General features: G+C 42.8%; 4 protein-coding genes across 8 annotated transcripts; 1 reads left to right on the top strand and 3 right to left on the bottom strand.

The window, feature by feature from the left end:
* Positions 1–29,504: 29,504 nt before the first annotated feature.
* Positions 29,505–90,630, bottom strand: LOC132868603 (large ribosomal subunit protein uL3-like). Of its 4 annotated transcripts, none has more exons than XM_060901611.1 (10): positions 90,226–90,630; positions 49,827–50,019; positions 49,445–49,613; positions 47,250–47,385; positions 44,950–45,136; positions 33,924–34,084; positions 33,696–33,797; positions 33,441–33,536; positions 31,541–31,660; positions 29,505–29,705 (listed from the first exon to the last, which is right to left on the bottom strand). In XM_060901611.1, the coding sequence occupies exons 1-10, from the start codon at positions 90,274–90,276 to the stop codon at positions 29,646–29,648; spliced, it is 1,275 nt and encodes a 424-aa protein (XP_060757594.1). In that variant the 5' UTR covers positions 90,277–90,630; the 3' UTR covers positions 29,505–29,645. The 4 variants fall into 4 exon arrangements, with proteins under 4 accessions (XP_060757594.1, XP_060757596.1, XP_060757595.1 ...); XM_060901613.1 differs by lacking the exon at positions 90,226–90,630 and adding an exon at positions 86,013–86,903; XM_060901612.1 differs by lacking the exon at positions 90,226–90,630 and adding an exon at positions 51,147–51,908.
* Positions 90,631–92,884: 2,254 nt separating this feature from the next.
* ndufb10 (NADH:ubiquinone oxidoreductase subunit B10) lies at positions 92,885–96,311 on the top strand. Its single transcript, XM_060902595.1, has 4 exons — positions 92,885–93,124; positions 93,916–94,054; positions 95,794–95,933; positions 96,168–96,311. The coding sequence occupies exons 1-4, from the start codon at positions 92,977–92,979 to the stop codon at positions 96,251–96,253; spliced, it is 513 nt and encodes a 170-aa protein (XP_060758578.1). The 5' UTR covers positions 92,885–92,976; the 3' UTR covers positions 96,254–96,311.
* Positions 96,312–97,307: 996 nt separating this feature from the next.
* rps2 (ribosomal protein S2) lies at positions 97,308–112,953 on the bottom strand. 2 transcript variants are annotated; one of them, XM_060901609.1, is made up of 8 exons: positions 112,949–112,953; positions 99,776–99,913; positions 99,582–99,671; positions 98,709–98,816; positions 98,062–98,235; positions 97,801–97,960; positions 97,502–97,593; positions 97,308–97,425 (listed from the first exon to the last, which is right to left on the bottom strand). In XM_060901609.1, exons 2-8 carry the CDS (start codon positions 99,908–99,910, stop codon positions 97,348–97,350), a joined length of 837 nt encoding a protein of 278 aa, XP_060757592.1. In that variant the 5' UTR covers positions 99,911–99,913; positions 112,949–112,953; the 3' UTR covers positions 97,308–97,347. The 2 variants fall into 2 exon arrangements, with proteins under 2 accessions (XP_060757592.1, XP_060757591.1); XM_060901608.1 differs by lacking the exon at positions 112,949–112,953 and adding an exon at positions 100,355–100,425.
* si:ch211-139g16.8 (uncharacterized) lies at positions 109,464–116,356 on the bottom strand. Its single transcript, XM_060901610.1, has 6 exons — positions 116,240–116,356; positions 112,839–113,171; positions 112,651–112,754; positions 112,482–112,532; positions 110,819–110,932; positions 109,464–110,399 (listed from the first exon to the last, which is right to left on the bottom strand). Exons 1-6 carry the CDS (start codon positions 116,280–116,282, stop codon positions 110,334–110,336), a joined length of 711 nt encoding a protein of 236 aa, XP_060757593.1. The 5' UTR covers positions 116,283–116,356; the 3' UTR covers positions 109,464–110,333.
* Positions 116,357–117,978: the final 1,622 nt, after the last annotated feature.

Raw genomic sequence — 117,978 nt, 5'->3', positions numbered from 1 at the left:
CCTAGGCAACCACCTTGGTTTGCCTAATGGTAAGTCTGCCCCTGCCGGCTGGTGCTAAGGTAATAGTACAAAACACACAGAGAGCGGGACCTTTTGATGAACTGTTTTACACCCTTGTTGCTATGAATAACACATTTCAGGTGCAAGGGATGCTTGATTCAGGTTCCATGGCCTGTATGCTCAGTGAACAAGCAGAGCAGAAAATGTTGAGTGAAAATGCACTCTTCAAACCCATCCCCTTGACTCAGGAGATTGTGTTGGTAGGCTGTGGAGGGACATTAAGTAAACCCAAGTGCATGTATGAAGTGGAAATGAAACTGTATGGGGTGAGTTGTATAGTGCCTGTTCTTGTGGTCCCTGGACAACGTGATGATCTGATAGTAGGCACGAATGTGATCAGATTCCTCATGAATCAGATGAAAATAACCAGTGACTATTGGCGTCTTGTCTCCAGTGGCAATCTCCTTCCAGAATGTGAGCAGTTCCTTGATCTCATGACAAACTCATCCCGTTGGAGGGGAGAGGAGCTCCTGGGGAAGATCGGGACGGTGAAGCTCCAGCAGTCAATCACCCTAATGGCGAGACACGAACATTTAGTTTAGGGTAAACTGCCAAAAACTGCTCCCATGTCACTGGGCAGCACAGTGATTGTTGAGCCCACCGCATCCAAGTCTATGCCTCGAAACATCCTAGTCGGACGTATCATCACACCCTTGTGGGGAGATGGATGGGTCCCCATGAAAGTTACCAATCTCTTGGACAAACCCATCACCCTCAAAAGAAACAGCAAACTGGCTGATGTGTCTCCTTGTTTAGCTGTGGAGGATTTTGAGATTTTCCAGGGCACCAGCCAACTCGGAAACGACAAACAGGAGAAGAAGCATGATAATGCCGAGCCTGCAGATCTCAAACAGTGATTACAGTGGGCTGGACTTGCTGACATTGGCATCCAACAGTGTCATGCTCATCAAGTAGGGAAAGAGAAGTTAGTGGAGCTGCTTGAACAGTACAATGACATCTTCTCCAAACATGCACTGGACTGCGGTGAGGCAAAAGGTTTCATGCATCGCATTAGTCAAGTCAAGTTTATTTGTATAGTGCTTTTAACAATAAAAATTGTCGCAAAGCAGCTTTACAGAATTTGAATGACTTGAAATATGAGCTAATTTTGTCCCTAATCTATCCCCAATGAGCAAGCCTGTGGCGACGGTGGCAAGGAAAAACTCCCTCAGACGACATGAGGAAGAAACCTTGAGAGGAACCAGACTCAAAAGGGAACCCATCCTCATTTGGGCAACAATAGACAGCATGACTATAACATTAACAGTTTTAACATGAAGACAGTTTCGGTGATGTTGTAACTCTTCATTGCTGGAAACTTGAGTGCAAAACTGTTCATGACAACTGCAGTCCTAAAGTTAGCAAGTCAACTGTAGTCCTCAGCCATAAAAGCATTACTGTAAGAATCCAGAGCATCCTCCAAGTGTAACCCTCAACTGTCCTCATGGGGCCGTCCTCCACAGGAGCGATGTGATAAAACTCCGACCAGACACAGGGCACCAGGATGGATCAAGCAGGTCCGAGGGGCAGAAGAGGCCAGCATCTCAATCCCAGGACCAACATGCAACTCAGAGGGACAGATTGGGGGGGAAGAAAACACAGGTTGTTAGGTATGCCCTAAAAATGGCACAAGTATTAAATCTGCGTGATAGGCTCGCAGAGACGAGAGTCTTGACATCAGGCATAATACACAACAATGGCATGTTAATATGGTTAAAAATATCATGACCTGCTCTGGCTGGATGCTTGACTGGGTGATGGGAGCACACTCCTCAGCAATGATGGGATGCAGATGGGACCCTTAGGGCTGGCCAAGACAATTCAGTTACATTTCACCGGGTCTGGGACATGTGACAGAATGTCTGACGGCCGATTCCCTGCAGGCTATGATAGCCAGTCGAGGTCTCCACCCTCTCCACCAAAAGATTTCCTGTTGACTCCATGTAACTCGGAGGGACAGATTTTTTTTTTGGGGGGGAGGGAAAGAAAAGATGGATTGTTAGGTATGCCCAATGTCACCTGAATAAGTAGGAACAGTATACATATTGCACTGAGTACAAGCAGGGACTCCGGCAACTAACTATGACAGCATAACTAAAAGGGGAGAGCCAGAAGGTAACACAGGCATGAGGGAGCCCCAGGACATAAAGCAGCCAGCCACTACACCGTCAACAAACTCAAGTGAGCAAGCGAGTGGGGACTGACAGCATCCATACATTCCAGTTTACCAAAACACACTGTGTCTGAGGACCCTCTAGATCTACACCTTTACCTCATAAACACCATTAACAAAAGGCTTGACTAAACAGATATGTTTTCAGCCTAGACTTAAATGCTGAGACTGTGTCTGATTCCCGAACATTACTTGGAAGGCTGTTCCATAACTGTGGAGCTTTGTAAGAAAAGGCTCTGCCCCCTGATGTAGCCTTCACTATACGAGGTACCAGCAGATAGCCTGCACCTTTTGATCTAAGTAGGCGTGGTGGGTCATAGAGGAGCAGAAGTTCACTCAGGTACTGTGGTGCGAGACCATTTAGTGCTTTAAAGGTCAATAGTTGTATTTTATAATCAATATAAAATTTGATTGGGAGTCAATGCAATGTGGATAAGACAGGCGTGATGTGGTCATATTTTCTAGTTCTAGTAAGGACTCTTGCTGCTGTATTTTGAATGAACTGGAGCTCGTTTATGCACTTATTGGAACATCCAGACAGTAAGGCATTACAATAATCCAACCTGGAGGTAACGAAAGCATGAACTAGTTTTTCCGCGTCATGTAATGACATTTAAATTTCTTATCTTAGCAATATTTCTGAGATGAAAGAAAGCTATCCGGGTGATGTTATCAATATGAGTTTCAAATGAAAGACTGGGGTCAATAATCACTCCGAGGTCTTTTACTGCTGCACGTGAAGAAACAGAAAGGCCATCCAGAGTCATTGTGTAATCAGAAAACTTACTTCTAGCTGTATGTGGTCCTAGTACAAGTACTTCAGTCTTGTCAGAGTTAAGCAGAAGGAAATTAAAAAGCATCCAGTGTCTAATGTCCTTAGCACATTCCTCAATTCTATTAAGCTGGTGTCTCTCATCAGGTTTTGCAGAAACATACAACTGTGTGTCATCAGCATAACAGTGGAAACTAATACAATGTTTATGAATAATATCACCCAGAGGTAACATATATAGAGAAAAAAGCAGTGGATCCAAGACAGAACCTTGTGGAATACCAAACTTTACCTCAGTACGTCTAGAAATATCACCATTTATATCAAGATACTGATAATGATCAGTTAAATAAGACCTGAGCCAGGAGAGAGCCATTCCCTTAACTCCCACAACATTTTCTAGTCTATCCAGAAGAATGGAATGATCAATGGTATCAAATGCTGCACTAAGGTCAAGCAACACAAGTAGCGAGACACAGCCCTGATCAGACGCCAACAGTAGGTCGTTTACTACTTTAACCAGTGCTGTCTCTGTGCTATGATGAGGTCTAAATCCTGACTGATACATTTCATGGATGTTATTCTTATGTAAATATGTGCATAACTGCTGTGCCACAGCTTTTTCAAGGATCTTGGAGATAAAGGGGAGGTTTGATATTGGCCGATAATTGGACAGCTGACAGGGATCAAGGTCAGGTTTTTTAATCAGGGGTTTGATAACTGCTAGTTTAAAGGATTTGGGTACATAGCCAATCGTAAGAGAAGAATTTATTATTTTTAGAAGCGGTTCAATTACTTCAGGTATTATCTGTTTGAATAGACATGTAGGTAAGGGATCTAGTACACAAGTTGAGGCTTTTGATGCCAAGATTAATGAAAGTAATTCAGTTTCTTTAAGGGGAGTAAAACATTCTAACTGATGATCTGATACAGTTATATAGTTAACTACAAGGTCACTTTCATTGTCTGACCTTAAATTAGTAGTTTGAATTTTTTGTCGGATATTCTCAATTTTGTCATTAAAAAAATTCATGAAGTTGTTGCTACTACATACTGCAGGTGTGCATGTGTCTATAGTGGACTTATTCCTGGTTAATTTTGGTACAGTATTAAATAGGAATCTAGGATTATTTTTGTTATCTTCTATTAGGGAGGAGAGATATGTTGATCTCGCAGCACTAAGAGCTTTTCTATACTTCAGGAAGCTCTCCTTCCACGCTAATTTGAACACAACCAATTTTGTTTGACGCCATTTACGTTCCAATTTTCGAGTGGTCTGTTTTAATGTGCGAGTGTCATCATTATACCAGGGTGCTAATTTTTTGTCTCTGACCATTTTCCTTTTTAGAGGAGCTATATTATCTAAGGTATGGCGGAATGTTGACTCTAAGCATTCAGTTGCCTGATCAAGTTCTGCAGGGGCTGACAGTGACCCAATCAAAGTTGATAACTCAATGGAATTAACTGGGTAGACTTATTTTTCGAGGCTACATACATTATATGAGTATGAAGAACTTCAAATGTATTAAATTTATAACCAGGTTTTTGTGTTACACCTAGATAATCATTATAAATAACCGCAATGCCTCCTCCTCTGCCAGTTTGACGAGGCTGGTGTATATAACTGTATCCAGGAGGACTCGCTTCACTTAATGTTATATTTTCATTTGGCTTAATCCATGTTTCAGTTAAACAAAGTACATTAAACTCCTGATCAGTAATGAGTTCATTAACCATTAGCGCTTTAGATGTAAGAGATCTAATATTTAATAGCCCCACCTTTAGATCAAAGGTGCTAGCAGCAGCTGTACAGTCAGTATGAGCTAATTTTATATTGATTAGGTTACTGAAGCAAACTCTGAAAATTTCTACTTTTTTGTTGAGCTCGGGGAACAGACACAGTCTCGATGTAGTGGACCCTGAGTGATGACTCTGTGCAGCTAGCAGACAGTCAGTTTAGCCTGTTCGTCTGCTCCCTGGCCTTGGCTCTGGATTGTCAGGAATTAACTAGGCCTGTTCTGAGACTATGATCTATGCTGCAGGAAATGAGAGCAGCACCTTCCCGAGTGGGATGGATACCGTCCTGCCCTAACAGGCCAGCAGTGCCCTCAAAATTAGCCCAATTATCTATAAAGCCCACAATGTTTTCAGAGCACCACCTGGACAGCCAGCAGTTCAGCGACCATAACCTGCTGTAAGCTACATCGCCACGCCACATTGGGATGGGGCCAGAGCATACTACAGCATCGGACATTGCCTTCACTAATTTAAACATCTCTACAAAGTTACTCTTAGTAACCTCAGACTGACGAAGGCGTATATCATTAGCTCCTGCATGGATAACTATCTTTGAGAACCTATGCTTGCCTAGGACCCTAAGATTACCTGCTATGTCCGGCACCCTGGCTCCCGGTATACACCTGACTAAAGCTGCTGGTGCCCCTAAAGGCTGAGCTAATTTCATGTGCCGTATGATAGAGTCCCCTATAACCAGAGCTCTTTCAGGTTTCTCAGCAGGTGCATCACTAAGGAGAGCAAACCTGACTCACAGATGAGAAACTGTTTCGCCTCCCTTACTGGCGGGTGCCGCCAGCTCATTACCAGAAACTGCGACAGGTTCTGTCTGAGATGGAAGAACAGGAAATAGTAAGGAAGTCAGTGAGTGAGTACGCATCCCCCCCTTGTGCTGGTGTGGAAAAAAGATGGCAGTTTGAAGCTCTGCACTGACTTCAGATGGCTAAATGCGAGAACACTCAAAGATGCACACCCATTACCCAAACAGTCAGACTGTTTGGCTGCCTTGGGTGGGAACACCTACTTCAGCACAATGGACCTCACTTCTGGCTTCTATAACATTCCAATGGCAGAGGAGGACAAGAAATACATGGCATTCACGACCCCGATGGGACTGTATGAGTACAACAGGATGCCCCAAGGTCTGTGCAACAGCCCTGCCTCATTTATGCGAATGATGCTCAGCATATTTGGAGATTTGAACTTCAGTCACCTGTTGTGCTATCTGGATGATCTACTTGTGTTTGCACCAACTCAAGAGAAGGCTTTGAAGAGGCTAGAGGTTGTTTTCCAACGGCTCAGACTCCATAACCTCAAACTGAGTCCCAAGAAATGCCACCTGATGAGATCCTCCATCAGATTTTTGGGACATGTTATCAATGGTAATGGAGTGGCAGTGGCCCCAGCAAAAGTTGAGGTTATAACAAGGATGTCAAAGACTGACCTCATGGAGGAAGATGGCTGCATGCCATCTGTGAAGAGGATAAAATCTTTCCTTGGAATGGTGTTTTACTATCAACACTTCATCGCTAACTGCTCCTCCATAGCGAAACCGCTGTTTGCTCTCACTGCTTGCCAAAAGAAGCGTGGTAAAGTCAAGATAGACTCTAATGCTAGCTGTTACAGGAAACTCAGGCCTTCTAACTGGACAGATGAATATGATCAGGCTCTGTGTAAACTGAAAGGGAGTCTTCTGAACTGTGTTGTTCTCTCACACCCCGATTTCTCTCTGCCTTTGGTCCTATCGATTGATGCGTCACTAGACAGGCTTGGAGCCGTACTGTCACAGATACCACTTGGTGAAGAAAAAGCATGCCCTATTGCCTTTGCTAGTAAGACCCTGAGCAGTTCTCAGAAGAAATATCCAGTACACAGGCTTGAATTTCTAGCCCTGAAATGGAGTGTGTGTGAGAAATTCAGTCATTGGTTAAGAGGCCATTCTTTCACGGTATGGACTGATAACAACCCTCTTGCCTATATTATGACAAAACCCAAGCTAGACGCATGTGAGCAATATTGGGTGTCTAAGCTTGCCCCTTACACGTTTGACTTGAAGCACATACCTGGCACCAAGAACATTGTGGCTGATGCCCTCAGCAGAGACCCCTTTGCAAAAACAGTCAGCCACAGGGTCATCACAGAGCAGTACAGCCATCTCCTTCCTGAAGCTGAGGGTGTTAGTCATGATGGTATCCAAGACACCTTCCAACTTAAAGTCCAGTGCCACCGGGTGAAAAAGTCAACTTGTGATGTGAAGCTCTCGCTGGTCCCTTCAAAATGTCACTTTGATTCCATCTCTGTTAAGGCTCTTCTGGATGCTCATGACCAGTGGGAGGCTGCTGTTGAGACAAGGGCTGTGGAACTGATCTAGTCTGTCCAAGATCTGCTGTAACAAGGGCAAGATTTGCTTCCCATGTTCAAACTAGAGGAGCTTCAGCATAGTCAGGAACTTGATCCCACCATTTCAGTCATCATGCCTTTTGTCATTCAAGGGTGGCGTCCTTCCCAGCGTGAGAGGGCAAGATTTGATGCTAAGGCTATGGTGCTGTTCAGGCAGTGGGGGAGACTCAAAGTTCAAAATGGCATTCTCTATCATGTCATCAAGGATAACATCAGTAAACAGAAGAGGCATCAGTTCGTCCTGCCTGATAGCCTCAAAGACAAAGCACTACATGGCATACATGATGTTGCTGGACATCAAGGGCAGGAGAGGACCCTGAATCTAGCAAGACAGCGTTTCTTCTGGCCTAAGATGGAATCTGATGTGAAGGAGTATGTAAGGTGCTGTCAAAGGTGCATTCTGGCCAAAACACCAGATCCCTCTGCTAGGGCCCCTCTTGAGAGCATTAGAACTACAGCTCCTATGGAACTAGTGTGTTTGGGTTTCTGGAGTGCGAAAGACAGCAAGCAACACTCTGTGGATGTTCTCGTAGTGACAGACCATTTCACTAAGTTAGCCCACGCTTTCCCATGCACAAATCAGACTGCAAAACAGGTGGCTAAGAAGTTGTGGGATCACGTCTTCTGTGTGTATGGATTCCCTGAACATGTGCATACTGACCAGGGAGCCAATTTTGAGAGCAAGCTCATAGCAGAACTGCTGAGGCTTTCTGGAGTGTTCAAGTCACACACTACAGTGTATCACCCCATGGGAAATGGAGGAACTGAAAGATTCAATCAAACTCTTGGGAGTATGCTGCGGTCCCTCCCTCTCAAAGAAAAGCACAAGTGGCCTCAACAAATACGGACTCTGACATTTGCGCATAATGCAACAGCACATAAGACCACCGGATATGCACCGTTCCAGCTTATGTTTGGCCGTATCCCAAGACTTCCTGTGGATGTGATGTTCAGACAGGTGTTGCATGATCCAGTCATTGTGGACTATAAAACCTATGCAAAGACGCTCATGTCACATCTCAATGAAGCAGCCAGAATCGCACAACAACACGCGATCAAAGAACAGGACAAACAAGCTAAAGGCTATAACAGAAGAGTGAAGGGCACTTACTTGAACATCGGGGACCGAGTGCTCATTGTAAACAAAGGTGAGAGAGGAAAGAAAAAGCTTGCTGACAGATGGAACGCGACAGTGTACACAGTCAAAGACAGAAACCTGCAGACTCACACGTACAAGTTGGAGGATAGTGAAGGTCGTGCAAAGATAGTGCACCGCAACCTTGTCCTGGACATCAGCTTTCTGCCTGCAGTGAGTACCGAAGAGGAAGTGAGTGTGTCTGAATCAGAGGATGGTCAGAGTCAAGAGATCACAAGTGAAGCACTGTCTGAGTTGGAGCAATCGAGTCAGGATGTTCCAAAGTTGGAGGAGCAAACCCAGAGTTCTCCAAGCAATCAGAGCTATCTGAACAGAGACAATGACCTGGGTAGTTTAGTTACAGAATGTGATTCAGCCCCATCACCTTTGTCAGATAAACATTTGGACCAGTCGAACACCCAGCTGACCCCAGCAGATACAGATGGTGGCACACAGACACGGTTACAGGTGCATCCAAGGGATACAGGTTATGACACAAGTTTACAAGCACATTGGCAGACACAGAGCAAGTGGTTAGGACATGGGGTGGCAGACTCAGTAAAAGAGTCAATCATCTCATTGAGTCCATGTTTCAAAAACCTTTTGGTTTCAGGGCAGGTTCACTTAGCAGAAAATCTCAGTCATTTGTCACACCGTTTTGAAGATGATGGACATATGTTTGGTTTCCTTTGTGGTTTTGTACCTGTGATTTTTGAAGTGATCAATGTAACACTTTCTAAGTGAATAGTACTCAGTTTTTTGGAGGTGACAGAGGGTGTGCATGGTGTAAAAGGCAGCATGTTGATCTAAGAGTAACCAAGGCCTGATCACCCTTGTGCTTATTCTGAACCTATGGAGTAGGTAGCTTATACAGCTGATGGTAAAACTCAGTTTTCAGTGAACCCTGGTCAGGTATTTGCAATTTGAGTCCATTGTACAAGTGTTCTAATTGGTTTAAGGGTATAGACATCTTGCAGTCACGTGACCAGAAAGTACACAACCGCCATCGTGTCGGTCAAAAACACCGCTGAATACTGCTGCACTCGTGTACAGAATGGATCAATTTCAACCGATGGACTACACGGCTCATTTTTCTAATGAACAGATAACTAGATATATGTCTAAAATAAACGATCTACAGATTTGTGACCCTTATGGCTTACCGGATTTTGAACTGCCAGCGGAATACCCGGACGTGTATGATTACCTCATCAACTTTCCCTCGCTGTTCAGTGGTGAAGCACTGCGTGCCTATAAATCTCTGGACAGTTTTCTTTACAGAAATTCAGGATTTGTCAGCGACTCAGATGTGGCATCTTGTAAACAAGAAAATGATCCTCATTGGATGGGTAAATCACTTAAGTATTGAGTATAGCACTGACCAGCCGATTATAGAATAAGGTAATTCCAAATCGTCCGTGTTGTTTACATGGATCTGGCGTTGGAGAGGTAGAGGCTTGGCAGTGGAGATTTGAGTAGCTGTTTTCTGAGCTTAGTCAACAGGCCGGCTCTGCCTGTAGCCTCGCTTTTGCTTTGGCTCCTGGCGCCGCCTCCTTCACTTTGCTTCCAATAACAATCCACGGAGACCCCGCTGGTCTCGCAATCTGGTCTCGTCCGGAATGTTTTTTTTTTTTTCTCGTCCGGAATGTTGTGCATGCGATGGAAATCGCTACAAACCGTCATTTTCTGCTGGAAACCAATGTCCAGTAAGTCCATACGGTTGTAGTGGATATTGAAGTCCGGTACAGACGAACAACACGCAAAAATACACAAAAAACATAAAAACCGTGCACAGGTAGGGAGAGCTTGTAGCCGCAGCCGTTGTAGTAGAATTGTATATAGTAGGGTTTTCCAGAAGAAAAGGTAGAAGTAAAAGCAGAAGTGGAAGTAGAAGGTGGAATATGGCGTTTGAGCTACAAGATGGCGTCTGTCACAATCTGGATCGGCTGTGACGTCACATGCAAGATCTCTATAGTAAGGATTTTGGTGAAATCTAGGAGGGGTGGATGTAGCCCATGTGAGCATGTGAGATTTATATTCCACCAAAATCCCTTTGTTTTATTGTATTTTCATTGTATATTCAGTTTTGAATGAGTTCTTTTTAGGGAGCTTTTATTTTGGTAGTTGTCTTTTATTTTGACACTGTGTGTGACGCTGTGTTACTGTTATTCACGCCTCTTTCCTCAGTCGGCTGAAGGCGCTGCTGAGGAGAGGTAAGACTTGGTCGTCACGCCGGTCATTGTTGTGTGAAACACGGTAAAACGCTAGACAGAGACTTGTATGTTACTTTGTGTGTGCATGTTAAACCAGAGCGAAGTTGCTGTACTTATATTAATATGTTTCACACAGAATAAATTCCCCCCCCTGGTTGGCAAGGCAGCAGTTGTCTTCATCTCATTCTTTGTTCACACACAACCAAGACACAATGCAGAGATCAACAGCCGGATGGTGGGTCATATTAGGCTGGCTACACAAACTCCACACAGAAAGGCCCTCGCCGGCCGCTGGGCTCATACCCAGGGCCTTCTTGCTGTGAGGCAACAGTGCTTACCACTATACCACCCACGCGTCAACATCCATCCATCCATTATCTGTAGCTGCTTATCCTGTTCTACAGGGTCACAGGCAAGCTGGAGCCTATCCCAGCTGACTATGGGTGAGAGGCGGGGTACACCCTGGACAAGTCGCCAGGTTATCGCAGGGCTGACACACAGAGACAAACAACCATTCACATTCACACCTACGGTCAATTTAGAGCCTCCAATTAACCTAACTTGCATGTCTTTGGACTGTGGGGAAAACCAGAGCACCCGGAGGAAACCTACGCAGACACGGGGAGAACATGCAAACTCCACACAGAAAGGCCCTCGTTGGCTGCTGGGCTCAAACCCAGGACCTTCTTGCTGTGAGGCAAAAGTGCTAACCACTACACCACTGTGCTGCCCACACGTCAACATATTTCTCAGTAAATATATTTCTCATGGGGCTATTGACATGAAATTTTCACCAGATGTCGGTAACAACCCAAGTAATTCACACATACAAATCAAAACATATCTGTCCATAAATTAAGTGTAATAAAGTGGAATGACACAAGGAATAAGTATTGAACACATGAAGAAAAGGAGGTGCAGAAAGGCATAGAAAGCCAAGGAACCAGCTGAAATCTATCAGTATTTAGTAAGCAATCCTATCCCCTATCAGTGCAAATTAATATCAGCTGGTTCAGTCCTAATTGATGGGCTATAAAAAGGTTTCTCATTACCAAGGTGTCACACAAGAAGCATCTCATGTTGGGTAAGAGCAAAGCACTCTCTTGAGACCTTCACAACCTTATTGTTGCATAAAATACTGATGGTATTGGTTACAGATGCATTTCTAAACTTCTGAATGTTCCAGTGAGCACCATTGGGGCTATTATCCAGAAGTAGAAAGAACATCATTTCACCATAAACCGGCCATGACCAGGTGCTCCTCACAAAATTTCTGACAGAGGAGTCAAAAGAATACTCAGAAAAGTTGTCCAAGTGCCAAGGACCACTCGTGGAGAGCTTCAGAAAGACCTGGTATTAGCAGGTACAGTTGTTTCAAAGAACACAATAAGTAATGCACTCAACCGCCATGGCCTCTATGGACTCTCACCATGCAAGACTCCATTGCTGAAGAAAAAGCATGTTGAAGTTCATTTAAAGTTTGCTGCACAACATTTGGACAAGCCTGTGAAATGCTGGGAGAATATAGTCTGGTCAGATGAGACCAAAATTGAACTCTTTGGATGTCATAGCACACACCATGTTTGGAGGAGAAATGGCACTGTACATCACCCCAAAAACACCATACCAACAGTGAAGTTTGGAGGTGAGAACATCATAGTGTGGGGCTGTTTTTCAGCATATGGTACTGGCAGACTTCATATAATTGAAGGAAGGATGACTTGAGAAATGTACCGAGACATTCTTGATAAGAATCTGCTGCCATCTACTAGGATGCTGAAGATGAAACAAGGGTGGACATTTCAGTAAGACAATGATCCCAAACAAGGAAACTCTCAGTTGGTGTCAGAAAAAGAAAATAAAGCTGCTAGAATGGCCCAGTCAATCACCCAACTTGAATCCAATTGAAAATCTATGGAAAGAACTGAAGATCAGAGTTCATAGAAGAGGCCCCCAGAACCTTCAAGATTTGAAGACAGTTTGTGTGGAAGAATGGGCCAAAATCGCACCTGAGCAATGCATGTGACTAGTTTCTCCATATAGGAGGCATCTTGAAGCTGTCATTATACCAACAAAGGCTTTTCTACTAAGTATTAAATAAATTTCAGTAAGCGTGTTCAATACTTATTCCCTGTGTCATTTCACTTTATTACACTTAATTTATGGACATATATGTTTTGATTTCTTTGTATGTGTGAATTACTTGGGTTGTTACCAACATCTGGTGAAAATTTCATGCCAATAGCCCCATCAGAAATATATTTACTGAGAAAAATGTTGACGCATTCAACACTTAATTTCCTTGCTGTATTTATATGCAGGTTATATAGTAACAGTATTTTGGTGAGGGGGAGAAAAACCCTAAGATCTTGAGGGGAAAAAAATAGTGAATGGGGTTAATAAGGTTCATAAAAGCTGCTATGAATGCTAATGATACATAAACAGCCGTAGGCCCACTATCAGTAAACTCGTTTTTTCAGTGGACAGTAGGCGGAGCTTAAACTTTCCTGCAGTGAAATAAACAAAATGGGAAAAAATGAACTTTTATTTGAAACAAATTTATTCAGAGAAAAACAAATTCCTCATCAAGAAAAAAATATTTTCAATAAAAACACATGTACCACTATTATTGGCACCCCTGCATTTAATACTTTGTACAACCTCCCTTTGCCAGTGAAATAACACTGAGTCTTCTATATTTCATAAGATTGGAGATACAGAGCAAGGCATCTGAGACCATTCCTCTTTACACAAGCTCTCCACATCATCCAGGGTCCTCGACCCTCTCTTGTGCTCTCTCCTCTTCAGCTCACACCACAGGTTTTCAATGGGGTTCAGGTTCAGGGGACTGAGATGACCATGGCATAAGCTTGATTCTGTGCTCAGCTAACCATTTTTGTGTTGATTTGGACATGTGCTTCAGATCATTGTTCTTCTGGAAGATCCAATGACGACCCAGTTTTAATTTCCTGGCAGAGGCAGCCAGATTTTGATTTAAAATGTCCTGGTATTTCATGGAGTCCATGATGTCATGTACCCCAAAAAGGTTTCCAAGGCCTTTGGAGGAAAAACAGTCCCAAAACATCACAGAACTTCCACCATATTTTACAGTTGGGATTGGGTTCTTTTCATTATAGCCAAAAACCACCTTGAGTGTTTATTGCCAAAAAGCTCAATTTTTGTTACATCAGACCAGAGAACATGGTTCCAGTCAAAGTTGTCATAATGTTTCACAAACTTCAGGTGCTTATTTTTGTGGTTAACTGACAGAAAAGCCTTTTTTTCTGGCTGGCAGACCTTCTGAATAACCTGTTGGCATGGAGATGGTATCTGATGGTGGTTTTGGAGACTTGGAAATGCAATTAATGTAATCAATGTTTTAAAATCTCATCTCCATCTCATTATCTCTAGCCGCTTTATCCTTCTACAGGGTCACAGGCAAGCTGGAGCCTATCCCAGCCGACCACGGGCGAAAGGCGGGGTACACCCTGGACAAGTCGCCAGGTCATCACAGGGGTATGTTTTAAAATAAGTTCTCATATTCATGTTAAGGACTATAGTGGGGAAGCCATGGGGAAAGCCATGGCCTAATGTTGAGAGAAGCAGTTTTGGGACCAAAAGGTCACCAGTTTGATTTCCTGGACCAGCAGGAATGCCCTTGGGCAAGGCACCTGACCCCAAATGCTCCTGAGGCTGCTCTGGGTATGCTGTACACTCTGGATAAGAGTGTCTGCTAAATGCCTGCAATATAATTTGACATTAGTAGAATAAATTTTGATCCTATTGTAGCCGTAACTAAATGCAAAGACAATAGTTATGCATACTATTAATTAACTTAATGTGAAGATAAGTAACAGATAATCAACAAAGTTTAATGTTTTTTAAAAGATTGTGCATATTTTTAGTCTTTTGTATTTGTAATTATTTGTATCTGTACATGCATGACCCCACCAGCTCTGCTGATCAACTTATTGTGTTTAAATAAAGTTATTCATTCATTATGACTTGGAAAATTATCCATCTGTTGAGTTCCCCAACATCTCAAACTACCTGGTGCTGCAGACATCATTCTACACAGACAAACAGATGAAAACCTGGAAGAGCATGGAGGAGTACAACTTTCTATGTACGGCTGGGTTAAAGATCTAGGGATCAGGACACTACAAGATAAATCCTGTATCGTTTTTGCCCAGGGTAAGTAGAAGTTTCTGAGCTTTTTGTCCACGTCTTTGCGATGGTTGGTAGGAGGCTACAAGTTTTAGTATCGGGTGTAAACAAACAACAGCCACTCGATTCTCAATCCTCCATGCTCTTCTCTTCCAGCAGGTATCACAGATCCACAGAATTTACCCACAAATGTATTTATTTATAGCTCTCTCTCTCTCTCTCTCTCTCTCTCTCTGTCTGTCTGTCTGTCTGTCTGTCTACGGGAGAGCAAGTGTGCTCTCTGTGTGTGCACGCACACGCACACACAGGTTAAATGTAGAGGAGGAATGTGACAAAATAAAGGCTTGTTTGTTTTAATTTACCCACAAATGTATTTATTCCACTTGAAAGGTATACGGCAAACCAGCTACCGGATTTGGGGCACTACGACATTCTGAACTATTTAGTATTTGACTTCAAACTTGAAAAAAAAATTCACGGCCCACTAGATAGTGCTTCATGGCCCATGAATGGGCCGCGGCCCAGTGGTTGAAAAACACTGCCTTAGATCAATGGTTCTCAACCTTTTCTGCTTTGAGGCCCACCTATTCATATTGTAAAGAGTCGGAGCCCATTAAAAAAGATCCCAATTATTTTGGCTCATCTACTGTATTCTATTAGAATCTAATAATCTACTCTATAGTGTATTAACGGAATGCAACATCATTCCCTGTTACAGATGGGAGCCCAGGAATTAAATAAATGCAATAAAAACAAACTGTTTTTAATTGTACATAGGTATTGTATTTAAAACTGTACGGATGTGCCAGAAGCCAACATAAAGCCATGCATGCAGGGCATTCTCAGTCAAAAGGGATTAATGATCCGAAAGTGGAGTCTGGTCAATTTACACAAGAACTTATTGCCATGTTTGTGTTCAGCAAACAAGCAAGTTATTAAAATCAAGAAGTATACTCAAAAGAAGTGGATACAGAAACCACTCAATAGGATTATATCCTTACACGCTAACAAAGGAGGATTTTTCCGATGAAAGAAAAATTTACTTGTTAAATTTGACATTAGTAGAATAAATTTTGATCCTATTGTAGCCAGAACTAAATACAAAGACAATAGTTATGCATACTATTAAATAACTTAATGTGAAGATAATTAACAGATAGATTTTAAGGGTTTTTTTTAAGATTGTGTATATTTTTAGTCTTTTGTATTTGTAATTATTTGTATCTGTACATGCATGACCCCACTAGCTCTGCTGATCAACTTATCATGTTTAAATAAAGTTATTCATTCATTCATTATGAGTTGGAAAATTATCCATCCGTTGAGTTCTCTGACATCTCAAACTACCTGGTGCTGCAGACATCATTGCACATGGACAAACAGATGAAAACCTAGAGGAGCATGGAGGAGTACAACTTTCTAAATGTGGCTGGGTTAAAGATCAGGACACTACAAGAAAAATCCTGTATCACTTTTGCCGGGGGAAGGAGGAGTTTCTGGGCTTTTTGTCCAAGTCTTTTAGAGGTTTGCTAGGATGCTACAAGTTTTAGTATTGGGTATAAACAAACCACAGCCACTTGATTCTCAATCCTCCCTGCTCTTCTCTTCCAGCAGGCATCATGCAGGCATCACATATCCATATAATTTATCCACAAACATATTTATCTTTGCTGGTCGACCACTCCTGGGGAGGGTAACAATGGTCTTGAATTTCCTCCATTTGTACACAATCTGTTTGACTGTGGATTGGTGGAGTCCAAACTCTTTAGAGATGGTTTTGTAACCTTTTCCAGCCTGATGAGCATCAACAACGCTTTTTGTGAGGTCCTCAGAAATCTCCTTTGTTTGTGCCATGATACACTTCCACAAACGTGTTGCAAAGATCAGACTTTGATAGATCCCTGTTCTTTAAATAAAACAGGGTGCCCACTCACACCTGATTGTCATCCCATTGATTGAAAACACCTGACTCTAATTTCACCTTCAAATTAACTGCTAATCCTAGAGATTCACATACTTTTGCCACTCACAGATACAGTTAGGTCCATATATATTTGGACACTGACACTTTTTTTTTTTTTTACCTTTTTACTGAAACATATTCAAGTTATAGTTATATAATGGACATGGACATAAAGTCCAGACTTTCAGCTTTCATTTGAGGGTATCCACATTAAAATTGGATGAAGGGTTTAGGAGTTTCAGCTCCTTAACATGTGCCACCCTGTTTTTAAAGGGACCAAAAGTAATTGGACAATTGACTCAAAGGCTATTTCATGGGCAGGTGTGGACAATTCCTTTGTTATATCATTCTCAATTAAGCAGATAAAAGGCCTGGAGTTGATTTGAGGTGTGGTGCTTGCATTTGGAAGATTTTGCTGTGAAGAAAGCATGCGGTCAAAGGAGCTCTCCATGCAGGTGAAACAAGCCATCCTTAAGCTGCGAAAACAGAACCCATCCGAGAAATTGCTACAATATTAGGAGTGGCAAAATCTACAGTTTGGTACATCCTGAGAAAGAAAGAAAACACTGGTGAACTCATCAATGCAAAAAGACCTGGACGCCCACAGAAGACAACAGTGGTGGATGATCGCAGAATAATTTCCATGGTGAAGAGAAACCCCTTCACAACAGCCAACCAAGTGAACAACACTCTCCAGGAGGTAAGCATATCAATATCCAAATCTACCATAAAGAGAAGACTGCATGAAAGTAAATACAGAGGGTTCACTGCATGGTGCAAGACACTCATAAGCCTCAAGAATAAAAAGGCTAGATTGGGCTTTGCTAAAAAACATCTAAAAAAGCCAGCACAGTTCTGGAAGAACATTCTTTGGACAGATGAAACCAAGATCAACCTCTACCAGAATGATGGAAAGAAAAAAGTATGGTGAAGGTGTGGTACAGCTCATGATCCAAAGCATACCACATCATCTGTAAAACACAGCGGAGGCAGTGTGATGGCTTGGGCATGCATGGCTGCCAGTGGCACTGGATCACTAGTGTTTATTGATGATGTGACACAGGACAGAAGCAGCCAAATGAATTCTGAGGTATTCAGAGACATACTGTGTGCTCAAATCCAGCCAAACGCAGCCAAACTGATTGGTCGGCATTTCATAATACAGATGGACAATGACCCAAAACATAAAGCCAAAGCAACCCAGGAGTTCATTAAAGCAAAGAAGTGGAATATTCTTGAATGGCCAAGTCAGTCACCTGATCTCAACCCAATTGAGCATGCATTTCACTTGTTAAAGACTAAACTTCAGACAAAAAAGCCCACAAGCAAACAGCAACTGAAAACTGCTGCAGTAAAGGCCTGGCAGAGCATTAAAAAGGAGGAAACACAGCGTCTGGTGATGTCCATGAGTTCAAGACTTCAGGCAGTCATTGCCAACAAAGGGTTTTCAACCAAGTATTAGAAATTAACATTTTATTTACAATTATTTAATTTGTCCAATTACTTTTGAGCCCCTGAAATGAAGGGATTGTGTTTAAAAAATGCCTTAGTTCCACATTTATTTGCAATCATTTTGTTCAACCCACTGAATTAAAGCTGAAAGTCTGAACTTCAACTGCATCTGAATTGTTTTGTTCAAAATTCATTGTGGTAATGTACAGAACCAAAATTAGAAAAATGTTGTCTCTGTCCAAATATTTATGGACCTAAATGTATGTAATATTGGATCATTTCTCTCAATAAATAAATGACCAAGTATAATATTTTTGTCTCATTTGTTTAACTGGGTTCTCTTTATCTACTTTTAGGACTTGTGTGAAAATCTGATGATGTTTTAGGTCATATTTATACAGAAATATAGAAAATTCTAAAGGGCACACAAACTTTCAAGCACCATTGTATATCATCAAAAAAAAGTGTCCTGTATGCATAATAATTAACAGTTATTTCATGAAATCGAGTCGTACATGAGCTGATAGCCGAAAAGGCATATAGCACCGAGTTGGCTATAAGCCATGTACAACGAGACTGAGTGGAAAAACTGTTTTATCATCTCTACATTCACTTGATTTTGAGAAACAGAGTATTTTTATTTTTATTTTTTTTTACAAATTTGATAAATAAAAACTTTATACAAAACATCCAACAAAATAATTTCTGCTTAGAATGTAAACAAACCAGCGAAATGACAGTAGGAATTTGTGAAAAATGTGATAATAATCCTTGAAAAATAAAAAAATATAAATTTTTAACATCAAATACGGAATAAAAGTATTTTGTTGCTTTTTTATTTTTGGGGGGGGTTTCGAGCAGAGTTTTTATTTCATCCTCAGTTGATTTAGCAACATGATCCGTCATTTTGTTTTTTTCTACTCACGGTATATGAACTGAAAGTCTAGTAGTAGAGTAGCCAATCAGAGCATGCAATTGCTCATATCCAGTGAATGTGGAGAGAATAATTCCCAATACATCACTCCGATGACATCACCCCTAATGTTTTCTCGCTGACTAGACATGCGTTATCAAAATGGTCAACCAGTTCAAAATTAAAATTCTTTAACTTATATATAATTATCTCTAGCCGCTTTATCCTGTTTTATATATATATATATATATATTTTTTTTTTTTTGTAGTTGTGTCCATATAATATAAAGAACATTATACAGTGGCATGAAGATCTGAAGTTTATCTTACAGTGTTGAAAATACATCACAAGTGAGGTCTTGATATATACATTCACCACTTGAAGATAATCTTTGGCAACTGTTTAATATCCTCTCTCTCTCGCTCTCTCTCTCTCTCTCTCTCTCTCTCTCTCTCTCTATATATATATATATATATATATATATATATATATATATATATATATATATATATATATATATATATATAATATATAAAAGCAGGAGGTATACTAATTCAGAATGAGAATGGACCCAGAGGATGGCAAAAACAGAATGGAAGTCCAGTTGGAGTGTGTGAAACCCCACTACAGAAGCCCAGGAGAGAGCTGACACCAAGCTTTACTCCTGAGAGTTGCTGCAGGCTGGGCAGCGAGAGCAGTTGCTATGAGATCTGCACTTATGGTGATGTCATACAAGTGCTGGAAATTCAGGAGCATTCTGTTAGAAGTTAAACAGCCTGAGCAGAAGGGTGTCAAAGCACCACCTGCAATGTATATCACCTCCTCAGACCCAGGCAGATGGCAGATATATGTGGGTTTGCTGGGTTATAGCTTCTTTGTGTTACCACTGTCTTCCTATATGACAGGACTGTCTCTCGGACTGGCGTGTAGATTCATGCTGGACTTGACAGTGGTAATGATGTAAGCACCACAGCGACCTGCTGCTACTGAGATGCCAATATCCTCCCCCACTGACAGCCTGCTGACGGAGTCCATAGGCAAAGCACTGAAAGAGACAGTAAAGGGAGAGCTTCAGGTCAGATCTACAGCTCAATCCAAGATTAGTCAGAGTGACTGGAAGGCCCGACTCAGTATCTAATTTAAGCTATTCAGTTGCTCACATACTGCCATTTTCATCTCAGTAATGCTTACACTTGCAATAACCAGATCTTTTTCACTCATTCAACCACACACACACACACACACACACACACACACACACACACACACACACACACACACACACACCACTGAGGCAGATGTTAGCAATTAAGCTGGATTAATTCACCAATCCTCAAGGGATTCCATGAATGAGAAACCTTCAGGACACATCTGCTTAGTATCAGATCCCCTCAGCATATTCTTAATTTAATTATACTTTATTTAGCCATGTGTGAGAGTTGCTGTGCTAGTAAAGTAGCAAAAGGTTGAAGCAGTATCTCAGAATAGATACACTGTGCACAGAGAAGCACTGAAAAGGTATCAGTTCTTACTTTGTTTGCTTTTGTTTTAAGCATGGTTTCTTTGAGAAAATAAAATCGTAAACTTGTACAACACTGATTAAATGAGGCAGAGAGATGAATTTCCAGGAATTAATTAGATCAGCTTGCTGCACAAGAGTAATTTTACAAAATGAAGATTTAGCAAAAGACAGATCCTCATCTCATTATCTCTAGCCGCTTTATCCTTCTACAGGGTCACAGGCAACCTGGAGCCTATCCCAGCTGATGACGGGCAAAAGGCGGGGTACACCCTGGACAAGTCGCCGGGTCATCACAGGGCTGACACATAGACACAGACAACCATTCACACTCACACCTACGGTCAATTTAGAGTCACCAGTTAACCTAACCTGCATGTCTTTGGACTGTGGGGGAAACTGGAGCACCCGGAGGAAACCTGCACAGACACAGGGAGAACATGCAAACTCCACACAGACAGGCCCTCGTCGGCCACGGGGCTCGAACCCGGACCTTCTTGCTGTGAGGCAACAGTGCTAACCACTACACAAAACAAAGTGTGGTGAAGCAGCTTTTAACAAAGTGTGGTGAAGCAGCTTTTAGCTACTATGCAGTACAGCTATGGAACCAACTGCCAGAGGACATCAAAAATGCTCCTGCTGTTGGGAGCTTCAAATCTAGGTTAAAGACCAAGCTGTTTTCAGATGCTTTTTGCTAAATTATTAATATTGTCATCTCTACATGTTTTAAACTCTTTACTTTTACAGTCTCTGCATGTTTTAAATTTTACTTAACTTTTATTCTATTTTATTCTGCTGTTTTTTTAATTGAACTTTTATTTCATTTTATTATTTTATTTCTACTATTGTTTAATTCTTATTATTTTTCTTCCCCATTTATTTTATGTAATTTTATTTTCTATTGCTTACTGTTTTGCTTTTACTTCTGTAAAGCACATTGAACTGCCACTGTGCATGAAATGTGCTATATAAATAAACTTGCCTTGCCTTGCCTTACACCACCGTGCCGCCAAGACAGATCCTATGAGACTGTTTTTTTTTTATCCTGGAAATAACATAATAGGCTTTGTATTGACAAAGCACTGTTTAATAAGAACTCACACAATTCAGTACAGACATATTAATTATGATCCAAGAGCGGAAGAGATAATAAATCCATGTTCTCTGGGATACACTACAAGGCTAGATGAATGAGATGTCCAGCTATGACCCAGAGACATATTACCCCTCGCTGTTCAGCTCTATGTCACTTTGAATGGATGTAATCTACACCTGGCATACCCGCGTGTCAACATCCCACGGCAAGCCACCTTCAATGAGCCCCCCCATGGCACTACATTTGTGCACTCATAATGTTTCCAGCTGTCCAATTGCAAGGTCAGGTGAAGTCCAACCATGTGTCTTTTTGTCCTGTGGAATAACTTTTGGGGTGGGAGAGAATATGACAGCCTCCATGTGGCCTCCCCTGCGAGTAGTGAGAAATGGTGCAAGACCAACTCATGAAACTAATGTCACCGAAGAATCATCGAGCTGGCAGACCAAGGTACAAGCCAAGGTCAAGACCAAGGCAGAGAACGTCCTCCTTAGGACAGGCGGCTACCCCCACTGTCAAAAACCAAGGCCTGTCAGTGCTCCAACTCAACGTCGAGGCCCTTGCCATCGCTAAACTCAAAGTCATCAGACATCTCTCCGATTCCAATAAGGTGGCAGTTGTTCTCCTGCAAGAGACACGCTGGGTTTCTGACGACGCTGGGTCTGCTGCGCCAACACCAGCAGGTGAGCTCCAGGGAAGAAATGGATGCAACAGCAACAACCTTACTGCAGAAGCTGGACGACACCTGAAGGACTAGGTGGACTGAAGTAGTGGAATCTATCAACTTCACCCACTCTAGCCGGAAGGTGTGGCAGACCATCAACCTACTTTCAGGGAGAAAAACAACACCCCACAGGTGTCAAGTGACAGTAGATGCCATTGCTTCCCAGCTCCTGAAAAATGGCCGCTTCCCAGATGCAGACAAAAACTTCACATGACTGATCTCGTGTGAGGTATTGTCTCTCTCCAGGGCAGCCAGCATCGATGCCAACCTCTCAGGAGACTTCATAGCAGCTGAACTAAGTACAGCAATTAACAAACTGAAGCTGGGCAAGTAACCAGGTCGAGACAATATCCACCCAGAGTTTGTCATACACCAAAGTGAAAGAACATCTTGCTGGCTATGCTCGTTCTTCTCAGCATGCTTCCAGAGGTCCAAGCTTCCAAAGACCTGGTGCCGTGCTTCCATCATAGCCTTGCCAAAGCCGAACAAACCCACTGAAGATCCGAAGTCCTACAGGCCCATCTCTCTGCTCTGTGTCCCATATAAGATCCTGGAGAGACTGATTCACAGCTGCATTGAGCCAGTGGTGGACCCACAACTCCCACCGGAACAAGCCGGCTTCCGCTGAGGCAGGTCAACAGTGGATCAGGTAACCCTACTCACTCAGGACATCAAAGACAGCTTTCAGGATAATGAGAAAGCTGGAGTAGTATTCCTGGACCTGACAGCCGCCTATGACACCTTGTGGCACTGTGGATTACATCTGAAACTGTTGAGGACAATCCTGGACCGGCACATGGTGAGGTTCATCATGGAGATGCTATCGAACCATAGCTTTATCCTACAGACCAGCGATGGCCAGACCAGCAGGCTCCAAAGGCTGAAGAGCGGTGTCCCATTAGACTCCGTCCTCTCACCAATGTTGTTCAACATCTACATTCATGACCTGCCGGATATAATATCCACCAAGTACTGCTATGCGGATGATTTGGCCATCATGCTTCGATGCCCAACATGGAAGATGATGGAAGATTGTCTCAACCAAGACATGGGCATCCTGGCAGACTACCTCCAGAAGTGGCACCTTCAGCTCAGCGTGGGCAAGACAATGTCTGCAGCATATCACCTCAACAATCGGGAAGCAAGAAGGGAACTGGACGTGTATGTTGGCAACAACCGCCTGGAGTTCCAGCAAGCCCCCAAGTACCTCAGTGTACGCTTGGATCAGACACTGTTCTACATATAAGCAACACCTGGATGAAGTGAAGGCTAAGGTAACAGCAAGGGTCTTGCTCATCCGCAGTCTGGCGGATTTGACTTGGGGAGCTTCCCCCAGACTCTTTGCATATCCATGCAAGCCCTTGTCCTACCCATAGCTGAATACTGTGCCCCTGCCTGGAGCAGAAGTCCACACATGAACAAGGTAGATACTGCCATCAACAGCGCCCTCCGGATAGTAACGGGTTGTCTGAAACCCACCCCTGTGTCCCACCTGCCAGTCCTTGCTGGAATCGCCTTGGCCAGTCTCTGACGGGATGCAGCTACCCTCACCCTGGCAAGAAAAGCCCAGAAGTACGACTGGCACATCCTGCACAAAACCACAATAACACCGGCTCCACCAGGCAGGCTCAAGTCTCGCCATCCCTACAACAAGGCAGCACAAGAGATGCTACAGTCTATCCCTGAGGACTTGTCCAGAGATGCCTGGCTGACAGCATCCTGGAAACAGATGTGGGAGATGGGTGGGTGGGCCCTCCCGCATCCAACGATACATCAGGGACCCAGGAGGTGGTGTAAAAGGAGAAGACCTGCCATGCCACCTGTGGACCTCACTGAACTGTCTACGCACTGGAGTCGGCTGCTTCAAGTCATCTCTGAAGAAGTGGGGCCTATCGGACAGTGCGGCATATGAGTGTGGCAACCCTGAACAGACTGCAGAGCACATAATCACTGGCTGCCCCTATACAGCCCACCCTCAGAAGCTGGCCTCTTCAACTTAGGACCAAAGACGAGGGCATGGCTGCACAACACTGAGTTGGCCATCTGATGATATACAAAAGAAGAAGAAGCTTTTGGGGTATTTTGGTACCTTTTTATTGTGCACAGATATGTGATATATTCTACATTGTTCCTGTGTTCATTATTCATGCTAATACAGTGCTGTGAAAAAGTATTTGCCCCTTCCTGATTTGTTCTATTTTTTTATATTTGTCAGACAAATGTTTCACGTCATCAAACTAATTTTAATATTAGACAAAGATAGCCCAAGTAAACACAAAATGCAGTTTTCAAATGATTTCATTTATTAATGGAAAAAGTTACCCAACCCTACCTGGCCATATGTGAAAAATTAATTTATAATGACTTTATGGAACAGACTGGAGACAGAAACAAAACAAAGTGCAAATATAAATCTGTTTAAAAAAAGGTACAAAAAATATTTTTAAACAAGTATATTACAGAGGAAGTATGTTAATGGAGGATGATGAGGGATAAATAGAATAGGGTTGATTGTTATATTAGAACTAGCTTAGTATATGGTATATAATTATTTATGGGGATAGATATCTTCATATTTACTGGGATAAGTATGTAGTAGATATTTTTTTTGTAATTATATATTTATATAGATATTTAAAGTGTATGTGTTTGTATGTATATGTGTGTGTATATATATATATATATGGGGCGGCACGGTGGTGTAGTGGTTAGCGCTGTCGCCTCACAGCAAGAAGGTCCTGGGTTCGAGCCCCGGGGCCGGCGAGGGCCTTTCTGTGCGGAGTTTGCATGTTCTCCCCGTGTCCGCGTGGGTTTCCTCCGGGTGCTCCGGTTTCCCCCACAGTCCAAAGACATGCAGGTTAGGTTAACTGGTGACTCTAAATTGACCGTAGGTGTGAATGTGAGTGTGAATGGTTGTCTGTGTCTATGTGTCAGCCCTGTGATGACCTGGCGACTTGTCCAGGGTGTACCCCGCCTTTCGCCCGTAGTCAGCTGGGATAGGCTCCAGCTTGCCTGCGACCCTGTAGAAGGATAAAGCGGCTAGAGATAATGAGATGAGATGAGATATATATATATATATATGTGTATATATATATATATGTATGTATGTGTGTGTGTATATATATATATATATATATATATATGTGTATGTATATGTGTATATATGGATATGGATATGGTATGTAGTATATATTTATTTTTGTAATTATAAATTTATATGGATAATCATGAAGTGTATATATGGTATATATTTTTATAGGTGTATTAATGTAGTTTGGATTTCGGGGTAGTTAAAAAGGGGTGGGAAATTAAAAAAAAGTATTGTACTTCTTCCCACTCCTTTTTCGAACAATGTGCGGTGTATTGTAATGTATTAGCTCTTTATGTTATTTTATTTATTCTTTTTTTTGTCACTTTTTTCATTTTCTTTCTTTTGTATGTACAAATAGTTACATAGATTTTTATACATGTTCGAAATAAATAAATTCATTCATTCAATTACCCCCTCAAGCCATCAACCTATTAACCTCAACCAATCAAACAATTAATCAAATTTAATTGATAATTGGGTCCAATTTCATTATCCACACCCAGGCATGATCACTGCCAAACCTGTTCAATCTAAATGTCACATAAATAGAACCAGACTGGCAATGTGAAGTAGGCTAATAGAGCTTAAAAAGATGCCACAAAGTAAAGAGTTACAAGAATAGATGTGCAACAAAATAATTGAAATCTATCAGTCTGGAAAGGGTTACTAAGCTATTGCCAAGGCTCTGTGACTCCAGCGAACCACAGTGAGAGCCATTATCTACAAATGGAAAAAAAAACTTGGAACAGTGGCAGACCTTCCCAGGAGTGGCCAGCCTTCCAAAATTCAACCAAGAGCACTTCAACGACTAATCCAGGAGGTCACAAAAGAACCCCGACAAACATCTAAAGAATTTCAGGCCTCACTTGCCTCAGTTAAGGTCAGTATTCATGATTCTACAATAAGGAAGGCACTGGGCAAAAATGGCATCCATGGGAGAGTTGCAAGCTGCAAACCACTGCTGACCAAAAAGAACACAAAGGCTCATCTCACATTTGCCAAAAAGCATCTTGATGACCCCGAAGACTTTTGGGATAATATTCTGTGGATTGATGAGTCAAAAATAGAACTTTTTGGAGGACATGGATCCCAGTACATCTGGCATAAGGCTAACACAGCATTCCAAAATAAGAACATCATACCAACAGTCAAACATGGTGGTGGTAGTGTGATGGTCTGGGGCTGCTTTTCTGCTCTGTAGCCCAGCCCCACAGCCATACACTCTCCGGCTGTCCAAAATATTGGAGGTGCTGAAGTGGAGTTGTCCTTTCAGCACCAGGAGAGCCAGAGCACGAGGAGCGATCTTCTTTTTGTGCAGGGGCTCACAGAGCCCTCCACCACAATTGACTGATGCCAAAAGATGACTATTTCTTGATGCTATTTTTTCTTAAATTTCAGTGTGGTTTTACTTGAAATATATTGTCCTATTTTATGTTATACAGTTAGTGGAAACTCTCCTGACAGTAATATGTGTGTGTGTGTGTGTGTGTGTGTGTGTGTGTGTGTGTGTCTTTTAGCACAAGGCCCAGAGTGTGTATCATTGCAGACAGTGATGAAGAGTCATCCAGCGCAGGCTCATCTGATGAAGAGGAGCTGATGCCCTCCGAGCTCCCAGGAGATCCTTTGGCAGATAAGAGTCTACACTCTGGGACTGAGGGGTAACAATCCTCTCACTGCCTTAGAATTACATATTACTCTTTGTTATCAGAACCATTCTAACTAGAGAGGTCAGTTACATTTTGATCTCTGCCTTTCTAGGCATGGTGGAAGCAGCACAAGGAGGAAAATTCTGTGTTTTGTGTACAAGATTGCCAAATCAAAATATTTCTGGAAAGCCGCAGAAAATGAGTACATCAAAAAGAAAATCACAGAAGTCTCCAACACACCCCTGTTGCTTAGTGTTGAAGTGCTGGAACTCTCAGGAACACTAGCTGTCAACATCCCACCCCCCCCCACCCCCCCCCTACTGATTGGATATGGCACTGAGATTCCTATACTTAAAATGATTCACTTAATAAATGAAAACTTTTGACCTGTTGTTAATTATATGTGTGCATGTGTGCATATATGTATGTGTAGGTACAGTTTCCGTGTACCACCAAGGCTAGGATCTGCGAGTAAAGCCCATGCTGGGTGAGAGAGAGGTCACATTCACTCATGTCACTGAATGGACAGAAAGGAAACTGCAGTGTGAATTTCAGGTCAGTTCACAAAAGCATGTATAAACACAGTGACAATATGTCTATCCTTCACCATCCCATACATCATATACTCCAAAGTTGAAAACAATACTCCGGAATGTCATATATGCAATGTTACTAGTTGAATACACTTTTAAATATATTGAATTAAATGTAGGGCAGCACGGTGGTGTAGTGGTTAGCACTGTCGCCTCACAGCAAGAAGGTTCTGGGTTTTAGCCCAGCGGCCGACAGGGGCCTTTCTGTGTGGAGTTTGCATGTTCTCCCCATGTCTGTGTGGGTTTCCTCCAGGTGCTCTGGTTTCCTGTGTTATCCTAAGCGTGATGCAACATGAGGGCCTGTTGCGAGCTTAGTCTGGCCAGGCAAGCTATCTACAGCTCTTCCAAGCTCCCGAAAAATCGGGAGCCAATCAACTTTGAGCATCTCCAACGGCCCTGGGTAGAGGCGTGTTCAAGGCAGTGATGTAGTAGAACTGCGACCGGAAGCCATAGATTGTTTACAGAATCTATGCCGGAAGCACTTCATTCACTAGAAACATTACGAACATGGAGCAAGTTCTCATTGAAAACGGAGCAAAGAGCAGCCCTGGAGGTATTTATTGAAAGGAAGGATGTTTTCGCCTTGCTCCCGACCGGCTTCGGTAAGAGTTTAATCTACCAGTTAGCCCCATCACGTCACATACGTCAGAGGAAAGAGTGATGTGATTGGTTTAAGCTTCGTCACAGCCTTTTCTGGCTTTGACCAGTAGCAAACTGAGGCATTTCAGGGAGGCGGGTCAACCACGTGCTTTGGGAAACAGTTGGGCTTAATATCTTTGCCAGACCAAATGCTCGCAGAGCTTTGAAGTCGCGTTAGCCAGACTACTGGTTTCCCCCACAGTCCAAAAACATGCAGGTTAGGCTAATTGGTGCCTCTAAATTGACTGTGAATGGTTGTTTGTCTCTATGTATCAGCCCTGCAATGATCTGGCAACTTGTCCAGGATGTACCCCACCTCTCGCCCATCGTCAGCTGAGATAGGCTCCAGCTTCCCTACAACCCTGCACAGGATAAGCGGTTAGGGATAATGGATGGATGAATTAAATGTATATTGTGAATCTGTGTTAGCCATTGTACAGGTTCTAACCAGCATTATATTTTGGTTGTATGTAAAAAAAAAATTGTAATACCCAACATGGATGACCTGTACCTGTATGTCTTCTAGGATGGACAATACTGACATGTTCCAGAATTTCTCAGGCAAAAGCTGGGATCAACAGGAGTGCAGGAGCTCAGAATAAAACACGGACACAAAGGACATGGAGGGAAAAAGTGCAAAACATGCTAATTGTAACATTTGTGTACAATGTGTAGAATATGTACATATGTACAATATTCCAGGCACATACCAGGACAAATTGCTGGACCTGCACTTGAACTACACACAGTTCTGATGGAAAATGGCTGATTGTGTGTGGAAAAATATGAAGACAATGCAAACAGAGGCCCGTGAATTTCTAAGGCAAACTTATACTAATCAGATGTATAAGAAACTGCTGAATTCAGAGTGCTGATCTTTACAAAAATAGTATTTGACCATAAATTGATGTCGTTGACACAGTAATTTAGGTACCATTGTTGGGAATAAAAGAAAGGATATCACTATCTGCATCACACATCTAACATCCTGCAATATTTGTTTCCTTTTGACAGATTACAATAGCACTGATTCTTCATTTTGTCCTAAAACATAATATTACATATTTTTTACATGTGAGTCTGGAACATTTCTGTTTGTCTTTATAAAATGATATTCTTAACATAATGACAATGAAGAACAACTAGAAATGTGACTTTTGGAGCAGATTGACTGATGTACAGTATTGTGTTTGAGACCTGCATGTGAAACTCTACATAGAACATAAAGGTCTGAAAGAACTAAAGGCAGTCTTTTATTTTTAATATATGCTTATTAATAAAGGGAAGACACAGTACATCATATAGTCTTCTCAGCAGGTTCAGATGCTTTTCTCAGCAGGTGTTTCTTCTGAGGGCCCTGAAGGAGGATGAGAGAAAAGAGGATGATCACATGGACCCATGTTTATTATTATTATTATTAATGCAGCCAGATCTATGTTTAATTGAATAGTAAAATTCATAAACTTACAGTTGCATAGAGGTTGTTAGATATACAACCCCGATTCCAAAAAAGTTGGGACAAAGTACAAATTGTAAATAAAAACGGAATGCAGTGATGTGGCAGTTTCAAAATTCCATATTTTATTCAGAATAGAACATAGATGACATATCAAATGTTTAAACTGAGAAAATATATAATTTAAAGAGAAAAATTAGGTGATTTTAAATTTCATGACAACAACACATCTCAAAAAAGTTGGGACAAGGCCATGTTTACCACTGTGAGACATCCCCTTTTCTCTTTACAACAGTCTGTAAACGTCTGGGGACTGAGGAGACAAGTTGCTCAAGTTTAGGGATAGGAATGTTAACCCATTCTTGTCTAATGTAGGATTCTAGTTGTAGTTCTTAGGTCTTTTTTGTCGTATCTTCCGTTTTATGATGCGCCAAATGTTTTCTATGGGTGAAAGATCTGGACTGCAGGCTGGCCAGTTCAGTACCCGGACCCTTCTTCTACGCAGCCATGATGCTGTAATTGATGCAGTATGTGGTTTGGCATTGTCATGTTGGAAAATGCAAGGTCTTCCCTGAAAAAGACGTCGTCTGGATGGGAGCATATGTTGCGCTAGAACCTGTATATACCTTTCAGCATTGATGGTGTCTTTCCAGATGTGTAAGCTGCCCATGCCACATGCACTAATGCAACCCCATACCATCAGAGATGCAGGCTTCTGAACTGAGCGCTGATAACAACTTGGGTCGTCCTTCTCCTCTTTAGTCCGAATGCCACGGCATCCCTGATTTCCATAAAGAACTTCAAATTTTGATTCGTCTGACCACAGAACAGTTTTCCACTTTGCCACAGTCCATTTTAAATGAGCCTTGGCCCAGAGAAGACGTCTGCGCTTCTGGATCATGTTTAGATACGGCTTCTTCTTTGAACTATAGAGCTTTAGCTGGCAACGGCAGATGGCACGGTGAATTGTGTTCACAGATAATGTTCTCTGGAAATATTCCTGAGCCCATTTTGTGATTTCCAATACAGAAGCATGCCTGTATGTGATGCAGTGCCGTCTAAGGGCCCAAAGATCACGGGCACTCGGTATGGTTTTCCAGCCTTGACCCTTACGCACAGAGATTCTTCCAGATTCTCTGAATCTTTTGATATTATGCACTGTAGATGATGATGTGTTCAAACTCCTTGCAATTTTACACTGTCAAACTCCTTTCTGATATTGCTCCACTATTTGTCGGCGCAGAATTAGGGGGATTGGTGATCTTCTTCCCATCTTTACTTCTGAGAGCTGCTGCCACTCCAAGATGCTATTTTTATACTCAGTCATGTTAATGACCTATTGCCAATTGACCTAATGAGTTGCAATTTGGTCATCCAGCTGTTCCTTTTTTGTACCTTTAACTTTTCCAGCCTCTTATTGCCCCTGTCCCAACTTTTTTGAGATGTGTTGCTGTCATGAAATTTCAAATGAGCCAATATTTGGCATGAAATTTCAAAATGTCTCACTTTCGACATTTGATATGTTGTCTATGTTCTATTGTGAATACAATATCAGTTTTTGAGATTTGTCAATTATTGCATTCCGTTTTTATTTACAATTTGTACTTTGTCCCAACTTTTTTGGAATCGGGGTTGTACTTTGTCCCAACTTTTTTGGAATCGGGAATTTTGTAATTCATATTGTAACGTGATTGTTCATTATATACTTTACTGCCTGGTTTAACGTTCTCATTTACCATGAAGGCAAACTTCTCCTGAGCTGTTTGGAAGCGGCCGTGACCAAATTTGGAGGTGGTGTCAATAAACTTGAGGTCTATAGTTTCCTTGGTCTTGCGTGTGGTTTGCACAAGCAGGGACTAAAACACAGACAGGTAAATGTAGTATCACATAAGGAATAAAGCACAACAGGATGTGCTGTTGTAAGGATACAATAAAGTACAGGATGGTGTGATGCCAGTCTGAAATTGATTACTTTCTAATAATGATGTCTCAAAGTGTTTTATTCCTCACAGCAATTTGTCAACACTAACAGTCTCTTACTTAAAGAAACACACATCAAACTTTTCATTCATTCATTGTTACATTTAATGCTGTAGAATTTCAAGAGTGAAGTCATTTACTCACCAGTCTCTTTTTGCTCTCTCTTGAAGTTAATACATACAGTATGTCATGTTACAGAGAAACCACAAAGCCCTCCTTTGTTGTAAGACTTAAATTTTCAGCTTTACCTCTAGCTGTTACAAAGTTCTGAAACTGGAGACTCTTTCCAAAAATGCTAAATAAACATCTCACACAAAACATGCTTTTTAAAATGTTTCTGTGGAGTGTCCACCAAAAACAGTCCCTGTGTTTTTATTATAGGAATAATTTATTTACTACAGAAATGAAAATGTATTAGAAGTAATGTGTTAATATATGCTTGTAGCCCAAACTACCGTCAGAGCTGTGCTTTTATAGAAAAATGACAAACACCTTCTGACCAATCAGAACAGAGCATTCAATAGCGCTATGGTATAAACATCAACACAGAGATACAATAACCTCAGAAATTACTGGAATAGCAAGGACAATTCTGTTTTTGCTATACACCGAAGACATTTGGATTTGAGATCAAAAGAGGAATAGGAGATAATAGACCAGAATTTCAGCTTCTCTTTTCTGATATTTGCATCTAGATGTTTTAAATAATTTGGAACATGGCCCCTTTTGTTTGAACCCACCCATTTTTCAAGTGATCAAAAAAATATTGTAACATCTGACTGAAAGGTGTTTCCTGTTGCCCAGGTACAGTATGCCCTGTTAGATTGTTTAAACCATTAATAGCTCTGAATGTCTACTCTTGGATTGTGCCCTGGGTTTCACCTGTGAAGACTGCATTTGTTGTTAAAAAGGTTAAACCAACATCGAGACCAGAGAGCTGTCTATGGGAGAAAATCAAACCAATTTGAAGTTGAGGAAAGAGGGAAAATTGATGTATCACACAAGCACTGGGTATAGCCAGTACAACAACTTGGAATGTCCTGAAAAAAAAAAGAAACAACTGATGTACTACAACCAGACATCGAAAAGGTCACCCAAGGAAAACAATAGTTGGTGACAAACATTGTGAGAGCTGTGAAGAAAAACCCCAAAATGTCAGCCAGTAACAGTATTACAATCCATCCTTTGAAGAAAACTTAGAGAGCAGAAATATAGAGGCCATACCACAAGATGCAAAACACTCATCAGCAGTAATAATCAGAAGGCCAGACTGGAATTCATAGTACAGAGATGAAATACAGAGATAAGCCACAAAAGTTCTGGAGCCAAAATGAAAATCAAATATCAGGAAACCAAAGCTGAAATTCTGATCTACTATCTCATATTCATATTTTGATCTGAAACCCAAATGTCTTTCTGTTTATCGCAAAAACAAAATAATTTGGGACTTTAAGCGGGCTGTATGTCAAATCCTTAATGATCTCATATACACAGAGCATATACTACACATATGTTATACTTATGGGAAAAGGTCATAACTTTTTATAATTCACCAAGAGATAAACTGGGACATATTACAAACTCTACAAGCAATACATTGTTGAATAGTATATTTAGATTGTATATTTTATGATATTTTGTATGAATAAATCATACCTTTCTGAGAGTAAGCACTCGTTTCTTTGTGCCAACCACGCAGCCTTTCACCATCACAAAGTCATTGTTCACCTCTCCATAATGAGGAAAGCCTCCCTATTGGAAAGAACCATGTTTTATTTGTATGAGACGTTTAGAAATGGAAATTAGAAATGCACAGCTCATGTTCTGAAGAAATAAATACTGGAATCCCCTCAAGCAAAGTAAACACTTTTCGTTCAAAGTGGAATAAATTATGATTTTTGCTCTCATTACCAGTGGAGTGATGCTCTTCTGAGTTGTGTCATAGCTAGTGGAGGCATTGTTACACACCACTTTGCCTTCATGGATATGAACCCCTTTTCCGATACGGTAGATCTAAAATTAGCAGTGAACAGATGCAAATTCAATTATACATTATACAGAGTGAACTTCAGATCAGTTTTAGTTGATATACAGTACATGTGAATATTTGTTTGTTCAAAGACAATATGAATCAAAGACCTTTTTGTTTAGCTCTGTACGGTGGTGGTAGCCCTTCTGACCTGCACGGGCAACAGTGAAGCCTACACGGGCCGGATGCCAGGCTCCAATGCATGCCACCTTCCGGAGACCTTTATGGGTTTTTCTGGGCAGCTTTTTGGTGTGCCAGCGACTCGTCACACCTGGAGGATACAGATGCAAAGCACTATTATTACTATAAATCAGTGGAGCCTAACAGCAGTCCTGTATATACTTAGAAACGCTCTTTATACTTTACTATGCTTTTGCTTCTTAGTAGCAATTATAGTTTTTATGGTATTTGTCAGTAACGGCTCAGAGAACACGAGTTCAGAACAGCCTTCAAACATGGCCGCTCGGAACTACAAACCCCAAGAACCACAGCACCCTCTGTCTCCTGATTATTAATAACATCACCTGCATATCGTTCAGTAATCAGCCCCATGCCCATGGCTGTAGCCAGCTATGAGGTCCGGACCTCGGTCATTTTTAAAAGCTGAAAATACATTTGTACGCTAAACATTCAACTGGATAAAAAAAATTAAGAATAACATTAAAACGTCTCCATAAAAAGTGCATTGTTAATTATGTTAAACGTTGATTCTGTCTTCTGTGTCTGTTTCGTGCGTGCAGCTCTGGGACCAAGAACACAAAAACGAATGAGTGCGCGACTCAGGGGAGTGAACACAGTGCAGTAGACACGGTTTTTTCATGGTAACCATCAGTGCACTTTCATGAAGCTGTTAAATTTACATTTTCGAAGCAGCGCAGTTGTAGCCTACCTTGTTTGTGATTTTAAAAATAAATCATTCGATAAGCCAAAGCAATAGAGTGGAAAGTTTCAACTTGTGTTTGCCTTGGATAACTTTGCCTAAAACATGGTGGTGTATACTGATTTTTTTCCCAGATTTTTTTTTTTTTGTGTGTAGGTGTAACGGATGCCAGATTGTTAATGCATCTTAGTTACATAGGCTGCATGGTTTGGGTATCTTTTGTCCTCATTGCTTGGGCCAGATCAAACCATTAAACAAGCTTAAATTATTCTTACTCTTGCCACATACATGATTTTTTTTTTTCAAAACTGATGATATTCAGTTCAAACACCATTAAAAGTAATTTCAGGAATAGATCTCTTGTGTGACATGTAATTCACCCCTCATATTTAAATATGTCGAAAATTTTTCGGCATCACAGACCTCGATGATTTTAAAATGCTGGCTATGGCCCTGCCCATGCCTATATAAGCACAGCTCTCATACTTGGACTTTGCAAAGTATCGTTTAGTGTTCTCTCTCTAACGTACCAAAGCTGTTTGATTACTACCTGTTTATCAGTGTATGACCAGTATTCCCATTTTGTCTCGACCTTGTCTTATAGTCTAGTCTATGTTGCTCTGAGCCTTGTGATGACATGGCGACTTGTCCAGGGTGTACCCCGCCTTTCACCTGTAGTCAGCTGGGATAGGCTCCAGCTTGCCTGCGACCCTGTAGAACAGGATAAAGCGGCTAGAGAAAATGAGATGAGATGAGATGTTGCTCTGATTGCTCGACCCTCCCTAGTTCCTGACCTCGCTTCTTGCACACCAATTTAGAGTACGTCTGCAGTTTGCTCTGCCCTGGTCTCCCCTGCGCTTGCATCCGTAAGTGCCTGCACTCTGACAGGATACTTCGCCATCCAGGGATGCAGCAGAGGAGTCAAAGCAAACTGCATTCAACGCCCAGGGGCACCTATTGGGAGAACATCAGCAGATGCTTTGTGATCTAAACACCAGGGTGGCTCAGCTTACTGCTGTTGTGTCGCAGGCACCTCCCAATGCCGCCATGCAACTTATTCCTCTGCCCAAAATATTTTCTGGTGAAGTTTCACAATGCAAGGGATTTCTCCTCCAATGCTTGTTGTATTTTCTTCAATCTCCAGTGTCACTGAGGAACAAAAGATTGCCAAGTTTGTCACTTTCCTCACTGGCAAGGCGCTCAAGTGGGCATGTGCGGTATGGGAACACAGCGACTAGCCTACTACTTCCTACCACCACTTCCTAGAACTTTTCAAGAGGGTGTTCAATCACAAGCCGGAGGGAATTGAGCTTGGAGAGACCCTTCTATCCATGCAACAGGGTGTTCGAAGAGTCACCAAGTACGCCCTGGATTTTTGCACACTTGCTGCTGGCAGTGGATGGAATGAACCAGTGCTGAAAGCCATGTTTCACCAGGGGCTGTGTCCCGAGGTATTGAGCGAATTAGCATGCTGCAATAAACACTTGTCCCTTGATGCCCTCATTGACCTAGCTATTCGCCTGGATCATCTAATATCCAACCGACCTCCTATGGCACCATCTACCTCTCCTGTCCAGGTCACGGGTGAATCAACACACATGGAGGTGTCTCATACATGGTTGCAGTGATCCGAATGAGAAAGAAGGAGAAGAGAGGGTTTATGTTTCTACTGTGGCGAAGCAAGTCATGTAATCGCCCAATGCCCAGTCCGCCCATCTAGAGGAGCTCCTGCCCACCAGGAACACAAACCACCTAGCCTGGTGAGCCCTGTTTTTAACTCCAAGACTCTTTTAACTCTTAGATTACCTGTACTTTTGAAACTGCCAGATGCTACCCATGTCCTCTCTGCACTCATAGACTCAGGGTCAGAAGGGAATCTCATCAACTGTGCAGCTGTCCAAAGATTCGACCTGGACACAGAAATCCTACCAGGGCTGCTCAAAGTAAAATCTATCAACGGGGGCCCTACTGGAGACGGACTAATCACCTCATGCACAGCCCCTCTCCAAATACAGGTGGGGGCCCTTCATTCCAAACACATTTCCTTGCTCATCACCCAAGCACCACATTATGATGTCATCCTTGGATATCCCTGCCTTCAACTCCATGACCCCCTTATCACCTGGCAGAAGGAGGATATTATGTAGTGGTCGACTGCCTGCCTTCAGCGTTGTCTGCAACTTCCTCAAGTCACAAATTCCTCAACCTCTGTGGAGAGTCCTATGCCCGATTCCCAAGACAGTGTTCCGACCTGCTATCTCGATTTGAAGGAAGTCTTCAGCAAGGGTAAGGCATATGGTCTACCACCCCATCGCCCATATGACTGTGCCATAGATGACCTCCCAGGCACGACCCCACCTCACAGCAGAATCTAGCCTCATTCCCAAAAGGAACAATCGGCAATGGAGGAGTAAGTTTAGGAGGCACTGAAGCAAGGCTATATCAGACTGTCTACCTCTCCTGTGTCTTCTTTGTGTAGATAAAAGGGGGGGGCCTCCAGCCATGTATTGACTACAGAGGACTGAATCAAATCACTGTCAAATACTCTTACCCACTACTACTCGTACTGTCTGCATTAGGACAACTAAGATCGGCAAGAGTTTTCTCTAAACTGGACCTCTGCAGTGCCTACAACCTGGTCCACATTCGGGAGGGGGACGAACGGAAGACGGCCTTCAGTACTGCTGCCGACCATTTTGAGTACTTAGTCAGCCATATGGCCTTTCTTCAGCTACAAGTGTTTTCCAGTGCCTAATAAATTACATATTGAGAGACATGCTGGGAAAATTCATCATTGTGTACATAGATGACATCCTGATCTACTCCCCAGATAAAGACAGTCATCAGGCTCATGTCAGGTCCCTGCTAACATGCTTGCTCGAGAATCATCTCTTTGTCAAAGCAGAGAAATGTGAATTCCATGTCATTCAGATCTCATTTTTGGGATACATAATCAGTACTGAGGGAGTAAGCATGGACCAAACCAAGGTCCCAGCAGTCATGTCCTAGCCAACCCCCATGTCTGTCAAGGAGATTGCAGATTTCTACAGGCGCTTCATCCGGGGCTTCAGCACCATCTCCAGCCCATTGACCTCCCTGCTAAAAAATGGACCATGTCGGCTCAAGTGGGGTCCAACGGCTGAAGAAGCATTCAATAAACTCAAGTCAGCCTTCACCTCTGCCCCCATTCTGCAACATCCAGACCCCACCAAATCATTTATCATAGAAGTGGCTGCGTCTGAAACTGGAGTTGAAGGGGTGTTATCACAATGCATTGGGGAGAAGAATAAATTGCACCATGTAGCCATTTTTTCAAAGAAACTCAACTACAGAAAGAAACTACGACACTGGTAACCAAGAGCACCTAGCTATCAAGCTGGCCCTAGAGGAGTGGAGACACTGGCTGGAGGGCACCACACACCCTTTCACAATCCTTACAGACCACAAGAACCTAGAATATCTGAAGACCGCCAAACTGCTGAACCCATGCCAAGCCAGGTGGGCCCTATTCTTCAGACACTTCCAGTTCATCATATTCTACCACCCCAGCTCCAGAAAAATCAAAGCAGATGCCCTATCTCATATCCACATCTCCTCAACCCACAGCTCTGAATCCACACCAATACTACCTACTGAGTGTTTTGTACAATGTTTTGGGACATTGACAGAGATCCAGCAGTCATAGACTCAGAACCCACCCGAAAACTAACTCCTCCACATTCCACCTGAAATCAGGGGAAGACTCATCACCTGGGCTCATTCCTCACCTGCTACTGGTCATCCAAGCACATACCAACTCATAAGAAACAAGTACTGGTGGGAGAACATGATCTCTGACATAAATCACTTCATCTCCTCATATTCAGAGTGTACCCAAGCCAAGGTACCAAATGCCCCTCCTGCTGGAAAGTTATGCACTCTCCCAGTACCTGAGAGACCCTGGTCACACATAGCCACAGATTTCAGCACTGATTTACCACCTTCTCAAGGAAACACTGTTATCAAGGTAATCTAAAGCCTCGCTGTACGTGCTGCTATGGGCGGTCTATGGTAAAAAAATTTGGCAAACCGTGCTTGAGACTTGCGCGACACTTGTGTGTGTTCAGCGCCATAGAAGGTCACAGACTGCCCGTGGAGACTTCTGGTCCTGCACATGCAAATTCTACGGGTCTTGTGACAAATCAAGAACACATACACTACGTACGGGACCCGTATTCCTTTTGTACACCTGAACCAAGTCAGCAACGCGGCTAGTAGGGGCTTTTTGCGATGACAGTAAAACTCATGAGTGACGCACGGTCATTGTATGAGTGACGTGCCTCAGAAGTGTTCCACACTTATTATTTGTGCGGCGCGCAAGACAGAAGTGCATCTCACTTTCTACCCCTGTGTGTGGTGTGCACGCAGCGCACGCGAACTGCACACAACACGAGGGGCAAGACTCTGGGTATATATACTATTCAAAAAAAGTAGGGGATATTGGATTTACAAGTAGAATGAAATGCAGATCATGAGGTCAGGAAGGAAACAAATGACAGAAAAACATTAAGGAAACATTTGTCAATTTATTCGAAACCCTGTGTACAGTCAGTAAAGGACAGATTCTCCAGAATAAGGGTCAACACAAACACAGGGTCACACAGCAAATTTACCACCATTTTGAAACCGAGTCAGTAGCGGGTAAAACCCCCTCGGTTGGCTAGACAAGCTCGAATTCGGCGTGGCATACTCCTAACGAGACATCCCAGGTCATTTTGGGGAATGTTATTCCATTCCTGTTGCAATGCTGCAGCAAGTTCTTGGACATTGGCAGGAGGTTGTTGACGTTGGCATAGCCGCTGTCCAAGCATGTCCCAGACATGCTCGATGGGGGAAAGGTCCGGACTGAGTGCTGGCCATGGTAATCTGGTGATATTCTGCTGCTGGAGGTAATCTGTAATGATCCTGGCCCTATGACATCTGGCATTGTCATCTTGGAAAATGAAACGGCGGCCATAACGACGTGCAAATGGCACAACATGGGGTGCCAAGATGTTGTCCCGGTAGTACTGCCCTGTGACACATCCAGCAACAACATGCAAGTCTGTTCTGCCGGCAGCAGTGATGCCTCCCCACACCATTACAGAGCCACCCCCATACGGATCATGTCTAATGACGTTAACGTCATGGAAACGTTCGTTACGTCGGCGCCAAACCCTCCTGCGTCTGTCCAGGAAGTCCACAGTGAACCTCGACTCATCTGAGAACATTACGTAGTTCCATCAGCGATTATCCCAGCGTTGATGATGACGACACCATTGGAGTCTGGCCCTAATGTGATGATCCCTCAAACAGGGAATGACACGAGGACGTCGGACGTGTAAGTGAAATCTGTGCAGTCGATTCCTGATGGTCTGGCCACTCACTACCAAGCCAGTATCCCTTCGAAGTTGAGACCTTATCTGATTTGCTGTTACTATACGATTTCTCAAGGCAATAGTGTGGATGAATCTGTCCTGAGCCTGAGTTGTTGCCCTTGGTCGACCGGATCGTGGTCTATCCTGAACAGACCCTGTAGCACGATGTCTGGACCATAATCTGCTGATGACAGACTGGGAAACATTCAATGCTCTTGCCACAACGACCTGTCTTGTGCCAACCTGTAGCATGCCAAGGGCACGTAACCTCTCATCCTGTGTTAGACAGCACATGGTCTCTGTTTACTTAACGACTTCAACCACTGATAATCTGATGCTTTCTCTTCAAAATCTTCCTTTGGAGTGGCTCTAACCTTCCAATTCAGAGTCATGCAAATTTGTGGCACGACCCCCTTGATCATCAGTAGCATCCCGTGCTGATCATGAGAGTGTCATTGATGTGTTTGGGTGATGAATTTCTTTGGAAATGCTTCCTCAGTAAGGAACTATACAACATGCTTTCATATCCCTTTGTATATGTGAAAATTTGGATCTCAAAATAAAATACCCCCTACTTTTTTTGAATAGTATATATTGGGGAGGAACCAAGGAACCAATCATGTAGCGTGTAGCATTGTAGAAAGGAAGAAGACCACCTCATTTGCTGTTTTTATTTGGGTATATGTTTAATTTACCATGCAAACATCAAATAATAAAACATGAGTATAAGGGAATAACGCATTTTATTACACTGTAAAAAAATCCCAACTTAATAACAGTTTGAGCACTGAAACACACTTTGACTCTGATTCAGAGCTGCTGTCCTACTCCTACTCCTGCTGAGTGGTGGGACGGGGTGTCGGGATGTCCTTGTCCTCATCACTGAGCATGGCACAAGGGCCTGACAGCGATGATGGGATTGCAATGTCCTCACTTCTGGGCGTCGTTAGCTGAAACATACATGAAAATCAGCAGATATAATATTAATTACATAAGCATATAGATACTGAAATGAATGTTCAAAGCATGTGTATTTACCGTACCTGTGAAAATACCTGTGGCGGGGTGCTGTGCCTTCTGCCGGCTTGAAGGCAAACTTCTCCCTGTCTGTACAGGGCTCGCTGGTGCTGCTACCATCATCAAATTCTTCCTCCTCCTCCCCCTCTGCTGTTTCAGGCTGGGTTACTTCACTTTTGCTCGCTTCTTCTTGGGTCCCATTTTCTAAACTTTAAACTGAAAATTTTTTAATTTTCCCCCAAAATATCCAATGTTCTTCAGTCGAAAGACAGATGCAGAATGCTGCAGACACACTGGTTTTATACCCACTCTTGGTTTGCATCACACGCAAGTTATGAGTGATTGTAACGTGCTAATCACATGTATCACAAATGCTTCACAAGAGCGGCCCGAACTTGTAGCACAGGAAACTGGTAAAATGCAAGTCTCACACACTCCACACTCACTGAACACACACTGATCACGTGTGTCAGATATACACTTTCCACGGGTTAATGGTGCAATTTTTCCCACACTTCGAGGAAGTCAGGTGTGCAACCTGTACTTGACAAGTACTTTGCCTGTACTCCTCCCTCAAACATTCCCCCGGGTTCACCATGACCCTGCGGTACGGCTGCGAGCTACCAAACCCTGCGACCCATGCGTGTCCAAAACACTTACGGCGGGTTGTGAGTGAGGCTTTAGATCGAGTCTCCAAAGCGCTCTGACTCCTTCCTCTACCAGGTCTGCCCACAGCTTTTCAAACGGCCAAACTATTATTTAACCATGTATTCCGTTACTTTGGTATTCCAGAAGACATCGTAAGTGATTGGGGTCCCCAGTTAATCTCCCGACATTGGACCAGTTTCATGGACCATCTAGGAATGTGTAAGTCTCACGTCTGGGTATCATCCACAAGCCAATGGACAGGTGGAATGTGCAAATCAGGAGGTGGGTTGTTTTTTACGCATCTTCTGTATGAGAAACCAAAGGGACTGGGCACAGTTTCTCCCATGGGCTGAGTATGCACAAAACTCCTTCAAGCATTTTGCCACACAATTAACATCTTTCCAGTGCATGCTCAGCTACCAACCCCCCCCCCCCCCCCCCCCCATGGGTAGATTGGGAGGGCTACGGCCCAGAAAAGCAAATTTGGGTGAGCTCCAAAGACATACTAGACCCCCTGCTTACACATGAATTCCACAGCCAACACCCAGACAAGCTGGCACCTAGAGGAAGGGGGTGACACAGAAAATCACTCACTCCCAGAGGGAGCTCCTCAGGGGGTGTCTGTCAGTAATGGCTCAGAGAACACAAGTTCAGAATAGCCTTCAAGCATGGCTGCTCGGAACTACAAACCCCAAGAACCACAGCGCCCGCTGTCTCCTGATTATTAATCACATCACCTGCATCTCATTCAGTAATCAGCCCCTCGCCTACATAAGCACAGCTCTCACATTTGGATTTTGCAAAGTATCGTTTAGTGTTCTCTCTCTAACGTACCAAGCCGTTTGCTTACCACCTGTTTATCAGTGTATAACCAGTATTCCCAATTCATTTTGACCTTGTCTTATAGTCTAGTCTACGTTGCTCTGTTTGCTGATTGCTCGACCCTCGCTAGTTCCTGACCTCACTTCCTCCATCCCGATTTGGATTACGTCTGCAGTTTGCTCTGCCCCAGGCTCTAGGGCTGTGCGATGTCCCCTTAATTGGCATCGACGATGTTTACAGTGCAAACATCGTGATGGACGATCATATCGTGGGCGGGGGGGGATTTTAATACCATGTTATTAAATATATTATTATTATTATTATTATTATTATTATTATTAAAAGTATTAGATACTCATCTGAGGCTTTGGCACGTAAAGAAAAAAAGCGCTAGGTGATGTGGAATATTTGGCCTTGATAACGGATATGCGGTCCAGCTGCAACATGATGCCCTATATGTCAGCTACCGTACATTATGTGGACCGAGAGTGGGCAATGCAGTCCAAATGCCTGCAGACAAGTTTCATGCCAGAGACACATTCAGCGGACAATTTAGAAGACGCATTGCGCGAGACACTTGCCGAATGGAAAATAGAGGAGAAAAAGATCGCCTGTATAACAACGGGGCGAATATTGTCACAGCCATCAGGCAATTGAAATGGCCGTGGTTAAGTTGTTTTGGGCACAATTTGAACCTGGCCATAACCAACTCGCTTGCGCAACAGAGGGCCAGTACAGACTGAGGATTTGGAGTTTGCCGAGCAGTCAACACTGCGTTTGCGCACAGCTGGCTTCGGAGAAATGAGCTGCGCAAAGCGCAGGTGGAAACGAACCTCCCCGAGCACTCACTGATCACGGCAAGATATTAATCTGCTCTAACAATGAAAGACTAGTATTCAAACTATGAGAAGAAACTACACTTAAGCTATTACTCATTGTTTATTTACACCATATCAATTGACGATGCGTTTCGGCCTTTAGTGCGCACTTGAACGCGCTAATTTTTCCAATTTATTAGTGTTTGAATTATTGCACCAGCTTTTAAAATCATGATTTAATATTGTTTTTTTTTTACTGTCTTTACATTTATCAGAATCACCTTCATTCTTCCTTTGGTTTGACTTTATGGCTTAGAGTGGACCATTTTGTGTCTGAAAGTAGGCCTATTTACCAGATTAAAGTTATTTGACTTCTGCCGAAGTCTGCGCTTCCCTGCCGTTTGATAAGGTGCAATATTTCCCGACTGAAGTCGTTAATAGTGGCTATTTGTTTGAACAACATGACAAATTTTACATTAAAAGTATAGTGTAGGCTAAAAAATGAAGTCAAAATTTATTATTAGTAGCATACTGTATTTGTGTAACCACATGTTATGTTCACTAGCACGTCCCTGCATCATAGCCTACGTGAACAAGCGGTAATAGGATATTACTTTATAATGATTTATATAATTATGTATTTATATATAATTATATGTTATATAATATATTTATATATTAAACAAAACTAACTAACTAAACTAACAAAAAACTAACTTTTTAGGTTAAATAGGCCCAGATGATACCGTATATGCATGTTTATGACAGGAGGGGGCGTGGTATCACGATGGTGGCTCTCCATCGTGATGGATGACCACCATCGTCGATGGATGATGGCATAGTCTATCGGCACAGCCCTACCAGGCTCCCCTGCGCCTGCATCCATAAGTGCCTGCATTCTGACAATATTGTATTGTAACTTGTAAGCTGTAATTTTAAACCAGGATGTCAACGTTAAAACATCCATTTTTCCCTTGTGTGCTGGTAACAGTAAAAATATGAGACATGCCTATATTTAAAAAAAACCTCACAAAACTGTGAAGAACCAATATTTCAAACGTACAAAAACATGTCTACATTTGTTTTGATAAATAACGGAAGGTCATGAAGTGTCTCTAAAAAGATTGACTTGAAAAATATTGTTGCAATTTTTCTAACCAGATAATATTTGATACTTAATACTTAATAATAAATAAAATATGCACTTATGGTGCATGGCCATACTGGGGGAAAAATGTAGAGTTGTAACCAGACGCCATATTTCAGTAAAAAGCGATACTATACTTCACACATACCACACTGAAGTTTCAAATCTGGTCTACCTCTATTTATTCATGTAATAGTATGGATTTTACAGAAAAAAAAACAAGTATAATGTAAGTTTCTTGGCCTTCTCCAACCCCAAAGACATGAGATGTACTCATGTTTAAACTCTAGACTAAAAGTTATGCAGTGCATGAAAGGAGAAAGCACAGCATTCTCAGAGCCCTGTATCAGCATTTCATATATTGAAAGGATAAAGCAGTGAGGTGAAATGTTCCATCATGCATCTTACCCTTTACGCCATGGCCCTTGGTGACCCCAATCACATCGATCATTTCACTCTGGCAGAAGACAGAAGACACAGGCACGGGCTGCTCCAGCTTCTCCCTCACCCAGTCCACCTTCTCAGCTATAGTGCCTCCATTCAGCTGCACCTCCATGATGTGGGCCTTCTTCTGCCTCAGTGCAAGCAAATGCATCTGAGAGAGAGAGAGAGAGAGAGAGAGAGAGAGAGAGAGAGAGAGAGAGAATATCAAGGTGATGAAAAGCTTACATTCTTGCAGCAGATACAACATGAAAACATTTTATGCAAAAGCAATATCCTATATTCAGTAATCCTATATCAAGAATTATTATACATACAGGAAACTTTTTCTATGGAATAAAAACATGTATTCTATTCCCTTCTAGTGGGTTTCATTCATTTGGTTTGATAGCATGCAATATTATTAGCATATCGCTTATCTTACGTGTATTACATCACTCTCCCCAATGGAGAATGAGCAGTGAATATGGTTTACAATACTGCATGGTTGTCAAGACAACATGACATCACACGTCGGAGATGTAAAACTTCCGCACTAGGGAGCGACTGTGACAATTTGTAAACAAACATGGCCACCAGGTTTGCTTCATTAAATACAGAAGATTTTGAGAGAATTTTGAAAGAGATACACATTGAACACCCAAAAGGAATGTGTATGTATAATAATGGCTGGCTTTTTTCGTGGTATATCAGACATATTCCATTCAGCTAGCATGATACTGAACGATTCGAAGATGAGTTTAATATCATGCTAGCTGAATGGAATATATCTGATATACCACACAACTCCAGCCAATATTATTTAATTAATACTGCATAATAAATACCAATGTGAGATTTATGAACTCTATGAAGAAACCATTTTCATATGTTTTCCCTGATCCCAGGAACATGGATCATGGGGCAGGAACACACACTGGATGTGCACACACATTTGCGTCTTAAGGAAAATACTCTGGGTGAACATGTACTCCACACAGACAGTAACCTGAGTTCTGGATCAAATATGCGACCCTGGAGCTGTGAGGCAACACTATGCCACTATGTAGCACCAGACAATTTAAACCATTTAATTATGGATTTTTCGAAATCTTCTAAATGCTTTACTTAGCAATTTGTATTGCTAAATGTTTGTCATCACCACTTTTTTTTTGGGGGGGGGAATGAAAAGTGTAATAGAAAAGAAGATAAGATGGCACACATCCAGAAAACATTTCAAGCTGAATTACTTCACCATAAAAATGTGATATTTCCATTTATCACCATTTCAATGAAATGTTTACTGAAATAATTCTACATAAAACACAGTAAACATCAGTGCACTGTGCATAAGCACTACCCATGTCTGTTTGATGCCTTATTTATTTTTAAACTGCCATTTGAAACTGCAGCCTCATGCTTACACTGACAGGGCGGGAACATTTATTGCAAGGAGTGTAATGGGTTATTCATCCACTGCATTTAATAAATACACGGACTAGAGTGTGGCTTGCACAGTCTGGAACAAAGATCTATTTATCTTATCCACTTAAAAGATGAATTCGAGGCCAAAGTACTTCACATTACTTGTCTTGCACAAGGGTTTGCAATCTTTTTTGCAGCAAATGACTTCTTTAATTGTCAAGTAAATTCTACAAACCACCTCAGCACTCACCTCAGTGTATTAAACTAATGAAATATGAGGTTCAGTATTTAAATATGTATAATAATACTGGGTTTTGCCTGTTTGTTGGAGTCATAGTGCTTTTTGATCCTGAACTTTCAACCGCACTTGAGATCAAAGTCTATATTTATAAGCCTACCTGTTTGTGAGTTATTGAGGCTTGGATTAAACCCATTCAATACAAGTGACCAGTCAACCAGGCTCATAACTATAAGAAGTTAATGATAAATATAATAGCTTTAATAATGGTGTGTTCTGATTTTGCAATTTAATTAATTAATTAATTAATTAATTAATTAATTAATTAATTAAACCAACCGCTTGGCTATCTTCATGCACCTCTTTGAGAACCACTGGTCTAACATGTACCTAGTAATTTCATAAAATAACTTGATGTTCAACTGTTATGTACAGTTAACATAATCCAAAAATAATAAATTTCACAACATAACACAATGTCTGGTTTATTTATTTTTCTTTCTTTCAGTGGTTTAATTCAACACTAAGTTAATAACTCTGTTATACTAAAACTGTTGCACTTGTTTTGGAAGCCAATTTATTCTGGCTCGCAATAAGGAATTGCAGTGCTATTCATTTCAGTTACCTGAGAATGGACAATGACCCTGATCACAGAGCAGTATTTCTTCATCAGGGCAAAATCCTTCTCCAGCTGCTTTTTGCCTGCTTCATCATGCCATTTCTTGCTATATTTGACGAAGGCCTTTTTCTTGCTCTTATACCTGAACAAGAATTATTTTAAGAATCAAATTAAAGGTCTCTGTAGGAAAGGTCTAGGTTTGTTAGTAAAGCTTTGCATGAAACCATTCATTCATTATCTATGAATCCATTGCAGGTTAGGGGGGAAACTGGAACCAATCCCAGCTGACTTTGGGCGAGAGGCAGGGTACACCCTGAACAGATTGACAGTCTATCACAAGGTCTAACACAGAGACTGACAGCCATTCACACTCACATTCACACCTATGGACAATTTAGAGTAGCCAGTTGACCTAACCCGGATATCTTTGGACTGTGGGAGAAAACCGGAGCACCCGGAGGAAACCCATGCAGGCATGAGGAGAACATGCAAAGTCCACACAAGAAGGCCCCAGTAGCTTCTTGCTGTGAGGTGACAGTGTTAACCACTGCACCAGCATGCTGCCTCATTCATTTTGCATGAATACTATGAGGTAAATAGGAGGATGTTGATTTTCATCATCTTACAGTGGTAACTCCAGATATACTAGTGCATCTCAAAAAATTATAATACCATGAAAAAATAAATTTTTCTTGTAATTTAATTAAAAAAGGTAAACTTTCACATATTCTATATTCATTACATGTAAAGTGAAATATTTCAAGCCTGTTTTTGTTTTAATTTTGATGATTATGATGATGATTATGAATTTTGATGATTATTATAGCTCATAAAAATCAGAAATCCAGTATCTCAAATTATTAGAATATTTCCTAAGATCAATCAAAAAAGGATTTACAATACAGAAATGTCCAACTTCTGAAAAGTATGTTCATTTATACACTCAATACTTGGTTGGGGCTCCTTTACCACGAATTACTGCACCAATGCGGCGTAGCATGGAGGCGATCAGCCTGTGGCACTGCTGAGGTGTAACTGAAACCCAGATTGCTTTGATAGCGGCCTTCAGCTCATCTATATTTTTGGTTTGGGTGTTTCTCATCTTCCTCTTGACAATACCCCATAGATTCTCTATGGGGTTCAGATCAGGTGAGTTGGCTGGCCAATCAAGCACAGTAATATCATGGTCAGCAAACCATTTGGTAGTAGTTTTGGCACGGTGGGCAGGTGCTGAGTCCTGCTGGAAAAGGAAATCAGCATCTCCATAAAGCTTGTCAGCAGATGGAAGCATGAAGTGCTCTAAAATCTCCTGGTAGACGGCTGCGATGACTTTAGACTTGATAAAACACAATGGACCAACACCAGCAGATGACATTTCACCCCAAATCATCACAGACTGCAGAAACTTCACACTGAACTTCAAACACATTGGAATCTGTGCCTCTCCACTCTTCCCCCAGACTCTAGGACCTTGATTTCCAAATGAAATGCAAAATTTATTTTCATCAAAAAGAGGACTTTGGACCACTGAGCAACAGTCCAGTTCTTTCTCTCTTTAACCCAGGTAAGACACTTTTGACATTGTCTCTGGTTCAGGAGTGGCTTGATATTAGGAATGTGACAGTTGTAGCCCCTTTGCTGAAGATTTGTGTGTGTGGTGGCTCTTGATGCACTGACACCAGCCTCAGTCCACTCCTTGTGAAGCTCTCCCAAGTTCTTGAATCAACTTTTCTTGACAATCCTCTCAAGGCTGCAGTCATCCCTGTTTCTTTTGCACCTTTTCCAGCCAACTTTTTAAGCAATGACCTTCTGTGGCTTACCCTCCTTGTGGAGGATGTCAATAATCGTCTTCTGGACAACTGTCAAGTCAGCAGTCTTCCCCATGATTGTGGTTGCATGTACTGAACTAGAACAAGAGATATACGGTATTTATACTATTTTATTCAAACTTGAAATGAAATATTCTAATTTTTTGAGATACTGGATTTCTGATTTTCATGAACTATAAGCCATAATAATTAAAACAAAAAATGCTTGCAATATTTCACTTTACATGTAATGAATATAGAATGGATGAAAGTTTACCTTTTTGAATTACGAAAAAAAATGAGCTGTTTCATGATTTTCAAATTTTTTGAGGTGCACTAGTATAGTCATGCAAGTGAATATAGAATAAAGGACATATGCAGAGACACGTATACCAGTTTTTGTAGAATCTGCGCTTGCACTCATCACTAATGTGCTCAGCAAAGATGGTCTTAAAAGAACGGAGGCCTTTCACAGTCCTGATGTATCCTACCACTCCCACGACAATCATTGGAGGGGTCTCAATAATAGTCACCGCCTCTACCTCTTCTCGCTTTGATATCTCTGTGATAGTGCAAAAGATTTTCTTGGAACAACTACTAATCGTCATGCCTTAAAATGTAAAACACATAAAAACTAGGACTGTCATTTCACTGACAATTCATATTCAGAGGTATTTAATGAAAGAAGTACAGAATTAGCAAATTACAGTCTGAATCATTTTGATTATATGTGTAGAATGGAACCCAGCTTTTAATATCACAGATAATGACTCACTCATGCCTGAACGATGCACCTCCCTCAGCGTGTGGGTCATGCCAGCCTTGTAGCCCAGGAACGCTGTCAGGTGGACAGGCTGTTTGGGATCATCTTTGGGCCAACTGCGCACCTTTCCACGATGCCTCTTACTCCGTTTGCGGGGCAGGAAGCCCATGTGCCCGTGACGAGGTGCATGGAATTTACGGTGAGACTATGAGAACAGCATATATCCACAGATTACTCCATATTCAACCAGCATTTTCAAACCTCCTCCCCCCCACCTTTTCACTTTCTGTAAACCAGCATGGGGCATGGAATTTATGGTAAGTACGATAAACAATGTACAATAGCAAGAGTCACGTAAATCAATTATAAGTCATATCCTTTTCATCTCCACATTTTGGCAATAGCTGCAAACTCTACTAAATATTACTGCTACGTCACAAAGTTTTTACCTAATAAGAAAAATTTAATTATGATTTAAATGCATTAACAAACTGATGAAGAAGAATAAACCTCATGTTTAAGGTTTGTTGTCTGCTTGGTTGACTACAGACAATATATTATTAAAAATATTAAACATTTAGCTAAAACGAATATAATGAGTTGAAATAATTGTGATTAGTTGATTATATAATAATTGTGACTATCCTACACAAAGCTTGTCCTCATTCAGCCTTTATACTGTTCTGGAAATTTCACAATTTCAGGATCATCACTTCTTTATTGAGGTTTTACAATGGACATGTACACATGGCATTGTCTCAGAGGTAAATATTAAGAAAAGAAGGGCTACGGTTCTATAGATGGAATTTCATGACTTCCATGATTCAGTATCTCAGCTGAGAAATTGAATCACAATTTTTTTGTCTGTTGCTTAGCAAATAAAATAAATGGAAGATAGAGGCATGCCTTATTTGTAAATTAGCTGAAGTTAAACCTTAATAACAAAAATCAGTTAAATAGACTTTTTTTAATTTATAGCACTGAAACAAATAAGTTTTTTTCTCTCTGTAGACCCAGACCCCATGCAAAAACGTAATGGCACTGTGTTGCCTTTCTGCATTATACCAAGAAAAAGAATCTCAAATGCTTACAGCATACAGAACTACATAATAATAATAATAATAATAATAATAATAATAATAATAATAATGTGTTTAATCTATATAGCACCTTTCTCACATCCAAGGTCACTTTACAGTTACAATAACAAAACAAACAATAAAAAAAACAACTAAAGGTTAGAGGTCATCACATTCACCCCACTAAAAGCAATACAGCACTGAGCATTGTTCTAAATCAGTTTAAAGTTAGAAATAACAGAAGCTCACTTACCATGGCTACCCTTGCAGTCCAAAGCACAAGGCTGAAAGAGACAGAGCCAAGTGCTGTCCTAAGACTTATATGAGGACCTAAAAGTTTAAGGATTCTAAATTGGTGGCTGGCTCAGATAAGAGGGATTGCTTTTCACCTTAGCCTGGTGGTGCCAAGTTGCAACACTGACAACTGATGTAGACTGGTGAGACAGAGTCCACCAGCAATTGGGGAGAGATGGTCCAGTTACTCTGTTATTCTTGATTTCACTAATATCTTTGAAAATACAGTATATGGCCAAAAGTATCTGGACACCCATTCATCACACCTTTTCCATTCCAAAAACATGGTTATTAATATGGAATTGGCCCATTGTTCTCACCTGTAACAGCCTCCACTTTTCTAGGAAGGCTTTCCACTAGATATTAAAATATGGCTGTGGGGATTTGTGCCTATTCAGGCATAAGATTATTAGTGACATCAGGCACTGATATTGGACAAGAAGGCCTGGTATACAGTTGGTGTTCCAATTCATCTTAAAAAAAAGTCAGGGCTCTGATGTCTTTATTCACTTCTCTTTGTGCACAAGGGCACTGTCACACTGGACCAGCGCTCTCTCTCTCTCTCTCTCTCTCTCTCTCTCTCTCGCATGTCACTACACCACTCTGAGCTCCAGAGGAGTTTCTAGGAATAAATACAGTAATGGTTTTCCATTGCCTTCTACTGGATTATTATCGAGGTTTTCTCCTCTCAACCATTCACACCTATGGGCAATTTAGAGTAGTCAGTTAACCTAACCACATGTCTTTGGACTGTGGGAGAAACCGGAGAACATGCAAACTCCACAGAGAAAGGCCCTCGGCGGCCACAAACTTCAAACCCGAAACCTTGTTGCTGTGAGGTGACAGTGCTAACCACTGCACCACCATGCCGCCCGGGACCAGCTCTAATGAAGGTAAATCATAATGCTACAGCATACAAAAACACTGTAGACAACTGAGTGCAGTTGAGTGGCAACATTGTGTGGAAAGCCCACACATGGGTGTGACGGCCAGATGTCCGCATACCTTTGGCCATATGGTGTATATCTGCACAAGACATTGCACAAGAAAGGAATTAGACAACTGATGAATAGCTAATGGAAACTGCCAATTACTTCTCAACATTTCATATGTATTTGGATTTCTAGAAAACATAGCCTAATCATTGGCACAATGCACAAATGGTTTTCTGAATTGAGCTTGTCTTGGCTTTGACCCCCTTAAGACTCAGTCTTGGCTTGATCTTGGCTAGTCCTGGGCTTGGACATGATAATGGTGGTCTTATCTACATCCCATAAGACAATATGATTACCTCCCATCCAGCAGCACTTTTTTGTTGGGGTTTGTTTACCTCTGTGGGGCTTCCCTTGTTTAGCCAGTTCTGTGGCTAAATACCAAGTCTACAGTTGTGTGCTGTAAGTGTGTGTTTCCCAATAGAGCTCGTGTATTGTTTGATATAAATGATGCTTCTGGTCAGGCTTCTTCCTCAACAACACTGCAATATTGGTAATGTGTACTTAATGGACTGATTTCTTAAGAAGGAAAAGGAAACAGGTTATGACAACACTCCAGTAACGTTGTGGAGAGCAAATAGACATCACAGAGCAGAAACCTGTCTGTAGGATTAAGTTAAAATACTGACACTATAGAGTTCTGGGTTGGAAGATGATAATCTATTTTTGCTAACTAAATGGAATATATCTGATAGACCATGAAAAAAGCCAACCAATATTTATTATTATTATTATTATTATTATTATTATACATTCTCTTCATATCAGCATCCTCAAAAGCCAATGCTAGCTTACTCGCGATTCGGTGCTGTTAGCATGGCCGTGCAGTCACCTTCCAGCCAGTGTAGCATTCATCAGTAGTGTTAGCGAAGGCCAACACTAGCTTACCCACGGTTCAAAGTGTTTATTATCATATACACAATAAGGACATGTCCACTTGCACAATGAAATTCTTAGTTTGCTGTCCACCATGAATGCCAATTACAAATAAATAAATAGGCGGAAGAAGTAATACAAAGTAAAGGCAATATAGTGCAAAAATAAAAACAAAGAAAAGCAAAAGCAACAAAAACCCAGTATAGTACAAAATAAAGGTAAATGTAGTGCAAAATAGGTAGTGTAATGCAAAAATAAGGCAATGATCAGACGTGGCAGCAGAAGGGCAGTAATGTGCGAATGTGCAAACAATGTTGTAGCAAGTGTTCTAGGTGGGTGGAGCACAGAAGCACGGCAGGCCAGTACTGAGTTCTCAATAACTCTTTTACTGTCAGCTTTTCAGCTTCTATGTTTACTTATATACTTATACACACACGCCACACACACGTGTTCTGGTCGGGAGAGAGCCCGCTCTGCTCTCGCTCTCCTCCTTAAATAGGGCGCGGTCACTGGGGAAGACACACAAACACAGGTTAATTCACATCAAGTGTAGTGATTCTGCCACTTACCTTCCCTGACTCCGCCCTCCGGTCACAGACCGATGCTTGACCACGCCCCCACTGCCACAAATGTAACCAGTCGAGGAAACAGCAGCAAAATGGCAGTAATGTGCAAATATGTGTAAACAATGTGACCAGATGTAAACAGTCAAGGAACAGCAGCAAAAATGGCAGTAATGTGCAAACAAATGTAAACAGTCAAGGACAGTTTACAGGGAGGTAATCCATGGTTATATACTCCTGTCAGCTGTTCAGGAGTCTGATGGCAGTAGGAAAGAAAGAGTTCTTTAGTCTGACAGTCTTACATTTCAGACTTCTGTACCTCCAGCCTGAGGGTAGGAGTGTGAACAGTCCGTGCTGGGGGTGGGTGGGGTCTTTGAGGATGGAGGCAGCTCTCCTGTGGACTCTGCGGTGGTAGATGCTCTGCAGAGAGGGCAGTGGAGTTTTGGTGATCCTCTCAGCAGTCTTCACCACCCTCTGCAGGCATTTGTGGTCCATTGCTGTAGTGCTGCCGTACCACACAGTGATACAGTTGGTCAGGATGCTCTCAATCACGCAGCTGTAGAAGTCGCTGAGGATCTTGGGTGACATGCCAAACTTCCTCAGCCTCCTCAGAAAGTACAGTCGCTGTTGAGCCTTCCTAACCAACTGTATGGTGTTAGGTGTCCATGTGAGGTCCTCACTGATGTGAACACCCAGGTATTTGAAGCTACTCACCCTCTCCACCTCAAGCTCACGGATGAACAGTGGCTGATGAGGTCTCCTCTCCTTCCTCATGTCCACTATCATCTCCTTCGTCTTGTCTGTGTTGAGGGTGAGGTTGTTGTCCTCACACCATGACACCAGACTGGTCACCTCCCTCCTGTAGGCCATTTCATCACTGCCAGTGATGCGTCCCATCACTGCGGTGTCGTCCGCGAACTTCAGGATGACGTCCTTGTGGGAGGCGACACAGTCATGGGTGAACAGTTTGTAGAGGATGGGGCTGAGGACGCATCCCTGTGGGGTGCCAATGTTTGTGATGATGCTGGATGAAGTCCTATTACCAATCCTGACAGTCTGGGGCCTGCCAGTCAGGAAGTCAATGAGCCAGTCACAGAGGGTGGGGTGCAAACCAAGTGTGGACAGTTTATGGATGAGTTTGTGGAGGATGACAGTGTTAAAGGCAGAACTGTAGTCAACAAAGAGCATCCTGATGTAAGAGTCTTTGTTTTCCAGGTGGGAGAGGGCATAATGGAAGGCAACAGCGATGGCATCTGAGATGGACCTGTTGGGCCTGTAGGCATACTGCAGGGGGTCCAGGGTTTCCGGTATGCTGTTCTGAATGTGGGCCAGTACCATTCTCTCAAAGCACTTTGAGATGATTGGAGTGAGTGCTATTGGCCTGTAATCATTCAGGCAGGCGAGTGGGCTCTTCTTGGGAAGAGGGACGATGGTTGTGGTCTTGAAGCAGGAGGGAACGGTGCTCTGGCTGAGGGAAAATGGTGCTCTGATTCGGTGCTGTTAGTGCAGCAGTGCAGTAACCTTCCAGCTGCTGTAGCGTTCATCAGCGCAGCAGTGCAGTCACCTTCCAGCTGGTGTAGCATTCATCAGTAGTTAGTGAAGGCCAATGTTAGTGCAGTCAAGCCAGTGCTATTGAGCGCTAGTAGCACAGGCTAACAGCCCAGAAACTAAGATTTCTGTCTTCTTCCACGCATGCTTGCCACAGTATTTTTCACTCATACTTAAGTATTCATTTCCCTATGTAATTTACTTTGTTACTTTTAAAATCAACACAGACAATTACATACAACAGAGCTATCTGGCAGCCAAAATTCTCTCAAAATCTTCCGTATTTAATGAAGCAAACCTGTTTACTTACAACCCCGATTCCAAAAAAGTTGGGACAAAGTACAAATTGTAAATAAAAACGGAATGCAATAATTGACAAATCTCAAAAACTGATATTGTATTCACAATAGAAAATAGACAACATATCAAATGTCGAAAGTGAGACATTTTGAAATTTCATGCCAAATATTGGCTCATTTGAAATTTCATGACAGCAACACATCTCAAAAAAGTTGGGACAGGGGCAATAAGAGGCTGGAAAAGTTAAAGGTACAAAAAAGGAACAGCTGGAGGACCAAATTGCAACTCATTAGGTCAATTGGCAATAGGTCATTAACATGACTGGGTATAAAAAGAGCATCTTGGAGTGGCAGCGGCTCTCAGAAGTAAAGATGAGAAGAGGATCACCAATCCCCCTAATTCTGCGCCGACAAATAGTGGAGCAATATCAGAAAGGAATTCGACAGTGTAAAATTGCAAAGAGTTTGAACATATCATCATCTACAGTGCATAATATCATCAAAAGATTCAGAGAATCTGGAAGAATCTCTGTGCGTAAGGGTCAAGGCCGGAAAACCATACTGGGTGCCCGTGATCTTCGGGCCCTTAGACGGCACTGCATCACATACAGGCATGCTTCTGTATTGGAAATCACAAAATGGGCTCAGGAATATTTCCAGAGAACATTATCTGTGAACACAATTCACCGTGCCATCCGCCGTTGCCAGCTAAAACTCTATAGTTCAAAGAAGAAGCCATATCTAAACATGATCCAGAAGCGCAGACGTCTTCTCTGGGCCAAGGCTCATTTAAAATGGACTGTGGCAAAGTGGAAAACTGTTCTGTGGTCAGTCGAATCAAAATATGAAGTTCTTTATGGAAATCAGGGACGCCGTATCTTTCGGACTAAAGAGGAGAAGGACGACCCAAGTTGTTATCAGCGCTCAGTTCAGAAGCCTGCATCTCTGATGGTATGGGGTTGCATTAGTGCGTGTGGCATGGGCAGCTTACACATCTGGAAAGACACCATCAATGCTGAAAGGTATATCTAGGTTCTAGAGCAACATATGCTCCCATCCAGACGACGTCTCTTTCAGGGAAGACCTTGCATTTTCCAACATGACAATGCCAAACCACATACTGCATCAATTACAGCATCATGGCTGCGTAGAAGAAGGGTCCGGGTACTGAACTGGCCAGCCTGCAGTCCAGATCTTTCACCCATAGAAAACATTTGGCGCATCATAAAATGGAAGATACGACAAAAAAGACCTAAGACAGTTGAGCAACTAGAATCCTACATTAGACAAGAATGGGTTAACATTCCTATCCCTAAACTTGAGCAACTTGTCTCCTCAGTCCCCAGACGTTTACAGACTGTTGTAAAGAGAAAAGGGGATGTCTCACAGTGGTAAACATGGCCTTGTCCCAACTTTTTTGAGATGTGTTGTTGTCATGAAATTTAAAATCACCTAATTTTTCTCTTTAAATGATACATTTTCTCAGCTTAAACATTTGATATGTCATTTATGTTCTATTCTGAATAAAATATGGAATTTTGAAACTTCCACATCATTGCATTCCGTTTTTATTTACAATTCGTACTTTGTCCCAACTTTTTTGGAATTGGGGTTGTACAAATTGTCACAGTTGCTCGCTAGCTTGGAAGTTTTACGTCTCCCATGTGTCTCTTTTCCAGTTTTTCGATGTCCATTGGTATGTTTTCTCTTGTAAATATGCATGAAGAATATATAATAAAGTTTTGGTAGTCTTTCAGGTGTTCAGCACATCTTTAGTTTCAGTTTATTTATTTCGTGCTTAATTATAGCACAGCTAATCCTAGCAGTAGCACTGGATTAGCCTCATCTTTTCCCTTTCCCAACAGACAAAGAAATGGCTGGTGTGGATTTAAGGGGAGGGGCGCATCCAGCGTGTGTCCCCCGTCCAAAAAAAATAGTTTTACTACATGGTTACTTGGAATTGTAACTTGATTGTATTGCAGATACCGAGTATGGGGGCATGGTTGAGCATCAGCTGTGAACAGCGAGGAGGCAGGTTGAACTGGCAGGTAACATGTGATGAAGTGCACCTGTGTCGAATTACTGGCTGTCTATAAACCTGTGCCTCTGTGTGTCTTTCAGACAGCCAGGAACAAGAGAGAGAGCTGTGACACCCCGTTGTGTGTTTGTGTAATGTGAATAGTCACTGAAAAGAGTGCACAATAGAAAGAGAACTCACTTGTTCTGAAGCCTGTTTCCTGTTCCTCTGTTTCCCCAAGTTAAAGAGGTGTTACACTGGTGCCAAAACCCGGGCCGGAGGAACGAACACCACCACAGAGTCTGAACCACGCAGAGAGCTCCTACAAAAATACTTTTCAACAACCTCCAGTGCCAGCAGCATGCCCTCATCGTGCTGTCTGTAGATCAGGGCCGGCACTTCCAGGCTCTGCTCAAAGCCCAGGCAGAGGACCTGGTGATTCAGAGCTGGATCCAGTCAGCGGGTGCTCCAGCCATCATTCCTGTGGCCAGTGTGCCCATCCAGCTGGTTAAGATGGGGCTGCAGGATGACCCTGACACCTTCCCCGAGCTTTTCGAGCATGTCATGGAGGTGAGCTTGTGGCCAACCTCACAGTGGGTGGCTCACCTACTGCCGCTCCTGTCAGGGAAAGCCCAGTTTGCGGCTCAACAGCTCCTAGCCACCAACATGCTGGAGTACCCCCAACTGAAGCAAGCCATCCTACAGCAGGTCGGCCATGGCCCAGAACAGCAGCGCCAGCACTTCTGCTCGCTGGCATATGGCAAAGTGGGCCAGCTGTTTGAGTTTGCACAACAGCTTCGGGATGCCTGCCGACAGTGGCTGCTGGCCAGTGAGCGCGACGTTGAATTAATCATCGAGCAAGTGACACTGGAGCAGTTTGTTGCCCAGCTGCCGAGCGAGACGTCAGCATGGGTCCAACGTCACCAAACGATGTCGCTGGAGGAGGCGGTCTGGCTTGTCATGTCTGTCCTCATGTTGCTACTCTCCCTTCTCCTTCTGTGTCTGTGCCACCATTAACCCCCCCTCTCTCTCCACAGATGAACTTATCCATGCCCACCAGAACTGAGATTGAGCCTGGGCAGGTCTGTAGGTGCGGAGGGAAGGTGGGGAATCAGTGCTTCCGCAAGGAGGTGAGGCTACTGATTCACATCTCTGATGCACCACAGGCTTCCTCTGATCAAGTCTGTGTGTGTGTGTGGGGGGGGGTGTACAGGATAGTTGTGAGTATTCAAGGGGGTACACATCAGGCTTTGGTGGATTCAGGTTGTAATCAGACCTCCATACATCAAAGCCTGACTCAATGTGGGGCACTGGGAAGGGCACTGGGAAATGCACTCCTTCTCTGGGAAATCCCTTTGGGGACTTCCCATTGGAGTAGGCACGTGACAAATCTATGAGACATGCTTTTGATGAAGTGAAAGTAATTGATGGCCAAATCCTCCAGCCTAACATTGCGCTTTCCTTCCCCTACTTTTGTATTATTAAGGATGGGCTGTATTGAGTGATGCAGGACACTCAAACTAAAGAAAAGATGACAGTTGTTGGTCCCAAGGAACCATAAGGAACTTTTTATTCCATGCAGCTCATCATAATCCTCTGGCTGGGCATTTGGGGCAGGATAAGACACTAAATCATCTCATGGCCTGTTTCTATTGGCCAGGGATTCACGCCGATGTCCGCAGGTGGTGTATGGCATGTCATGAATGCCAGTTGGTGAATCCAGCGGGCACACCAAAACCGCCATTGCTCCTGTTGCCATTAATGGAGATCCCCTTTGAATGAAATGGCATAAATCTCATTGGGCCATTAGATTGATCTGCAATGGGTATCGCTTTGTGTTAGTCATAGTGGATTATGCAACATGATATCCAGAAGCAGTGCCTCTCTGCAATATCTCAGCATGTAGTGTTGTGGAGGCACTCTTCCGCGTTATCTCCTGAGTCAGGATTCCGAAAAAATCCTGACTGATCAGGGCACTACTTTTATATCTTGCACACCGTGCATATTGTACAAATTATTTGGGATTAAATTGATTCATACTAGTGTTTATCATCCAGAAATGGATGGGCTGGTTGAACGATTTAGCCAAACACTTAAGAATATGATTTGTAAGTTCATTCACAAGGATGCTAAAAATTGAGACAGATGGCTCAACCCTTTGCTGTTTGCAGAGTGCGAGGTCCCACAAGCCTCCACTGGGTTTTCCCCATTTGAATTGATGTATGGGCACAAGCCCCATGGTGTCTTAGACATCATTAGAGAAAATTGGGAGGAGGGGCCTTCTTAAAGCAACAATGAAATTCAATACATTCTTGACCTGAGAGCAAAACTCCATGCACTGAGTCATATAACCCAGGAGAATTTGCTACAGGCCCAAGAACATTAAGCTCGCTTGTGCAACAGAGGGGAACAGCTAAGGGAATTTGCACCAGGAGATAAAGTCCTCATTTTACTGCCCACCTCAAGTTCAAAATCGCTCACCAAGTGACAAGAGCCCTTTGAGGTCACACGGTGAATTGGGGAAGTCGACTATGAAGTCAAACGGCCAGATAGGGGTGACACATATCAAATTTATCGCCTCAATCTCCTGAAACCATGGAGACAGGAGGTTCCTGTGGCTCTGACGACCATAGTCCCAGAGAGGGTGGAGCTGGGACCAGAGGTCTCCTGTGGAGACCACCTCCATCTCCTCGTCCCAGAGAGCACAGGTGATTAGGTTGTAGGAGGAGTTCTCCGATGTGTTCTCACCCTTCCCTGGTCGCACTAACCTCATAGAACATCACATTGAGACTCCCCCATGGGTGGTGGTGCACAGCCACCCGTATTGGCTCCCCAAACACAAGAAAAATGTGGTTTGGGACGAACTCCAGGCTATGCTTAAGATGGGAGTAATTGAGGAGTCGCACAGCACCTGGAGCAGCCCACTGGTTTTGGTTCCCAAGATCGATGGGTCAGTCCAGTTCTGTATGGACTATAGAAAAGCCACTGCAGTGTCTAAATCTGACGCATATCCAGTGCCTCACATTGATGAATTGCTCGATCGGTTAGGTGCAGCTCACTTTTACTCAACACTGGATTTAACAAAGGGATATTGGCAGATCCCCTTGACTCCATTATCCCATGAGAAAATTGCCTTTTCTACTCCATTTGGCTTACACCAATTTGTCACTCTTCCTTTTGGGTTGTTTGGGGCTCCGGCAACATTTCAGTGTCTCATGGACCAAATTCTCCGCCCCCACAGTGCTTATGCATCAGCTTATCTAGATGACAATCATTTATAGTAATGATTGGGAGCAGCATTTACAGCATCTTAGGGTGGTCCTGAAGTCGCTGAGGCGTGCTGGATTCACAGCAAACCAGAAGAAGTGTGCAATTGGATGGGTGGAAGTACAGTATCTGGGCTTCCACTTGGGTCATGGGCAGGTGCATTCCCAAATTGATAAGACTGCAGCAATTGCGGCCTGCCTGAGACCTAAGACCAAAAAGGGGGTGAGGCAGTTCCTGGGGCTGGCTGGCTATTATAGGCAGTTTGTGCCTAATTTTTTTGACTTTTTGGGCACCAGCCCACTGACTGACCTCACTAAAAAGGGGGCGCCAGATCTGGTCCAGTGGACAGAGCCATGTGAATGGGCTTTTGCTCAGGTAAAGGCAGTTTTGTGTGGGGGCCCGCTGTTGCATTCTCCTGACTTTTCTCTCCCTTTTGTTTTACAGACCGACATATTCGACAGAGGGCTGGGGGCTGTTTTGTCCCAGGTAGTGGAGGGGGAGGAGCATCCAGTGCTGTACATCAGCCACAAGCTCTCCATGCGAGAGTCAAAGTACAGCACAATAGAAAAGGAGTGTCTGGCCATCAAGTGGGAGATCCTTACTCACCAGTACTACCTGCTAGGATGCCCATTCACCCTCTGTTCTGACCATGCCCTGCTCCAGTGGCTCCATCCCTTGAAAGATGCCAACACATGGCTTACTCGTTGGTATCTGGCCCTTCAACCCTTTAAATTCAAGGTGGTCCACAGGCTGGGGGTGCAGATGGTGGTGGCAGATTATCTCTCCCACCTGGGGGGGAGTCAGCTGCAGGCTGAATGGCTCCCTGGCCTGAGTTGGGCGGTGGGGGTATGTGGCAGCAGGGGCGCGGTTGAGCGTAGGCTGTGAATGGCGAGGAGGAAGGTTGAACCGGCAGGTAATATATGATAACGTGCACCTGTGTCAAATTACTGGCTGTCTATTAACCTGTGTCTCTGTGTGTCTTTCAGACAGTCAGGAATGAGAGAGACAGCTGTGACAACCCGTCCCGTGTGAGTGGAGAGTGTTTGTGTAACGTGAATAGTCACTGAAATGTGTGCACAATAAAAAGAGAACTCACCTGTTCTGAAGCCTGCTTCCCATTCCTCTGTTTCCCCGAAGTTAAAGAGGTGTTATACAGAGATATGCCCACCATTTTTTAATTAATAAGGTTTTTTAAAAAAAAACAAAATAAACCACTATGTGGGATTGAGCTAAAGAGTTTATGGTATAAATTTATATTTAATAGTAGAGCTGGGCGGCACAGTGATGTAGTGGTTAGCACTATCGCCTCACAGCAAGAAGGTCCTGAGTTCGCGGCCAGCAATGGCCTTTCTATGTGGAGTTTGCATGTTCTCCTCGTGTCTGCGTGGGTTTCCTCTGGGTGCTCCAGTTTCCCCCAAAGACATGCAGGTTAGGTTAATTGGTGGCTCTAAATTGACCGTAGGTGTGAATGTGAGTGTGAATGGTTGTTTGTCTCTGTGTCAGCCCTGCGATGACCTGGTGACTTGTCCAGGGTGTACCCCGCCTCTCGCCCATAGTCAGCTGGGATAGGCTCCAGCTTGCCTGTGACCCTGTAGAACAGGATAAGCGGCTAGAGATAATGGATGGATGGATAGTAGAGCCTACAGGCATGTGAAAAAATTAGGACACCTCATGAAATCCTGTGTATTTTAAAATATATTTGGACATATGGGTATTTAATGTAAATTTTAATTAAAATGAGGGATCCAAGTAATATAACTAAACAATAAAAAAATAAGAAAAGCCTTTTTAAAACTTTCTGTAAAATTTAATTAAAAAATAATGCAATTTCTGGTGAGGAATAAATTAGGACACCCCCCTATATTATCCCTCTTAAAATGTTGAAAATCCCAAACAGGTGCATCACGTCAGGTGCACATGATTAGTACATCGTTACCCAGCATTTGAATGGAGCCTTGCCCTATTTAAACCTCAAATTTAGTTTGGTGTGGCCCTGACAGTTGGGATGTTGAGGTGAGCGCCATGGTGAGGTCTAAAGAGCTTCCTGATGCCCTCAGAAAGAAGATTGTGGCCGCTTACGACTCTGGTAAAGGATTCAAAAAGATTTCAAAAGCATTTAACATTAGCCATTCCACCATTCGCAAAATTATTTACAAGTGGAGGACATTTAAAACAACTGCCACCATGCCAAGATCTGGCCGTCCGAGCAAGTTTACCCCAAGAGCAGAACGCAAGATGGTCAAAGAGGTCCTGAAAAATCCTAAAGTGTCATCAAGGGAATTACAGCAGGTTCTGGCAACTGTCAATGTGAAAGTGCACGACTCTACCATCAGAAAGAGACTGCACAAGTGTGACTTGCATGGGAGGTGTGCAAGGAAGAAACCTTTGCTCTCTAAAAAAAACATCAAGGCCAGACTGAAGTTTGCCAGAGAGAACATAGACAAAGACCACGACTTCTGGAATAAGGTTCTTTGGACAGATGAGTCTAAAATTGAATTATTTGGACACCAGAACAGAAGACATGTTTGGCGTAAACCAAATACAGCCTTCCAAGAAAAGAACCTCATACCAACTGTAAAGCATGGAGGGGGCAGTGTCATGGTTTGGGGATGCTTTGCTGCAGCAGGACCTGGCCAACTCACCATCATAGAATCCACCATGAATTCTACTGTGTATCAGAGGGTGCTTGAAGAAAATGTGAAACCATCTGTCAAAAAATTAAAGCTGAAGCGTAACTGGATACTGCAACAAGACAATGACCCAAAGCATACCAGCAAATCCACCAAGGACTGGCTAAAAAAGAAGAAGTGGAGAGTCCTGGAATGGCCAAGTCAAAGCCCTGATCTTAATCCCATCGAAATGCTGTGGGGTGACTTGAAACGGGCTGTACATGCAAGACACCCCTCAAACATCTCACAGCTAAAAGAATTCTGCATTGAGGAGTGGGCCAAACTTTCTCCTGATCGATGTCAGAGACTGGTAAAAGGCTACAAAATGCGTCTCGTTGAAGTTATATCAGCCAAAGGGGGCAACACTAGCTACTAGGGGGTAGGGTGTCCTAACTTTTTCCTCCATTGAAATACATACTTTATTTTTTTTCTTTTTTTGGATTTGTCAAACAATGTTCATTTTTGTTGTTAAATTGCAATCAAATCACTTTCTTTTTGAAAAATACATAAAAACATGCCTGGATATTGGTATGTGTACCATTTCTAAATAAAAAGCTGATTATTTAATGGGGTGTCCTAATTTTCTCACATGCCTGTAGCTTAGGTTTTTTTGCTCATGACATGAGTGTAGTGAAAAGCAAGCTGGGCAAGTCCTGTTGGATTTTAACAGGGTGCGGAAACTTCGTGTATGTACATAACATACTGCATTCCCGGACTGCACTGTAGACTACATGTAAAGTGTGTGCACCATCCTTTTATGTTTATGGTATCATTAACACGGATGTTCACAAGCCAAAATGATAAGACGCTGCAGTAGGCTTACCGCGCACACACGTGTCAGCTGTCCGGCTACTGCTTGTATTTATTAATAGGGTATCCCTGTACCCTGTGCATGTACATGATACATGTGCCATTTTGGGGGTGAGCCTCACTTTGATTTTTACGACAGCAGCTGGATAGGTCTGTGAGAGATGTTGACTTTTACAGCAGCTCTGAAGAAAATCTGCTTGAAATCCCCTGAGGCTTGGGAACTAAGACTTATGATAAGACTTGTTCATATGCAACTCATACAATCATTGTATCATTATCTCAGTCTATTAGACTCAGGAGCTCAAATTGCAGTTACTGACTTTGTATTATAAACATTCAACTCTTGCAGTCTTTGTTTATAGTTACCACAGTATTAAGCTCTGTCTGAAGTGGCCACTTACATTCCCTCAGTTTCCCTGGGTATATTCAATCTTATTACCTCCACCAAGGAGGTTATGTTTTCGGTAGCATTGGTTTGTTTGTTGGTTTGTCTGTTGGCAACATTACGGAAAAAGTTATGAACGGATTGCTCTGAAATTTTTTCCGGAGGTGTGACTGGGCACAAGTAACAATCCATTACATTTTGGAGGTGATCCGGATCACCTTCTGGATTCCGGAATTTTTTAAAGGATTCTTGGCGGAGGTCTGTGCTCTCCGAGTGCTTTTCTAGTATGTACATTGAATGTCCTGAGCAGGAGCTCAGATTACAGTTGCTAAAATATTAATAATTTATTGATATAAGGTGCTTTGTGTGTCATGTGGTAATGCATTATATGACAATGCAACTTTCATAAATCTTACCATATATCAGTTGTAATTCTATTCTACGCATTTCCCGGCAACTATGACAAGATCATTTTCAGTGATAATAAAACATATTTTTGATATGGTAATTTGCTTTAAGAGATTTCATTTACAACATGTCTCTTACAGCTCAAAATGCATCTCCAGGCATTTAAAAACTGCAGAGCTTACAGAGGCCGCCAGAGGGCCCCAGACCCCTGGCCTTACTGGGGTGGCCCCCTTTCCATTTTCCTGGATCCACCCCTGAATGGTTCTGCGCATGTGCAGCAGAAAAATTTTTGTCATTGTATATGCACATGAGCTCCGATGTGTGACATCATGTTGGCTTGACAATGTGCAATATTGTACCAATATTGCATGCTCATTCTCCATTGGGTAGAGTGCCATAATACATGTAGGATAAGCAATATGATAACAATATTGCATGCTTTCAAACCAAACGAATGAAACCCACTAGAAGGGAATAGAATACATGTTTTTATTCCATGGAAAAAGTGTCCTGTATGTATAATAATTCCCAATATTTCACTCCCATGATATCACTCCCAGTATTTTCTCGCTGACTGGACTTGCATTTTTCAAATTGGCGAACCCATTCAAAATTAAAATTCTTTTGAATAACTTTTCGGGTTTGCGCGCGCGCGCGTGTGTGTGTCCCCATATAACATTAAGAACATTACACGGTGGTGTGAAGATATGAAGTTTATCTTCTTGTTTTGAAAATATTTAAACTCGTTCGCTTCACTCACTCATGATATATAAACATTCAACACTCAAAGATAAACTTCATATCGTCACGCAACTGTGTAATATCACACACACACACACACACATATATATATATATATATATGTGTGTGTATATATATATATATATATATATATATATATATGTGTGTGTGTGGGGCGGCACGGTGGTGTAGTGGTTAGCGCTGTCGCCTCACAGCAAGAAGGTCCTGGGTTCGAGCCCCGGGGCCGGCGAGGGCCTTTCTGTGTGGAGTTTGCATGTTCTCCCCGTGTCCGCGTGGGTTTCCTCCGGGTGCTCCGGTTTCCCCCACAGTCCAAAGACATGCAGGTTAGGTTAACTGGTGACTCTAAATTAACCGTAGGTGTGAATGTGAGTGTGAATGGTTGTCTGTGTCTATGTGTCAGCCCTGTGATGACCTGGCGACTTGTCCAGGGTGTACCCCGCCTTTCGCCCGTAGTCAGCTGGGATAGGCTCCAGCTTGCCTGCGACCCTGTAGAAGGATAAAGCGGCTAGAGATAATGAGATGAGATGAGATGTGTGTGTGTGTGTGTGTGTGTGTGTGGCAGCGGGGGCGTGGTCAAGCAGCAGGCTGTGAATGGAGGGCGGGGTCAGGGAAGGTAAGTGGCTAAGTCATTCCACCTGCTGTCAATTAATGTGTGTGTGGGTGTCACTGTTTGTTACAGGGACGGAGCATAAAAAGGAGAGAGAGAGCAGAGAAAGGGAGCTCTCTCCCCAACCACAATGCATGTGTGAGTGAGTGATGAAAGGAAGCAAGGAAGCTGAAAAGCTCAATAAAGTATTTGTGTAAACATCAACTCTCGCCTGCCGTGCTTCTGTGCTCCACCCACATCAGGAAGTATTACAGTGGTGCGGAAACCCGGGAGCACAGAAGGGAACCACCCCATGGAGTCGCCGCCATTTGAAGAGCTCATCCTTGCCCTCGCTACCGCCCAGCAGAACTAGCATCATGTTAGGACTAGGACTGTTTTGGCCTCTAGAGGCCGCTGTTATTTCCTTTTCATGTCGTGTTTATTTTGGCCTCTAGAGGCCGCCACTGTTCCTGTGTTTTGGTGTTTGTGTTAATTGCCTAATTATCTTCACCTGTGTCCTTAATTAGTTTGTCTATTTATACCCCTGAGTTCAGTCCTCTTGTCACGGAGTCTTTGTGCTGTTATGTTTATCTCCAGTTTCCTTTGTACTGTGTTTTTTGATCTTCTTAGCTTTTGTATTTTTGCACTTTGCTTTTCTTTTGGATTATACTCTTTGGTTTTTTTTGTCTTTTGTTTTGCCCTGTATATAGTGTATATAGTTTAAATAAACCTTTTGATTCTTTTTCTACTTCCGCCTCACGCCTCTGCATTTGAGTCATCCCCCTGGTGGCCTAGTGGGGGTTTGCTGGATTATCACACCAACGAACCAGGTTCGAATCCCAGCAAAACCCTAACAGAAAGACTCCGTCATGACCGACTCAGCAGAGGCTGCTTCAACTGTCTACCCGGCCAACCTTCAGGGAATTATGGCAGCTTTGACACGCTTCGGAGCGACCATGGACGCTCATGGACGTACGCTCACCAGCCAACGTGAGGCCCTCGCTCGCCACGAGGAACTGCTTCAGCAAATTGGGAAAACCCTGGCACAGCTGACATCTCTGCCTGCATCTCCTGCTCCTGATCCAGTTCCTGCTCCTGATCCAGCTCCCACTCCTGCTCCAGTGCCTCCTGCAATGCTGCCTTCTTCACCTCGCGAACCCAGCCTTCCTGCACCACAGAGGTATGACGGCAAGCACAGTGAGTGCCGAGAGTTCCTTACCCAGTGTCAACTCACCTTTGAGCTTCAGCCTACCACCTACACTACGGATCGCCGCAAGATTGCCTTTGTGATCACCTTATTAGCTGGTAAGGCGCGAGCCTGGGCTACTGCTATCTGGCAAAGACAGGGACCTGAGTGCTTTGATTTCCAGCTGTTTTCTGAAGAGATGCTTCGGGTCTTCGATCAGGCAGACATCAGTACCGACGCAGCCCGAAAGCTCATGTCCATCCGGCAAGGAGGAAGCGTCGCAGATTACGCCATCTCGTTCCGAACACTCGCAGCAGTAAGTGGATGGAACGAGACTGCCCTGGTGTCAGCCTTCCACCATGGTCTGTCTGACCCCATCAAGGACGGTCTGGCCTCTATTGGATGCCCAAGTGACCTCGAAACCCTCATCTCACATGCTATTCGTCTGGACAACAGGATGAGAGAACGCCACCAAGCCTTGAGCCCCCCCAGCCTCCCTACCTCTACCTGGAGACCGTCTACCTCCTTCAGTGACTGTCCAGAACCCATGCAAGTGGGTCGTACTCGCCTCTCCGCATCTGAGAGGGAGCGCAGAAGGAGGGACAAGTGCTGCATCTACTGTGGCAAGCCTGGTCACTTCCGAGCATCATGTCCCGAACTCTTGGGAAAAGGACCGCCCCGTCCAGCCGAGGGAGGGTTGTGACGGGGCCTACCCTCTCTCCCGGACTCCCTGGCCAAGGAATCTACATCCCGGTCTCCATCTCCTGGGGTGAGTCTGTCCACTCTTGTCAAGCTTTGATAGACTCAGGGGCGGCTGGGAACTTTATGGATATTCACTTCGCCCAAAGCATCAATATTCCGACTGCACCTCTTGAAGTCCCACTGTCTGTGTCTGCCCTCGATGGCCAAGCGTTAGGTGATGGAAGAGTCACCCAAGTTACTTCTCCAGTTTTCCTCCAGTCTCAAGGTCACAAGGAAGAAATATCCCTGCACCTGATTCCTTCACCTGAGTTCCCAGTTATTCTAGGCCTTCCTTGGCTTAATCGCCACAACCCTCGCATAGACTGGGTAACAAGCCAGGTTGTGGAATGGGGCCCTGCATGCCATGCCTCTTGTCTGCTCTCTAGCTCTCCTGTGTCTCCTGCCGAGCCCCCTGATCTCACCGAGTTATCTCAAGTTCCCACAGAGTACTGGGATCTCAAGGAGGTATTCAGCAAGAGCAGGGCCGCCGTTCTTCCTCCGCACCGGGCCTACGACTGTGCCATCGACTTGCTCCCTGGGACTACCCCTCCTCGTGGCAGACTGTTTTCACTCTCTCAGCCAGAACGCAAGGCCATGGAGGAATACCTCAAAGATGCCCTGGTCTCTGGGTTTATTCGACCCTCCACTTCACCTGCTGGAGCCGGCTTCTTCTTTGTCGGCAAGAAGGATGGGGGGCTCCGACCATGTATTGATTACAGGGGCCTGAATAAGATCACTGTGCGCAACCGATATCCCCTTCCGCTGATGTCCACAGCTTTCGACCTGCTCCAAGGCGCCACCGTCTTCACCAAGTTGGACCTACGGAACGCATACCACCTCATCCGTATCCGACAGGGAGACGAGTGGAAGACTGCCTTTAACACCCCGTCTGGGCACTACGAATACCAGGTGATGCCCTTCGGACTCACCAACGCACCAGCTGTTTTTCAGGCCCTAATCAACGACGTCTTAAGGGACATGATTAACCTATACGTTTTTGTCTACCTCGACGACATCCTTATCTTTTCCAAGACCGTGCAGGAGCACCGCCACCATGTCCGCCAGGTTCTCCAGAGGCTGCTACAGAACAATCTGTTCGCCAAGGCCCAGAAATGCGAATTTCATGTTCCCGAGGTCTCCTTTCTGGGATTTATTGTACGGACAGGCCAACTCCAAATGGACCCTGCCAAGACCCTGGCCGTCCGGGATTGGCCTACTCCCAAGTCCGTTAAGGAGGTTCAGCGGTTCTTAGGATTCGCTAACTTCTACCGCAAGTTCATCAGGAACTTCAGTTCTGTGGCAGCACCCATGTCTGACCTCACCAAAGGGACAGGTGGATCTTATGGCTGGTCTCCTCAGGCAGAAAAGGCGTTCAAAGACCTCAAGGACCGCTTCTGCACGGCACCCATTCTGGTTCTCCCGGACACCTCCCAACCATTCATCGTGGAGGTGGACGCCTCGGACAGTGGTGTTGGCGCGGTGCTCTCTCAACATTCGGAAGGAAAGCTGCACCCCTGCGCTTACTTCTCCCACCGCCTGAGTCCTGCTGAGTCCCGGTACGATGTGGGGGATCGAGAACTGCTAGCGGTCAAACTGGCCCTTGAGGAGTGGAGGCACTGGCTGGAGGGAGCACAACATCCATTCCTGGTTTGGACTGACCACAAGAACCTGGAGTACCTCCAGCAAGCCAAGAGACTGAACCCTCGACAGGCTAGGTGGGCCCTGTTTTTCAATCGGTTTGACTTCACCCTCTCATACCGCCCCGGCTCCAAGAACACCAAACCTGACGCACTGTCCAGACTGTTCTCTGCCACTAACAGGGAGAATGAAGTCGGGCCTATTATCCCTGTGTCCCGGATTGTGGCCCCTGTCCGCTGGGGTATTGAGGAGGCTGTCCGACGAGCCCAACGCCAGGACCCCGGTCCTGGGACGGGGCCACCAGGCCTCTTGTACGTCCCACATCAAGCCCGGGCCAAGGTTCTCCAGTGGGGTCACTCTTCCCCTCTCACCGCCCACCCGGGAGCTCGGAGGACCCTGGACTTCCTGAAAAGACGCTTCTGGTGGCCTAACATGGAGAAGGAAGTAAGGTCATTTGTCCTGTCCTGTGAGGTTTGCACCAGAACCAAGAACCCACGACAGCGTCCCCAGGGTCTCCTGCATCCTCTGACCATTCCCCGGCGTCCCTGGTCCCACGTGGCAGTCGACTTTATCACGGGTCTCCCTGAGTCACAAGGTAACACGGTCATTTTGGTCTTAGTTGACAGATTCTCCAAGGCCTGCCGCTTCATACCACTGTGCAAACTCCCCTCTGCTCTTGAAACTGCGAAACTTTTGTTTAATCATGTCTTCCGAGTCTTTGGTCTTCCACAGGACATCGTCTCAGACCGAGGGCCCCAGTTCTCCTCCCGAGTGTGGCACGGGTTCTGCAAGGTCATCGGAGCCACTGCCAGCCTCTCCTCTGGGTTTCACCCACAGTCCAATGGTCAGACGGAGAGGCTCAACCAGGACCTGGAAACCACCCTGCGAGGCCTGGCTATGGATAACCCGACATCGTGGAGCACCTGGCTGCCATGGGCGGAGTACGCCCACAACACCCTGCAGTCATCGGCCACCAAGCTGTCGCCATTCCAGTGCCAATTCGGGTTCCAGCCACCTCTGTTCCCGGACCAGGAGGAGGACGCGGGGGTGCCCTCGGTCAACCAATATGTGAGACGGTGTCGCAAGACCTGGAGCAAGGTCAGGAAGACCCTCATACAGACCTCCAGAACCAACCAGACTCAGGCCAACCGCCATAGAAGACCTGCACACGCTTTCCGCCCTGGGCAGCGTGTTTGGCTGTCCACTAAGGACCTTCCACTGCGGGTGGAGAACCGCAAGCTTGCTCCTCGCTACATTGGCCCCTTCAAGGTGGTGCGCAGGGTGAACCCTGTCTCCTACCGGCTCCAGTTGCCCTGGACTCTGAGGATCAACCCCACTTTCCATGTTTCCCTGTTACGGCCCGTACTGACGTCTACGTATGCCCCTGCCCCTAGGAACCCCCCACCCCCCCGCATCTTCCAGGGGCAGACTGTGTTCACTGTGAATCGCCTGCTTGACTCCCGCCGGGTCCGCGGCGGGTTGCAATATCTGGTGGACTGGGAGGGCTATGGTCCTGAGGAGCGCTGCTGGGTTCCTGCTCGGGATGTCCTTGATAAAGAACTATGTCGGGACTTCCATTCGGCCCATCCGGATCGCCCTGGGAACGTCAGGAGACGCTCCTAGAGGGGGGGGTCCTGTTAGGACTAGGACTGTTTTGGCCTCTAGAGGCCGCTGTTATTTCCTTTTCATGTCGTGTTTATTTTGGCCTCTAGAGGCCGCCACTGTTCCTGTGTTTTGGTGTTTGTGTTAATTGCCTAATTATCTTCACCTGTGTCCTTAATTAGTTTGTCTATTTATACCCCTGAGTTCAGTCCTCTTGTCACGGAGTCTTTGTGCTGTTATGTTTATCTCCAGTTTCCTTTGTACTGTGTTTTTTGATCTTCTTAGCTTTTGTATTTTTGCACTTTGCTTTTCTTTTGGATTATACTCTTTGGTTTTTTTTGTCTTTTGTTTTGCCCTGTATATAGTGTATATAGTTTAAATAAACCTTTTGATTCTTTTTCTACTTCCGCCTCACGCCTCTGCATTTGAGTCATCCCCCTGGTGGCCTAGTGGGGGTTTGCTGGATTATCACACCATCGAACCAGGTTCGAATCCCAGCAAAACCCTAACACATCAAGTGCTGATTGCCCTTCGAAAGGAGCAGGAGCAAAGCTTCAAAGCCTTGATGCTGGCCCAGCAGGAAGATCGCCAGGCGTTTCGGCACTGGCTCGCGTCAGCAGGTGCGTCGACCACCGCTGCCGCCACCCTCACAAAGATGGGACTGCAGGACGATCCGGAAGCGTTCCTCGCTCTTTTCGAGCAAGCAGCCAAGGCGTGGGGTGGCCGCAGGAGCAGCACGCCTTCTCCCGCTCCTGACTGGCAAGGCGCAGCTCGCAGTGCAGCAGCTCCCTGCTGACAGCCGGCTGGTCTACACTGACCTAACGAAAGCCATCCTGCAGCGGCTCAGCCGCTCCCTGGAGTAACATCGCCAGCGCTTCCGGACACTGGCATTGGAGGAAGTCGGCCGGCCTTTTGCATTCGGCCAGCAACTCCGGGATGCCTGCTGGCGGTGGCTGAGGACAGAAAACCGCAACGCCGACGAGATCATTGATCTGGTGGCACTGGAGCAGTTTGTCTTTCGACTTCCGGAAGGAACAGCGGAATGGGTCCAGTGTCATCACCCGGCGTCACTGAAACGAGCCATCGAGCTGGCGGAGGACCATCTGGAGGCAGCTCCGACGGCAGGCAGACGAGGCGTCTCCCCTTGCTTCTCTTCTCTCTCTCTCTCTCTCTCTTTTCTCCCCGCTTCTCATCCCCCTCCCCACCCCGTTCCCCTGCCACAGAAGTGGCAGCTGGCTCCTCCCCAGCCGGCCCGTCGCACCCGTGGTGTCCTCCCCTCTCCCTCTCCTGTGTTTGTGTTGTCTCCGCCTCAGGTGAGTGAAACCCATAACACCAGTGCAGAGGGAAAGCCTGGGCCGGTGTGCTGGCGCGGTGAGGAATCGGAGCATCTCCAAGGTCAGAGCTCCGCAAGGGAGGTGGGTGCTGTAATCCAGATCCCCGACGCACCAGAAACCACCCCTGATTGGGCCGGAACGTATCGCATACCGGTGAGTATTCAAGGGGCTACATATCACGCTTTGGTGGATCCCGGTTGCAATCAGACCTCAATTCACCAACGCCTGGTGCAAGGTGTGGCATTGGGGGGAGCACAAGCGGTGAAAGTGTTGTGTGTGCATGAGGATGTTCACCATTACCCTCTAGTGCATAGGTTCTCAAAGTGCGGCCCGCGGGCCAATAGCGGCCCACGGAAACATTTCTGGCGGCCCGCCATAACATCTGAGAATATCTATAAAACTGTTAAAACTGTACATTGCTTTGAAAGAATGAATCTCCGTTTAGTGGTGTTTAGCGGCATCTATAGGCATAAGCGGTAATTACAGGTGTGGTCCGACCGATCGCACTTGACCTCACTCCCAGAAGGCCATCAACGGTCGTGTGAAGATGGAGAAGCGAGAGCCAGAGCGGGAGCCGGGCCCCTCAAGAAAAAAACGTAATGTTAGCGAGGAGAAAAGGCAGTTTCAAGATAAATGGACAAACGATTACTTTGTCGAACCTCACGGGTCGGATAAAGTCGCTTGTCTGATCTGCAGGCAGGTAATTGCAGTGCGCAAGGAATTCAGTATAAAATGGCATTATGATACCAAACATAAAACCTACGATAAATTCAGTGGCAAGGAGCACACCAGTAAGCTTGAACAACTTAAAAGAGGCTACACTGCACAGTAAGCTTCCATTTTAAAAGTTTCTTTCTCTTCCCCCCTCTGTGTCTGTCTGTCTCTCTCTCTATCAGGTTTTCCTGTGGTGCTTTGGTAGCTGGAATTGCCCCTGAATAAGGCCCATGCTGATAAGAAGCAAGGCACACTAAGACTGTTTGTTCTAAATAAGTTTGTAGTTGAAATTGACTGCACACAGGACTGTTATATCCCAAATTTGTCTGTTGAGGGTAGAGAACCCCAGGGATTTTGTGTGCATTGCAATTTTTCTCAAGATTTTCACAAGTTTTGCCAGGTTTAGCCTCAGTTTTGAATTAAAATGTGTTTATTGCAATTAGGGATCGACCGATATGTTTTTTTCAGGGCCGATACCGATTATTATGGAATTGGGATGCCGATAACTGATATGTGCAACCGATAAATGTAAACATTATAATTCACATGAAATTAAACATGGCACACACTGACACAGACCTTCATATCCATGAAATGTATGTTTAATTGTAAAATTGAACATGAAATTTTGTGCAGGGAGATGCCAGTAGCATTTGTACAATAAAGTCAAACATTAGTTAGAATAAAATGAGAAATAAAATAATAATAAAATAAATATTCACCAATAAAAAAATAAATCACTCCCTACTATATTACAGCTCACTATTTTCAGTGGAAAATAAATGAAAATACACTCTGGATTCTTTTACACTAAGAACTAAGTAAGACTTACCAACTTCAAGTAGTTTTTAAATAACAAATCAAGTGTAGGGAGCTGCCTGCAGCATTTTTTAAAAAGTAAAATCAAACATAAAGTAGGCTATCACTCCCTATTATGTAACAACTTAACAAGTAACCATCTACATTCTAATGCTTTTAAAGACCCACTGACAGTCATTTCGTATTAATTTTTAAACAAACAATATGACTCCAAAGATAAATTCTGGTTTTAATTCTTGGTTTAACTGTCCGTTTTAAACATCAGAAGTAATTTTAAATTTCGCGCAGGGAGATTGACCTGGATATGAACTGGGCTCATTCAGAGATGCCGGAAGTGACGTCACATCAGTGTGTCGTTTTTGTTTACAAGTCACTATGTTGGTTCAGTTCTCACAAGTCTTGTGATATTGAGCTGTGGTTTTGTTGTGATTTCCTTGCGTGAAAAAGTTAAATGGCGTCTAACCGAAAAGGGATTATATGTGTGGCTTACAGGCCTCTGCATGCTCTTGCGACAAGGCTTTCGCAGATAGCTTTTCGCAGACAGTTGTAATTTATTGTTGAGCGGGGGAATAGGCATGCGCGATGTTATTCACCGCCACAACGCAAGGGGGCGCGAAGTCGCTAGGAGTAGTTGGTGGGTGTGGTTAGTGGAGTGTTTATCCTCCGGTTACTTATAATGACTAGAACTTTTTTTTTTTATAATGACTAGAACTGGAGTCGTATAGATGTACGTACTTCCTCACTTCCTCAATCAACCGCTCTTCATGCTGCTCCATCTTCGCTCGTGTTTTTAAAAATGACGGTCGTGAAAACAAAACAAACCGGGAAAGTAGGGAAGTGGAAGTGCGTGTACAGCGGGTAGAGTGGACCAATCAGAGCCCTCTTGTCTGCAGCGCTGTCTGCGAGGCTTCTGCGGTGGTCACAATTTTTGGGAGGTGCGCGCAGAGCGTCTGCGAAGGTGGGGGGGCTACGCAGACACTGTCTGCGACACCATCTGCGAGGACTGGGTTGTCAGCATAAATTGGCCTTACAGGTGTTCTAACACCACGTCGGAAGGAGTGAAACTCCATTCCTTTCCTTGGAAAAAACACCCTGAAATAGCAAAAGAGTGGGAAAGAAACGTTTCCAAAACACGTGCAAACTGGAAGTCAACAAAATGGTCATGTCTCTGTTCAGCACATTTCGAGGAGCACTGTTTCACTTTGTCGTCCAGAACTCGAAGAACGTTTGATCCAACTTATCCACTGGTGTTGGAGGAGTCAGCTGTGCCGACGTTGTTTGACAGGCCCGGGCCGAATCAATCTGTTAAAAGAGAAACAGATGACAGCAGACCCCCCGAAGGGGCGGTCAAAAAGCGAAAGTCCGGTGGTGCCTTTGCCAAAAGAGAATGAGCCAGGGTACGTGGCTATGTGTTGTTATTCAATACATGTATGTTGTTTAAAATTTGTTGTAACGTCACAAATGCGTCTTATACCATTGCATATTACTTATCAATAGGCCAAAGCAGCTAATACCAGTAATGTACAACAACTGAAAGGCCAATACCTTGTTTCATATATTTAGTTAGGATAATATACATGATATATGTGTGGAGTGATAGATATAAGATGTCATCCGGCATGTTTTGAAAGTTTGTGAACCCTTTAGAGTTTTTGATATTTCTGCATAAATATGACCTAAACTTCTGGTAGCTACTGTATCTAACATGATCTAACAGGAGCTTAGACATGATGTTTTTTGGAGTGGGACCAATAGTGTGACGTGACCAGGACCATATGTTTAAGACATTATGCTGTTTAAACAGAATCTTTAATAGACGTGAGGGCAGACAATCTCGATAGCTTCCCTGCTTCATGTTTTGTTTTCATGCAATCCAGAACGACATACACTGATGTGACGTCACTCGCCCTAGCGGCAAAAACGGGCAAATGGCTCATGGCGCTTGTAGAAGCCGGGGCAAAAAACACAAAATCGGCTCTGAAATTCTTGATTTTCTACAAAGACGACCCTTTATTCAAGTTGAGTTTTGGATATTTTATTTCACAATACAGCAATAAAACAATAAATACACATATTACGTGGTGTAAAAAGTTGTGTCAGTGGGTCTTTAATGCCCAAGCCTAATATTCCCAATTTAGGATTATATTGTAGTGAAGGAAGCACAGTTGCTCTGCATGTTAAAAGCTCTGGTTAAAAGGAGCGGCTGCTCCTTTAAGAGTATATCGCTTTCCGAATCAGAAGCGCTAGCGAGGAGAATAACTTGCGCAAGAATTATAAATATTAGTGGAGTACATTACAGCGCAATGTGAAGTACCATAAGAACATTTAAGTCAAGAGTTTAATTGATGTATTTCGTTCATTACCGTTTATCCAAGCAAGTGTGCATCCACGACACAATTAATTACTGAGCCCACAACAAGCGTCCTGACAAGCATAGCCTGCTAGCACCATATCACACCTGGCTTGTTTAAATGTTCAAATAGCGCTTTATAAAGTTACCTAACATATACAAGTGCAATGCGCTTTCTGAGCACGAGTCACGTCATGAAGTTTACTCATCACCATAACAAATAGCCAGTAGGCTTGCGCTAGCCTACAGAACACAAACACTACGTTTTATTTCGTCTTCCCTTGACCACCTCTCTGTATGGCTGTCATTCTACTGTTCGAGTAGAACTACTGACACATTCACAACGTTTCCAGACGGGGATTTAAAAATGACTGCAGCCTACGTTATGCTGGGGACTGCTTACTATGCACAACATTACATGTAGTTTCAGCGAGACTAGTTGGTTGTAGGCTAATTCAAGTGCTTCCTTCCATAAGCTAAGTTTGCCTGGCTACACAGATGCAAATGGACAATTTTAACGAGTAGTAGATGAAGAATGTAAACATATAATGATGTTGTGCTTTTGCAACTTGTGTGTTTGTGACTTATTGCGGCAAAAGCAGCGTGTCCTTACCTTGAAGTGGGATCTGCTTCTGCCCGAGTGCCCATACGGCCACCTTGAAACAGTTCACAGCGGTTAGCTACGCGTGTTGATTAGCTGTATCCCTTGTGCCAAACAAATCAGATGTTGTGGTGGGCGGGACCGTGTTCTTGAACTCAGAGCGGCGAGTGCAGGAAAGGACGTGGAGTGACAGTCGCATTAGGAACGAAATGGCTGCAAAAAGGCATGTTATCGGCATATCGGTGGAAATTATGGCCGATACCGATAACCCTAAAAATGCAGAATATCGGCCCGATATATCGGCCAGGCCGATTATCGGTTGACCCCTAATTGCAATAAATGTAAACTGTAGAGATGCAACCTGGTCATTTAAATGATTACAAATGGGATTTTTTTTTTCTTTTTTTTTTCTTTTTCTCCCCCCCACCCCTTTGGCGGCCCTCAGTTCAATGTTGGGTCCCTAAATTGGCCCTCACCTATCAAAACTTTGAGAACCCCTGCTCTAGTGTCTGTCCAAATTCTATTCTGGGGCCAAATGCATAGAATAAAGGCGGCGGTTAGTCCCTGTCTCACCCACTTGTTGATTTTGGGTACTGATTGGCTGGGATTAAAAAACCTAATGGAATATTTAACATGCAGTGGGTCCTGCACTAGTAGGTCACGGGAAAGTCCCGGTGTGGCGTTGACTGGAGAAGCTGTCGCAGAGCCATCTACATCAACACCGACAGAGTGAGGAGCAGCCCGCTCCTCCTCCCTCTCTCGGGGATTCCCTTGGGGATTTCCCGTTAGAGCAGTCGCAAGACGAGACTCTGCAGCATGCATTTGACCAAGTGAGAGTAACTGATGGTCAAACTCTTCAGCCAAGCGCAACACCAACCTTCCCCTATTTTGCCATTATTAAAGATAAATTGTACCGAGTGACGCAGGACACTCAAACCAAGGAACAAATAACCCAGTTGTTAATCCCAAAGAGCCGTAGGGAACTCGTGTTCCATGCGGCTCACTTTAATCCCATGGCTGGACACTTGGGGCAAGATAAAACACTAGCCCGAATAATGGCCCGATTCTATTGGCCAGGGATTCACGGGGATGTCTGTCGGTGGTGTGTGGCATGCCGCGAATGCCAATTAGTAAATCCCACGGCCACTCCAAAAGCGCCTTTGCGCCCTCTTCCTCTAATCGAGACCCCGTTTGAGCGAATTGGGATGGATCTCATCGGGCCATTAGATCGGTCAGCGCGGGGATATCGCTTTATTTTAGTTCTAATGGACTATGCAACACAATATCCGGAAGCAGTGCCTCTCCGCAATATCTCAGCACGCAGTATTGCGGAAGTGCTCTTCTGCTTTATCTCCCGGGTCGGGATTCCGAAAGAAATCCTGACAGACCAAGGCACTTTGTTTATGTCACGCACACTGCGCGAGCTGTATGGGTTACTGGGGATTAAGTCTATCTGCACCAGTGTTTATCACCCAAAAATGGATGGCTTAGTAGAGCAATTTAACCAGACACTCAAAAACATAATCTGTAAATTCGTAAGTGAAGATGCGCATAATTGGGATAAGTGGCTCGAGCCCCTGTTGTTCGCAGTACAAGAGGTACCGCAAGCCTCCACGGGGTTTTCTCCCTTCAAATTATTATATGGGCATAAGCCGCGTGGCATTCTGGATGTGTTACGGGAAAATTGGGAGGAGGGACCTTCACCGAGTAAAAATGAAATCCAGTACGTTCTTGACCTGTGCGCAAAACTCCACACCCTCACGCACCTAACCCAGGAGAATTTATGGCAGGCACAAGAACGGCAAAGCCGGCTGTATGACAGGGGCACGTGCCTTAGAGAGTTCACGCCGGGAGACAAAGTGCTCATATTATTGCCCACGTTGAGTTCTAAATTAGTCGCCAAGTGGCAAGGGCCCTTTGAGGTCATACGGCGAGTCGGGGATGTCGACTATGAGGTGAAGTGAACGGATAGGGATGGGGCACTGCAAATCTACCACCTCAACCTTTTAAAACACTGGAATGAGGGGGTCCCCGTGGCGTTGGCGTCGGTAGTCCCAGAGAAGGCAGAGCTGGGGCCGGAGGTAAAAAAGATAACATCTCGGACCACTCCGGTCCCTTGTGGAGACCACCTCTCACCGGCCCAACTCACGGAGGTAGCCAAGTTGCAGAAGGAATTTTCCGACATGTTCTCGCCCCTTCCTGGTCATACCCACCTCATAGAACACCACATCGAAATGACCCCAGGGGTGGTAGTGCGTAGCCGCCCTTACTGCTTGCCCGAACACAAGAAAAAGGTGGTTTGGGACAAACTCAAGGCCATGCTCGAAATGGGCATAGTCGAGGAGTCCCACAGTGACTGGAGCAGCCCAGTGGTCCTGGTTCCCAAGATCGACGGGTCGGTCCGGTTCTGCGTGGACTATAGAAAGGTCAACGCGGTGTCTAAATTTGACGCATACCCAATGCCTCGCATTGATGAGTTGCTTGATCGGTTAGGCGCTGCTCGCTTTTATTCGACACTGGATCTAACAAAGGGATATTGGTAGATCCCCTTGACTCCTCTATCCCGAGAGAAAACGGCTTTTTCCACACCGTTTGGATTACACCAATTTGTCATGCTCCCTTTTGGGTTGTTTGAGGTGCCCGCTACGTTCCAGTGGCTTATGGACAGGGTCCTCTGCCCTCACGCTGCCTACGCGGCCGCCTATCTAGACGACATCGTAATGATTGGCCGCGGCACTTGGAACACCTGAGGGCTGTCCTAAAGTCACTGAGGCAAGCGGGCCTCATAGCTAACCCAAAAAAGTGTGCGATTGGGCAGGTGGAAGTATGGTATCTGGGGTTCCACTTGGGCCATGGGCAGGTGCGTCCCCAAATTAACAAGACCGCAGCAATTGCGGCCTGCCCGAGGCCCAAGACCAAAAAGGAGGTGAGACAGTTCTTGGGGCTGGCTGGCTATTATCGTAGGTTTCTACCTAATTATTTGGGCGTCACCAGCCTGCTAACTGATCTCACTAAAGGGGGCTCCAGATCCGGTCCAGTGGACGGAGCAGTGCCAACAGGCCTTCTCTGAGGTAAAAGCTGCACTGTGTGGGGGGCCACTTTTACACTCCCCTGACTTCTCTCTCCCCTTTATTTTGCAGACTGATGCATTGGACAGAGGGCTGGGGGCCGTTTTGTCCCAGGAAGTGGAGGGCGAGAAACACCCCGTGCTGTACATCAGCCAGAAACTCTTGATGCGTGAAAGCAGATACAGCACAATCGAGAAGGAGTGTCTCGCCATCAAGTCTGTGCTCACTCTAGGACCCAAATTGTTTTAGCGAAAAGTGCTAAAGACTCAAATTTTTCTTTAGCAATTTGCAATTTTGCTTAGCAAGAAATGCTAAAAGAACAATTTTCTTTTTAGCAAAGTAATTTTTTTTAGCAAGATATGTTATACTTCTAAATGTTTCTTGCACTGACATAATATTGAAAAATGAATTGTTATTGTAGTTTGTTGGTGAATCCTCTTATTTTGATCATTTCATCAACTGTATATATGTAATGAAATTGTGTGTTTAATTTAACCCGCTTAATCTGGTTTACGGAGTCCATATTTTTCATTATAATTATATCTAACATCTGGTGTGATGTGCTTTGCATTCTTTGCTATCTATGCACCTTTTAGCCCTTAGTCACCCTCTGTAGTATGCTGACTGGCCTGTGTGGGCGTGTGTGTGTGTGTGTGTGTGTGTGTGTGTGTGTGTGTGTGTGTGTGTAATTGGGATCCGTGTGTGTGTGTTTAGGGGGAGGGGGGTGTCTTTATGGGTAGGATGAAGGGAGCTCAGGGAGTTAAAATCAATGGTTGTTTCTTATAAATTAATCTCATAACCCAAATATAATGATATTCACCATTAATTTCTCAAATGAAACACTTGCAGTCAAAACTTTGAACCATGTGCGTCAAAACGCTCTGAAAACAAGGTACACTTGGTCGATATATCCTGGTTCATCTGTGAGTTCTTCCAAAGTTCTGTCAGGGTTGATATGTAGAAAATACATCTTTAGAATGGCTATATCGTGTTTTTATCCCTAACTGAGAAAGCTAACAGAATATTCTAATATGTTCTCACTTTTTAGATAAATTTTTGTCATACGTAAAGTCGGATAATTTATTTTAAACAAACCTCGCTATAATCTTGTTCACTAATGAGTGAGAATTGCCGACATTATCAGCGCAACTCGGAAATTGATCATTTTATATGTAAGGTCCGATGCTATTGGAAGACGTAATTTGCAGTCAATCAATAAGAAGCTTCGAAACTCGGGGGCGTTGGTTATAAATCAAAACATCGAAGATGGACACGAAAGGCAGGGCCTGAATTTCATTTTTCAGAATGGGGGGGAATTCCCCCCTCAGTGACTCAAATGGGGGGGATTTACACAGTTTGGGGGGGATTTATACAGTTTGTGGGGAACGCTACTTGTGGGCTTAAATAGCTTAGGTCTTACCTTCTGCCACTACTCAGATTGAAGCTCTCTACAGTATGTATCCTTTTTAGCAGACTTTTCATTTTGATATCTCCAAATTTGGATAGCATTGTCAGACAAAGGCCAGGTGGATAAATGCAAGTATTATTCCCACCAGCCGTCTAAGATATGGACTGTTCAGTTTCGGGTGGAGGGTAGAAAACCACCACAAAATGAAAGAGATCCTTTACAGCATGACATTGCTGACTGACTGCATCAAACACCAATAGCCTTTTTCTAGCAGTGCAAGTAAGGCTCTAGGAAGAGTTTAGAAGGTTGTATGCCTTTTAGTTAAGTTAATTTTACAACCTCCTTAGTGTTGCTTTACACAGCTGCTTCTTCCTCATCTTCGTGCACTATTCTTTAAGTGTCACTGCTGTGTTTAATTATAAAAAAAGAAAAAAATCAGTCTGTTCTTAATAGCACTCAATGAATTTATTGACACAACAAGTCTAACTTAAAATCTAACTTAAACCAGTCTGCTGACTTTTCAGGATTCTCTTAAATATGTTTGTGTTATTTGTCTCTTCGTTTAGTGACCATCTCTTTAATCAGTGACCTTTGCTTTTTCCTTTTATAACATTTTTATATCATCTTTTTTTATCAGCTTTTATATCATTTTTCTATTCTCATGTTTGATCTGATCATCCCTGTCATCTGTTTAATGTCTACAATTAAAATAAGAAAACACTATCAAACTGTTCTTAACACTGAATGAATTTACAAACTTTGTTTCAGTCCACACATAGAACGTTAACATGACAACAGTCTTTGTTGACTTTTCAGGATTCTCTTATACCATATAGCCCTGTCTCCTGTGTCATATGCCATCTTTAATTTAAAAAAAATCAAATTGTTCTCAACACTGAACAATTCATCTTTGCTGAGTGCAGGATTCTTGTACATGTAGTCTTTCCTACTCTTTCTCCTAGTGGTCATCCCTTTTGTCAATATCAGTGTCCTTTGCTTTTCCTTGTAAATACTTTTTTCTTATAGCCATGCTCTGATCTAATTCCCTTCGCAACATCGACGTTAACGTTAGCTGTCTCGTCCTGTGTATTCTCAACGGTATCACTCACACTGCTATTACCACCATCAGATTCAGGAGTTTTCCTCTTAGCAGGGGAAACTTCTGCCACTGCACTTGTACGTTTTAGCCAGCGGTCCAGGTTTGTTTTACAGCGAAAGTCCGAGAGAGGAAGAGTGCACGCGCTGTATCTGTGTGTGTGTGTGAACTGTCTGTGTCTGCTGTTTTTTTTTTTCTGAGTAGGCTGCGGGGGGAGAGGGGGGTCAGTCAGTAAAAGGACGGTTCAATTCAAGTAACCTTGAGAACAGAAGGTAGTCGCGCATTCACACTGACCCATTATTAGATTGACGAGTAATGTGTGCAGGAATCAAGTAATGTGTGCAAGAATCTCTCGCATTGGAATCGTTAAAGGTGTGGGAATTAAAAATATATATATATGCGCGATACCCGCAATCCCGCGCCCAAATTCAGGCCCTGAAAGGTACTGTTTATCTTGAGAAATCGCAATTGTTTGATGGATTTTGCTTAAACTTTAAATGACTTTCGCATAAAATGCGAATACAGATGATTTTCTTTTCGCAAATTGGAATAAAACTTCGCAATTTGCAGACGTGCGAGCGGCTAGCGTGAGCCCAGCTACAGGGTCGCAGGCAAGCTGGAGCCTATCCCAGCTGACTATGGGCGAGAGGCGGGGTACACCCTGGACAAGTCGCCAGGTCATCACAGGGCTGACACAGACACAGACAACCATTCACACTCACATTCACACCTACGGTCAATTTGGAGCCACCAATTAGTCTAACCTGCATGTCTTTGGATTGTGGGGGAAACCGGAGCACCCGGAGGAAACCCATGCAGACACGGGGAGAACATGCAAACTCCACACAGAAAGGCCCTCGCCAGCCGCTGGGCTTGAACCCAGAACCTTCTTGCTGTGAAGTGACAGTGCTAACTACTACAGCACAGTGCCACCCGTCTGTTTATTTTAAAGGTCTCATTGCATCATTTTTTCATTAATTGCGTGGTGGTCTCTAGTATGAATGCCCTGTGAGCCGGTTTTGGTGAAAAAAATGCTGTGGTTCTCCTGTTTCAGGCTGTTCTAGTTTGGTGGAGGAGTGGGTGGTGGGAGAATGACAGGATTTCAGCTCTTACTCATTAATATTCATGACATGTAAACATGTTACCTCTGATTGGCTAACAGCAATTAGTAAACGTGTTATCTCTGATTGGCTAACAGCACTGTGACGCTCCCTCCAGTGGGTCAGAACAAGCGGATGTGGGTGTCTTTGTAAAAACTGTTTTGATTGGCTATTATGGTCTCAACATCGATGTTTTGACCAATAACAATGTAGATAACACGAATTTTACATCACATTCAACGTGATTTAAACGAGACTAAAGATGGCAACTTGCAAATAATGTGTAAACATCGTTGGAGTTAATAAAGTTTGAACAGCATGAAGGAACCAGTGGCGGCTGCTGGTTTTTAAAACAGGGGAAGCCCATTTTACGCATTCATCGTAAAACCTGTAGGCTGGATATCAAAGCATAGAAATGTGTGCCCCATTAGCATAGTGAACTAGACAACCCTACCTAGTGGCAGAAAGTATTTTTGCTTGTACATTTCATGTTATAGTCTGGCTTGCCAGGCTAGTGCCTCATATCCTTAATCAAAAATATCAAACATCCAAAAATCACTGGCTATTCAACGAAGAGCCTTGAACATCATACCCTGATATGCAACACAGAGTCTTTAACACAACACCCAGCTGTGCAACACATCCTTGAACATCTTCTGCAACACAGTCTGGAAATTCATAACCAGGTAGGCTATGCAACACACAGAACCTTGAATATTATACCCAGGTATAACCTATAACACAGAGCCCACCATTCTCTTAACATTACTGAACAATATACACACTTCAGATTCATGAACATGAACACTATTTATACACAAATTCTGCCCTCCGCTCCTTTTCCAGAAAATGGTCTGTGACCCTGTCATACTAGCTGGTTGTGCTTTCCAGAGACTTTACCAATTTCTGTTAGCAGCTAGCACTGCAGATCCCAATAAGGCTCAAGCTAGCCTACAACCAGATTGAACTACAAATGAAATAAAAGAGTGAATTCACGAATGATCAAACTGATAGAATGGATGAAAGTTAACGGAGCACAACGAGTAATATTTACATTTATTTACAGAGTAATGTACAGAGACATCAATGAGAAGAAACGTTTATATGAAAAGAAATTCGGACAGCACTTTGGCACACGACTACACTTTCTCAACATCCGCTAGGGACTGACTGATCATACTTTCGTGTTCCTCGCCGAAGTACCGCCCTCCTCATGTCTTTCAAACACTACCTCCAATAATCCTTTATCAGCCCGGCTTCTTGCCCCTCCCACTGTCTCGTTTAGTCCCAGAGAAGCCCAGCTTCCCTGGAAGTGACGATTTTGTTGATTTTAACCAATAACAACTAGCCGAAATTGGCTGTTCAGAGCCGTCTCGTAGACTGCAACGGATGCCCGGCTGCCAGTCAGTGTTGCCAGATACTGCTGACGTTTTCCATCCCAAAATATGTTCAAAACCTGCCAAAATGCACTTAAAACCGCCCAATCTGGCAACACTGCTGCCAGTCCATAAAGCCCATTGAAATAAGAAAGGTTACAGCCTGGCAGCAAAGGTGATTCTCATAGCAAACTGCAAGTTCGTCAGACATCACTCAAATAAGTTACAGGATAGTTATGAACATAAATACAATCTTGGGCATATATTATGTTATGCAAGTTATTGTTTTAATGAGAATTCAACGTCGTAGACGCCGCAGTTTGAGGAGAGAATTTTAGGGGAAGCTCGGCTTCCCTTGTTGTCTCTGAGAAATCGCCCCTGGAAGGAACATACCCCAACCCCTCGAAATTAATAAAAAAAATTCTCAACGGATTTGGCATAATATAAAAAGGTCGGGTTTTTTTACCCAGAAAAAGCGGAAATCCGCCAAAAAGCAGAAAACTTTCATCCCTGCCTAGCTTGTGACCATGTCATGCATGCTAACGTGGAGAATATGAACATGCTATTTTGTAACAAAAACCTTCGAACAAAAAGTTCATGTTTTACTTACAGCTTGTGAGCTGGTGGTCGATCATCTTGACGGTACAGATCCAAGTATTAAAAACAACCTCGAAGTAAAACCACTACTGAAGGCGCCGAAGTTTGAAAAGTCACTGTGGTTGAAATGATCAGAACACAGTACTAACGTTGCATTATACTTCGCTGGTAGTGTTCCAAAGATAAATTCCAACCATTTCTTCTTCGGCTCTTCTATCTTGCAACGTTGCTCCGCTTAGGTTTCGTTTCTGTCGGCGGCTCCAGCCCGACTTTGGACGCTTGTAACTCGGGCAGGGGAGGTCCTAGCCTCCCCAAACTTGGCAGCCAGAGACCTCTGCCCTCTCCCCAACAAACCAGCGCTGCCAGGGCGGGCTAGCCCCGCGCCTCGGGACGTAATTCGCCCCGAGGCGAGCCGCGGCGCTCCGCTTAGGTTTCGTTTCTGTCGGTGGCTCCAGCCCGACTTTGAACGCTCGTAACTCGGGCAGGGGAGGTCCCAGCCTCCCCAAACATGCAACGTTGATGTGTTACTGCCACAAATAACACAGGCACGAACTTGTTCAGACATGTTTTCAACTTGCTGTTAGGTCCTCTTCATTAGCTACTGACGAGATGGGCTCTGCTATCTCTCCTCGCGCTTAAATCTGAACTTTCTTCCCGTGGGCGGTCGCAAGCCAAGGCGGGTGAGGCCATGAATACTAATTTTTGAAGTGACGCAAGTTCGTAGGGCTTTTTCAGATTCGCTCGTTTTTCTGACTATTTTCTTTCATAAGCTAATATAGGGAATGGGAGTAGAATTAAATTTTCACATGCAGCATGCATATGCAACTCGAGTGAACTATGGTATTTCAAAAAGAGCCAGTATTAAACGTTTTTGGTGGAAGGGCACCTTTAAATGACAGAAACGACTCACGATTACGTCTTCTTCTTCTATGGCGTTTTATGGAAGCTGGCATCCAATTTGTTGCATTGCTGCCACCTTCAGTGTCATTCCATTATTGCATTAGATTCTCGAGTCCAATGTCCTTCAGATATTTAAAAAGCCAACACTTTCTCTTCCCAGTTGACCCCATTTCTAAAATTGATCCCACTGACACTTCTTTCATGCCCACTTTCCTGAGTTCTGTTAGAAGTTCTTGTCTTTCTCTACTGTATTTATTACAGGCAATAAGAACATGTTGTACTGTCTCTGGCTGTTGACATTCTAGGCACAGTCCATCCTGATGTTTTCCTAGAAGGAAGAGAGTATTATTGAGGTAAGTATGGCCAATTCTCAACCTAGAAATAGTGACTTCATCCTTCCTTTTCCACCCTCTTCTTTTACAGGTTACTGAATCAGTCACTCTATTAGTTAAAGAGAATAAATGTCTCCCCTTAGTCTCTTGTTCCCAGCACTGCTGCCATATTAGGTTAACTTGTTTCCAGACAATACACTTGCCCTCTGCTTTGGATAGATTAATATGTCTACATTTTCTTTTTTTCACTGCTTTTTTTTGCTAGCCTATTCACTTTCTCATTTGTTGGAATACCTATATGTGCGGGAACCCACATCAATGACAACTCAATCCCTTTTCTCGTCACATCCCTGATTGCCAAAAGAATGTCATAAATGAGGTCTTGTTGACTTCTGGATGAACCTGTCCCAATACTACTAACAGCTGACACAGAGTCACTGCACACCAGTACTTTCTGATTATTTATCTGAGCTGCCCACTGCACTGCCATTAGAATAGCATACAATTCTACTGTGAACACATTCAAAAAATCTGATATTCTCTTGTATGATTTAACGTTCCACCCTTGGACAATAAAAGCTGCACCAGTGGCATCTGTTGACCCATCAGTAAAGATTAAAATGTGGTCTTGATATCTCTCTGCTACCTGGATGTGAAATGCACTAATTAAGTCTCCAGATTTACTCTCTGCTTTTAGTTCAAGTAGCTCCAAATCAACTTTAGGTACCTCCAGCTGCCACAAAGGAACAGTGGGCCACAATACAACAGGACAGAAGACTTTGTCATGTATTGACAGTTCCTTCGCTACAGTGTCACCTGACCATCCATAGCTTGACAATTTTGCCACCTCTCTCTCCCAGCTTGGCTGACTTATTGCTTTAACTGGATGATTGTCTGTTTGACCCTTCATATTCACCCAGTAATTAGCCTGCAGTTGCTTCCGGCGAAGACTAAGTGTCATTTCTCCTATTTCGACTTGGAGAGCACATACAGGCGCTGACCGCACAGCTCCTGTGCATATCCTAAGAGCTTTAGCTTGAATTACATCTAGCCAGGACAGAACTAATTTGGAGGCAGATCCATATACCAGGCTAGCATATTCCATTCTTGAACTTTCCATTCTTGAAATTTTTTTTAAGAGTTTTTTTTCTAGTGCTTTTACCATTGGAGACAAAGTTGTAAGAGTTATATCAGGTCAAACTATAGTTTCTCTAGAAAAGAATGGTGTAGCTCTCCCTTGCTAATGTCAAAGCACCATACTAATACAGCTTGCTAAACAGTGGATGACAGTGGTGGGGTAGGTTGTAACACATTTTTTGAAAGTGTTACAACCATCCCCTTACATACAAAGAAGATATTTTTTGTGATTTTAATGATTCTACAGAATGCCTAGAACATGGGTGAGGAAAACTAATCGTGGAGTGGATGCCAAGGTACTAAAAAGAGCAGCAGAGGAGGTTAAAAAAGGAACATCTGTCAGGGCAGTGGCAAGAAAGCATGGTATCTGCCATGTTTCCCTTCATAGGTATTGGCAGAAGTTCAAACTCCTGAAAGACCAGGGATCGCTGAACCTTCCTCTGGTAGGATATGTCAGTCCGAACAGAGTCTTCAACAGGGAGCAGGAGGAGATATTGGCAGATTACATTAGCCAGGCAGCTGATATATACTTTGGGCTAACTCCACATGAGATAAGCATGATAGCTGAGAACAGGGTAGAATAGGCAAAAGTCAAGACCTCGCAATTTGTATTAGACCTTTCAAGGATGCATTTAATTTGTTCGGTGTTACCAAAATTAGCTATGACCTCTAAAAAAAATGTTCTGTGGAATGGGGCTAGTGGACATGTCCATGTTCATTCATTTTATCTTTGTGTGTGACTGTTCAGCTCTCTCTCTCTCCTCACAAGACACAAATATACACACACAAAGTATAAACGTTATGCTTTTTATATTTTGTTTAAAACAATATGATCTTAATTCTTTATGTGAATGGATTGTATGTTATAGGTCTACAATATATGTTGGTGAATCTATTTTCAAACCCTGTTTATGCAATAAATCAGCATATCGAATGAAGTTCCATTGTTTTTCTGCATTTTGTCTATCTGTTACAACCTACCCCAGTAGTGGGGTAGGTTGTAACAAAGGTACACACTGTATTTGTCATAATCTCACAAATTTTGTGACATAGTTGAGGAGATTTAAATGGTTGCCACTTGTAGTGGACAAATTTGGGTACTTTGCCTGAAAGTTCTAGAACTGTAGCTTTGAAAAAAATGATAGTTTTCAGTGCTGAAAAAAATGTTATAACCATACCCAGTCTCCCCTACTCTCAACCTTAGCTCCATCTCTCTTTGCCATCAATCTTCTAATTCCCAAAACCGACCCTCCTTTAATGTTTTTTTTATTTCCTCCAAGTTTTCACTAAGCGCCACTCCTGATATTACTCCTCTTGCTCCACGCTCACCAAACTTTCTTACCTCTGCTATTTCTTGCTTACAGATTGACTAAGGTTTCATTACTTTTTCCCTTTGTCCACCGTCCTTACACTTAACCAGTAGGCTTCCATCCCTCAACACCTTCGCCATTTCAATCTCTCCGCAAGCCTTCTTCAACCCTGTAGTTCAAGGGTGGGCAATTATTTTTTCCATGGGGCCACATGAGAAACAGAAAATTGTGGAGGGCTGAACTAAATGCTGCATAATATTAACTGCATTTCTTTATATAAAGCAGTAAATAACATTGTTTTTTACAAGCTGCTAAGACTGGTAAGAGTATGGAAAAAACGAGGTTGCCTTACAAAAAATGTCATTTATTCAATCAAATTTCCTAAAACAATGGTTAACAAAATGTGAACGTTTGTACCATTTTTTTTTCAGTCACATTCACCCCAAAACACAATAAAGACATCACAATATTGTCTTTCTACTCCAAATATCAAGCACCAAGTCCACCAAGCACTCTTTCACAAATTCCCCCTCCGAGAATGGCTTACTGTTTTTAGCGATTTTGTGGGAAAGCACAAAGCTGGTCTTGGTTGCTGCATCCCTGGATGTGTGACGCTTGGTTAAAAAAAAAAGCCTTGCTGCTTTTCTAGCTTAGCCAGCAAAGCTTCCGATGTCCACGCTATTTCAGCATCAGTCAAGTTTCGGTATTTCTCAGCGTGCTTCGTCTGGTAATGCCGACTCAAATTGTAGTCTTTGAACACGGCAATCTGCTCTCCACAAACTAAACACACGGCTTTATCTCTGACTTCAGTAAATAAATACTTAGCAGTCCATGTTTTGTTGAAAGCCCTGCATTCGGCATCTACCTTTCTTCTTTTTGCGGACATTTTGGGAGCTAAAGTCTTCTTGTGATCTGCTCCCAACAACGTCGATTCGGTGTAGGTATCAGATCTACAGATCGGCTCAGGCTCCGACGCCTGCTGGTGATGTCACACTATGTGATTGGCTGGACCGTTTGAAGGATGACGTACAAGTTTGTGGTTGGTCTGGACAAATTACGGAAGTAGTTATCGGGGGATTAGGTTTCGTGGGATTTCACAGACATATAAACATAGACGCTGCATTCTGCGTAGAATCATATGTCATCCTCGCCGCCATATTGGATGTGACAAAGTGGAGATTCTTCAACCATCTCTGGTATAGCATCTAGACAGTAGCCGAGAATAAAGATGCCTCATTCATGTGCTGCGTTTAACTGTACCAACAGGTTTACCGTCCAAACGAGATCACATGGGATTACCTTTCACAGGTGAGACTGGAAAAATACTTTTCATTGTATTTGGTCATTATAATGTAATTTTACAAACAGATTTTTCTGACTTTGTGGCTAATATGAAGTCTCGTGCATAATAGCCGCTCGGTGAAACCCGTCTCCAAACAACAAAGTATTTCCTTCGTAACTACGCTGATTGTTGTTAGTTGCTTAGCTAACTTTTCACATACTATGTAGGTTTCCCAAAAATAAAGACATGAAAAAGCAGTGGGAGACAGCTGTGCGACGGGAAGGGTTTTCTGCTACTCCGTCATCCATGCTCTGCAGTGAACACTTCAGAATGGAGGATTTTGACAGAACAGGTCAGACAGTCAGGATCAGAGAGGGAGCTGTTCCTTCAGTCTTCAGTTTCCCAGCTCATCTCCACCGGGTAGGTGTAGAGTTATAAGCAGTGAGAATTAGATAATACAGTGCCACACTATGGTGAACATTTTTGAATGTATGATGAATGTTTTTAACCTTTCTGAATGTGAAGGAATCAGTGATGTATTTTGTTTTGGTATGACGTTAGAACCTGGCCGAACTCAGTTTGGCGGTCACTCGGCTCACTTTATTCAACGAGAGTAGGTCTGTGTGGTGACTCAATAAATAAAACAGTAAATTTTTATTTTCATTAACAATTTCCAGTTTTTTCACTATTTCCATCATTTATCATATTCAGTCTTGTAGGTTGGTTATTGTGGCCTCAGGTTTTGGTAGCTTGCTACGGTATGCTGACTGATTAGCTTACCTGAGCTATCTGTCGCTAGTTTGCAGTGTACAGGGTATTTCGCACACTATTTATAACCATCACATTAAAAGTTATATGTGTTGTTTTGATGCCTGTTTGTTTCCCAGATATATACATGTGTGTCTTAATGGGTGAATAAAAGGCATCGAGTTAAATATTATTGTAGAAAGGGGCTTTATGAAGTTGTCCATTTACTTGCATTGGTTTACGGGGAAGATTTGCCACATCCAATATGGCGGACACTCTGACGTATCCCAGCAACGGGCCACCAGCTCAATGCGGAGTCTATGTTTATATGTCTATGGGATTTCATGTCATGTTCATGTCGCGCGCATTGCGTTTTTGTTGAACACAACTTCAAAATAAAAGCAATGCACATTCAGTCCATGCATGGGGTAAAATTAGAAAATACGTTTATTTTGTAATTTCTAATTAACCTTAGGCTGGCCGGACAGAATGAACCAAAGAGGTCTGCTGTAGTTAAAGCGACTAAACTAATATCTCTAACATCATTACCTTCCTTAAACTTAATGATCGCCTTCAAGTCAGAGTCAGGATCGTGAACAACTCTCCTTCTCACATCTCTACTCCTCTCTCCCAGTTCATTCTCACGTTCTTTTCTCTTGTTTTCCTCTTTAGAACTACCTAACCGCGGAGTACTAACTCCTCTTCCTCTCCCCCCACCAATATCCTCATCACCCATGATCTAAGGCTAATCCAGACCCAGTCACAAATCGGTTTATGCCAACCGCCACCAATCCCACACACTGATACTCTCAGCATCCTCCACCGACGCCTCTCCGACTCAATTCTGTTCCTCTGTAAACACTCACTCCTACTCCCTCCAAAAATCTCACTACCCCTCTTCTTCCCACGATTACGTCTTTAGTTCTGTCATTTTGGCGAACAGCGACATCTAGTGGCGAAGAAATGCCTAAACACTGTGTCACCCATAACCTTTTACATTTGACCTCTTAATAACGTAATGTGTTTTTTTAATTATGAAATTGTTTGCTTGTTTGTTTTTATTTAGTTTTAACTTAGGGTATGATCCCCCGTTTTTGTTTTGGTGACTGGTTAATATCTTTAACACAACCTGTACATTTTTATTTCCACTCTTGTCCTTTCCTCCATGTTGGTACAAGCTGCGCATGCGCACTGTAGGGGAAAAAAAAGAAAGGAGAGGGTTTTGAGGTCGAATAGGAAAGGCTTTAAAATTCAATTTCGCAACTGAAAATGCCAGATGATTATGATAAAGACGCGTATCCTGAGCCCCCACGGCGGACTCCGGTTGTAGATAAACAGACTGTTCTTCCAAACCCGGTTTTAATCGCATCGAAGCTTTTCTATTACTCTGTGGATCTCCCTGTGACTGCATTCAGGAGTGAGTTTACATTATTCAGCTCCAGGAGCAGTTTATTCAAAAACTATTATCGTCTGTAATGTCTATTAGTCACTATCTATAGCTTTTTTTATATTGAGAGCAGGTTTTAAACGTGATGAATCTACCTAACTGCCATTCTCTTAGCTGTAACTTGCTACTAGCTAGCAACTTAGCATGACTGTAGTGTCAGCTGCAGCTGGTGATGTGAATGAAGAGTGTATGTACACTACCGTTCAAAAGTTTGGGGTCACTTTGACATTTTCCTTATTTTTGAAAGAAAAGCACTGTTCTTTTCAATGAAGATCACTTTAAACTAATCATAAATACACTCTATACATTGCTAATGTGGTAAATGACTATTCTAGCTGCAAATGTCTGGTTTTTGGTGCAATATCTCCATAGGTGTATAGAGGCCCATTTCCAGCAACTCTCACTCCAGTGTTCTAATGGTACAATGTGTTTGCTCATTGCCTCAGAAGGCTAATGGATGATTAGAAAACCCTTGTACAATCATGTTAGCACAGCTGAAAACAGTTGAGCTCTTTAGAGAAGCTATAAAACTGACCTTCCTTTGAGCAGATTGAGTTTCTGGAGCATCACATTTGTGGGGTCGATTAAATGCTCAAAATGGCCAGAAAAATGTCTTGACTATATTTTCTATTCATTTTACAACTTATGGTGGTAAATAAAAGTGTGACTTTTCATGGAAAGCACAAAATTTGTCTGGGTGACCCCAAACTTTTGAACGGTAGTGTAACTTAATTTTTTGTTTGTTTGTTATTTTCCTCCAGATGCTCTAGAAAGCCTTCAGCCCCAAAACAAACTCCACTACTACCACCAGAAGTTTCGCCGTGTCCCAGAGCTGACTGAGTGCCAAGAAGGCGATTATGTTTGTTATTATGAAGCAGAAATGCAGTGGAGACGAGATCAGTAAGTCTGGACTAAACCAGAGGTGCACATCAACTAATTAGGACTGGAATATATAATGCCTTGCATAAGTATCCCCTCATCCTCCCCCCTTGAACCTTTCCTCACAATTATTTTTGGAGTACAATGAGTTGGAATGGACTTAATAGTGATTTTGTGTGTCATAAATCTACATAAAATAGCCCATAATATTGAATTTGATTAGAACAAACAATATAGTTTACTAAATTATTTACAAATACCACCGTTCTAGCCATTATGTTTAAAAAAAAATAAGACACAACTAAGGTGTAGGAGGCTAGCAGTCAGACGAGCAACCAAGAGGCCATGGATTCTGCCTGATCCATCCTGACGCCCTATGTCTGGTTGGAGTCTCATCACATCGCTCCTGTGAAGGACGGCCTCATGTGGACAGTTGAAAGTCACACTTGGAAGACACTCTGGACACTTACAGTAATGCTTTTGTGGCTGAGGACTACAGTTGGCTTGCTAACTTTGGGACTGTGGTTGTCATGGACAGTTTTGCACTCAAGTTTCCATTAATGTAGAGTTATAACATCGATCAAACTGACTTCATGTTAAAACTGTTAATGTTAGTCATGTCTGTTGTTGTCCAGGTGAGGATTGGTTCCTTTTTGGGTCTGGTTCCTCTCGAGGTTTCTTCATGTCGTCTGGGGGAGTTTTTCCTTGCCACTGTCGCCATGGGCTTGCTCACTGGGGATAGATTAGGGATAAAATTGGCTCCTTTTGTTAAAAGCGCTATACAAACAAACAAACTTGATTTGACTGAAAGAGATCTGCAGCTCAGATGGGAGAAACTGTTCACAGGACAGCCACAATTCGGCTACTGCACAAGGCCTGGCTTTAAGGAAGAGTGGTGAGAAGAAAGCCTTTGTTGGAAGCATTCTGGTCTGATGAGACTGAAACTGAACTTGCCACAAAGTGCTATGTTTGCCGGGAAACCTCACAGCTCATTACCCTGAGAACACTGTTCCTACAGTGAAGCATGGTGCTGATCGCATCATGTTGAGGATGCATTTCATCAGCAGGGACAGGGACACTGGTCAGGGTTGAGGGCAAAATGGATGGAGCCAAATACAGAGTAGTCCTAGAAGAAAGCTTGCAGTGAATGCTCATCTTCTGAGAAAATTATCCTGAATATAATGTCAAATTTACACTGAAGAGGTTCAAAGCCAAGAACCTGAATGTGATCGAATGAAGCAGTCAAAGCCCAAACTACAATCTGAAACTTGAAAATTGCATATTACCAACAAAGATTAAGCAATTTTGCTAAAAAGAATAGGCAAAAATATCAGGCTCCAGATATCAGGATTGATCCAGCTGGGTGAATACTTATGCACCAACAAATGCCTATGAATGTTTGTCACAATGCAAAATTCAAATGTTGGGTATATTTTGCAAAACAAATAGTAAAAACCCCAGTTAAGTCCATCATTTCAGTTCCAGGTTGTAACATGATGAAATGTGGAAAAGTTCAAGGGGTGTGAGCATTTGTGCAAGGTGCTGTACCACAGTTTGATGATTTCCTTCCTCAGTTATACTTGTTTCAGCTTGTTACATAATCACCAGGTAGATTTGAACAAAGCAATAATCGAACTGTGCTGGATTGTGGTTCTCCAGGACCATGCCTGAGCACCACTAAACCCAGCCTTGTCCTTCAGTATTCATCATGTCCTGATTTCATTCTGCAACATCCCTGAACTGTATGTTTTGATTTGTAGCAAGGTGGACCAGGAGATTGTGAAAATCATCGAGCAGCGTGTCCGTGCCTGTCAGCAGCGCGAGGGGCCCAGCTACAAGCAGAACTGTGGCAAGGAGCTGCAGCAGTTTAAAGAGGTCTCCAGGGCTTACCAGTCACGCTGTGAGTGCACATATACATTCATGTTCAACCAAAAGACATGGATGGACAGTAAGCAGCCCTATAAACCTTTGATACTTTACAAGGTCTCATCAGTCATCCCTCCCTGCAGTGGTCCACTGTTTTGTTCATAAGATCAGCAAGGAGCTTAGAGATTCATAGCTTGAAAGGAATTTCATTACACAGTAAAGATTTGAAGTTAAACATATGTTGCTTAAAAACTCACTTTTGTTTCAGATGGTGATCTCGGTGCATATGCCAGTGCAAGAAAATGCTTGATGAAGCAGAAGGAGAGGATGATGAAACAGGCAGAGGAAGCATAAACTTGTGTGCACCTCCACTTTGTATAAATGTGTAAAATAAATACATTTACTGAAATTATTTTATTGGGTCAGTAAAATCATTGCTTTCCTTACATTTTCCTGAAATTAGAACAAGTCAGCATGAAGTCTTATTCATTGTGCTGGGATTACCACTTTACTGAACTAAGAAATGCTGCCTTGGACCAATTTATAAATATTCACAAAATGAACTGAGATTAGCAAGATGTTTGACAGCCACAAAGCTCCAGGTTCCTTACTCATGTTGACACCCTGTAAGTGCTCCTGTTGGTTTTTCAGTTCACCCAGATAATCTTGACCAGTTATGCCTGTTTTACCCTACATTTTGATATACCTAGGTGTATTTCTCAAAATAAAGATTAGAGCTTCATACCTAACTACATGCTCACAAGCAAAACCCTCCCTCTTACACTTTGGGTCCCACTGGGAATCAGTCCTTGATGAATGCTGCTTCCTTACATGATCCTATTGTACCATGTAGGTAAAACTGAGATCAGGATATTAACCAGTTACATAGTTTCAAAGCATAACCAAAAAATTGCAATGCAGGTATTAACCTTTATTAACCAGGTTTGTCCCATTGAGATCGAAGATCTCTTTTACAAGGCAACTTGATGTCCTAACCTAGGTTAGTCAGAAAATACAGCTGGTTAAGTTCTTGCATGCAGTTGGCTCATAGTGTAGGCAGTTCTAAGCATTGTGATTTAACTTGATATGGAGCATCTCCAGATTGCTACTCCTTACTAAATACAAGGTCGAATGCTTTTTTTTTTAAACCTGCAGCTTGTCTGACCTCAGGCAAATTTTAAAAATACTAGATCGCATAAAATTGACATACCCAAGCAAAACCATAAATTAGCTAAAGGCTTGAAGTTCTATTAGTTGTCATTTCTTTTTGGCAAAACAAATCCTATGCATACTTCAAATAGGTTGTTTTAAATATCACCCCCTCCCCCCCCAAAAAAACCCCTCAAGATCTACAAAGAGCTCTGGATCTCTCTCAGACCTACATAAAACAAGACTCAGGCAAGCAAGATTGTTTTCAGGATTTTAATTTCAAATCCATTGTACAAAATTTAGGAGGCCTGAAGAGCAGCCTGACTCCTCTGTACTGAGACCCTGGTGTGAGTTTTGGCCAGATGATCAGTGAATTCCTGAAAGAGAAGAAATGGTTAGAAATTATCTAATCTTCATGTCCCACTTAATTTACAAACATCAGCAGCTATTTACCTGGTAGGGAGACTTGGTAAACACTGTCTCCTTCCAGAGATCAGGGGTCAGATAGCTGTAGGTCTTGGAGATGGCATCAAAAGTAGCCTTGGCTAAAAAGGAAGTGGGGTGGGGGGATTTACACATGCCAAAAATCTGAGTAGCAGCAATTTAAAAAAAAAAAAAACCACAACCAATTAAGGAACAGATTTCACTGAGCACATACTCCATGCATTTCACACACAAGAGGTACAAAATGAGAATCTCTGAGTAACGAGTGCATGTGCACCTAGGACAAAACAACAAATGCCTCCACATACCAAAGTTGCCCAGGGTGGCCGTGCAGCCTCTGGCTGAGGTGTAGCAGTCGTCAATACCAGCCATCATGAGCAGCTTCTTGGGAACAGGAGCAGACACAATGCCAGTACCACGGGGAGCAGGGATCAGACGCACCAGGACAGAGCCACAGCGACCAGTCACCTAAAGTCACAGTTCAAGTTAGCACAAGTCTAATCACTTCTTACTACACAATGCCCCCCAACAAAAACATTGAGCTGCCTCGTCAAATCCCATTTCTTCACCTTGCAGGGGACAGTATGGGGCTTTCCAATCTTGTTACCCCAGTAACCTCTCCTGACAGGGATGATGGACAGCTTGGCCAGAATGATGGCACCACGGATGGCTGTGGCCACCTCTTTAGAGCACTTCACTCCCAGACCAACATGTCCATTGTAGTCACCGATAGCAACAAAAGCCTAACACAAAACCAACATTAAAATTTCATGATGACTTGATTTCAATCATTAATAAATTACACAATGCTCAAAGGCGGCACGGTGGTGTAGTGGTTAGCGCTGTCGCCTCACAGCAAGAAGGTCCTGGGTTCGAGCCCCGGGGCCGGCGAGGGCCTTTCTGTGTGGAGTTTGCATGTTCTCCCCGTGTCCGCGTGGGTTTCCTCCGGGTGCTCCGGTTTCCCCCACAGTCCAAAGACATGCAGGTTAGGTTAACTGGTGACTCTAAATTGACCGTAGGTGTGAATGTGAGTGTGAATGGTTGTCTGTGTCTATGTGTCAGCCCTGTGATGAGCTGGCGACTTGTCCAGGGTGTACCCCGCCTTTCGCCCGTAGTCAGCTGGGATAGGCTCCAGCTTGCCTGTGACCCTGTAGAAGGATAAAGCGGCTAGAGATGAGATGAGACAATGCTCAAAACAAAAAACACACAAAATCACCTTAAACCTGGTGCGCTGACCAGCCCTAGTCTGCTTCTGGACAGGCATGATCTTCAGGACTTCATCCTTCAGGGCTGAGCCTAGGAAAAAATCTATGATCTCAGACTCCTAAAACAAAAGGATAAGTCCGATTCAGAACATTAAAAATATTCAATACAACATTAATCCAAAGAATTATTGTGTGACATGCCTAAAATATTCCAAGTACTGGGAGTTATGACTGTCAGCAAGGTGGCATCAAAACAGGAGTGGTATTTTTTTTTGGGGGGGGGGGATACAAAGTGGTTCATAATTTGTAAAATGTGATAAGCTGCTGAAGTAGATAAACATGTAATGGCAGTGTACAGTGCATTACACCAGTGCTATTGAACTCTTGAATCTGATCAGTTAGGTGTTGGGTCCAATTGCAGATTTCTAATATGCTCATTCTAATACATTACTCAGGCATTTTGATAGTTCATGAGCTTAAATAAAGATAGCATTTCAGTCAGTATCAGAGCTTTAAGACTTGTGACTTTAAAAAAAAAGTTTCCCTAGACATTAGCTTCAAGAGATGCTGTAGAGTGCAACAAGTGACATCAGGAACTGAGTTTTGGAGATGATCCAAAACATTAATAAAAGCCATCAACTGAAAGTTGTGACTTGTTTTTCAAGAAAGAAACTTGGGATTGGAAAATGGCTACGGTAGAGAACATAAGTACACTGGGATGTACAAAACACTGGAAAAATCAAAATCACTTTCAGAGCGGTAACGGCATCACGTTCCTCGAACATCTAGCCACATTGTCTTTTACTCCTTACTCATAAAGCCTATTGATATTACTGTTAAAAAAGTTCAGCTATAATCCAGACAGGGATCCAGTTCTCCCTCACCTTGATGGGCAGAGAATACAGATAGATCTCTTCCAGGGACTTGATCTTCATGTCCTTCACCAAACGACCAAGCTTGGTCACAGGCACCCACTAAAACAAACCCAGGTAAACCATGTTAGACAAGTCATAGCCTCTTGAGCTTGGGTTTTCAATCTAGAAAAGGAACGATGATGAAATCTTGGAGAAGCTGGTACCTCCTTGTCCTCGGCCTTGCCGCCCCGTGCTCCGCGCCCTCTCCCCCGGCCTCTACCACGACCACGACCGCGGCCCCGGCCGCCAGTGCCGAAACCACCACGGAAACCTCCTCTACCACCGGCGTCGTCCGCCATTTGCTAAAAGATAAAAAATAAATTAAAATACCATTACAAATATTCTTTACTTGCAAGTTTGTCATATATATGAGACTTGACACAGTGCCATGCTGCATAATGAACGACGGAGGATTTCTCACTAGCTGATTAAATGAAATATTTTCATTTTGAAACAACAGGACGAAACAATAACATTCATAAGATAACCCATCCTGTAATATTAGTGTTCAACTGTATATTTTAATTAATACCGCTAGCTAGCAAGCATTCCGCCATTTCTGAAACCATCCCAATGCATAACAGAAATTTATCTTTATTCAAGCCATCCTCGCAATTTTGACGTTTCAAAAATACAGATACATTAGAAACTTATTATACTAACTAAAATGTACACTACTACTACGGATTTCAAAGATATAAATGGATACAGGCTTGCGCTAACGCAAGGCCATGCTAACTTACGTGATGTGTATTCAGGAAGAAAAAGGCCCGACGAGACTTCCGGCGGGATTTATTTCAACACAATTCTCGCGATATTTCCATTCGGATTCTCGCTATCTGATGCCCTCTAGTGGCTGCTCGAAGAAGTTTCCTTCCTGAAAGATAAATATCCGACATGCATTTTAATTTCATTAACAGACAAAATGAAACAATACACAGTCAAACAATCTTTAACTACCACCAATATTCTAACACATTTATTATGAAACAAATATATTAATAAAACTCTGTTAAGAAAGGGTGGTATTAGTCTAACCAGCCACCAAAACCCAGGCCGAGCTGCTCAAAGTGGTAGCTCATATTTACCAGCTGGTATTAGTGCTGGCAGAAAGGAAACTACTTAATGCACAAGCACAACATTATTCATCACACACTTGTGAAATTCCTCTCTGCATTTAACCCATCTGAAGCAGTGAACACACACATGCACACATGTGAGCAATGAGCACACACACATACCCAGAGCAGTGGGCAGCCATGCTAACAGTGCCCGGGGAGCAGTTGAGAGTTAGGTGCCTCGCTCAAGGGCACCTCAGCCCAAGGTCGTCCCATATTCATGTCTTTGGACTGTGGGGGAAACCGGAGCACCCAGAGGAAACCCACGCAGATGCAGGGAGAACATGCAAACTCCACACAGAAAGGCCCCCACCGGCTGCTGGGCTCGAACCCAGAACCTTCTTGCTGTAAGGCGACTGTGTTAACCACTTACACCACCATGCCGCCCAAATGCTGCAGTCATAGACAAGTTATTTTAAAAATTCAAACATTAATTTGTTCAAGTAATAAGGAAGCTGGAAAATAATAGCTACTGACAAAGACAATCCACCAGTTTGATCATCTCAGCTGTGTTTGATGGCTGTTAGTTGGACAGAACAAGTTTTTTTTCAGCAGGGAAGACATTTATATTATAGGCTATATTATTTCCAAAGATTCTTAAAATGTATCAATCATGTCAAAACAGAAATCATTTTGTCACCATACATTTTTCACAACCTGTTAACAACACCATCAAACTAAATACAACACATTATTGTACAACCCCGATTCCAAAAAAGTTGGGACAAAGTACAAATTGTAAATAAAAACGGAATGCAATAATTTACAAATCTCAAAAACTGATATTGTATTCACAATAGAACATAGACAACATATCAAATGTCGAAGGTGAGACATTTTGAAATTTCATGCCAAATATTGGCTCATTTGAAATTTCATGACAGCAACACATTTCAAAAAAGTTGGGACAGGGGCAATAAGAGGCTGGAAAAGTTAAAGGTACAAAAAAGGAACAGCTGGAGGACCAAATTGCAACTCATTAGGTCAACTGGCAATAGGTCATTAACATGACTGGGTATAAAAAGAGCATCTTGGTGTGGCAGCGGCTCTCAGAAGTAAAGATGGGAAGAGGATCACCAATCCCCCTAATTCTGCACCGACAAATAGTGGAAAGGAGTTCGACAGTGTAAAATTGCAACATATCATCATCTACAGTGCATAAGATCATCAAAAGATTCAGAGAATCTGGAAGAATCTCTGTGCGTAAGGGTCAAGGCCGGAAAACCATACTGGGTGCCCGTGATCTTCGGGCCCTTAGACGGCACTGCATCACATACAGGCATGCTTCTGTATTGGAAATCACAAAATGGGCTCAGGAATATTTCCAGAGAACATTATCTGTGAACACAATTCACCATGCCATCCGCCGTTGCCAGCCAAAACTCTATAGTTCAAAGAAGAAGCCGTATCTAAACATGATCCAGAAGCGCAGACGTCTTCTCTGGGCCAAGGCTCATTTAAAATGGACTGTGGCAAAGTGGAAAACTGTTCTGTGGTCAGACGAATCAAAATTTGAAGTTCTTTATGGAAATCAGGGATGCCATGGCATTCGGACTAAAGAGGAGAAGGACGACCCAAGTTGTTATCAGCGCTCAGTTCAGAAGCCTGCATCTCTGATGGTATGGGGTTGTGTTAGTGCGTGTGGCATGGGCAGCTTACACATCAGGAAAGACACCATCAATGCTGAAAGGTATATCCAGGTTCTAGAGCAACATATGCTCCCATCCAGACGACGTCTCTTTCAGGGAAGACCTTGCATTTTCCAACATGACAATGCCAAACCACATACTGCATCAATTACAGCATCATGGCTGCATAGAAGAAGGGTCCGGGTACTGAACTGGCCAGCCTGCAGTCCAGATCTTTCACCCATAGAAAACATTTGGCGCATCATATAACGGAAGATACGACAAAAAAGACCTAAGACAGTTGAGCAACTAGAATCCTACATTAGACAAGAATGGGTTAACATTCCTATCCCTAAACTTGAGCAACTTGTCTCCTCAGTCCCCAGACATTTACAGACTGTTGTAAAGAGAAAAGGGGATGTCTCACAGTGGTAAACATGGCCTTGTCCCAACTTTTTTGAGATGTGTTGTTGTCATGAAATTTAAAATCACCTAATTTTTCTCTTTAAATGATACATTTTCTCAGTTTAATCATTTGATATGTCATCTATGTTCTATTCTGAATAAAATATGGAATTTTGAAACTTCCACATCATTGCATTCCGTTTTTATTTACAATTTGTACTTTGTCCCAACTTTTTTGGAATCAGGGTTGTAGTTCATGTTAGTTCATGTTAGTCCAATCCCACAGAAGAGCTACTGGAGCACAAACTGCTGAAAAAGTTAATGCTGGCTAAAACAGACCGGTATCAGCATTAACTTTTTCAGCAATCTCCTGGCTGTTGTGCGCTCTCTGTGCACAATGCATATGGCACAATGCGCCACCCACTCCTGCCAGCTCAAGCACTGAAAGTGCCTAATTACTGCCATTATGTAGCCTTGTGCTTACCAAGTGAGGTTACAGAGATGACAATTATAAAGAGACACTGCTTTATCATAACTGTGAAAGTTGAACATTAAATCAGTAAAAAAAAAATTTAATTAAAAAAATGAATTAGCAAACAATGATTTGTACCATGTATTAACTTCCTGGGTTCCAGAAAACTGCTGGAACAGTTGTTGCTCTTCTTCTTCACGAGTGACTTGGCTTGCATATTCATCTGCCTCTTTCTCCATGGCTATAGGTTCTAAATCATCCTCAGACAACCAATCAAAGATTGAGGGCAAATTTGAAGAGGTTTCGTTGTCTTTATCAAAAGAATCAGTATCAAGAATGCACGCCATTGCAGAGAATAGTATAGAGTCTGTGTGGACACAAAAGAAGGCAGTGGTGTATATAAGGTCACACATGCAGTGCCACTGACCAGTAAATCGCTGTGATCTAATAATGGCGGACAAGCTTTCAGTGATTTTTGGAACAGAATTCATTTCAGACGCAAAAGAATCATTTTTCAAACCAATTTTTTTATTTATCAGTGAACTTTACAACCTATTTGAGCATATCACACACAGTAAACCCGGGATTTTATGATGTAATTTTCGTTAAACTGGCACTTTAATGAAAGCACATTATTACTAAGTACTACTAACTGCTGTAAATACGTACACTGATATCATACTTCATTAGTGATTAAAGTAAGCCCATGGGTTTTATTTAATTAATGTAAACAGCAACTACACACTGTTGCTGTTGTTGTTGTTGTTTTGTATGAATCCTCTGAAATGTACCCAAGTCCTTTCTGAATTTATCTAATCAGTCCACTGACTGTCACTGGTTTGTTTTGCAGTGGCTGAGATGAAACCACTAATATCACCAATGATAGAAGTATGATTTTAAAAAGAGAACTACAAGTCTGATATATTAATAGCACTGGTACAAAAAGACCGCAATGCACGTGTATGTGTGTGTGTGTATATATGTGTGTCAGCTTGTGAACACCTGTTGGATGTCATTGTGGCTGGATTCTGGCAAACAGTCAAACAGAGGAAAAATTACGTTTCGGCCAAAATTGTATTTTATTCTGCTTGTAACTTTGCCCTCAACTTTAAGAAACCATAAATATTCTTCATGTACAGTGGTGCTTGAAAGTTTGTGAACCCTTTTGAATTTTCTATATTTCTGCATAAAAATGACCTAAAACATCATCAGATTTTCACACAAGTCCTAAAAGTAGATAAAGAGAACCCAGTTAAACAAATGAGACAAAAATATTATACTTGGTCATTTATTTATTGAGGAAAATGATCCAATATTACATATCTGTGAGAGGCAAAAGTATGTGAACCTTTGCTTTCAGTATCTGGTGTGACCCCCTTGTGCAGCAATAACTGCAACTAAACATTTCCGGTAATTGTTGATCAGTCCTGCACACTGGCTTGGAGGAATTTTAGCCCATTCCTCAATACAGAACAGCTTCAGATCTGGGATGTTGGTGGGTTTCCTCACATGAACTGCTCGCTTCAGGTCCTTCCACAACATTTCAATTGGATTAAGGTCAGGACTTTGACTTGGCCATTCCAAAACATTAACTGTATTCTTGTTTAATCATTCTTTGGTAGAACGACTTGTGTGCTTAAGTTCGTTGTCTTGCTGCATGACCCACCTTCTCTTGAGATTCAGTTCATGGACAGATGTCCTGACATTTTCCTTTAGAATTCACTGGTATAATTCAGAATTCATTGTTCCATCAATGATGGCAAGCCGTCCTGGCCCAGATGCAACAAAACAGGCCCAAACCATGATACTACCACCACCATGTTTCACAGATGGGATATGGTTCTTATGCTGGAATGCAGTGTTTTCCTTTCTCCAAACATGAGGCTTCTCATTTCAACCAAAATGTTCTATTTTGGTCTCATCCTTCACAAAACATTTTTCCAATAGCTGTCTGGCTTGACCACATGATATTTAGCAAACTGCAGATGAGCAGCAATGTTCTTTTTGGAGAGCAGTGACTTTCTCCTTGCAAGCCTGCCATGCACACCATTGTTGTTCAGTGTTCTCCTGATGGTGGACTCATCTCATCTCATCTCATCTCATCTCATCTCATCTCATCTCATCTCATCTCATTATCTCAAGCCGCTTTATCCTTCTACAGGGTCGCAGGCAAGCTGGAGCCTATCCCAGATGACTACAGGCGAAAGGCGGGGTACACCCTGGACAAGTCGCCAGGTCATCACAGGGCTGACACATAGACACAGACAACCATTCACACTCACAGTCACACCTACGGTCAATTTAGAGTCACCAGTTAACCTAACCTGCATGTCTTTGGACTGTGGGAGAAACCGGAGCACCCGGAGGAAACCCACGCGGACACGGGGAGAACATGCAAACTCCACACAGAAAGGCCCTCGCCGGCCCCGGGGCCAGTGCTCAAAACTAACGGTGTCCCGACGTCCCGGGGACCATAAAAAATGTCATCGGGACACAAAATTATCATATCTGGGACAATCCCGGGACAATGGGAAAAAATAGATCTAGAAAAAAAGTTCTACATTAAAGGTGCAGTACAAGATTTTGGAATAACGGGTCCCGCAAGCCATATTTTGACAAGAAACACTCCCACCCCCCGCGTCTCCACCCCTCCTCCCCCTTATAAAGCCTGAGAAAGTCCGGCTTTATAATGGGTGTCTATTGCGTTACACACCAGTGGAGCTCGTTAAGTTAGAGTGTAAAGAGCTTGGAAAAATAGCTCAAACTTTCTCATTTAAACTGTGTTTTCAGCCCCAATTTTCACTCCACACACATAATTTTCTCAAAAGTAGTAGCCACACTCGTCCTGATTCACACAATGTGTCTACCTGAGCGATAGGATTTACAGTTTTTGAATGAGAAGCCTGAAAGTAATGAGAGCACAGCCGCGCAGCCTCATAAACTCCCATTATAAACGTGGCAGAAAAGTCACTCGTTTTTAACTCGCTCTAGTGACCTCATTTTTTACACTACAGACAAAAAAAATTACATCCGTGTGTTCAGGAGAACCTTGTGGCGCTCACTGTGAAAGAATTTTGTGAATATCTCCTTCCGTTTTCATGTAAATCCCCGTTGTTTGGAAGGAGCGCACTGAGAGAATCCTGCGCTCTGTGTGACACTCTGCTCGCTCTCACACACACACAGAAGGGACGGGCTGCTCGCGGGCTTCAGTCTGATTGACGTGTCAGTATCCAATCATTTTGAGGTGGTACCTCGATATGATGGCGTTTTTCCTTTATTTTACACTGTAGACTCATCTCATCTCATTATCTCTAGCCGCTTTATCCTTCTACAGGGTCGCAGGCAAGCTGGAGCCTATCCCAGCTGACTATGGGCGAAAGGCGGGGTACACCCTGGACAAGTCGCCAGGTCATCACAGGGCTGACACATAGACACAGACAACCATTCACACTCACAGTCACACCTACGGTCAATTTAGAGTCACCAGTTAACCTAACCTGCATGTCTTTGGACTGTGGGAGAAACCGGAGCACCCAGAGGAAACCCACGCGGACACGGGGAGAACATGCAAACTCCACACAGAAAGGCCCTCGCCGGCCCCGGGGCCAGCGCTCAAAACTAACGGTGTCCCGACGTCCCGGGGACCATAAAAAATGTCATCGGGACACAAAATTATCATATCTGGGACAATCCCGGGACAATGGGAAAAAATAGATCTAGAAAAAAAGTTCTACATTAAAGGTGCAGTACAAGATTTTGGAATAACGGGTCCCGCAAGCCATATTTTGACAAGAAACACTCCCACCCCCCGCGTCTCCACCCCTCCTCCCCCTTATAAAGCCTGAGAAAGTCCGGCTTTATAATGGGTGTCTATTGCGTTACACACCAGTGGAGCTCGTTAAGTTAGAGTGTAAAGAGCTTGGAAAAATAGCTCAAACTTTCTCATTTAAACTGTGTTTTCAGCCCCAATTTTCACTCCACACACATAATTTTCTCAAAAGTAGTAGCCACACTCATCCTGATTCACACAATGTGTCTACCTGAGCGATAGGATTTACAGTTTTTGAATGAGAAGCCTGAAAGTAATGAGAGCACAGCCGCGCAGCCTCATAAACTCCCATTATAAACGTGGCAGAAAAGTCACTCGTTTTTAACTCGCTCTAGTGACCTCATTTTTTACACTACAGACAAAAAAAATTACATCCGTGTGTTCAGGAGAACCTTGTGGCGCTCACTGTGAAAGAATTTTGTGAATATCTCCTTCCGTTTCCGTGTAAATCCCCGTTGTTTGGAAGGAGCGCACTGAGAGAATCCTGCGCTCTGTGTGACACTCTGCTCGCTCTCACACACACACAGAAGGGACGGGCTGCTCGCGGGCTTCAGTCTGATTGACGTGTCAGTATCCAATCATTTTGAGGTGGTACCTCGATATGATGGCGTTTTTCCTTTATTTTACACTGTAGACTCATCTCATCTCATTATCTCTAGCCGCTTTATCCTTCTACAGGGTCGCAGGCAAGCTGGAGCCTATCCCAGCTGACTATGGGCGAAAGGCGGGGTACACCCTGGACAAGTCGCCAGGTCATCACAGGGCTGACACATAGACACAGACAACCATTCACACTCACACCTACGGTCAATTTAGAGTCACCAGTTAACCTAACCTGCATGTCTTTGGACTGTGGGGGAAACCGGAGGAAACCCACGCGGACACGGGGAGAACATGCAAACTCCGCACAGAAAGGCCCTCGCCGGCCCCAGGGCTCGAACCCAGGACCTTCTTGCTGTGAGGCGACAGCGCTAACCACTACACCACCGTGCCGCGCACACTGTAGACTGGATTAAAATATTTTGTTTTTTGGGTCAAACCTTCTATTGTACTGCTTGCAACATGGGTGTGCATTTCATCCATTGATGGTATGGCTGATGGCTTTCAAAACATCTCTGAATGGGGCAACAGGTATATTACATAAAAATGGATAACGGTAATGGTGAAAATGATAAGTTGGCCTTATATATGCCAACAGATATTCAAGGTATAAGTAGATGAAACGAACATAAAAGGGGTCTTATTTTCAGCTAAAGTGTACTGCAGATGTAGTGAGTTGAAGCATTTTCTGAATGAGCTAGATGGCCCCTTTTAAATAAATGGGTATCTATTCATACAGTGAGATCGCCAAAGTTTAATAAACTGAAAATGCAATAACTAATTTTGAAGTAGATGATGTATTGGACATGTGTCACTTGTGTTTTGTGACTTATTGTAAAAATGATATAAAGGGTTCAAAATCGTATAGTTACAAATATAATAGTAACTTCATATGATAATATTAACCACTGGTTATTTCAGAGAGGAAAAAAATGGGGACACTATTGCTTCCATTCGGGACAATACAACACAGAATTCGGGACCACAAAGAAAAAAAGTTAATTTTGAGCCCTGCCCAGGGCTTGAACCCAGGACCTTCTTGCTGTGAGGTGACAGCGCTAACCACTACACCACCGTGCCGCCTGATGGTGGACTCATGAACATTAATATTAACCAACGTGAGAGAGGCCTTCAGTTGCTTAGAAGTTACCCTGGGGTCCTTTGTGACCTCGCCGACTATTACACGCCTTGCTCTTGGAGTGATCTTTGTTGGTTGACCACTCCTGGGGAGGGTAACAATGGTCTTAAATTTCCTGCATTTGTACACAATCTGTCTGACTGTGGATGGGTGGAGTCCAAACTCTTTAGAGATTGTTTTGTTACCTTTTCTAGCCTGATGAGCATCAACAATGCTGTTTCTGAGGTCCTCAGAAATCTCCTTTGTTCGTAGTATTATACACTTCCACAAACATGTGTTGTGAAGATCAGACTTTGATAGATCCCTGTTCTTTAAATAAAACAGGGTGCCCACTCACACCTGATTGTCATCCTATCGATTGAAATCAGCTGACTCTAATTTCACCTTCAAATTAACTGTTAATCCTAGAGGTTCACATACTTTTGCCACTCACAGATATGTAATATTGGATCATTTTCCTCAATAAATAAATGACCAAGTATAATATTTTTGTCTTATTTGTTTAACTGGGTTCTCTTTACCTACTTTTAGGACTTGTGTGAAAATCTGATGATGTTTTAGGTCATATTTATGCAGAAATATAGAAAATTCTAAAGGGTTCACAAACTTTCAAGCACCACTGTACATGAAAATGATTTTTAAAAATTTACTTTCTAACTGCCTTGAAAAGATGAGGTGGGATAAGGAACCAGTTTAATAAGCGCAGCAATGAATACATTTCTCACACAATTTCAGGCTTTGCTTAACCTGGCTCATAGCTATGTGCGATAACAAAATGGCAATGAATTCAGTTTGTAGTCAGACAGGCTGTCAAAAGGCCCATGATCTTTAAATTCAGTTTTCTCCCTTTGTACCTTTGACAACAGTAGAACTGCATTCCTGATTGAGAGCCACAGAAAAGGAAAACACATTTCAGTTAAAAAAAAAAAAAAGCCTGGAGTTTCCAGAAATATATATAGCTCAAAATGTCAAAATTTCACAATGTGATGGGTTTTCCCAGGCAGCCACACGTGTGTTCTTCTGTCTTAGATATTCTGGTCTGATTTATTCTGGTCTGCATTTAATATAAATCATCTGCTGCCTAATTATACACCTTTACCAGCAAAAAAAAAAAGAAAAAGAAAAAAGTTGCATCCATTCTTAAAACTTTAGCAGCTAATTCGTTAATATTTTTCCTCAGTTCAATTTACTTCAGGAGCAGTACTGAACAGATTCATTAAAAAAAACTATTATTCTATCACTAAGAAGTTTTAAAAAAAACATATTTTAAACAGGCAATGAAGCACTATGGAGATGTGAAACAGAGAACAGCACCCCTCACCACCACAACACAGGAGAGTCTGTGGCAATGGTTCCAGTGTCACACTAAAATATTTTCTCAGTTTGGCTTATTATAGTAGAGTAAGACAAAGGAGTAAGAGTTGGTTCCCAAGCTGAAGGTTCTTCTTTCCGTCACTTCTGCTTTGTTTTTGTTTTTTTCTTCTTCTTTTTATACTATAAAGCTGAGGGGTTTTGGTGTTTGAGCTGATGTTTTATCGGGACCTGTTCAGGTTTTGGTATACGTCTTCTCTCTCAGTGTGGGACCGTGGATTTTCAACCTGTAAAAGAATCAGAGATATTAAAGCATGCCATCCACACATTTAATTCACAAATTGGCCTTTTATCTTCACTCTAAAAAATAAAGGTGCTTCAGTGGTTCTTCAAATCTCTGGATGGTTCCACGGAGAGTCAAAACTCTGTGATGAACCATTACATTATGCGAAAGGTTCTTCACATTGGAAATGGTTCTTCAGAGGCTGGCATTCTCTTACCATTTGCTGGTCAATGCACATTGGCTATGTTTACACAAATCTGTCTTCACTGCTCAAACAAATGGTTTAAATGGTTCTTTAAAGAACTGTTGCATGAACGGTTCTTTGAAGCCCTGAAAAAAGGTTCTTCTATGGCATCGCCCTGAAGAACTGGTACTGGCCCCATTATTTTTTAGAGTGTTGGTGGGATCAGAATGACAAGAAACCTTATTTTCCTGTGAAACTTCAGTGTGCCTGTTTTTCTTGTTTCTTCGCAAGTTCCGCTTGCTGTACAGTTCTTGCACCACAACTCTGAAGTGGACTCTCCTGGTTGAGTCACCCTGAGATGCGTAACAGGAAACAACTTTTTCAACACAACTAGATTACTGGGCTAGATTAACTAGATAACACCAAATATATACAGAGGTGACCAGAAGACCCATTCAAAATATTTACTTTAAGGAAAAAGTACAGTTTAAATACACCTAGAATTCCTGTTTCACACCATAACCATACCAGTGACTGAGCTTTATTAAAAATATTACAATCAGTGATATACTGTTATAGTAATGGCATGAATGAAGGAGTGAATTAGAGAGAGAATAAGATAGATGACTTAAACCTATAACAATGAAGAACATGAGAAAGCTAATCTAGGCTAATCATTTCAAAAGTCCATCCATCCAGCCATTATCTGTAGCCACTTATCCTGTTCTACAGGGTCGCAGGCAAGCTGGAGCCTATCCCAGCTGACTATGGGTGAGAAGTGGGGTACACCCTGGACAAGTCACCAGGTTGTCGCAGGGCTGACACACAAAGACAAACAACCATTCACACTCACATTCACACCTACGGTCGTTGTACAGAATACTAGCACAGCCTTGATTAGCTATGGCACTCGGCCTCTGCTCTTGTGCCAATGACTGAATCACAACACTATAGTGTGATCTAGGTAAGAAATAACACACAATGGGCCATGCTGCTTTGGGAAAATAATCCATGATTGTATTTTGTGTTACGGCATAATGTGAAGCGGCAAAAAAGCACGGCTTGGAGTGTGTTATTTCTCTTCTAACTCAGCAATTACAATGTTTAATTTATTATGTGTGAATGACAGTTCACATGTTAAACAAATTACAGCTGTATTTGATCTAATAGAATGTGCGTTAATTGATGTTATCAGTTACATTGTATATAAACAGTCAGATATGATATATATTAGATATAAATTATGCATGATATACATTAGATCATTCCTTCATCGCCTTTTCTTTTTTCCCCTTTCTGCAAGGTAATAAGACCAAAAAAATGATAGCAAATGATAAACCTTTAGAATTAGTGCATTAATAGTGAATTAATATAAACCTTTCATTTATGTTCCAGCTGGAACTGCTGTCAGAGCCATGCTTTCTGATTTGAGCACCTTCTGGAGAATTCAACAGCACTGTGGTATAATGAACATCCATCCATCCATCCATTATCTGTAGCCGCTTATCCTGTTCTACAGGGTCGCAGGCAAGCTGGAGCCTATCCCAGCTGACTATGGGCGAGAGGCGGGTACACCCTGGACAAGTCGCCAGGTCATCACAGGGCTGACACATAGACACAGACAACCATTCACACTCACATTCACACCTACGGTCAATTTAGAGCCACCAATTAGCCTAACCTGCATGCCTTTGGACTGTGGGGGAAACCGGAGCACCCGGAGGAAACCCACGCGGACACGGGGAGAACATGCAAACTCCACACAGAAAGGCCCTTGTCAGCCGCTGGGCTCGAACCCAGGACCTTCTTGCTGTGAGGCGACAGTGCTAACCACTACATCACCGTGCTGCCATAATGAACATCAATATATGAATAATAATAAAATGTAAACTGTAGCAATACCTTGCTCTGGCTTTGAGTTTGTCTTCTGTTAAACAGTGTGGCTCGTCCAGTCTGAAAAATTTTATTTACTCAGTTTAGTTTGGATGAATGTGACATGGTAAGTGATATTTGTTTGAATTTTTGAAAGTCCTTATGTATTTATTTTAAAAAAAATAATAATACACTTTACCTTTATACAGATGAAGAGAGCCAGGATGATTAAACTATAGAGGGACAGTAAGACCACCAGTATGATCAGCAGAATGTTTCCAATGTTATTGTCATTTTCATTTTCTGAATACAAGGAAGAATTTGAAGATAGATTTAACAAAGATTCAAAAATCGACACATCATTTGTAAAACAGCAAGGCATTTTACCTTTCACTGTCAGTGTTGTGCCAGTCCCAATAGCCTGTGCACCACTGTTTTTTGAATCATTGTCAAACGCAGCGCAGTAATACACGCCATTATTGCTTTGTGAGAGCCAGGTGATGTGTAGGTCTGTGCCTTGCAATTTATACTTCTTTGGCTGATTTTTTATATCCAGTTGAAGATAGGAGTCTGTTGTGAACACATACCATTGCACAACAGGTTTTTTGTTTGGGCAGGATATGTTGACGTGGCAGGTGATGTTGACTGACTGGTTAAATCTCCCATCAAGATGCTCCTGGGGCTGTGCGACATTTACAGTGCACATGCTCACTGAGAGTCCTGTAACAGGAAGATCCAAAAGTGGTCCATTCCAGCATATATGATCACTTAAAGGAAATATCCACCTAAGTAATATGATCACTTAAAGGAAATATCCACCTGAAACAACTTGCATGTTAACTTAATGTGACCAATTAGCAGCCAATATTTATTCTGTAATGAAAAAAATTACTATTTTTAGTTCAAATGTCTTTATTGACATGTTGATCCATTTTCACTTTAGCAATTTCCTACATTACTAATAATGACACGTGTGGGATTTAGCCCTTACTTCATCTTTGCCTAACACAAACAATGCAGCAGCACTTTAGCCCTTTAGTCTGTCCAGCTCTCTCATTTCCACATCTGTACACTTGGTTCCAAAGTTTACATTTTCATGCTAATAACTCCATTAACACCATCGTGCTTGTCATCATAGATCGCTAACTAGCTGAGTCAAGTCTCTGTTGTAACTTCGCACGGCAACTTTGTACATTCGCACTGCATTCTGGAACTGGGAGTCCAGCATTTGTTGTCTCCACTATGCTTCTACATCAGATTTCTCATGACACTGAACATTGCTAGAAGTGATGCATAAGAAAATAAGCTCTTGATCTTTTTCTTTTAGGAAGTAACAGCAAAATCTAACCATTATCCCTTATGTTATGTTCCTTTAGGGTTTTTTTCCCTGCAATTAAACTCCATTGTAATTGTACTAGTGTTGCCACTGTGTGACATCAGCTCATGACACAAATATTAGCATCTTATAGGAACAACAAAATTCAGCATCATCCAAATCAACAAGTTAGTAAGAGGATCATTAAACACATTTAATAGGTTTCAAGGTGGAATTTCCTTTAATATATGTTCACATTTTCATTTGTGTAAGTTAAACAGTACATTGTTCAGTATTAATTGTTGGTTGTAAATTTTCATCAACATTGACAAATCCCAATGTTTTATAGCACTGTTTGTATTATATTCTAACATTAGAACTTTAGTGAATGGTTTACACATTTTTAATAATTACACAGTGTGATCCCCCCTGGCTGCCAGTTCCTACCAATGTTGAAAACTGGCCGGCAAAAGTGACGATGGTTCAACGTCGTACAGTGGTACTTGAAAGTTTGTGAACCCTTTAGAATTTTCTAGATTTCTGCATAAATATGACCTAAAACAACATCAGATTTTCACACAAGTCCTGAAAGTTGATAAAGAGAACCCAGTTAAACAAATGAGACAAAAATATTATACTTGGTCATTTATTTATTGAGGAAAATGATCCAATATTATACATCTGTGAGTGGCAAAAGTATGTGAACCTCTAGGATTAGCAGTTAATTTGAAGGTGAAATGAGAGTCAGGTGTTTTCAATCGATTGGATGACAATCAGGTGTGAGTGGGCACCCTGTTTTATTTGAAGAACAGGGATCTATCAAAGTCTGATCTTCACAACACATGTTTGTGGAAGTGTATCATGGCACGAACAAAGGAGATTTCTGAGGACCTCAGAAAAAGCATTGTTGATGCTCATGAGGTTGGAAAAGTTTACAAAACCATCTCTAAAGAGTTTGGACCCAACCAATCCACAGTCAGACAGATTGTGTACAAATGGAAGAAATTCAAGACCATTGTTCCCCTCCCCAGGAGTGGTCGACCAACAAAGATCACTCCAAGAGCAAGGCGTGTGATAGTTGGCGAGGTCACAAAGGACCCCAGGGTAACTTCTAAGCAACTGAAGGCCTCTCTCACATTGGCTAATGTTAATGTTCATGAGTCCACCATCAGGAGAACACTGAACAACAATGGTGTGCATGGCAGGGTTGCAAGGAGAAAGCCACTGCTCTCCAAAAAGAACATTGCTGCTTGTCTGCAGTTTGCTAAAGATCACGTGAACAAGCCAGAAGGCTATTGGAAAAATGTTTAGTGGACGGATGAGACCAAAATAGAACTTTTTGGTTTAAATGAGAAGCATTATGTTTGGAGAAAGGAAAACACTGCATTCCAGCATAAAAACCTTATCCCATCCGTGAAACATGGTGTTGGTAGTATCATGATTTGGGCCTGTTTTTCTGCATCTGGGCCAGGATGACTTGCCATAATTGATGGAACAATGAATTCTGAATTATACCAGCAAATTCTAAAGGAAAATGTCAGGACATCTGTCCATGAACTGAATCTCAAGAGAAGGTGGGTCATGGAGCAAGACAATGACCCTATGCACACAAGTCATTCTACCAAAGAATGGTTAAAGAAGAATAAAGTTAATGTTTTGGAATGGCCAAGTCAAAGTCCTGACCTTAATCTAATCGAAATGTTGTGGAAGGACCTGAAGCGAGCAGTTCATGTGAGGAAACCCACCAACACCCCAGAGTTGAAGCTGTTCTGTACGGAGGAATGGGCTAAAATTCCTCCAAGCCGGTGTGCAGGACTGATCAACAGTTACCGGAAACGTTTAGTTGCGGTTATTGCTGCACAAGGGGGTCACACCAGATACTGAAAGCAAAGGTTCACATACTTTTGCCACTCACAGATATGTAATATTGGATCATTTTCCTCAATAAATAAATGACCAAGTATAATATTTTTGTCTCATTTGTTTAACTGGATTCTCTTTATCTACTTTTAAGACTTGTGTGAAAATCTGATGTTGTTTTTGGTCATATTTATGCAGAAACATAGAAAATTCTAAAGGGTTCACAAACTTTCAAGCACCACTGTATATTCAACCTTCTCTGACGGTCGACAGATCAACCTTAACCCACGTTGATTCAACGGTGATAAATCGACCCTCTCAGACGGCGGAGAAATCGACGTTTCACGGCGCCGTTTCAACGTTGATTTTCTGACGTACGACGGAAACCGACCATTCTGACCAAAACTCTACGTCGTTTCAACGACCCTCTGCTATCGGGGGTGTTATATAAAGTTTCATCATCTATTCTATATCAAGTAATTTCTTTATACTTTAGTCTGTAAGTTATGTTGTAAAGAACTTAAAGAACTTAAAGCATTAAAATACTCCATAACTCAGAACTGAGGCTAAAATCTGCTTCTTAATCATCAAAGAAAAACTTTCAGCTTCTTACCTGGGGTAAAGAAGAAAATATAAAAGAAGAGGTAAAGGACCATCTTTATGATAAGTTGGGTTGAAAGTTTCTCGTGAGATCTGTGTAATGGCAGAGTTGTTTAAGAGTTGCTGACAAACCAGTTGTTTCATAAAAGAGAGAAGTAGTCGAAACCTTTCTCCAAGGCTCTTCCTTCCTCCCTAACAGTGTGACCCATGCTAGGAATTTACTTTGTCATATGCTTGTGCTGAGTAAACCTTTTTACACATGAAAGTAAAGAAAAAAATCATGCCATGAAAGTTATGTTTTAAAATGGCACAACTGATGATAATAATAATAATAATAATAATAATAATAATAATAATAATAATAATTTCTAAAAATGATTACGTACTTATAAATAAAAATAAGGCTATGTCTTATATTTAAGCTAATGTTAGCTAAATTTTAAAATACTTTATGTACTGGCTAACAAATAAATCTTGCCATAGAGTCTTTAGGTGGTTCTTTAAAAGCCAAAGCCACTGTGTCATTGATGCAGCCTGGCATTTTAAAAATCCATACTCCTCACTACAGCCTGGCTGAAGTACAGTATATGGCTCTGGGCTTAATATTTCTAGAGGAAATGATCAAAGCCTTGTGTAAAATGTGGAAGTTGTTCTGCTTTTAACAACAACATGGAGAAAATGAAACAATTAAGAATAAAGAAAGCTGCTGAATATTTCTTTCTGGAGAATATCAAAAGTTCTGTATCTATAATGTAAGAAACAACTGTGGCTGTGGGCATTTGATGAATAAATACAGCATATCATTGGCATCATTGAGATGATATCAGTGCCTACTATGAAGGTGTGGTGTGGAAATGCTTTTAATGGTACGTGTCTCTGATTGCATGAATATTGCTGAAATAAGTTGCTGTTTACTACAATGGAAGCAGAACTGCATGCACCCTGTGTTTGTGTAGGGTGTGTCTCAGGCCTTTAATTCATGTACTTGAAATTTGTGACAGTGATGTTACTTGAGTAATGGCCCCCTGTTGTCGAGAAACTTCAATCTACCAACAGTGAATGAATGAGTTATAAGCCAGATCTATTGTGGGCTTCACAATCAATCAATCAATCAATCAATCAATCAATCAATCAATCAATTGAAGAAGAATTAGAAGAAGAAGAAATAATTCAGGGACAGAAGACAAACTGAGAATTTTAGCTTTACTGTATAGTATGGAACACAACAGTTTAACTGGTATTGTACAGAGCCTGTTTTTTTTTTTTCTTTCATCATCTTGCCATTATTATGCCATCTACTGTCATACTTTGGCAATTTTGCTAATTACCTACTCATCAGTTCCCTCTTTAGGATTTGTAATCTAACTGGCTTTTTATGGGTTTTTACACAAGTATGTCAAGCAAAAAGAACAATGGATCAGTGCTGGTTGTTCATGGCCATGTGCTTGGGCAGAATAAATGGGATTAATTAATTCGAATCTGGTTGCTAGAGCACAGCCTTGTTGAAACCACCATCCCTCCACCCACATGATATAGAATACAATTTTACATTAGGCCACATTCTGCACTTACAGTACCAGTCAAAAGTTTGAACACACCTTCTAATTCAATGGTTTTTCTTTATTTTTATTAATTAACAAACACTTCATGTCTTAAAGTAATGACGGACGTCGTTTCTCTTTACTTAGTTGAGAGGTTCATGATATAATATGGATTACTACAATTGTGGAATAGGGTTATTTACTGTTTTGC

This window comes from Neoarius graeffei, chromosome 20 (assembly GCF_027579695.1).
Source record: "Neoarius graeffei isolate fNeoGra1 chromosome 20, fNeoGra1.pri, whole genome shotgun sequence".
In the NCBI taxonomy this organism is placed as follows: Eukaryota; Metazoa; Chordata; class Actinopteri; order Siluriformes; family Ariidae; genus Neoarius; species Neoarius graeffei.
The sequence above is the reverse complement of the archived record's forward strand: the minus strand, read 5'-3'. Positions and strand labels throughout refer to the sequence as shown.

Excerpts from the sequence above, each read along its gene's own strand:
- rps2 (XM_060901609.1), bottom strand. The coding sequence starts at position 99,910 with ATGGCGGACGACGCCGGTGGTAGAGGAGGTTTCCGTGGTGGTTTCGGC. Across the intron at positions 98,236-98,708 it reads GTCAGCGCACCAGGTTTAAG|GCTTTTGTTGCTATCGGTGA; the intron begins GTGATTTTGTGT and ends GTTTTGTGTTAG. Across the intron at positions 97,594-97,800 it reads GGCCACCCTGGGCAACTTTG|CCAAGGCTACTTTTGATGCC; the intron begins GTATGTGGAGGC and ends CTTCCTTTTTAG.
- si:ch211-139g16.8 (XM_060901610.1), bottom strand. The coding sequence starts at position 116,282 with ATGGTCCTTTACCTCTTCTTTTATATTTTCTTCTTTACCCCAG. Across the intron at positions 112,533-112,650 it reads CTCTCTTCATCTGTATAAAG|ACTGGACGAGCCACACTGTT; the intron begins GTAAAGTGTATT and ends AAAATTTTTCAG. Across the intron at positions 110,933-112,481 it reads AAACTCAAAGCCAGAGCAAG|GGTGACTCAACCAGGAGAGT; the intron begins GTATTGCTACAG and ends TACGCATCTCAG.
- LOC132868603 (XM_060901611.1), bottom strand. The coding sequence starts at position 90,276 with ATGCAGCAACCAAGACCAGCTTTGTGCTTTCCCACAAAATCGCTAAAA. Across the intron at positions 33,798-33,923 it reads GTACAGAGCTAAACAAAAAG|ATCTACCGTATCGGAAAAGG; the intron begins GTCTTTGATTCA and ends TGCTAATTTTAG. Across the intron at positions 29,706-31,540 it reads AGGAGAAGTTTGCCTTCATG|GGCCCTCAGAAGAAACACCT; the intron begins GTAAATGAGAAC and ends ATCCTCCTTCAG.
- ndufb10 (XM_060902595.1), top strand. The coding sequence starts at position 92,977 with ATGCCAGATGATTATGATAAAGACGCGTATCCTGAGCCCCCACGGCGG. Across the intron at positions 94,055-95,793 it reads ATGCAGTGGAGACGAGATCA|CAAGGTGGACCAGGAGATTG; the intron begins GTAAGTCTGGAC and ends TTTGATTTGTAG. Across the intron at positions 95,934-96,167 it reads CAGGGCTTACCAGTCACGCT|ATGGTGATCTCGGTGCATAT; the intron begins GTGAGTGCACAT and ends CTTTTGTTTCAG.